Source organism: Acomys minous, assembly GCF_964271855.1.
Source record: "Acomys minous genome assembly, chromosome: 6".
NCBI classification, from domain to species: domain Eukaryota; kingdom Metazoa; phylum Chordata; class Mammalia; order Rodentia; family Muridae; genus Acomys; species Acomys minous.
Genome location: NC_140487.1, coordinates 105140628 through 105245385, shown reverse-complemented (window position 1 = coordinate 105245385; position 104758 = coordinate 105140628). Strand labels below are relative to the sequence as shown.

Here is a 104758-nt window from a genome sequence, read left to right as displayed (position 1 = left end):
AGCTAACTAAAAGGTAGGCTTCTATGGTGCAGCCTTCATGTTGCTATGGTCACAATGGGAGGGGACTTTTCAGAAATGCAGACTTGTCAATCACTCAACCTGTCAGTTACCCCTCACCCATGGGTCCATAAATAAGGCCAATAAACTCATTTTTGTTTCCCGAGACAGGGTTTCTCTGTGTGGCCTTGGCTATGCTGGACTCACTTTGTAGACCAGGCTGGCCTTGAACTCACAGAGATCTACCTGCCCTTACCTCCCTGAATGCTGGGGATTAAAGCCATGTGCCAACACGCCTGACAATAAACTCGGTTTTAAGCCGCATTGTACTTCAGTGGGCTTGCTTCTTTGAACTGATACTTGTTCACTTTTCCCCAGGAAAAATATCCCGTTATAGCAGAGAGGAGAAAGAGAGGACTGAGGGAAACGCATGGTGCTTCTTCGGACTTCTGCTCAGGCCCAGCATGCTGTCGTTGCTTACAGCGCCACTGGCTCCAGTACCACACACTAAGCCTGACAAGGGGACAGGAAACACTTCATTCACATGCAGGTCTTAAACATCACGTGGCAAACACTGGAGTCCACATTACCATTTCCCAACAAACATTACAACACTGCTAGCCAGATGTGCTTTGAGGAACGATCCATGTCCATGGTCTGCGAGAAGTGTAGAAAGAAAAATGCAAACAAGAGGGCTATAGCAAACGCCTACAAACATGGGAACTTGACTTGGCAAACGAATTCTTGATGTTCTATTTCTGGGAAGAATCGTGTTGGCATTTTTGTTTGTATGTGTGTGTCCGAGTGCACCGTGTGTGTGTGTGTGTGTGTGTGTGTGTGTGTGTATGTGTGTGTGTAGACAACCAGGCAGGCCAGAAGAGGGCGTCAGATCCCCTGGAAATGGAGTAACAGGCACTTGCAGCCTGCTGGATGTGAACGCTGGGAACCAAACCCAGTTCTCTGCAACAACAGCAAGAGCTCAACCACGTTGTTGTTGTTGTTCAAGACAGGGTTTCTCTGTGTAGCCTTGACTATCCTGGACTCACTTTGTAGACCAGGCTGGCCTCGAACACACAGTATCCATCTGCCTCTGCCTCCCGAGTGCTGGGTTTAAAGGCGTGAGCCCGGCATGCTCAATCACTTTCTCCAGCACCTGGTGTTGGAACATTGATAAGGATGCTGTTAACTCTGTTTTGGTGAGATGGCCATTTTCACAATGATGATTCCTCCAGTACCGAAGCATAGAAGATAACCCTGTCTTCTCAGATCACTCCGTCTTCTCATCTTTTCCAGTGTTTCCCCTGAATGTTTTGAAGATTTTTATATAAAAGTTGTTCATTGCCCTAATTAGGAGTATTCTAAGGCTTGTTTTTAAATTGTATTACACTGCTGGGCTTGTTTCAACTTTATCCTCCCATTGAAATGATTCCCGTGTGGCGGGCAAGTAAGAGTCCTGTTGCTTTCCTTTCCTCTCTGCCCGCTTCATTCTTAGAGGAAGCACACGGCAAGAACTGGACTGAGGAACCTGCTGTCTCCCCGTCTGCTTTCAGGGTGAGTCCTTCCTCAGTTAACTCTCTGGAAGGATCCTTACAGACCCCCTCAGGCCCCCCAAGAATCATGTCTCGATTTCCTAAATTAAGCCCAAGTTCTGCCAAGTAGACAATGAAGATTAACGCCAGGACCACAACCCCAAATTCTCTGTTGTTGTTTAACAAATCTCCGCCCACCAAAGTTGGGTTGGCTAGTTCTTTGTCAACTTGACACAAGCTAGCATCATCTGAGAGAGGAACCTCAACTGAGAAAATGCCCTTTTCAGATTGGCCTGTTAGGCAAGCCAGTAAGGCATTTTCTTGATCAGTGACTGACGTGGTAGGGCCCAGCTCACTGTGGGCATCGCTGTCCACAGGCAGGTGGTCCTAGGGTGTATAGGAAAGCAGTCAGGAGCCGGGTACAGTGGCACATGGCTGTAATCCCAGCACTCAGGGAGGCAGAGGCAAGTGGATCGCTGTGAGTTCGAGGCCAGCCTGGTCCAGGAAAGCCAAGGCTACACAGAGAAACCTGGTCTTGAAAAACCATAAAAGGGGATGGAGAGATGGCTCAGAGGTTAAGAGCACTGACTGTTCTTCCAAATGGTCCTGAGTTCAATTCCCAGCAACCACAATGGTGGTTCATAACCATTTGTAATGAGATCTGGTGCCCTCTGAATACTGTATAAGTAATGAATAAATAAATATTTTTTTTAAAAACCATAAAAAAGAAAAGAAAGGACTGGAGAGATGGCTCAGTGGTTAAGAGCACTGTTTGCTCTTCCAAAGGTCCTGAGTTCAATTCCCAGCAACCACATGGTGGCTAACAACCATCTGTCATGAGACCTGGTGCCCTCTTCTGGCATGCAGGTGAACATGCAGGCAAAACACTATGTACATAATAAATAAATAAATTTTAAAAAGAAAAGGCTGGGCTTGATGGTGCACGCCTTTAATCCCAGCATTCGGGAGGCAGAGGCAGGTGGATTGCTGTGAGTTCTAGGCCAGCCTGGTCTACAAATTTAGTCCAGGACAGCCAAGGCTGTACAGAGAAACCCTGTCTCAAAAAACAAAACAAATAACAAAACAGAAAAAGAAAGAAAGAAAGAAACAAACAAACAAAAAGAAAGAAAGAAAGAAAATAGTGAGGAGGAAATAGCCAGAGGCAGCAATCTTGATGTTGTCTCCTTCAGTGCCTGCCTCCAGGTTCCTGCCCTGACTTCCCTTCATATTGGGCTATAAGCTGAAAGCCTGGTCTACAAAGTGAGTCTAGGACAGCCAACGATACACAGAGAAACCCTGTCTCGAAAACACACACACACACACACACACACACACACACACACACACACACACAAAGACTGTTAAGAACCAAGCGTCCAGGTGGACTCAGCTAGGGTTGCTCAGGAACCTGTGGATTTAATGAACCAAGCTATTATCTGGGCACGCGGTGGGCATAATGGCCGGCTCACACCTGTCCGCAGAGGCCTTGGTTCATCTCCTCAGAGTTTCCTTAGGATTCTCCCAGAGTAACTTATTGAAGACAGAAAAGAACAAACCGGAAGCTGCTGTACCTCGGTGACCAAGTCTTTAAAACCACACGTCATTATTTCTACTTTACTCTATTTTAAGAAGCAAGTCACTGGGTCTAGCCCACACTCCCGTCAGCAGTCTTCACTTGCTCTCATCTTCCCCTTCAGGGGAGCATGTCAAACTATTTATAGGCATTTAGACGCCATCACACCTATCCCTGCTCTTGCTTGGCCTTCCAGATTGGGGCTAGGAGTAGTGGAGTCAACATTTTTTTTTTCAGAGCCAGTCTTAGAAATTCTTAGAAATCTAGCTACTATGAACTATTTCTTCTGTGTACTAAAGATGTCCTTTTCATCCTCATGGCTTCTATAAATTTAAAAAAAAATTTTTTTTTTTAAATTTCCTTCTGGGTGGTGGTGGTGCACTCCTTTAATCCTAGCACTCAGGAGGCAGAGGTAGGCAGATCTGAGTTTGATGTTAGCCAGGTCTAGAGTAAGTTCCAGGATACCCAAAAATCACAAAACAAAACAAAACAAAACAGGGGCTGGAGCGATGGCTCAGAGGTTAAGAGCACTGACTGCTCTTCCAAAGGTCCTGAGTTCAAGTCCCAGCAACCACATGGTGGCTCACAACCATCTATAATGAGATCGGGTGCCCTCCTCTGGTGGGCAGGCATACATGCAGACAGAACATTGTATACATAATAAATTAAAAGCAAACAAACAAACAAACAAAAGGGCTGGAGAGGTAGCTCAGAGGTTAAAAGCACTGGCTGCTCCTCCGAAGGTCCCCAGTTCAATTCTCAGCAACCACATGGTGTCTCACAAACATCTATAATGAGATGTGGTGCCCTCTTTTGGCATGCAGGTGTATATGCAGGCAGAACACTGTATACATAATGAATATTAAAAAAAAAAACAAACAAAGGAAAAAAAGACCCCAAAAACTGTGTGTGTGGATGCTTTGCCTATATGTATGTAAGTGGACCCCGTGTGTGCCTGGTGCCCAAGGAAGCCAGAAGAAGGGTTGAATCCTCTGGGATGGAGTTACAGACCGTTGTGAGCTGCCGTGTGGGTGCTGGGAATTGAACCGCAGTTAAGGCAGGGCTCTTAACTGCTGGGTCATCTCTTCATCCCCCTAAACTTGTTTTTTAAATTGTTTTTATCCACATCCCTGTCTAGGAACCAATCTCCCTCCACGGTAAAACGCATTCCCTAATTCCTACGTCCTTCCTGTTAAAGTCCAGCACCCTTGGCCTCTATCTGCTTTACCAGAGTGCGGCACAGCTGGGTAACACAGCTCAAGCTGGTGTGAACAGTTATGCAGATAACACCAGCTTCTGAAGAAATAGCCCTCTCAACTCACGGAAAATCCCTGCCCCATGGGAGCCTAAGTACAGTGAATCTGGGCGACGTTCTCAGCTGAGCCAAGCCCAAATGATCACTGTCATTTTTATTTGTCATTTTATTTCACTTTGAGACAGGGTCTTTGTACACACCCTTGGCTGTCCTGGGACTATGTAAACCAGGCTGGCCTCGAACTCCCAGTGATCTGCTTGCCTCTGCCTTCCGAGTGCTGGGATTAAAGGAAGGCAACTTTTTGACAGTCTCTGATTGGTCCCTTTTCTACCAGCATGCGTTTTTAAAAAAATATTTATTTATTTATTTATTTATTTATTTAATATTTATACAATATTCTGCCTGCGTGTGTGCCTACATGCCAGGAGAGGGCACCAGATCTCATTATAGATGGTCGTGAGCCACGCTGTGGTTGCCGGGAATTGAACTCAGGACCTTTAGAAGAACAGCCAGTGCTCTCTTAATGTCTGAGCCATCGCTCCAGCCCGATTGGTCCCATTTCTACAGCACACGTTCACCTAGCCTATCAGGGTCCACTCGAGACTCTATAAATTTGGACGTTGCCACAGCTTTAAGATCGATAAGGATCGCTCCGGTTTGGGGGGGTGGGGGTGGGTAGGAAGAAGACTGGAGGTGTGGCCTTCTCGGAGGAGGCCATCGCTGTGGGTGGGCTTTGAAGTTTCCAAAGACTCCCACCGTTCCCAGTGTGTGTTTTTCTCTCTGCCTCCAGCTCGAGGGATCATGAGCTCTGAGCTGCTCAGTCAGGCCTTTGCTCAACCTGGTAAACTCTAACCCTCTAAAAATGTAAGCCTGATTAACAGCTTTCTCCCTCCCCTCCCTCCCTCCCTCCCTCCCTCTTTCTTTCTTTTTCTTTCTTAGAGACAGGGTTTCTCTGTGTGCCATCCCTTTATCTCTTCTCATTCTCATCACTTGAAAAGCTTTTATGATAAACCAGAGAACTTAGGTGTTTCCCGCAGTGGCTTGTGGGAAGCCTGTTTCACGGCCAGGACAAATAAAACAACTTGGTGCTTGCAGTTGTTGGCATCTTGGAAATAATCCCTCAACCTGGGGCATCTGATAACCATCTCCCGGAAGCTAGTGTCACAGATGCCTTGACACCCGGGAGCTAGCTGCAACACAGCTGCTTCCTTACAGAGCGGTCCGGTCCCTAGAGGTTGTGTCTGTGTCAGTCGGTGGCTGCAACGGAGCTTTTTCTCCTGTACGCTCAGACCATCACTCTTAACTTTCAAGCTCAATAACGCTCCCTGAGATCAATGATCTCAGCGTGTTAGCGCTAGCAGTCACTTTCTGTCCCGAGACCTGACGTCTTGGCAATGCCGCTGCCCCGTTCCATCTGCTTGAATTAAAGTTTTCTATAGCGTCAATGACATCTTACCATCCCAGGTCTCTTCCACCCCCGTCTCTAGCCACTTCTCAGACTCAGTTGCAATTTCATCTTCTTCTGCCCAGACGATGAAGAATTGCTGAAAATTTGGTCCTAAGCAGGAGTGGAGGCACAAGTCTATAATCCTAGCCCTTAAGCAGCGGAAGCAGAAAGTGAATTCAAGGCTATTGTGGCTACATATGGACATCCACTGCAAAACAAAGCCTCCTCCTACCTTAGCTTGCTTCCTGAGGCTGTGGTAAACACCGTGACTAAAAGCAACCCGGGGAAGAAAGCATTCAGTCCCAGTCCATCTTTGAAGGAGGCCAGGGAAGGAACTGAAACAAGGCAGGAACCTGAAGGCAGGAACTGAGGCAGAACCCCAGAGGGACACTAGTTACTGCCTCGTTCCTACTTACTGTAGGAGACTGAGGAGTTCAAGGCCAGCCTGGGTGATATGAGACCCTGTCTCACGAAACACAATTTGTCATCAGTGTCATGTAGATAGTAGTGAAAATCATGCATGTGGGTAGAGGGAATACGAAGGGAGAGGCGAGAGCCTGGGATCTGTGGAGGGGCCCTGCAGCCTGTGAGCCAGGTGAGGGAGAAGGAAACTGGGTTCAACCGATTTAGGTAACCAGTTCTGGGCCAAGACTTAGAGAGAGTCTGGCCACCACTTCCTTTATAGTCATATTTAATTACAGAGCAATTTGGGGGTAACAATTAACTCATTTCTGTGAGTCCAAAAAGCTTGGTGGTGGCGCACACCCTTAATCTCAGCACTCGGGAGGCAGAGGCAGGCGGTCCCTGTGTGTTCGAGGCCAGCCTGGTCTACAAAGCTACTCCAGGACAGCCAAGGCTACACAGAGAGACCCTGACTGGAGTGGCGGGGGGTGGGGGTGGGGGGGTGGGAAGCTTGGGGCATATTTACACTGAAGCTCTTTACAAAGCTTCTTCACAAAGATGGGTTCTGTTGACTCAGAAACGATGCTCAAGATAAGGGTCTACGGCTGAGGCAGACACAACCCCTGTGGAGTCAGATTTGTCCTGGCCCTAAGATCGCATAGAAGTCACTTTGGCTGTTGCAAAGTAAAACTGACATTGCTCACAAGGATGAGTTTTACAGCTTAGACGAAATATCTCAGGGGTAAGAGGTCTGGGACAAGTAAAACATAAACCCTGGGAAATACGATAGGCACAGCCTGGCTCATCAGAAGCCGAGGATCACCAGGTTGTGAACTACATCCATTTCCAGCATCCCAGGTGGAGGATGTGGAAACATCTCCTTCCTTTGATGGACGCCTGTGAGTTTAACTCTCCTGGCTTCTCTAGAGCTTGGCTGTTGCACAAGCACTTTTTGCCCTTTGCAGGGGCCAAACTGAGTTCTGTTTTTGTTTTTGTTATTGTTGTTGGTTTTTTGCTTGTTTGTTTTTTCGAGACAGGGTTTCTGTGTAGCTTTGGCTGCCCTGGACTCCCTTTGTAGACCAGGCTGGCCTCAAACTCACAGCGTTCTGCCTGCCTCTGCCTCTCGTGCTGGGATTAAAGGTGTATGCCACCATGCCCGGCTACCAAGCTGAGTTTTTGTTTTGTTTGTCCTTTATTTTATTTTATTTTTTTTATCATCTTGACACAAACCGGGTTTTTGTAGGAAGAGGGAATTTCAATTCAAAGAGTGCCTCCACCTGACTATCCTGTAAGCAAGTCTGCGGGGGCATTTTTCTTGATCGATGATACATGAGGGAGGACCCAGCCTGCTATGGGCAGTGCCATCCCTGGGCAGATGGACCCAGGTTGAGAAAGAAGGAGAGCTAAGCAAGCCATGGGGAACAAGGTGATGAATAATGTTCCCCTGGGGTTCTGCCTCAGCTCCTGTCTCCAGGTTCCTGCCTTGTTTGAGTTCCTGCCCTGGCTTCCTTCAAAGCTGGACTGGGACTGCCAAGTGAACCCTGTCCTCCCAAGTTGCTTCTAGGAGACATCCCAAGTAGTGGGATTGTAGACACAGCTGGTGATGACTAGCATTTATGTCAAACCATTTGCCTGTTAAGTTTCTCATTTAAGCAGAAATGAATTTATATTAGAAGTTCACAGAATTACAGGAAGAGTTGAAACACGGGGTGGAAGGCAGCCAGAAACAATAGCCAAAGTCATATCACAGAACTGACCCGGTGAGGACAGCAACACTGTTCTCGGCTGTCACTAGAGCACTGGAGTGAGGCAACGGGTGCTGCCATCACAAGCCCTGGCCCTGTGGCAACTGTCACCACTGCCAAAAAGATCCTTTGTGGTTCTTCTGTACTGGTGTTGTAGCTCCCTCTTCAAACTGCTACATCTGAATGTCAAAGTATAAGCAATGGCCATTGTATCTGCAAGGACTTCTGGGAAGCAAGCCGTTGGTGTTTTCATAGTGTGTTGCAGAAGGTAGCTTCTCTCTCCTGCCCACCAATTAACCGGAAGGTAACGAGCTCGCTCCGTTTTGGATTTCAGATGCACAGAGGGAGGGTGAAGATGTCCACCTGGATCACAGTGAGTGATGCAGCATTTTCAGCTTGTCCAAGCTGGATTTATTAACTTTGTAACTCTCTTATTCCACTAAACTAAAGCTAAACAGACAGACAACCAAAAATAGCCTCCAGGTAGGCCCTGGTAACCCACACCTTTAATCCCAGCACTCGGGAGGCAGAGGCAGGTGGATCTCTGTGAGTTAGAGGCCAGCCTGGTCTGCAAAGTGAGTCCACGACAGGCTTGGAAAACCAAACCAAACGAAACACCCCCCCCCCAAAAACAAACAAATAAAAACCAAAAAATATCTCTTTTAGGCTCCTTCGTTTCTTTCCTTTTTTGATAGCCCTGGACCGGCTGGTACTATCTATGTAGACCAGGCTGGCCTTGAACTCACAGTGATCTGGCTGCCTCGGCCTCCCAGGGGCTGGGATTAAAGGTGTGTGCCATTGTTGTGTGACAATACTTTTCCAGCGGAGATGAAACACCTTCCTCCACTCACCCAGATAGGGAGCCCAGCACAGACTAAAGTACAGACACCACCAAAGTCCAGCTTGGTGAACAAGGAGTTTTATTGGGGTTTCTTACAGGAATATGGGTGAGCAGTTACTTACAGGAGCATCACCAAGGCCCACCCCAGCTTGGGGGACAGCTCACAAAAGCTAGAGCACACTGCCCAGCCTGCAGGCAGCTCAACAGGTCGGAACTCCTTCCTGGTAGCAGTTCTTGTCTGAGTTCTATTTGAAGCTGGGCTCGGCTTCCTCCAGCAGGGAGGGGGTCTAGTGAATCTGTCCAGTTTCAGGGAGTTCTGGAGGGTATTTTCCTGTTGATCGACTCCCCGAAGGATGGAATGTTTTACTCTTGGAGGGACAGTTACACAAGAGCCATCGTGCTTGACAAGCCTTCCTCCTCCTCCTCTTCCTTCTCTCCTTCTCCTTCTTTTTGTTTTTCGAGACAGGGTTTCTCTGTGTAGTCCTGGCTCTCCTGGATTCGCTTTGTAGACCAGGCTGGCCTCGAACTCAGGGATCCACCTGCCTCTGCCTCCCAAGTGCTGGGATTAAAAGGGTGTGCCATCACCATTGAAGTACTGAGCCAAGAGTTTGATTTGCTATTGTAGTTCAAGAGTCAGCAGAAAACATCTTGCCCAGAGTGGGTGTTGAATAAATCCCTATAAAATTGGAAAGAGATGGGGGAAAGATGGCTCAGCGGTGAAGAGCCCTGGCTGCTCTCACTGAGGACCTGGTTTGAGTCCCAGGACCCACCTGGTGCCTCACAGGCATCCTAACTCCAGTCCCAGGGCAGCCAACGCCCTCTGCTTGCTTCTACCACCAGCACCAGGCACACACAAAGTGCACAGGCATACGGGCTGGCAAAACATTCATAAACAGAAAGTAAAAATTTTTTAAAATTGGGATTCTAAACTAGAGAGAGTTTAAAAAGAAAGACAAACAAACAAACAAACAAACAAACAAAGAAACAAATCTCCAACCGCTAGAAAGAATAAATAAGGACTGGTAAAAGGAAGTGGCACACTAGCATCCAAGAAGTGGAAACTACTCAAGTTCAGAGGATGAAGATAAAGGAAGAAAGTCCCAGTTCTTTTCCCTTGCAATAAAGTTCACCGTCAGCCTCACGTTCTCTCCGAAAACATGCTTACAGAACTCTTTTTCTTAGTCATTTATTTTAATTTTTAAAAAAGATTTATTTATTATTATGTATACAGTGTTCTGCCCTGCATGTACACCTGCAGGCCAGAAGAGGGCGTCAGATCACATTATAGATGGTTGTGAGCCACCATGCGGTTGCTGGGAATTGAACTCAGGATCTCTTGAGGAGCAGTCAGTGCCCTTGCCCTCTGAGGCATCTCTCCAGTACATAGTCACTTATTTTCGAGGAAGGGCCAGGCTTATAGCCCAGGCTAGTTTAGAATGCCTGGTCTTAGAGCCGGGAGTGGTGGCGCACACCTTTAATTCCAGCACTCGGGAGGCAGAGGTAGGCGGATCGCTGTGAGTTCGAGGCCAGCCTGGTCTACAAAGTGAGTCCAGGACAGCCAAGGCTACACAGAGAAACCCTGTCTTAAAAAAAAAAAAAAAAAAAAAGGCCGGTGGCTGGCCTTCCACACCAGGCCTGGCTTTGCTCTGTGGCCGGGTTTAATTCACTAACACTCAAATAAAACCTCTGGCCAGGCGCTGGGGCACACACTCCCTTCCCAGCCGCCTGGGTGGCTGAAAACACAAGGATAGACTGAGCTGGGGTGTTCCATCACAGGGACAGTAAAATCCTATTATGAAAAGACTGCCCCCTCCCCCAGACTGGTGAGATTTACTGCAGCACACGATTTGTTGGGGCGCAGTGGAAGCCCTCCGGATTGCAGGGCCTGCCAACTTGTCGAGGGGACCATGGACCCCACAGCCAATCAGCGACAAGCCACTTCTCAGTTACCACGTCTTCAAATTCCTTGGCGTTACATTTGATGAAGTCCCACGTCTTGGAGATGTGGATCTTCCGGCAGGCAGGAACTTGAACTTGGCTCAGGTAGGGCCTCGGTCACATGTTCCGTATGCGGCAGCTTGGTGTAGATGAACAGGTTGACCTGGCCAAAGTGAGCCCTGGCCATGGTGCCCTGGGGTTTCCCAAAAGGCACCTGCACACCTGTCTGGAGCCTAGATTGGGGACAGCTTTGATATCAGACATGAATAGCTGCTAGAGAACTGTATCCAACTTCCCACAGGACAGCCATACAGGCAAAAGGCTGTTCTTTGCAATTGCACATCAGGCCCCCATGTGGGAAGGGACCTTCCTGGTTGGCTTCATTGGCTGGAGAATGTTTTGTTTTGAGCTTAGCCCTGGCTGGCTGAACAACACAAAGAGATCCACCTGTCACTGCCTCCCCAGTGCTACAGTAAACTTTTGCTATTTTAATAGCTGGATCTTTCCGGGTAAGTCTTTAACAGGCTGGGCATATTCAGCAATTCGGATCAGTGCTAATGGTTTTCTTTTTTTCTTTTCTTTCTTTTCTTTTCTTTTATTTTTTTGAGACAGGGTCTCACTATGTAGCTCTGACTGTCTTGGAACTATATAGACCAGGGTGGCCTCGAACTCAAGAGATTAAAGGCATGTGCCACCACACCTAAAGGTCTTCAAACTACCTTTGCCTTCCATTACCTCAAAAGGTGAGGAAACACATCTAGATCACAAAGTGCCCCTGCAGGAAACAACAGGTGTGACATTAAGAAATAGTTACGTGGCTGGGCGTGGTGGTGCACGCTTTAATCCCAGCACTCAGAGGCAGGTGGATCTCGGTGAATTCCAGGCCAGCCTGGTCTACAAAGAGTCCAGACCAACCAAAGTTACACAGAGAAACACTGTCTCAAAACAAAACAAAACAACAACAACAACAAAAACCCCACAAAAACAAACAAACAAACAAAAACCCCAAAAAGTCAAAAAACCAAAACAGGACAAATGGCTGAGGTGCTTATTTAAAATATCCACTCGGACCTGGCCACCACCTGTCACAGGGCCCTCCTGGCTGGTTCACCCTGCCCACTAGCTTGAACTCTCCAGCCCAGGGGCCTGCCCTACTCATCCCTATATAATCTAGGCGGTTTGACTACCTGCTCTCTTTGCAACTTTGGGCTCCCTGGCTGTTGCACCTGGTTCCCGTTTGCTTCCCTCCCTTCCCCTCCCCCACTTTCCTCAGCCTGGTCCTGTCCACTCTGTACTCTCTCAGATGTCCCTGCCTTTGGCTATGCTCTCCCACAGATCTGTAATAAACCTTTTCCTCCACTATACGCAGGAGCGGTCATGTTCCCTGCCTCTTTACTTCTTCTTCTTCTATTTTTTTTTTTTCCATTCAGAAATGCCTGGATGTATTGTGTTCTCAGAGTGAAGGTTCACACGCAGCGCTAATTAGTGAGGAAATCAAAGAAACAAGACCCCTAATGGGCACGACGTAGGAGAGGAACCCCTCAAAAATATTAGATGTATCTTTTGAAATTTTGAGTCTTCGCCGCCGCTTCATCATAATACAGTTTCTCAGGGCTTGACAACCAGCACGAAGAAATGGAGAACAGTTTAGTTTATACAATTTATGCTTGTGTAGACTGAAAATTCAGCAGTTTACTATTTTAGGAAATGTGTAGTCTGGTGTTTGGGCACTAAATATTAGGGACTTGTCAGAAAAGAAACTTGATATATGATCAATTTTTTTTTTTTTTTGTATTTGAAAACACAAAACCCGTCTGGTCTTAGAAGTTTTATATCAAGAATCGTGTTCTCTTATCTCAGCCTCGCTGGGCTTGCCTCTTCAAATGGCCTGACTGGAATAAGTGCATCGATAAAGGGAAATTTTGTGCAACTCGCTCCCATTTGACGTTGCTAAACTTAAACACAATAATGTTACATGTACTTTTTATACAGTAATTGTGGGCACGCCTAAGTCCCTCCCTCTCTCCTTAAGCCAATATTCCCCACATTTTAGAAATCCAGCCCTTCCGCCCTCCGGAGGCGCTTTTCCCAACGTAAAGTACAATTTTAAAATGTAAGCTCCCGACTAAAAAGAATGATTCGCAGTCAGCTGCTGGGGAACCTGGGCGCCCCAGTGCCTGCGGAGGGTGCAGTCGGGTGTGGGCACGGACAGGGGGGGTGGGCGAAGCTGCTGGTTGGTGCCTGAAATCTGTGCGTTGCCCCTTTAATTGTGTCCTCAGCCCTCGGGCGTTTCTGTCCAACGCCCACGTCAGCAAATACCTTTTGTTTCTCCCACGTTGGGGCTACTTGTTTTAGGGCGCAAAGCCTCGGCTTCGGCGGGGGTGCTTGCCCCACCGGGAACCAGGAAACGCTCCGCAGCGTGCGCGAGCCGCCAGAGCCCCGCGGTAAGTGGCTGCGCGGGCGCGGGCGGGCGGGCGGGAGGAGGGCGGCCGGGGCGTCGGGGCTGCGGGCCCGGCCGAGAGCCTGGCGGAGGGCGGCGGGGCCACAGGGGTGCGCCCCGGGGATGCAACCCTGGCCGGTACGTGGGGTGGCGGTGCAGGGGTGGCCGGGCGCCATTTGCAGCCGGGGGCTAAGAGCGGTGGCTCCGAGGGCCGGCGACGGTCACAAAGGAGGCGCGGGAGGCGGCAGCCTGGGGCGCGGCTGCGGGACAATGGCTGCGCCCTCGCCGCCCGCATCCACATCCACATCCACCCCGCCGCTCGCCCGGATCGGGCCCCGGGAAAGGCGGGAAGGCGCCGGAGCCTCCAGCAGGCAGCCGCGGAGGGGAGGCGGCGCCACGGAGCCGGGCGTGTCTGCAGCCGTCGGGCGCCGCGGCGGGGGAGGGGCGCGGGGCGCGGGGCGCGGGGCACGGGGCGCGGGGCGTAGGTGCCCTGAAGCCCGGCTTTCTCACTCCGCCCTCCATCCTCTGGCTTTTCCATCACGACGCGACAGTTCCGGGCTTAGAATCGAGGGCAGAAGTATGGAGCCCCAGCTGGCTCCAGGCAGAATGTCCCTGGCATCTCCCACCTGGCGACACTGTATGGTTTGGTGGCTTCGCGCTCTGGCGCGCTTACTCGCCCTTGACCGCGCGTTTAGTTGTATTCCGCGTCTCTCCGAGACGTGTTTGGAATAGGATTCACACCTAGCGGGCACCCAACCGCACACGTCGCCAGCACCTAGAAGTCTTTCTATTTGCAGAACTTTAGTAAATGGAGTGGTTTCGTTTTCATTAAATAGTTCACTTAATTTCCTATAAGACGGCTGCCGATTCAGGCTGTTTATTCTGCCTGGCACAGGATAAGCATGGAGTTTCACCCTTAGGCAGGAACCTGAGTGGTGGCAACCTTCTAAAGCCCTCCTGCTCTTGCAGCTCCCAGGAGCAGTCTCCAGGTACCAAAGATCTTCACCGGTCTTTATTACTTAAATCTCACTTCGATTTACCTATTTATTTTTCGTTTTAAACTGGGCTCAGGCTAGCTGAAATTTTGACCTTCCTACCTCCACCTTGGGAGTTCTGCGATGCACTAGGTGAATTTCTGTCTTCAATGGCATAATTATTATTTTTTAATGTTCAAAGAGGTTAATATAAGTTTAAAAATTTTTTCTTCTGAGTTAAAAAAAAACTTTCTTTCTTTCTTTTTTTCTTTCTTTCGGAGACAGGGTCCTGTGTAGCCCAGGCTAGCCTGAAATCTATGTAGTTTATGATGACCTTGGACTTGGAATTCTCTTGCAGCCACCTGCCAAGTGCTGAGGTTTGAAGGTATGGTTCACCACACCTGGTATTATTCTGTGCTGGATTTGAACCCAGGGCAGGCAGTCTCCAATGAACCATATGCCCAGTCCTCTCCAAATCTTAAATGGCTCCTCCACATCTAACAAAAAAACCCTAAAGGCCCCATAGTGCCTCCGTGTGTGTGTGTGTGTGTGTGTGTGTGTGTGTGTGTGTTGTTTTGCTGAACCCAGGGCCTTGTACGTGCTAAGCAAGAGTTACCCTTGAGATACATCCCCAAGCCTCTTACATTTACATTTTTCATTTTATTATGAGATGAGGTTTTTGCCGAGTGGCCTAAGGCTGCCTTGATCTTGCTTCTTCCTGTCTCAGCCTCCCAAGTCGCTGGGGCTAACCGGCATTACAGGCATACTACACAGTGGCCTGTTCTTCCCACCCCTCCCTTCTTCCTGATCCACCTCAGGGCCTTTGCACCTGCTGTTTGCTTTGTCTGGCCTGCTCTTCCTTCAAAGATACACATGCCTCTTCCCTGCTTTAGTCATCATGCAAATGTCATCTCACCGAGGCTTTTCTAACTATAGTTTCAAAACTCAAGTCTCTCTCTTTTAAATACACACACACACACACACACACACACACACACACAGGTGTTTTGTCTGCATGTGTGCCAGTGTACCAAGTACATTGTTTGTGACAAACAAGGATCCCCTTGGGTGGGAGTTACAGATGGTTGTGAGCCACCATGTCGGTGCCTGGTATCGAACCCAGGTCCTCTGGAGAAGCAGCCAGTGCTCTTCTCTTATCCACTGAGCGAGCGATCTCTCTAGCCCCTCTCGAATATTCTAGCAGTTAACTCTAAAGCTTGCCTATCTTAGAGCCTGTAGCCCATGTGTGCTGCTAAGGTTATCCAGCCTGGGTAACCTATAAAGAACAGATTTTGCTGGACTGTGGAGTTGCACGTCTTCGGTCCCTGACCTCGGGAGGCAGAGGCAGGCGGATCTCTGTTAGTCTGAGGAGGCCAGTCTGGTCTGCAAAGAGAGTTCTAGGACAGCCAGAGCACCACAGAGAAAACCCTGTCTCGAAAAATGAAACAAGAGCAGATACTTATTTCTCACATTTGTAGATGCTGGGAGGTCCAACAGTAGGCTGTTGATGGTACCCCGACAGGTGAAGCCTACTCTCTGCTTCCGTGATGGCACCTCGTTGCCAGGTTCATAATGAGGATGATGCTGTGTCCTCATTCGTAAAATGGAAAGAAAGGATGGAATGGGACTTCTCCAAGTCCCTTTACAAGGATGCCAATCCCATCCATGAGGGCAGCCCCACCCCTCCATGGCCCAATAACCCCTAAAAGCTCCTCTTAATACTCTTCCTCTGCGAATGAACTTTCAGCGTGAACTTTGGAGGAGACAGCTTTCTACAGCACAGCTCTTAAGTTGTTTCTGGACTTCATTCTAAATCTTCCCAGAATTGCAATTTGTTCATCCTCCAAAGAATACAATCGCCATTCAAGGAGCACAATCAGCGTTCCAGTCAGCGCAAAGTTAGGAAGTGGGGCTTCTGCTAAGACCAACACACTAGGTCAATGTTGTGTTCAGTATGAAAAGATGGTTTTCTAGTCCACAAACTTAAGTTGAAGCGACTTTTCTTTCTGTCCCACCAACCTTCAAACTTAATGGTTCCTAAAATACGTGGTTGTCTTTTCCAGCCACCTTTCAGGTGGCGCATGTTTTTAATCCCAGCACTTGGGAGGCAGAGGCCAGTGGATCTCTGTGAGTTCAAGGACAGCCAGGGATACACACAGAGAAACCCTGTCTTAAAAAACCAACCAACCAAAAAATAAATAAATAAAAACCAACCAAACAACCAAACAAACAAACAAACAAACAAAAAGACCATTGACCTTAATGGGAATTTTGAATGCTGTAGTCTTTGTAGAAACTACTATAGATATTTTAACTCATAAGAGAGACTATAAGGCCGGGCGTGGTGGCGCATGCCTTTAATCCCAGCACTCGGGAGGCAGAGGCAGGCGGATCGCTGTTAGTTCGAGGCCAGCCTGGTCTACAAAGTGAGTCCAGGACAGCCACGGCTAACACAGAGAGACCCTGTCTCAAAAAACCAAAAAAAAAAAAAAAAGAGAGAGAGAGAGAGAGAGAGACTATAAATGTTTCCACTTGACTTTTTGGAGGACTCACTTGATTTAGTCTGACTTGCTAACACAACCTGTAAGATCAGTCTACTGGAAAAAGAAAATCTAGAGCATTTTACCCTTGAATGCAGAAAATAAGTCTTTTTTTGATGTAGGATACTATTTGTTACTGTAAATTATACTAAACAGTTATCAAATTATAAGGTACCCAGGTTACTGAGCACTTCCTGAAAGGACCTGTACACAGCAGTGTCCTTCCTCCAGGACCCCTGGATTAGGCACAAGCCACACCCAAACACCTGTTTTCACAGAGAGATCCTTAAAGTCTGAAGGTAAAGTGGCAGCTTTGTAACTGGGGGGTGGGGGGTAGGGGTGGGGTGAGGCAGGACAGCAGCAAATGACCTTGCAGGTGTGATTTTTTTAAGAGGAAAAAGGGAATAAGGAGGTGGTGCATGCCTTTAGGCAGAAGCAAGAGGATCTTTGGGAGTTCAAGGCCAGCCTTGTCTGGTCTACAGAGAGAATTCCAGGACAATCAGGGACACATACACACACACACACACACACACACACACACACACACACACACACACACACAAAGAAGGAAAAGGGGCGGTTAGGGTTCGGTGGTATGTTTTGTTTTGTTTTTTTTGAGACAGGGTCTCTCTGTGGTAGCCTTGGCTGTCCTGGACTCGCTTTGTAGACCAGGCTGGCCTCGAACTCACAGCGATCCGCCTGCCTCTGCCTCTCGAGTGCTGGGATTAAAGGCGTGCGCCACCACGCCGACTGGTGGTATGTTTTGATTGGGTGTGTTAATTAGTTGATTAGGGTAAACCAAAAGGAGACTTGTAATTGCTGGACCTCCTGTACTTTGGTAGCTGGACCTTGGTCATCAGCCTTAGGAACAAGTCTGGCATCAGGAAGTGTCCAAATAAGGAACACTTGGAAACAGACCTCGCCAGCTAGCTTTAGGGATACAATCTATGGTTTACAAAGGAGAGGGAAGGAGAAAGGGCAGGGCTGTTGGCGCCATGCTTGCCATGCTTGGGCCTGTAGAGCCCTTGACTTCCTGTTGCTGTGTAGTTCCGGGAGACAGGGTCTTATGTAGCCCAGGTTTGCCTCTAACTTGCTACGCTGGCAAGGAAGGCCTTGAACTCCAAATCTTCCTGCCTTCATTCCTCCATACTGGGATTCTTTTATTTTTGAATTTCTTTTTATTTATTTATTTATTTATTTTATATACAATGTTCTGTCTGCCTGTACCAGATCTCATTACAGATGGTTGTGAGCCACCATGTGGTTGCTGGGAATTGAACTCAGGACCTTTGGAAGAGCAGTCAGTGCTCTTAACCTCTGAGCCATCTCTCCAGCCCCCAGTACTGGGATTCTAAGTGTGCACAGCCACTCCAAGTTTTATTATTAACCCTCGGCTTTGCACGTGCTAAACAGCTCTTTACCAACAGACTACTACTACTTTGTCCCTGGCCCTCTTTTGGTTCATTTTGGTTTTTGAGGCCATTTTTGCCTAGAACATTCTGTAAATCCAGGTTGCTCTCTAAGGCCAGATGTGCTCCTGAGTGCTAGGATTACCGCCTGAGCGCCACACACGGCTTAAGCTTTAAGTGAGTTTTTCTGGTTCTTCATTCTCAGACATCGCCTTTCCTTGTATTGTTTCAGTTTTCTTTTGGGAACGCACACAGTTGCCCGTGAGGCATTGCACGGGACATTTGCACACATCCTGGGGGTGGAGGGGGCAGAGGAGCAAAAGACTTGTAAATTGGTTCCAGGCTCACTTAGCTCTTGGTCCACTGGCTTTGTGTATAATTTTGGAGATTTTTTTTTAAACATGTGTTCGTGTTTTGTCTGTTGTGAGGATGTCACAGTCCCCTGGAACTGGAGTTATGGACAGTCAGGAGCCACCATGTGGGTCCTCTGGAAGAGCAGCCAGTGCGTTAACTGCTGACCCATAGTCACGCCAGACCCCAGTGTTCTAGTAATTTCTCTTGTGCCTTAGTTTCTTTACTTATGCATCGCTGAAGTTCCCAATGAAGAGGCTGGGAACTGAGCTCAGGTCCTCCTGAAGAGCAGCAGACGCGCTCCCCATCATCTTGAGACACCTCTCCAGCCTTGACTTGTAATTGTCGTGTTTGAAAAAATTATTGAAAAATAAAATTATAGCCAGGCATGGTGGTGCACGCCTTTAATCCCAGCACTCGGGAGGCAGAGGCAGGCGGATCTCTCTGAGTTTGAGGCCAGGGCTGTTACACAGAGAAACCCTGTCTTGAAAAACAAATACAGGGGGCTGGAGAGGTGGCTCAGAGGTTGAGAGCTACTGGCTGCTCTTCCAAAGGTCATGAGTTCAATTCCCAGCAACCACATGATGATTCACAACCATCTATAATGAGATCTGGTGTCCTCTTCTGGTGTACAAGCATTATATGCAGTCAGATACACTGTATACATAATAAATTAAAAATCTTAAAAAAAAAAAAAGAAAGAAAGAAAAACAAAAACAGACAAAATTATAGCTGGGTATGGCAGATCACTACTGGAAGTTAGCTTGGCCTACATAGTAAGATTACTCTGTTACTGAAAAAAAAAAATTCAGCTCCCTTTCCTGGCTTCCTCAGACACCACACAAACGTAGTGCACAGGCATACATAGAGAGTCACTTAGGATGTTTGTTTAAGGCTGTTCCTGCCTCAAGCATCTGCACAGGGGGACAGTGAGATAGCTCAGTGGGTTAAAAGGGCCACGCCTGACGACCTGAGTTCAATCCCAGGAACTCAGGAAGCTGGAAGGAGGGAACCAAGTTCCTACAGGTTGTCTTTTAACCTCAATAAATAAATGAAACAGGAAGGAAGGAAAGAAGAAACTGTAAAGATTCACCTTCAATTCTGGTGCAGCTCCCTGAGCGCTAGGTGAACCTCAAGCCAGGAAACGACAGCAAAGAAGCAAAAGTCATGCAAAGGAAAAGGGAAAAGGGCTCAGAATACTAAGAGGAAAACTGCCAAGGCGACACCTCAGAGGACCCTGGTCAAGTCTCCGGAGAAGACTCACAGTGGTAGGAGCTGTAGGTCTGGCTGCGGGTCACAGCGTGCAGATTTCCTCACAGAGGAAGCTGGGATCTTGATGTAGGCCACAGAAAACTTGGACTATGAGTCACTGTGAGGCCAAGTTGGCATCTGTTTAGAGGAAGGGCAGTAGTATGCACCCAAGGGAGATTTGTTATAGTAACATTGCTTCCCCGTCCCCCCCCAAATCAGGATCTCATGATAAACCAGAGCCCTGATCATATTCTGGTCGCACCTCTGGAGTGCCAGGATTACAGGTGAGCGCCACCAGCTGTTAATCCCGGTTAATCTCCAGAGCGCTGCTAATCCCAGTGTTCTGGAGACAGAGGCAGACAAGAATCTCTGTGAGTTCAAAGCCGGCCATGTCTACATAGTGAGATATAAGGAATACGGTAACTTTAAAAAAAAAAAAGATTTATTTATTTATTACATATACAGGGTTCTGCCTGCATGTACACCTGCACACCAGAAGAGGGAACCAGATCTCCTTATGGATGGTTGTGAGCCACCATGTGGTTGCTGGGAGTTGAACTCAAGAGCAGACGGTGCTCTTAACCAACCGCTGAGCCATCTCTCTCCAGCCCCCTAAGGTAACATTTGAAATGAGGAAAGAGGGTGTGGTCGTCATATGACTGTGAGGGAAGGTGCCTGAAAAGGCCCCAGGCGTTGGATCCCCAGGGGTTACAATGCTTGTGTCGGAGCTGCCTGGTATCGGTGCTGGGAACCAAACTTGGGTTTTCTGAGCAGAAGCAGTAACGTTCTTTTTGTTTGTTTATTTGTTTGTTTGAGATGGAGCTTCTCTGTGTAGCCTTGGCTGTCCTAGACTCACTTTGTAGACCAGGCTGGCCTCAAACTCACAGCGCTCTGCCTGCCTCTGCCTCCCGAGTGCTGGGATTAAAGGTGTGCGTCAAGCCATGACACTTGTTTATTTAAAATATATTTTGTTTCATGTGTATGGGTATCATCCCTACGTTTATGTCTGTGCCTGGTGCCTGTGGAGGCCAGACAGGACACTGGAGCCTCTCTCTCTATGAGCCAGTATGTTGATGCTGGGGAACCCAACTCAAATCATTTGTTAGGGCAGCAAGTGCTCTTTTTCTGTTGTTGTTGCTGTTTTTCGAGACAGGGTCTCTCTGTGTAGCCATGGCTGTCGTGAACCTCACTTTGTAGTCCAGGCTGGCCTTGAACTCACAGAGATCCACCTGCCTCTGCCTCCTCAGTGCTAGGATTAAAGATGTGCAAACACCATGCCCGGCTCAGCCAGTGCTCTTCACCACTGAGCCATCTCTCCAGCCCTGACGTTTGTCTTGAAGGCCCTGCTGTGAGCATTTCACATGGGTTACTTCTCATAGACTCTGTTCTGTAACTCCAGATCTCTGGCTTACTGTTGCTGTCGCCATTTTCAGATGGTGTTGCTAAGGCATGTAGTTCACAGACTGCTTTGCCCCTGTGCTCTAGCACAGAGGACAACAGTGTACTAGTCTGTTGTCTGCATCTTGCTGCAGGAAAGCAAAACAGTTTGAATTGTTTTTTGTTTTGTTTTAGTTTTTTGAGACAGGGTTTCTCTGTGTAGCTTTGGCTGTCCTGGACTCAATTTGTAGACCAGGCTGGCCTCGAACTCACAGCGATCCATCTGTCCCGAGTGCTGGGATTATTTTAAGCAGAGAAAGATTTAATAAAGCATTTGGGTCCATACAAAGTCATCATAAGGGGCTTGTGGCTTAGGAGTCCTAGAATAATACTAACCAAGGACCGTCTGGAAGGGATTCTGGGTTTATTTGTTTGTTTGTTTGTTTGTTTTGGTTTGTTTGATACAGGGTCTCTCTGTGTAGCCTTGGCTGTCCTGGACTCACTTTGTAGGCCGGGCTGGCCTCGAACTCATAGCAATCTGCTTGCCTCTGCCTCCCGAGTGTTGGGATTAAAGGCGTGCGCCATCACTCCCAGCCCCAGGAAGGGATTCTAAATGGAGGCTACAAGTGAATACTCCTAGGCTGAAGTTTGGGAATCCAGAAACTGCTGCCCTCAACCTCACCAAATAGTGTTTAAGAATTACAGTGGTGGGGGCTGGAGAGATGGCTCAGAGGTTAAGAACCCTGGATACTCTCCCAGAGGTCCTGAGTTCAATTCTCAGCAACCACGTGTTGCTCATAGCCATCTAAATTGAGATCTGGTGCCCTCTCCTGGCCTGCAGGTGTACATGCAGGCAGAACACTGTGTGCATGATAAATAAATAAATCTTTAAAAAAAAAAACTAAAAATTGAATTACAGTTGTTAACATAATGTATACATTAACGAGATTTGTGACATCTGCCTACCTGTATAAATGTGCTGTCTTGACAGCCGAGAAGTTTCCATAAACATATCTGTCATCACTAACAGCCCACCTTGTCATAAAAGAATATATCATTGGAATTTCACACAACAGCAGCTTAACTGCAAAGAAGTCTGGGAAGTATACTTTTTAGTTTTCCAAAAGGAGGAAGTTCTAAAGGTGTCTGAGTAGTCGCGAGGGTGCGACTTGGCGATTGACCCAAAACATGACGTTGCATCAGCGTGTGAAAGCCGTGTAGGGCACAGACTTGGCTTCGACATCCACCCTCTCTGGTAGCTCTGAGTTCCACAGAGTAGACATGGCCGTGCCCCTAAGGAGCTCTGGTAACCCTGAGCGCTGACGGAGTAACTGCTCCACCAGGCAGTCCCTCCTGGCTCCTTCGCAACTGGGTAATGGATGAACTCATTGTGGCAACGGTTTTTCCTCCCTTAAGCGCCTAGGTTTCCTGGGCATGGTAGCACAGGCCTGTAAGTCTAATGATGTGGAGGCTGAGGCAGGAGGATCAAAGGTTTCAAACTCACCTGGGCTTCATAATGTCTCAACAAACAATAAAACTGGTTGTTCCTCCAACCTGAGTTTATTTACAATTTCCATCCTGCTACTCTATCTGCCAAGGTTTTTTTTTTTAAGATTTATTTATTTATTATTATGTATACAGTGCTCTGCCTGCATGTATACCTGCAGGCCAGAAGAAGGCATCAGACTACATTATAGATGGTTGTGAGCCACCATGTGGTTGCTGGGAATTGAACTCAGGACCTCTGGAAGAGCAGTCAGTGCTCTTAACCTCTGAGCCATCTCTCCAGCCCCCTGCCAAGGTTTCTTAAATTTCTTTTGTAGCCAGTTTGTTATTATTTTTTGAGGCAGGGTCTGAGGCAGACGTTCTCAGGCTAAATAGCCAAGGCTAACCTTGAACTCCTGACCCTCCTGAAAGCACATCCCAAGTGCTGGGATTCTGGGTGAGTTCCACCCTGCCCTGAAGTGTTAATTTATTGAGAAAGAGATCCAATGCATCAAAGCCATTTTTAAAAACTAGTGATCGACACCAAGTTATTTTTACGTGCTGAGCACTGATGCCTTTTATATAAATGAATAATTAGGTCTTCTAGCAGATACTGCTTTCATTACCAAAGTTCACCCTGTGTATTTATCTTTTCTCTCCACAGACATCCCTCTGTGAACTCACTGACTAGGAGTCCTTCCTCTTTGCCCTCCATCAGTCTTAAGGTTTCAAGGGTAGCATCTGTACATTTTCCAGGTATGAGGAAATAATTTCCTTGGTGCTGGAGACTGAGCTCAGGGCCTTAGGTGTTCTGTCACTGAGCTCTACCTCAGCCACATGTGAACATTTTACATTCTTTTACTTTATTAATATAAATATTAATTCCAAAAAAATTAATTCCATATTTTAATAGATTAAATTAATTTTTTCTTTTTTTTTTTCTTTTTTTTATTTTTTATTTTTGAGACAGAGTTTCTCTGTGTGACAGCCCTGGCTGTCCTAGGCTCCCTTTGTAGACCAGGCTGGCCTTGAACTCACATTGAACTGCCTGCCTCTGCCTCTGCCTCCCCCAGTGCTGGGATTAAAGAGCCATCTCTCCAGCCCCTGTCCTGGAACTCTTTATGTAGATCAGGCTGGCCTCGGAACTTACAGAGATCCGGCTGCTTCTTCGTCTCAAGTGCTGGCATTAAAGGCCTGTGCCACTAAGTTTGGCCCCCACCTTATTTTTTGAAACCAAGTCTTGCTGTACCTGAAGCTTGAAACTAAGAAGCCCCAGGAATCCCCCTGCCTCTTCCTCCCCGGCACTGGAATTGCAGGCACGTGTGCTGCGGCCAGCTTTCCCTCCTTCCATGTGTGCGGTAGGCCAGGGCTCCACCGCTGAGCTGTAGCCCCACCCTTGATGTCAAGACCCGAGTGTCACAGTTCTGGGAAAAAGATGGGGTCATATATTGCTCAGTGGTCTCCCCTGCCCTGCCCTTCTCCCTCTCTCTGCAGTGCTTTCAATGCATCCCACATCCTGTTGGCTAGCGCCCAGTCTTCCAGGCTGTCTCCGCTCTGATGGAGTCGTAATGGCGGCTATCTCATTAAGGCTTCTTCCACGCTTTATCAGACGCGCTGGCATTTTAACTTATTTAGAAATAATTTACTCCCAAGTCCAAGTGGCAGTCAGGCAGGGAAATACATTTTGCACCCAGATGCTTGTGCTAACACTTTCAAATCTGGGATCTGGCGACTGCATCCGGGTCAGTGACTTCAGCGTATTTAAACGGCATATTCCTTAGAGGTCATTACCGAGTACATTTCTAGGTTTGTGCCCGGAGCCGTTTAGTGAAACTCGACGCTGTCTTTGTCTCCTCCTGTGCGGGCTTAGACTTTATCCCATTGGGCTGTGCGGTGGTGGCGCACGCCTTTAATCCTAGCACTCGGGAGGCAGAGGTAGGTGGATCGCTGTGAGTTCGAGGCCAGCCTGGTCTACAAAGTGAGTCCAGGACAGCCAAGGCAACACAGAGAAACCCTGTCTCGAAAAGCCAAAAAAAAAAAAAAAAGAATTTATCCCATTGGAGAGTGTTCCATGGCTATGATTATGGTCCACCCAGTGGTGCTGGAGTTCAGAGGAGGGAGGTCTGTTTCAGAAGCTTTCTAGGTGCCGCCTTGCAGGTGAGTGTCTCAGATCAGGAACCAGAGCTGTTTACAAAGGTGACTTAGGAATGGCAGCCCATTGGCTTGTGGCATCATGCAGAATGCATTCAGTCTGACTTCAAGGGCCCTCATGGTCTTCCCATTTCAACACTGTGTCAAATTCCAAAGTCTTCGGAGACTCAAGGCAATCTGTCTAGGTGTTTTGGGGTTTTTTTGTTTTTGTTTTTGTTTTTGTTTTTTTGTTTTGGTTTTTTTGAGACAGGGTTTCTCTGTGTAGCCTTGGTTGTCCTGGACTCCCTTTGTAGACCAGCCTGGCCTCGAACTCACAGAGATCTACCTGCCCCTGCCTCCCAGGTGCTGGGATTAAAGGTGTGCGCCACCGCCACCTGGCTTAGCATCGGGCTTTTCTTGAGTGTTTTTTTTTCCCCCCTGGACACTGGACTCAGCTCCGTTCTCCTTCCTGGTGTTCCTGTTTTCCTAATGCTGTACACTTTCTGCATAAGAGAACCATAGGACACAGTTAATACTCGGCTGTCTTGAAATTTCTGCCAACACTGTAATCCAAAAACCCGCTTCAGCTTAGCCTCGGGCAGATTTTTAGGACAAGGGCCAAAAGTAGTTGCACTTACAAATATTCTCCCCCCTTCTGAAGCTAGCTGTTCCGGTTTGCATTGCCCTCAGCCCCACTGTCTTCTGTGGCCCAGTAAGTCCTGCTTAAAGCCTTCAGCTCCTTTCCTGACCCAAAGTCCATATTCTGCCAACGAGAAGCGTGGTCAGGAGCCACAGTGGCCCGCCACCTGCCACGCATCTCCATAGTTCGCTTTAAAAAAAAAAAAGACTTATTTACTTATTTAGTATACAGTGCACATTAGGTTACATTATAGATGGTTGTGAGCCACCATGTGGTTGCTGGGAATTGAACTCAGGACCTCTGGAAGAGCAGTCAGTGCTCTTAACCGCTGAACCATCTCTCCAGCCCCATAGTTCACTTTTTCATTGGCACCGAAAACACAGATCTATCCCAGCTCAAACAGCTGGCAAATGAACCCCAGGATTCTACTGTGGAGGGCTTATCTCCTGCGCTCTTGTCTGTCAACCAAGACGATACACACTACGGATCCTATGCCGAAAACAGACGCTATTCAGTGTATTCCAGACAGATAATTTACCGCCGGGACATAAGAGCGTGTGTAACCCGTCAGTTCACTATTAATTTTATCTTGAAATGCTGCTGCCCGACTTACTGCAGGTACTTACAAATGTGTGTGCAGCCCCTAAACTCACTCAGTGCTGTCTTGAAGTTCTACCCTCCTTTACAAGGAACTGAGTTGTCCATTGAAGGCTTTGCGTTAGGGAAAAGTGCTGAGGCTGGGAACTTCCCCTCAGCCTCTGTTGCTCCTCCCACTTGTCAGAGGCAGTGTCCAAGAAGATAATTTCCTGCTTTACCTTTTTTTTTTTTAAGATTTATTTGTTCATTATGTATACAGTGCTCTGCCTGCATGACAGAAGAGGGCATCAGATCACGTTGTAGATGGTTGTGAGCCACCATGTGGTTTGCTGTTTTCTTGTGTTTGTCATTTGGAGATGTGGTCTTGCTGTGTAACTCAGGGTAGCCTGGAATTCTCTCCTGGCAGTTTTTTTGTTTGTTTGTTTGTGTGTATGTGTGTGGGGTTTTTTTGTTGTTGTTGTTTTGTTTTGTTTTGTTTGCTTTTGTTGTTTGGTTTGGTTTCTGCAGTGCTAGAAATCAACATGGGGCCTTTCCCCATAAGCTAGGCAGGTACTTTGCCACAACAATTTAGCCCTAGTTTTCTTCATTTGTTTGTTTGTTTGTTTTTGTTTCGAGACTGTCTTGTGAGTTTTCCAGGCTGACCTTGAACCTTCTCCGTAGCTACAGGCCTTGAGTTTGTGATCCTCCTGCCTCAGCCTTCATCGTAGCAAGGACTACAGGCCAGCAGGAGCAGTTCATGTGGAACCTGCCACCTCAGGGTCTTGGGGACTGTATTTTCTAAGACGAGGTTTTAGATGGGCAAATGAGCCTTCTGGCTCGCATCTAGCGACTCATCCTAGGCTCGACTCTCAGTTCCTCTGAACCGCATGTGTCTTCCTTGCCCCCCCCCCCCCCCCCCCCCGCAGAATGGAGATCCCCTCTCACCAGTCTCACCTCCTGCAACAACTGAACGAGCAGCGCAGGCAAGATGTGTTCTGCGACTGCAGCATTCTCGTGGAGGGGAAGGTCTTCAAAGCGCACCGAAACGTCTTGTTCGCCAGCAGCGGCTACTTTAAAATGCTGCTCTCTCAGAACTCGAAGGAGACCAGCCAGCCAACCACAGCCACGTTCCAGGCCTTCTCCCCTGACACCTTCACAGTCATCCTGGACTTCGTCTACTCCGGCAAGCTCTCCCTGACCGGACAGAACGTTATAGAGGTGATGTCCGCCGCGAGCTTCCTCCAGATGACTGACGTCATTAGCGTGTGTAAGACTTTCATTAAGTCCTCCTTGGACATAAGCGAGAAAGAGAAAGATCGCTACTTCAGCCTCTCGGATAAGGACACCAGCTCGAACGGCGTGGAGTGTTCCTCCTTTTATAGCAGCAGCTGGCAGGAAGAAAGCGGGTCTCCCCGTTCTCACCTGAGCCCAGACCAAGGACCAAGTATAGTAAGTGGGAAGCCGTGGAGCAAGTACGGTTACCACACTGCCCCCCAAAGAAGTACTCAGCAGCCGTTGGCCAAGCTTGAGCAAAGGAAGGACGCCGCCATTAAAAAGAGCAAGCACGTGAGACTGCCGCAGCCACCTCAGGTCCTTCATTTTAAGTCCGGCAAAGGAGAGGCACGGACAGCCGATTCCGCCAACCATGTGTCCCAGTCTGAAGAGCAAGTACAGGTTGATGCAGAGGTGGACTCGGCACCTGCTGCCTACCAGTACGGCCAAGGGTCTGATGTCACATCCAGGGGCTTTCCAGGTAACCCAAAAACTCCCAAGTCCCAAAGGACCTTAATTTTTATGTGCCATGGCAGTTAAACCAAATGATTTTTGAAAAAAATATGTGTTTGTTTGTGTATTTATTATGTGTACAGTGCTCTGACTACATGCACACCTGCATTCCAGAAGAGGGCACCAGATCTCATTATAGATGGTTGTGAGCCACCATGTGGTTGCTGGGAATTGAACTCAGGACCTTTGGAAGAGTGGCCAAAGCTCTTAGCATCTGAGCCATCTCTCCAGCCCAAACCAAGTGATTTCTATTTTATTTTTTGTTGTTGTTGTTTTGTTTTGTTTTGTTTTTTGAGACAGGGTTTCTCTGTGTAGCTTTGGCTGGCCTGGACTCACTTTGTAGACCAGGCTGACTTCCTGCCTTTGCCCCATAAGTGCCAAGTGATTTTTAAAAAGAGATTTATTTATTTCAATATTTGTGTGTGTGCATGTGTGTGTGTGTATGTGTGTGTGTGTGTTTGAGCATGCATGTATGGTTGATACCTAGAGAGACCAGAAACATGTGTTGGATGTCCTGGACCTGGAATTTCAGATTGTTGTGAGCGAGCAACCTGATATGAGTGCTGGGAATTGTACTCTGGTCCACCAGCAAAGCAATGATTGCTCTTAAACCACCGTGCCATCTCTCCAGCCCCTTATATGATTTTTTAAAGTTGTACTTTTTACTGAAATTTCTTTTTTTTTTTTTAAGATTTATTTATTATTTATACAGTATTCTGCCCGCAGGTGCACGTGCCTGCCACAAGCAGGCACTAGATCTCACTACAGATGGTCGTGAGCCACCATGTGATTGCTGGGAACTGAACTCGGCACCTTTGGAAGAGCAGTTGGTGCTCTTAACTTCTGAGCCATCTCTCCAGCCCTTAAATTTAACTCATAGAACATAAATTTATAATGTTTAATTCAGACTATAATAGTATATTTAATGACAGTAAAAATAATAGCATACTCTGAGTATTTACACACATGCACGCACACATATACACATGGATTACACACACACATTCATCATCATTATCTAAAAAGAAGAAAAAGAAAAAAATTGCCTGAGGGTGTCTTTTGCAGAATTTAGCTCTGGATTAACCCCAGCACCACCACCACAACAAAAAAGTATCAACAAGTATATAAAAAGAGGACAAGTGTATAGAATATATAAATATAACAGATTTAAGTTATTTTATACCTAGGCATGGTAGCCCACCCCTGTGATCCTAGTACTAAGGGTGAGGCAGGGAGCCAGGTGGCAGTGGTGCACACCTTTAATCCCAGCAATCGGTAGGCAGAGGCAGGCATATTGCTGTGAGTTCAAGGCCAGCCTGGTCTTCAAAACAAGTCCAGGCCAGCCAAGGCTACACAGAGAGACCCTGTCTCAAAAACAAAACAGACAAACATAAAGGTGAGGCAGGATGCTCAAGGCCAGCCAGAGCATCGGTAGATTGAGACGCTGACCTGAAAACCAAAACAAGCAGCCAGGGAGAAGGCTCAGCACTTAAAGGCACCTGCCACCAAGTCTGACGAGCTGAATTCAAACCCTGGGGACACCACCCATGGTGGATGTGACCAGATGATGACTCCTGTAAATTCTCTTCCTGACTCCTACACTCCCAGTGTGGCACATATGTGTAACAACATGTAACCCACACACCACAAATAAAATACATAAATAAATATAATTTTTTTAAAAATCTCTTTTAAGCATGTTATGGTGGCACATACTTTTAGTCTCGGGCAGAGGCAGGTGAATCTCTGTTGAGTTTGAGGCCAGCCAGGACTGCATGGTGAGGCCCTGTCTCAAATAAACAAGCAAAAATTATTTTTTCAAAATTCCTTGTGGGGCACTGGAGAGATAGCTCACCAGCTAGGATCACTGGCTGCTCTTCCAAAGGACTGTGTTCAAATCCCAGCAGCCACATAGCAGCCCACAGCTGTCTGTAACTCCAGTTCCAGGGGATCTGACACGTTCACGCAGACATACATGAAGGCAGAACACCAATGTAAATAAAATTTAGGGAAAAAAAATAATTGCTTTAAGCTGGGTGTAGTGGTGCATACCTTTAATCAGAGCCCTCGGGAGGCAGAGGCAGGCAGACCTCTGTGAGTTCGAGGCCAGCCTGGTCTACAAAGTGAGTCCAGGACAGCCAGGGCTCTGTTACACAAAGGAACTCCCTGTCACGAAAACCAAAATTAATTGCTTTCTTTTTGGCTTGTGTGTATAGTTTTACAGTCTCATACTGCCTTTTTAATTTTAAAATCTAATGTGAAATAAAAGGGTGGTCATCTAAAGTTACCTGGTGTTTGCACTCGCTGTACTTCTGTGCCCAGGATTACTTGACAGTGTGGTTAGTTCAGGTCATTTGTCCCTTTACCTTCCTAAGACTGGACTCACCAGCCACTCTGGGTTCCTTACACTAGCAGACTCGTAACCGTGGTTTCACCCAACTGTCTCGTGACAGATGATCTGCCCAGGCTGCGATTCAAGTGCCCATACTGCACACATGTGGTGAAGCGAAAAGCAGACCTCAAACGCCACCTGCGCTGCCATACAGGAGAGAGGCCCTACCCTTGCCAGGCTTGCGGGAAGCGGTTCAGCAGGCTGGACCATCTGAGCAGCCATTTCCGAACGGTGTGTATACACGTTTCCATCCTTCTGCTTCTGGTCAATATGTGCGTCTGTCTGCTTTCCTTCTCGCCCCTTTCCCCGCTTTGTTTGTTTGTTTGTTTGCTTGCTTGCTTCCCTTCTAGCAATGGGGGATTGAACACTGCGTCATGCATGCTAAGCAGGCTCTCTACATTTCCAGCGCTGCATTTATCTGCTTTAATAATCTAAATTGGGGGTAGGAAGGGGGCTCATTCAATAAAGTGCTTACCATGCCAAAATGGGAACTTGAGTGTGGATCCCCAGCACCCACAGGGAAAAAAATAATAATCATGCGTGGTGTCATGCACATAGAGTTATAGCAGTGGGGCAGCACAGACAGGAGGCTCCTTGGAATTATCTGATCAGTGAACTCAAGTTTAGTGAGAGACTTTTTTAAAAAAAGAAAGTGAGTCTAGGACAGCCAAGGCTACACAGAGAAACCCTGTCTTGAAAAGAAAGAAAGAAAGAAAGAAAGAAAGAAAGAAAGAAAGAAAGAAAGAAAACAGCTAGGCATGGTGGCGCACTCCTTTAATCCCAGCATTCGGGAGGCAGAGGCAGGCGGATCACTGTGTGAGGCCAGCCTGGTCTACAAAGTGAGTCCTGGACAGCCAAGATAACATAGAGAAACCCTGACTTGAAAAACCAAAAAAGGAAAAAGGAAAGAAAAGAAAAGAAAACAGCTGGAGAGATGGTTCTGAGGTTAAGAGCACTGTCCAGAGGTCCTGAGTTCAGTTCCCAGAAACCAACCACATGGTGGCTCATAACTGGCTATAATGAGATCTGGTGCCCTCTTCTGACCTACAAACACACATGCAGGCAGAATACTGTATACATAATAAATAAGAAAATCTTAAAAAAAAAAAAAAGTAGAGGGGCTGAGAGGATGGCTCAGTGATTAAGAGAGAGCACTGTCTGCTCTTCGAGTGGTCCTAAGCAACTATATATATATATATATATATATATATATATATATATATATATATATATAAACAATTTTATTCCCTTTGAGGCCTTGAAGCAGGAGATACTCTTTTAGTGTTAAATCATTTTATCTTTCCATTTTAGTTCACGTCAAATCTCAATTGGTTTGATACATGTCTCTGCCAGGAGATGGAGAGCAGCCTGTTCAGATGTCTTAAGTGTTGGGGCAGAATCACCATTTATCTACGTACTTAGCATCTACCATTGATTGGTGCAGCCTGCAGAGACCTCCATGGGGCCTGAGTCTGACCTGTCTCCTCTGTACCTTCTTCCTAGTCTATACCGGGCTCTCACTAGTCTCCCTAAGGGAAGGAGCAAGAAGGGCCATAGGCACTCGCAGTCAGGGACTATCAACAAAGTGTCAAGGAGTTTGCTGTTCAATGCTCAGGGCCCCAGATTTTCTTGTATGTATACCTTTTACAAAAATAAGACTTGCCTATCATGTTGTTCTGTGGCCTGCGTTCCTATGTGAGTCTGTGCCTTTCCACTGCAGGACGGCCTTACATAGCACTCAGTTCAGTTCCGATTTCCCCAGAGTCCCTGCCAAACCCCCATTTATAGCTGCTCGTCTGAGCTAGAGTCAGTCCCTCTGTTAAGACCCCTAGGTGCGGTTTTAGTCTAGCATAACCCCACCCACCCCGCAGCCCTTCCTCTGGACTGCTGAAGATACCAAGCCATTTATTTTGCAAAATATCCTCCTATCTCTGAATTTGCTTGCTTCTGTTTAGTGTCACTTAGTTCATTCCTTTAGTCCCTTTTATTTTTATTTTTTGGTTTTTCTTTTTTTTTAAATTTTATTTTATTAATTTATTCTTTTTGTTTGTTTGTTTGTTTTTGTTTTTGTTTTTTTGTTTTTTGAGACAAGGTTTCTCTGTGTAGCCTTGCCTGTCCTGGACTAACTTTGTAGACCAGGCTGGCCTTGAACTCACAGCAATCCGCCGGCCTCTGCCTCCCAAGTGCTGGGATTAAAGGTGTGCGCCACCACCAGGCTATCTCCTGCATTTTCTGTGCACTGAAGTTTCATCTGAATCCTCCATGGTTCCAAGTAAAAGGCTTTGTCTGGAACACAGTCAAGGCCAGTGTTGTATAGTTTACCCATCACACTAGGATACACTTAAAACTGGAGGATCGGTCGTTAGTGATCGCACATTGAACACTTTGTTGGATGATGGCTCTATGATTCCACATCTGTACGCTCACAGTGCCACCTTTGCTGTGTGTGTGTGTGTGTGTGTGTCTGTGTGTGTCTGTGAATGGGTTTATTCACATGAGTGTAGTACCCATTGAGGCCAGAAGGGAGAGACAGACTAGCCAGCCCAGTGTGGGTACTGGAAACTGAACTCAGGTCCTAACTACTGGGCCAATCTCTCCAGTCCTCATTTCTTTTTTTTTTTTCTTTCTTTTAATAAATCTTTAAAAAGATTTATGTGGGGCTGAAGAGATGGCTCGGCGGTTAAGAGCACTGCCTGCTTTTCCAGAGGACCTGGGGTCAATTCCCAGCACCCACGTGGCAGCTCACAACTGTCTGTAATTCCAAGATCTAACACTCACGGACATACATGCAGGTAAAACACCAATGCACATAAGATAAAAATAAGCAAAGTTTAAAAAAAAAAAAGATGTATGTGTATGAGTGTTTTGTCTGCATGTGAATGCCCTGTGTGCTCATGCCTGGTTCCCTCAGAAGCCAGACAGGGCACTGCGTCTCCGGACGCTGAAGTTTAAGATGGTTATGAGCCACCGAGTGGTTGCTGGGAATTGAACCCAGTGCTCTTAACTGCTGAGCCATCTCTCCTGCCCCCATCTAACTTTCTAACCGAAGCATCTCATGACCATTAGCTCATGTGGTCCTCACTTTCAACCCTGTGCGTACCATCCACATCAGTGGTGAAGAAGCAGGCAGGGATAGCAATTATCCAATGGGTGAGCGAACTACAGTATTTTTTTTAAAGATTTATTTATTTATTATTGTGTATACAATGCTCTGCCTGTATGTACATTTGCAGGCCAAAAGAGAGTATCAGATCACATCACAGATGGTTGTGAGCCACCATGTGGTTGCTGGGAATTGAACTCATGACCTCTGGAAGAGCAGACAGTGCTCTTAACCGCTGAGCCATCTCTCCAGCCCAGTATTTTTTTTTAAAGCAGTGTCCATTCAGGCTAGTCAGGTTCCCCTCTGTCTGGATAATCCCCTTATCTGTTCAATATTATCATTATTTTTTGTTTGTTTGTTTGATTTTTTAAGAGACAAGGTTTCTCTGTTTTAGCCTTGGCTGTCCTGGAACTCTCTTTGTAGACCAGGCTGGCCTCGAACTCACAGCGACCCGCCTGCCTCTGCCTCCCGAGTGCTGGGATTAAAGGCGTGCGCCACCACGCCCGGCTGAACATTTTTTTTAAAGAAATACTATTTATTTTGTATATAGTGTTCTGCCTGCATGTATGACTGCATGCCAGAAGAGGGCACCAGATCTCCTTATAGATGGTTGTAAGCCACCATGTGGTTAGTGGGAATTGAACTCAGGACTTTTGGAAGAGAAACCATTGCTCTTAACTTCTGAGCCATCTCTCCAAGCCATCTTAAGTGTGTGAACGGGTCCCTAAAATAACAAACTGACCCACTTTTGAAAATGTATTTTTATCACTACTTACATCTCTACACAGATCCACCAGGCGTGCAAACTAATCTGCAGGAAATGCAAACGCCACGTGACTGACCTCACGGGGCAAGTGGTGCAGGAAGGAACCCGGCGCTACAGACTGTGTAACGAGTGCCTTGCGGAAGTGGGCATCGACAGCCTCCCTGTGGACCTGGAAGCTGAGCGCCATCGCATGTCCCCCACAGACGGAGAAAAGGATTCCCGGTGGCACCTGAGCGAAGAAGAGAATAGGTCCTATGTGGAGATTGTAGAAGACGGGTCTGCCGATCTGGTCATACAACAAGTTGATAGCGAGGAAGAAGAAGAAAAAGAAATAAAACCCAACATTAGGTAGCCTGAAGTGTGTGACCTGTCAGAGCTGGCATGCCTGCAGTTTACACGGACATCTCTCCGTGGGCAGAGCCCAGTTCATGGGTTTCTCCTGCTGACGTAGACGCGGCCTGACGTAACGTGCATGCTTTCTGAAGAGGCCGCTGCGTCCGTTCTGCACTTGGTTGCTGCACTGGGAAGACCTTGCTTGCGTTGCCATGAAGGATGATCACTTAACCCTTTCTGTTGTTACAGGGATACCATTTTCTTTAAATATTGAAAAATCTATTTAGCAAACTTTTTTGAGTAAAATATTTTAAATAAATCTATCACAAAACTTTAAGACAATCTTTTGTTTGTTTGGTTTTGGTTTTTCTTTTTTTTTTTTAATACAAATTTGTGTATTATTATGTATATAGTGCTGTGCCTACATGCATACCTGCATGTCAAAAGAGGGCATCAGATCACATTATAAATGTTTTGTGAGCCACCATGTGGCTGCTGGGAATTGAACTCAGGACCTCTGGAAGAGCAGTCAGTGCTCTTAACGTCTGAGCCATCTCTCCAACCCCCAGGTTTTGGGTTTTTGAGACAAGGTTTCTCTGTAACAACCCTGGCTGTCCTGGACTGGCTTTGTAGACCAGGCTGGCCTCGAACTCACCACGATCCGCCTGCTGAGACTACAGATGAATGAGTAAAATAAATTACTACTAGCTCACACTAATGCCCACAATACACACTTAGGGAAGTAAGTCCAGGCTCATGAGAACAGAGTTAGAATCAATCTTGTGACCTCAGTTCTTTTCGTTTGTTTGTTTTGGGTTGTTGTTGTTGGTTTTTGGTTTTGGTTCTTCATGACAGTGTAAGCCATGGCTGTTCTGGAACTCACTCTGTGAGGCCAGGAATTTATGGAGACCACATCTCAAACAAACAAAATAATTTTTTTTCTTTTTCTTTTCTTTTTGGTTTTTCGAGACAGGGTCTCTCTGTGTAGCCCTGGCTGTCCTGGACTCACTCTGTAGACCAGGCTGGCCTCGAACTCACAGAGACCCGCCTGCCTCTGCCTCCCGAGTGCTGGGATTAAAGGCGTGCGCCACCACCATACCCAGATCCTTTCTATTGAACTCCTTCCACCGGTCACACTAACTGGAACAATTTGCCTTCTGTTCCAAACTGTACTTTCCTGTGCCTTTCCTCACTCCAAAACTGCCGCAGCCACCATTGCTTGGGGGTTTGGAGGCACACATGTGAAAGTCAAGGAACAATCTACAGGAGCGCGTTCTCTTCTTCCAACACATATTCCAAAAATTGAACTCTAATTAGTCAGGCTTAGTGCCTGGTGCCTCCACACAGCGAACCATCTCACTAGCCCAGCATGCCTTTTGTTTTGGGTTTTTTGTTTGTTTGTTTTCAACAGGATTTCTCTGTGTTAGCCTTGGCTGTCCCGGACTCACTTTGTAGACTAGGCTGGCCTTGAACTCATAGAGATCCTCTTGTCTCCACCTCCCGAGTGCTGGGATTACGGACATGTGCCACTGGTTTTTTCTTTGTTTTTTGTTGTTGTGTTTGTTTTTATACAGCGTTCTGCCTGCTTGTATGCCTGCCTGACAGAAGAGGGCACCAGATCACATTATAGATGGTTATGAGCCACCATGTGGCTGCTGGGAATTAAATCCAGGACCTCTGGAAGAGCAGACAGTGCCTGAACCTTTGAGCCATCTCTCCAGCCCCTAACATGGTTTTTCCCCCCCCCTTTGAGACAGGGTCTCTCTGTGTAGCCTTGGCTGTCCTGGATTCACTTTGTAGACCAAGCTGTCCTGGAACTCAAATCGATCTGCCTGCCTCTGCCTCCTGAGTGCCGGGAGTAGAGGTGTGTGCCACCACGCCCAGCTTCCAACATGGTTTTAAAACAACCTCTATATCTGGTTCTGTTTTCACGGTATTCCATTGATTATTTATTTCCACAATCAAATCCCAATTAGCTCATGTTAAGCGAAGGGTTCCATTAAAGAGGGACAAAAACAAAGGCCCGAGGCAGCCAGGGCTTGCCTGTACCCTCAGACCAGTTTAGTAAAAGCCCACACCTTACAAAAAATAGCTTGCCAGTCTGCTGCAGTAAAGGGTAACTAGTTCTTCTGTGTGCTGTTGAGGTTTTCCTTTTGCTTTTATTTTAGATTATTACTCTAGCATGTGGATGCTGTGGAGACCAGAAGAGTGTGTTGGGGCCTGGGCGGTGGTGGTGCACGCCTTTAAGCCCAGCACTTGGGAGGCAGAGGCAGGCGGATCGGTGTGAGTTCGAGGCCAGCCTGATCTACAAAGTGAGTCCAGGACAGCCAAGGCTACACAGAGAAACCCAGTCTCAACAAAACAAAACAGGAGAGTGTGTTGGCTCTCTAGGAGCTGGCTTTTCAGGCTGTTGTGTACTGAGCAACCTCTCCAGCTCCTCTGCATATTTATGCCAGGAGATCTGCACCCGAACTTGACCAAATGTGCCTGAGTAAGGAAGCAAAGCCCTCAGTCATCTCTCCTGTGATGGTCTTCTTCTTCTTCTTCTTCTTCTTCTTCTTCTTCTTCTTCTTCTTCTTCTTCTTCTTCTTCTTCTTCTTCTTTTTTCAAGACACAGTCTCTCTGTGTTAGCCTTGGCTGTCCTGGACTCGCTTTGTAGACCAGGCTGGCCTCAAACCTACAGCCATCCGCCTGCCTCTGCCTCCCGAGTGCTGGGACTAAAGGCGGGCGCCACCACCGCCCGGCCTGTGACAGTCTTCTTAGGAGCTGCTTTCAGACCTAAGCTCTTGGCTTCATCGGCATTAATACCACTTTCTGATAAGCAGTACCCTGAGAGCAGTGCAGCCTTCAGAGTCTGTGATGAAATCTGGCACCGCCCAGGGTCACCCTGACAGTCTTGTGAATATATGTAGCTTTGCATATCTCATTCAGAGAGAATCAACAGAAATTCAAGCTGCTAGCTGAGCATGGAGGCGCATGCCTTAAATCCTAGCACTCAGGAGGTAGAGGCAGGCGGATCTCTGTGAGTTCAAGGCCAGATTGGTCTACAAAGTGAGTTCAGGACTCTCAGGGCTGAACTGTTACATGGAGAAACCCTGTCTCAGGAAATAAAAAATAAAAAAGAAAGAAAGAAAATTAATTCAAGCTGTTGTAAATTAGGCCCAAAGCTTTTTTTTTTTTTTTTTTTTTGAGACAGGGTCTCTCTATAGCACCGACTGTTCTAGAACTCACCATGTAGAGCAGGCTGTCCTTGAATTCCCAGATATCCATTTGCCTCTGCTGGGATTAAAGGCATGTGCTATAATAGAATACCTGGGCCATTAAAAAACGTTTTCATCGCCGGGCAGTAGTGGCGCACGCCTTTAATCCCAGCACTCGGGAAGCAGAGGCAGGTGGATCTCTGTGAGTTCGAGGCCAGCCTGGTCTACAATTCGAGTCCAGGACAGCCAAGGGTACACAGAGAGACCCTGTCTCGACCCTCCCCCCCAAAACAAAACCCCATCTACTTTGAATATCCAGTATTTTTTTCTATTTTTGGTTGTTTGTTTAAGATTTATTATTATGTATGCAGCGCTCTCCCTGCATGTACACCTTCATGCCAGAGGAGGGCATCAGATCACATTCTAGGTGGTTCTGAGCCACCATGTGGTTGCTGAGAATTGAACTCAGGACCTCTGTTTTTTGTTTTGTTTTGTTTTGTTTTTGTTTTTCGAGACAGGGTTTCTCTGTGTAGCCTTGGCTGTCCTGGACTCACTTTGTAGACCAGGCTGGCCTTGAACTCACAGAGATTCACCTGCCTCTGCCTCCCGAGTGCTGGGACTAAAGGCGAGCGCCACCACGCCCGGCTGAACTCAGGACCTCTGGAAGAGGAGTCAGTGCTCTTAACCTCTGAGCCATCTCGCTCCAGCCCATTCGTTTGTTTTGCTTGGTTTTAGAACCAAGGTTTCTCCTTGTAGCCCTGGCTGACCAGTAACTCACTTTGTAGACCAGGGTGGCCTCGAACTCAAGAGCTATGCCTACCTCTGCCTCCCAGCGCTTGTTCAAGGCATGCACCACCACGACCAGCCATGTGAAGTATTTCACAGGAGAAAAAGTCATCTACTTCATATACTCAGGTGAGATGGTGATGCAGGGCCTGAAATCCCAACCACGGAGGAAACTGAGGCAGGAGGATCCAAAGTTCAAGGCCCGCCTAGGCAACTTAGGAAGAACCTGTCTCAAAATAAAAGTAAAAAATGGGCTGGGATACAACTCAGTGATAGTGTTTGCCTAGCGCACATGAGACCCAGCAAATCTCCAGTAGTGTAGCGGGAACAACAGTTCAGATCATTTCTAAGTTGTTTTTCTGCTCCAGTTTTCTTACAGACAATTTAACTTAAATAGTTTAAAAGACATATTTGTTTACTTATTCATTTAAAGTTGGTGAGTGAATTCACACATGGGTGCTGTTCAGACGTGGAAGCCAGAAGGTGGTGTCAAGCGCCCTGGATCACTCTCCACCTTGAGGCGGGGTCTCTCCCTGACCCTCAAGTAAGCTAGAGATCAGGTCGCCCCAGGATCCTTCCGTCTCCACATGTCTCAGAGCTGGAGTTACCTGTGCGCAGGACATTCTTTTTCTTCTTTGTTTTTTGAGACAGGCCTGTGTAGCCCTGACTGTCCTGGAACTCACAGCGATCCACCTGCCTCTGCCTCCCCAAGTGCTGGGATTAAAGGAGTGCACCACTTTATTAGGCTTGCTTTTTCTTTTTCTTTTTGAAATTCATCCATGTATATACTGTATTTTGAACATGTATATCCCAATACCCTCCTTTTTTTTTTAATTTTTAAAAACATAGTATTGGTTGTGAATTTCACATCATGCACCCCATCCCACTTGTCTCCCACTCCCCTCGGACCTCACCCTCTAGCAGATGGGGAAAAAAAATCTCATTGTGGGAACTGTAGTGTCAGTGTGCCCCACATTATACCCTTTTGTCTACATTTCTTTGCTTGCAAATGTTCATTGCAATGACTTGTTGGTCTGGTAATAGGCCCCTAACCTCTGTCAATACTGGATGCTCACTGGAAATCCTGTTGATGCCCTGCATCATGGAGCTCCTGTAATTTGGACCGGTACCTTCGCACACTCCAGCAGTTCATCGATGGGGTGGATGTTGAGGTGGGCCAACTCAGAGCCCTGGATCTGGGCCTGAGAGGTGTCTGAGCTGGTCAGCCTGTCCGCTCTCCTCTCACACCCTCAGGCTGGCTCACCAGCAACATCCCCACCACCCAAACCTGAGCCAGCTCTACCCTGCTGCCCAGGGGAGATGCAGCATCAAGGCCGGCTCTCCCATTCTCAGGACCCTAGGGCCAGCCCTCCCACCTGTCAGAGATGACAAGAGATGAGGAGTGCATCTCTCCCGTGCCCACAAGGCCACAGGGCAGGCAAGTTGCAGGTCCAGCAGCTCCTGCGGGGTCAGCTCTGCTGTCCTGCTGATCTGAGCAGCAGAGCCTGCTCTCCCTCAGCAAGAGCTAGTAATCACTAAGCCATCTCTTTAACCACTAAGTAAGTTAAATTTCTTTTTCTTTCTTCTCTAACAGGATGTATAGACTAGCTTTAATAAAATTTCAGTGCTGGGGTACACCTTTAATCCCAGTACTCAGAAGGCAGAGGCAAGCACTATGAGTTCAAAGCCAACCTGGTCAGACAAGGGAGACCTTGTCTCAAAAAAAATAAAATTTCAGGCCGGGTGTGGTGATGCACGCCTTTAATTGCAGCACACAGGAAGAAGAGGCAGGTGGATCTCTCTGAGTTTGAGGCTAACCTGGTCTATAGAGTGAGTCCAGGCTAGCCAAGGCTACACAGAGAGACCCTGTTGTGATGGTTATTTTTGGTTGTCGATTTGACTAGATCTGGAATGAACCACAATCCAGAAATGGAGGGCACACCTGGGACCTGGATCTTTTTTTGGGGGGGGGGGTTGGAGAAAGGGTTTCTCTGTGTAACCTTGACTGTTTTGGACTCACTTTGTAGACCAGGCTGGCCTCGAACTCACAGCAATCCACCAGCCTCTGCCTCCTGAGTGCTGGGATTAAAGGTGTGCGCCACCACCGCCTGCCTTGGAACCTGGATCTTGAGGCAGGAAGACAAGCCTTTGGCCGGGATCTTGATATGGGATGGCACATGCTTCACCCCTCCCCCCCCAACCTCGGAGACAGACAGGGTTTCTCTGTGTATCCTTGGCTGTCCTGGACTCACTTTGTAGACCAGGCTGGCCTTGAACTCCACATGTTTTTGTTTGTTTGTTTGTTTAAGATTTATTTATTATTATGTATACAGTCTTCTGCTTGCATGTACACCTGCAGGCCAGAAGAGGGCACCAGATCTCATTATAGATGGTTGTGAGCCACCATGTTAGGAATGGAATTATGGAAGACTAGGCTGAACTCTTAACCTCTGAGCCATCTCTCCAACCCCGACACGCGCCTTTAATCCAGATCTTGAGGCACATCTTTAATCTGGGCCACACCTACTTCTTTGGGATTCCAACTTATACAGAAGACCAACTGAAACACCCAGCCTCATGGCACTGAGCAAATTCTAGACTCTTGGATTTTCCATTCACTGCTCGCCATTGTTGAGTTGTCTGTCTCTGTCTCAATATATATATATTATATACCCTTGTATATATATTATATACCTTTGTATATTATATACACTTGTCTTGAAAAAACTCAAGGCACCCCCCTTAAAAGACCTAAAAAAGAAATAAAATATCACTCTACAGGATAGGACTATAATCTCAGTGGTACTTGGCTACCATGATGGGGCTTAATCCCCAACGCTGTGAAAATAATAAATAAAATTATATTATGGAAGGGTCTATATGTAAGGCACAGTGTCAGATATTTCTTCTAAGAAAATACGAAGTATCATTGCTGCTTTAGAAGAGAGACGGGGCCATGGTCAGTTGTCCAGGCCAGCTTTGAACTCATTCTACATCCAAAGCTGGCGTCAGACTCAGGCTCCTGAGTGCTGGGGTCACTGACATATACTGTCGTATCACAACCTGCTCAAATGGTTTAGTTTTCAGTTGGATTCCGTCCCAGCGGCTGCTTACAGCAGTGGGTATTCCCTTCTGAGACCACACGGAGCACCTGCATCCCACGGGAAGGTGCGAGGCACCTGCTGCTGCTGCCGCAAATGACCAAGACTGTTCCTCAGAAATCGAAGAACTCATTATCACAAACCAAGGCCACACACTGGTTTTCAACTTCTGAAAGTCACACTTTAAATTCTCAGTTCTGTGTTTCCATTTAGCAAAGACACCATAGAAAATTAATCATTGCGTCTTCTCAGAAGGAAGAAAACAAATCAGCTCTTCGTAAGAGTTTTTCTTTTTCTGGTGCCTTAAATGTCGATGATCACAAAAACCTCTGGCTTCTCTTCGTTATAGACTTGCATTGCTGAGTATGTGATTGCTTTCACCTCTGTTCCCTAAAATTGGAGTTAAAAGAAAGAAAGAAAGAAACTGCAATTACAATCTCTAACTCTAGCGGGAACTGGCAGAAAGTCAAACAATTACAGAACAAGAAACTGGTGGTTATCAAGTCAGTCAGTAGCATGTGCTGGTGAGAGCGCAGCACACGGAGCACAGGCCGTGGAGGAGCCGGCGCTAAGGCAGGCGCGGGGCCCAGCTGCTGGGGAAGCCACCTGACCTGGCTGGCATGGGGTTGTTTCTTAATTATAAAGTGAGTCAGATCAAACAACACAAGTTTTCTAGGCTGGCCCAGGCCCCTCTTGTCCCTGCCTACTCCTTTATCACGTGACCTTGGCCCTGGCCCTCAGCCTTTTCTCTTTGGGGTTGTCTTTGCAGGTCTGGCTGGAGAGCGGCACACGGTTTCCCAGGTCCGTGCTCTCCCAGGATTCTGACACCTGATATCCCCACACCCTGTCCCAGTTTAGAACAAAAGGATTACATGTCCTCTCAAGTTCTTTCCAACTCTAACATGAATCTATAATAATTCTGAGTGCCAAGGAATAGGAGACCGGCACCTGCTAGCTCTACTGTATGCAGACCAGATGCTGCAGATGAGTGATGGCCCTCTCTGCTGTCACCACCTAAGTCAAAACAAAACAAAACAACCCCCCTCCACAGCCCAAACAACCAAAAACCTAAAGCTTATTTTGACACACAGACATATGACGTAAGAAGGGACAAAACGCTTTCAACGGCTAGACCTTTGAACATACCTGAGGGTGCTTGGACAATGAAAATTCTTCTCCCCACCTTGAGAAGGAAAGTAAAAGCATAGTTATTATTTCTATAATTTTCTACTTTTATTTTTATTCTCTACATGTTAAATGCCATCTCCAAGTAGAGGATGAGAGAGAGAGATGGCAGGAGCCGGAATAAACGGCACAGGCTCCAGGTTATTGTTGCTAGGGAGACCGGCGTGAAGCTGAGCTCAGCTGTGCATTTAGTCCCAGCACTGGGAGGCAGAGGCAGGTGGATCCCTGACTTCGAGGCCAGCCTGGTCTACAGAGCAAGGTGCATGAGAACCAGTGCTACACAGAGAAACCCAATCTTGAAAAACCCGAACCCACAACTGGAATCATCTAAACTGAGCCCAGATACTAATTGTAAGTATAATTTTCTTTTTCAAGACAGGGTCTCTCTGTGTAGCCTTGGCTGTCCTGGACTCGCACTGTAGACCAGGCTGGCCTTGAACCCATAGCAATCCACCTGCCTCTGCCTCCCGAATGCTGGGGTAAATATAAATTTCTTTCATCATAAAAATAATTGAGGGCTGGAGAGATGGTTCAGGGTTGAGAGCACTGGCTGCTCGGCCTGCGAAGCCTAGCCACGCACAACGCTCACTGAGTTCAGTGAGGAACACGTTCTATCATCTTTCATGACTGGCTACTTAACTAGTTTCAAAACTTACCCAATTGATCGTAGCTTGAAATGTTTTTGATCAATATTAAGGACTTTCACTTCCTAAAGAGGAAAAAGATGTTATTTAAACATTTTTTGAGACAATGTCTTACATAACTCATGTTAGCCTTAACCTTGCCTGACCTAAAACTGGCCTAGCTCACAGAGTCCCTCATGGCTCCGCCTCCTCAGTGCTGGGATGGACAGGGTAAGTGCAGACGAATGGCACGTTCCATTGTGTTGGCTTAGGGAGGTTCTCTTCAGCCCTATACAATATACAATTCTGACACCAAATACTAGTCGGAGATCTAAGTTTATAAAAAAAAACAACAACATACACCTAAGAAAATAGGTTAATCAATAAGCACTTCCATGGAGCTGGAGAAATCGCTCAGCAGTTAAGAGCACTGGCTGCTCTTGCCAAGGACCCAGGTTTGATTCCAAGCACCAGTGATAGCTCACAATTGTTTGTGACTACAGTACCAGGGGCTATGGTGCCCCCTTCTGGCCTCCATTGGCACTGCATGCACATAGTACACAGCTAAGCATGCAGGCGACATAAATATACATACATACATACATACATACATACATACATACGTTAAAAATAAAACATTTTATTTAAAAACCCTGTCATTTATACAAATCAATATCACCTCATAGCTATGTGGACTGCTTTTTGGATCATGTACCTTATCTTCAATTTTTTGTTCAATTTCAAAGTAAGAACCAAGAGCCTACTTCTTAGAAAAAAGAAAAAAGAAAGCCCTGTGCTTACCCGCGGTATGAAGTACTCGTCGGCACTGAACTTGTAAAGCCACTCATCCAAAAAGTGAAACAGCAGAGACTGCAAGTCGTCTCCTGCACAGGGTCAGAGGGCACGGCGGGTGGTTAGTGGCTGGCTCTAAAGGCTGCAGTACAGTCAAGTTGTTCGACTCACTGTGGCTACAGGTACCCAGGGCATGCAGAACAATGTCTCCCCATACAGCCATTTCTCTGTGCCAATAAATCAGTTACCTTGGGTTTCTACTTCCACCGTTTGGAGGGGTTCCACAGTGCCGGTGTCTGTCATGTAACCAAACATAGCCATGGCACACTGCTCAAAGGCTTCCTCCAGCGTATCCCCCCATGCGTGTAACCTAAATGTTAAAGTTGAAGCAAATAAAAGTACAAGGGAAAATAGTGTGCACACAATATAAGCCACTACGAGAAATTCCACAGCAAAGTCAAAAGAAAACCATTTGATAAATATAAAACTAAATGTCTAACTTAAAGGCACCCAAATTGGATGCATTTACACCATCATTTTGCATTTAAAACATAACTAAATAAGAGGAGAAACCCAGAAATACACTTGAGCCAGCAATTGGGTCAGTGGGTAAAGATTCTCGCCACCGAGCTTGACACTGGTCGCATGAAAGAGGTGACTCCCCAATTTGTCTTCTGACCTCCACACATGCATTGTGGCACAAAGGTCTTACACACACACACACACACACACACACACACACACACACACACACAAAATAAAATGTAATTATATAATAGGGCCATCCCAACACTGAGGAGGCAGAGCAAGGTGGATCTGTATGAGTTTGAGGCCAGCCTGGTCTATATAATAAATTGCAGGCCAGCAAGGGTTACACAGTGAGACCCTATCTCAAAAAAGAAAAGATAAAGGCTGGAGAGATGGCTCAGGGGTTAAGTGCACTTGTCGTTCTTGCAGAGGACCCAGGTTCTAGTCCCAGCACCCACACGGTGTCTCACATCTATGTGTAACTCCAGTCCCATATGACAACCTCTTCTGACCTCAGGCTCCGGCACGCACATGGTGCACCCACATACATGCAGGCAAAGTATCCATACACGTAAGATAATATGAACAATCTTAAAAACACAATGTAGCTAAATTTATTAAAAAATTAAAACATTCCTCCTATTTAAAGACATAGTTTCAAGGAATAGCGCTCTTTGTACTCACTGGACGTCAGCCGTATGATCCAAATCTGAGGGAGAAAGGGGAAAATTATGCGTAAGTCAGTGGACTTGATTCTCAAATCACAGCCAGGCAGTAGGCAGAAACAGCATCATCCTCACTGGACATGAGGCTCACACCTCTAACTTAGTGCCTAAGAGGCTAAGGCCGGTGGCTGCCAGCTCCCAGCCCCGGTCACCAGACACATAGCAGCACCCCATACCCATCCATCCACCCATTCATTTTTGAGACAGGGTTTCTCTGTGTAGCCTTGGCTGTCCTGGAACTCACTCTGTAGCCCAGGCTGGCCTCGAACTCACAGAGATCCACCTGCCTCTGCCTCCTGAGTGCTGGGATTAAAGGAGTGTGCCACCGCTGCCTGGCAATAACACTCCATCTTTAAGTAAGAAAGAAAAAAGAACGGCAAGGGGATGACTCAGGGGCTAAAAGCACTTGTTGTCCTGGACCACATAGCGGAAGGAGAAAACTGACTCCTGAAAACTGTCCTTTGGCGTCCATCCTTACACTGCGGCCGCATACACATGCGTCCTCCTCCCGCTTCTTTGTATGTGTGTGCGTGTGTGTGCACGCGCTTGTGTGTGCATGTGTGTGTGTGTTCTCATGTAGTTCTCCTTATAAGGATCAAAGTAAATGATCTGGTAAAGTTGCTGTGAGTTTTTCCCCCCAAGAAGCTCATTCATTATGGTCACATATAAAATTCAGCGAGTACTAATTTCCATATGAGGCTGGGGTATAAAAATCAAGATCTTTCCCAGTCCTTTCTGGGAAGGTGTTGCTGTACACAGACCGCATGCTTTCCTAGGCCTCTAGGCTAAGAGTTGTACCAAACGATAAGACTTCTGATTCAGCCATCGGAAAGTAACTCCCGCAAAGGAGGAGTGCGACTGTACAAGGACAGAGGAAGGGAGTGCTCACCATGCACAGCCTCTAACTGTAACTCTGCAGTGCACATGATACGAAAACTACTAAGGGAAATGCTAGGATTCAAGGCCGGGGCTGGGTCCTGAACTGAGCATGCGCAGAGGAACAGCTTCTGCAGCAAGTGCTCCACTTCTTATACACACATACACACACACACTCACACACACACACACACACACACTCAGTATATTAAAAATGCGTGCTGTGTAAGGCAATATGACAAGAGTTCTGATCTGCAGAAACCATGTCAAGGTCGGACACAGCGGCACAAGCATCTATTATCCTGGCATGCTTACAGGAAATAGGAGAAAACAAGAATTTCTAGAGGTTCTCAGCCTGTGAGTCGCCTACAACCATAGGAAACCACAGATATTTACGTTATGACTCATAACAGTGGCAAAGTTACAGTTATGAAATAACTTTATGGTTGGGGGTCACCACAACATGAGGAACCGTATTAAAGTGTTACAGCATTAGGAAGTTTGAGACCCTGCTCTCGCTATTCCTGGGCCAGCTAGCCTGGCTTACCAGCGGCCAAAAACCCTTGTCTCAAAGAAGGCAGAGAAGGGCTAGAGAGATGGCTCAAGAGGTTAAGAGCACCATCTGCTCTTCCAAAGGTCCTGAGTTCAATTCCCAGCAACCACGTGGTGGCTCATAACCATCTATAATGAGATCTGGTTCCCTCTTCTGGTGTGCAGGTGTACATGCAGGGAGAACATTGTATAAATAATAAATATCTTTAAAAAAGAAGAAGAAGAAGAAAGAAGAAGAAGAAGAAGAAGAAGAAGAAGAAGAAGAAGAAGAAGAAGAAGAAGAAGAAGAAGAAGAAGAAGGCAGAGAAGTAAGGACTGACGTCCAAGGCTCTCCTGACTTGTATGCACATGTGCCCTCACACTCATGAACACGCACATACACACTGACACATCACACATATGAAATAAAGTTAAAACAAAGAAAGAAAGATGGTGCTGGAGAGCTGGTTCTCTGTTTAGGGACACTTGCTGCTCTTGCAGAGGATAACGACTTGGTTTCCAGCACCAAACACTTGAAACTGCAGTTCTAGGGGAGCTGACGGGCACTAGGCATGCTCACGGTGCACATGTATACATCCCTCAAAACACCAAAACACACAAAAAATAAACAGATCTTTAGAATCAGAAAAAATCCTTTAAAAATAAGAAAACCTGAGTCAGAGTTTTGCTATGTTGTTACTCCATAAAGTTAACTCTTTCCTAGTATTAGTTTAAAAACAAAACAACCTACTCTCTAGACTCTTATTTAAATGAACAATAACTTATGTCACTTTGCTTTGGTTTTAGAGACAGGGTCTCCCTGTGCACTTTAGGCTGGTCTAATCCTTCTGCCTCAACCTCTATCTGGAGTGCTGGGATTACTAGCACACAGCACCAGGACAAGCTTCTTCTAGGCGCCCTAAAAACATCTAAGTGGTGTGCAGCAATGGGTTCCTGCAGTCCTAGCTACTCTGAATTTGAATCTTGAGGATCACCTGAGCCCAGTTCAAGGCTACACTGTGTGACACAGCAAACCTCAAGTGCGTAAGATGACTTCTGATATATTAGTCTCTCAGCAAATATTTCCTGGCATCAATTACTTTGCCTGACTAGCTAGTCCAATTCTGAATACAAAATAAACTATTTTGGAAGGCCAATTCCAAGATGTACAATGAGTGTTCCCTGCTGTTCCCACAGGAAGGACCAGACGCCAGCAGCTCTCCCGCATGCCGCACCACGACTGTCATCTCCTCCTTTCCAGTCTGTCCTTTGCAATTCACTATGTAGACCAGGTGACAGATCCTCTGGCCTCTGTCTCCTGAGTGTGAGGGTAAGGATGGGTTGCCACAGCAACCAGCAGCTCTTCCCACTAGCAGGGATCCTCAGAGGCCACTTAACGTGAAATCCCTTGACTTCCAAGAAAAAACCGGAGGGCTGGCGGCGTGGCCCAGGCAGGGTACTTGTCTGATATGTGTAATATTCTAGGTGTTATACTGACCAGGAAACAGAAAGTAAAGCAACGAGAAGGAAAGGATGAAGAAGTGGAGAGAAACCTGAAGCGCATAAAGAACGTGTGGCTATTTTTAGACTACAGCATTGTTTAGAAGTAGAGGGGTACGGCCGGGCGGTGGTGGCGCACGCCTTTAATCCCAGCACTTGGGAGGCAGAGGCAGGCGGATCGCTGTGAGTTCGAGGCCAGCCTGGTCTACAAAGAGAGTCCAGGACAGCCAGGGTTACACTGCAGAACTCTTAGAATTTAGCAGCTTTCTCAGAGCACCTGCATTTGGCCAAGCTCTAGCACAGGTTCCAATAGCATTAAGGCCACATCCCTAGGATAGAGCAGAAGTCTTAGTTAAAATGCTGGCCGGGAAAAGCCTGGTAACGGTGTAGAAGTCCCTCTTTGTTCTAGCCAATACTTACAGGAGGCCCTTTTTTTTTTTTTTTAAGATTTTGCTTTTTATTTATTTATTTATTTATTTTTAAATTTATGTGTGTTGGTGTGAGGGTATCAGATCTTGGAGTTACAGACAGTTGTGAGCTGCCATGTAGGTGCTGGGAGTTGAACCCAGGCCCTTTGGAAGAACAGGCAGTGCTCTTAACCACTGAGCCATCTCTCCAGCCCCAGGAGGCTCTTAATCTCCCTATTTATAGCAAGTACCAAAAAGTTTTAAAATTGTGAATATGTATCCTGTCCAATCTTCAAGGTCCTAGTTCTTTGAACTGTTATCATGAAACAGCCCAGGGCCTCTTGTCTCCGGTCTGTGGGAGGCTAGGACCGGGCTTCCAAAACTAGTGGGGGCCCTTGGCCTTGCTGCAGCTACAGCAATCACAGTGACTAATCCTTTGTACTTTGTCACTTCTCTGACTTCAGGAGGCGGAGCTTTGTCCTCCCTTGTTCTCCTTGTTAAAAAAAAAAACAAAAAACAAAACTCCTCAATCTCTGTGTGAACTGGATGGATCTCAGCACCCCCCCCCCCCCCACACACACAGAGTTTCTCTGTTTTAGCCCTGGCTGTCCTGGAACTCTCTTTGTAGCCCTGGCTGGCCTCAGACTCACAGAGATCCACCTGTGGGTCTGATCCTCCTGCCTCGATGATCTCCGTCTGAGTGCTGGGATCGAAGGCGAGCGCCACCGCTGCCTGGCCTGACTCTCAGCCCTTTCAGCATCAGTAGTTCTGTGCTCGCTCAGCTGAGTCCGCCTGCGTTATCTTTGATGGGGTTGCAGAAGTGAAGGACCAAGAGCACCAGGCCAGTCACATGAACCTCTACCCAAAAACCACACTCCAGATATACAGAAGAGAGCACCTCTGGCTTCCGGGGTGACAGGCTGGAAAGGAGCTGAGGGAGCTTCCTACACGACAGGAACTAGGGCTATTTTCACAGCACATCTGGCTAGTGGGCATAATAACCCGGCAGCTGTGGTGACTCAAGTCCGTGATTGCAGCACCAGGGAGGCAGAGCTGGGGAGGATCGTCTAAGTTCGGGCCACCTGGTGAGTTGCAGGCCACTAGGGGTTAGAGAGGAACAAAAGAGGAAAAGTACTTAACTCCAGTGTATGTAAATTACACTCAATTCTTTTTTAAAAAATTTAAAGGCCGGGCATGGTGGCGCAGGCCTGTAATCCCAGCACTCGGGAGGCAGAGGCAGGTGGGGCATTGTGAGTTCGAGGCCAGCCTGGTCTACAAAGTTGAGTTCAGGACAGCCATGGCTACACAGAGAAACCCTGTCTTGGGGAATTTTTTTTTTTTTTTTTAAAGATGACATGCTTTTGGCCACAACAGCCATCTTGCAGTAACTCGCCAAAATGACAAACAAGAAGGGAAAGAGGGGCACTCGCTATGTGTTCTCCAGGCCTTTTAGGAAGCATGGAGCTGTTCCTTTGGCCACATCCATGGGAATCTACAAGAAGGGTGATACTGTAGACATCAAGGGAACGGGCACTGTTCAAAGAGGAATGCCCCAGAAGTGTTACCATGGCAAAACCGGAAGAGTCTACAACATCACGCAGCATTCTGTGGGCATCATTGTGAACAAGCAGGTTAAGGGCAAGATTCTAGCCAAGAGAATCAATGTGCACCTTGAGCACATCAAGCGCTCTGAGAGCAGTGACATCTTCCTGACGCGTGTGCAAGAGAATGGCCAGAAGAAGCAGGAAGCCAAAGAGAAGGGCACCTGGGTTCAGCTGATGCGCCAGCCTGCGCCACCCAGAGAGCAGCACACTTCGTGAGGACTGACGGGAAGGAGCCTGCGCTGCTGGAGCATGTTCCGTACGAATTCATGGCCCAATGTGCAAAAGAAATAAAGGACCTGGACTGTAAAAAGTAAAAATAAAAATAAAAGATAAGACATTGCTATACAGGGTGGTTCTCAAAGTATTTCACCTCAGGAACCCTCCACTGATCTAGCATGCTAAAGACACAGGAGTTTTCTATTTCTAAGACAGGATCTTACTCTGTAGCGCTGGCTGTGCCCTGGAACTCACTCTGTAGACCAGGCTGGCCTCAAACTCAGAGATCCTACTGCCTCTGCCACTTGGGTGATGGGATTAAAGATGTGGAGGCTGACGCAAGAGCTTAAAAAAAAAACCTCAAAACACTCATTTAAAAATAACAATAACTTGCCGGGTGGTGGTGGCACAGGGTTAGGGTTGGGGCGCATGCCTTTTAATCCCAGCACTTGGGAGGTAGATGCAGGTGGATCTCTGCGAGTTCAAGGCTAGCCTGGTCTACACAGCGAGTTCCAGGACAGCCAGAGCTGTTACACAGAGAAACACTGTCTCGAAAAACCAAAATAAATAAATACATACATACATAAAATAAATTTTAAAATAACAATAACTCAACAATTTTAAAAAAGAAAAAACAAACTCAACATAAAGTATAGTTCTATAAAAACTATAGTCAAAACCTTAGTTTTTTTATTTAAAAAAAGTTTTAGCGTGATGTAATATATTCATTACGTTTCAGTACATAATAAAATCCAACCTTGGGCTGTGGACACACACACCCACATATACACGCACGCACCCAAGATATTTCTCAATTTTTCAGTCCTCTGATGTGGTCATACTATTCCACTACTAGAAGAAACCGTGGTCGACAACACAGAAAACGCTTGCAAATACAACTAGCACGCAACTATAGCGTAAAAAGATAAATGTAGGCAAAGCGCTATACTACTGAATTATTAACCCAAAGAAAAGATAAACGTGATTCGGGCACACGTGGGCGTTTAGGAGAATGAGGGGTTGAGGGTGGGCGCCGAGCCTCAGGCTTCTTTATTCTCGAATAAGGTGATCGTTTTCTTCACTTTCCTCCTAAATGAGGTACAATACGGGGCACACTGAGATTATGCCAGGAGCACCTGTGCGGGGCACAGAAATGGGCGAGGCAGGAAGCTGCAGGTAAGCAGCCGAGGTTGCCGGTGTGCAAGAGACCTTGAGCCACCTACTCACATTCATACTTCCGATTGACTGGAGGATACTTGTCCTTGATCGCTTTCTGTTCCTCCGTCAAATTGTAATCTCTAACATCTTCCTCTTCTTGAGCCATGATCGCAGACTTGAGGACTCTACTTCCGCCCTTCATCAGCTAAACTTCGGCCCTGCGCCATAACTTCCGCCCTACACCCCACCCCCTTGACAGCCAGCCTAAAAGGACCAGGGCTCCATTTCTTGGAGCTCGCGGAAGGATATCATCGCCTCCGACTTCCAGCCTAGGTCCTGCCGCTTTCATAGCCATGTTTTTCTAGACCAAGTGCCCTGTTTTCTGCACTTATTACCACTGGATCTTTCTAAAAATTGAGGGAGAAAGTTAAAAGACACCTTGCATTAGGCACCTGTAAGTCTAAACGGTGATGCATTTTTTTTTTCCCTCCCTCGTCTGGTCCTCGGAGTTGCTAACTAGACCCGGAAACGCTTGAAATGCTGAGGGAGTCGTTATCATAACGGCACTCTTAAGAAAATGGCTGCACACGAGCGTGTCACGTGACCCGCAGGGAAACAGTCCCAGCAGGCGGGGCGCGCGCGCAATCCGTGGAATTGAGCTCCAGACGGGAGAGAGGGGGGCGGGGAGGGAGACCGGGGGGGGGGGGGAGGGAGGGGCGGGGCGCGCGCCTCGGCCCCGCGAAAAGCGACTGTGTGCGACTGCATTGGCCGGGGGGGCGCGGATGCTCCACCCACCCCTCCGAACCCCGCTTCCCCATTGGCCGAGGTTGGCGCGAAGGCGCGCGAGCCCGCCCCCCACGCACGGGCCGCAGGAAACAATAGAGGCCGCGCGCGGAGCGAGCGCCCCGTCGCCTCCCCGCCCCTCCTGCAACGCACGACCCCGGGATCTCCCCCTCCTCCTCCAACCCCTCCCGGCTCGCCTGCCGCCATGGCTGACAAGGAAGGTGAGTGTGGCGAGGCCCTCCCGGGAGGACGCTGGGTGTCGGGGCTGTGTCGTGGCCTGTTAACACGGCCTAAGACGGAGAGCAGGCCCGACGGTGGCGAGCCTAAGTCCCAAGCAACTCCGGCGCGGGGAGGGAGCTTTCCCTCCCCCCTCGGGGCGGGCTAACGGCGCCCGGGCTCCTAAGGAGCGGATGCGGGGCGACGCCAGCTCTCGGGCCTGGGCGAGAGTGAAGCTCGCGTCGGTCCCTCTGCCTGGCGGGACTTGGGACGCCGCTTTCCTCCCCCAGGCCCGATGCGCTGGCTTCCCCTCCGGGGTTTTGTGGACTTGGCGCGCGCGCCACTGTGCTCTGAGGCAGGCCAGCATCGCCTCCAAGGATTAACGGAGCTGCTGGCTCGGGGTGGCCCGGGGACTTTCGGGCCCGCCGCGGCGGAGAGCCGCGATGGTTGCCTGCGCCCGGGGAGATGAAGATGAAATCTCCATTTCGGTGTCACAACCTGGGAGCCGCGCCGGTGGCTTTGGAGAGGTTTACTCGCCTTCCGTTTCTGTTCTCTAACTGGATTTGTTTTGTTTTGAACATTGTAGCAGCCTTTGACGACGCGGTGGAGGAACGTGTGATTAACGAGGAGTACAAAATATGGAAAAAGAACACCCCTTTTCTTTATGACTTGGTGATGACCCATGCCCTGGAGTGGCCCAGCTTAACTGCCCAGTGGCTTCCAGATGTAACCAGGTGACGCCAATCTCTTGAATATTACTTTACCAGCTCATCTCTCTTCATTGGTTTTCCGTGTTTTTCTCTCCAGTCCCTCAAAGAGGGCATATAATCAGAGCCTTATGGGTATTACTTTTTTTTTTTCCCCTCCACCAAAAAGTAAGGTAGAAAAGAGATCATTTTGTAATTTACCTTGCAAGAGAATACGTGGTTTTTTCCCCCTTCAACACTGAGTCGAATATTACTTACAACTGGAGTTGGTCATGTAATATAAAACTTGATGGATTCCAGAATGTATTGTGTCCGGTTTTCATAAGGAAACATTTGAATTCTTAAAGTCTTTTATGATTGCAAGGTTAATAACAAGATAAATCTGAGACCTGCCTTCAACAAATACATTGCCTGGTTAGAGGGGCAGGTATTTCAGCTTTAGCTAAGTAGTTAGGTAACACCTGAAGAGGGCTGGGGGCTTGAGCACAGACTGGCAGGGACTTTGAGCCTCAGCACAGAAGGTTGGATTGGGGGGGGGGGACCCTGGGGGCCTGGAGAGTGAAATTATATACACAAAATGTTGTCTGTCAGCTTGAAGTACCAGGACTAACTTGCAGAAGGAAGTGGCCGCACAGAGATAAAGGCAAATGTAGATTACTGTTGTAAACTTGGCAAAACTACTAAATTCCTTTGAAACTTAGCGTTAAGATATGTACAAAATTTGGTTGTGAGAGTGATTAGGTTCAACAAGTAGTGGAAATTTGGAGCAGTGGCCCACGCCTTTAATCCCAGCACTCGGGAGGCAGAGACAAGCGGATCGCTATGAGTTCGAGGCCAGCCTGGTCTACAAAGCGAGTCCAGGACAGCCAGGGCTAGTCACTTTACAGCCTGATCCCAGCCCTCGCCTCCCAGTCCCCATTTAACTGCTCTCTGAGAAGGGAGGGGAGGGTATCCCCTAAGGGGTACCAGCCCACCTGGCCAGACAAGGCAGCCAGCTAGGGGGAAGGGGTCCAAAAGCAGGCCACAGAGTCTGAGCTGGTCCTCACTCTATTGTTGGGGACCCACATGATGATCATGCTGTGCGTCTGTTGCTTATGTATGAGTAGGGCTCTAAGTCTGCCCCTCGCGTGCTCTTTGGTTGGTGATTCGGTCTCTGGGCCGCCGTGGGCCCAGGTTAGTTTACCCTGTAGGTCTTCTTGTGTTCCTGATCTCTCTAGATCCCTCCCCACAAAACTCCTCAAGCCTATTGTTTGGCTGTGAGTCTCTGCATCTGTTTCCATCAGCTACTGGATGAAACATCTCAGAACGCAGTTATGCTAGCCTGTCTGCAAGCATAGCAGACAAGAGTTGTTTTGTTTGAGGTGCTAGGAGTTGAACCGTGTGTGTGTGTGTGTAATAGAAAGTTTGTGTGTGCTTTACTAGTAATTTAAGAATGAGGTTGCTGGAGCTGGAGAGATGGCTCAGTGCTTAAGAGCACCGCCTGCTCTTCCAAAGGTCCTGAGTTCAATTCCCAGCAACCACATGGTGGCTCAGAACCATCTATAATGTAACCTGATGCCCTCTTCTGGCCTATAAGCAGACAACAATGTATACCTAATAAATAAATCTTTAAAAAAAAAAAAAAAAAAAGAATGAGGTTGCTACCTTTCAAGCAGTTTTGAGGGAAATGGAGACCTTTATCTGAACAGTGCTGAGCAAATCCATGCCAGATACCTCGAAGTTTGGAGGTGGGACTTTTTTTAAATGTGTGAGTCTTTTACCTGCACATATGTATGTATCATGTGTGCAGTGCCTGCAGAGGTCAGAAGAGGGCTGGAACTCCTTGGAGCTGTTGTGAGCTGCCGTAAAAGTGTTGGGAATCAATCCCTGGTCCTCCGAAAGAGCAGCCAGTGCTCTTTTAACTGCTGAGCCCCTCTCCAGCCTGTGGAATTGGGACTTCATTATAACCAGGTCCAAAAATGTTGAGAGCTTAGTAGAGTCATTTCTTCTTCAGTGCTTGTTAAGCCATTTGTGTTAAGAGGAATATGTGGTGCTACACACCTGTAATCCCAGCTCTTACAGGGCAGAGCAGAAAGATCAGGAGTTCAGCGCTAGCCTGTGACACTGTCTAAGGGGGGGGGACCTGCATGGTGGTACAGGCCTATAATTCAGTACTCACAAGGTTGAGGCTAGCCTGGATTACCTAGTAAAACTTTGCCCTCTCCAAAATGTATTTGTCAGAACAATGAGTCCCAAATTTTAGCCATTACATACCTTGTACATAATTAGAGGGGACCCTTCTACACACAATCTTTATTTTAATTTCATGTGCGTTAGTGTTTTGCCTGCGTATAGGTCTATGTGAGGCTGTTGGAGCCTCTGGAACTGGAGTTACAGACAGTTGTGAGCTGCTGTGTGGGTGCTAGGAATTGAACCTGGGTCCCCTGCAAGAGCAGCCAGTGCTCTTAACATTTAAGCCATCTCTCCAGCCCCCACACACTCTTTTAAGTTGGGGGAGGAGGGGCAGAGCAAAAGCCTGTTTGCATCTTTGTCTGTCAAATTTGAACAGGAATTACTGTTGGTATCTTGAGACACAAATTGGATCTTCCTGTTTGACCTTTAACAGTATCTTTTCTAGGGTGCCATACTGGCTTCTCTTCTTTGACACATTTTAAGTAGTTGGCTCTTTGGCATATCCTAGGTATTTAACTTAATCCCCTCAAGCAGTTTTTAAGCCTTCACTCAATCCTATTTGTGTAGCATCTTTCTCATCTAGACAAAGGGTTTCAGGTTGTACAGCACAGTCAGCTGGAGGTGGTGTAGGTTGTGCTGTGTATCCTGCCCTCCAGGGCTTCTGATTCTGTAGAACCAAGAGGCGGCATTCCTCACTGGCATTCCTCACTGGTGTCTAATGTCACTGTACTGTTGGTCCAGCTCTGCTTTATAGCCTAGATGAACATAGACGGTACTGAGTGGTGTCTCTTCTTTGAAACTTAATATTCCTTGTTCCCTACAGTCTAAAATCCAGACTGCCTTAAGCTGACAGTCAAGAAGTTAAACAGTGATTTTAATCATCTTTCTAGATTTTTCATTTGGCTTTTCCACTTTCAAAACTAGAGTTGGACTTTGGTTTTAGGTTCTGTTACTTAGTAGCTATGTGATCTGAGCCACATTGCTTAATTTCCCCAAATTTCAAATATTTTCACTTCAGATTGGGCTAATTCTTGGCAAGGTGTGGTGTTGCATGCCTTTAATCCCCCCACTCGGGAGGCAGAGGCAGGTGGATCTCTGCAAGTTCGAGGCTAGCCTGGTCTACAAAGTGAGTCCAGGACAGCCAAGGCTACATAGAGAAACCTTGTCTCGGGAGGAAAAAAAATATTTTTTATGGTTGTTGTCTTAGTTTGCTTTCTATGCTGTGATACAAGACCATGAACAAAAGTAACTTGAGCAGAAAAGAGTTTATCCCAGTTTACAGTCTATGATCTATCATGGAGGGACACTGCTTCCTGGCTTCAGTTTGCTTTCTTATATAACTCAGAATGACCTGCCCAGGGATGGTATTGCTCATGGTGGGCTAGGTCCTACATAAATCATTAATCCAAGGGTTGCCTACAAGCCAGTCTGGTGGAGGTAACTTTTCAGTTGGTATTCTCTTTTCCGAGTTGACTCAAGCAAGGTGACTGTTGAGTTGATAGACTAACCAGCACAGGTTTTGTGTTTTGCTTTTTTGACTGTGTGGTCTGTATGCCACTTAATGAGCCTGATGCCTGGAGAGGCCAGAAGAGAAGAGGGTCAGATCTGCCGGAGCTGGAGTTCAGCATGGTTGTGAGCCAGCGTGTGGGTGCTGGAAACTGAACCCAGGCCCTCTGCAAGAGTAGCAAGTGCCCTCTCAACAGCTCCTGCACATAGCTCTTTAAGGAACGTCTGCCTTGTTTTTATTTTGAGTTTATGCGTATGTATATTTTGGCTGTTTGTGTATATGGATTTACGGAGGCCAGAAGATGGCATTTATTTTCCCTGGGTCTGGATTACAGAGAGTTGTATGTCTCCATGTGGGTATTAGGAATTGAACCAGAGTTCTCTGGAAGAGCAGCAAGTGTTCTTAACTGCTCAGCCAGCTCTCTAGCTCCAGGGAGTTGTGTGTAATCATCTCAGTATTTTCAGGTAGGAGTGTATTTCGCTCAGTGGTAGAAAGCTTACCTGAATGTATAAAGCACTAGTTTGGGGATGTGGGCCAATAGATAAACGATTGTTACAGAAATGTGAGGATCACAGGTCAAATCCCAGCACTGGCATAAATAGCAGCACACCTGTAATTCCAGGAGGCAGCTAGGATCCCTGGAATTCAACTAGCTAGACCAGCAGAACTAGTGAGCTTGGGTTCAGGAGAGAGATTCTGTTTTCAGTCTACCTGGAAGAAAAACGGTCAAGGAAGAGAACCATTGTCAAGTTCTGCCCTCCACTTTGCAAACACAGACAGGGTTTCTCTGTGTAGCCCTGGCTGTCCTGGAACTCTCTAGACCAAACTGGCCTCAAACTCAGAGATCCACTTGCTTCTGCCTCCTGAATGCTGGGATTAAAGGTCTGGGCAGCCACTGCCCAGCTAATGTTCTTTTGAGGGGGAGAGGTACAAGAACTCTTGAGCATGACCAGGCCCAAACTCTGCTTGTTGGCTTTTACAACCTTAGTTTCTCCTCCCTTTTTCTGATTCTTTTACCTTTTAACAGAGGTCTTGGTAAACAAGAATATATTGGAGTATTTAATCATTTTCTTCTCATTCATTATAAAGAATGTATGCTTAAGGGCTGGAGAGATGGCTCAGTGGTTAACAGCACTGCCTGCTCTTCCAGAGGTCTTGAGTTTAATTCCCAGCAACCACATGGCGGCTCACAACCATCTGTAATGTGATCTGGCCTACAGGTGTACATGCAGGAAGAACACTCAATACATAACAATAATCAATAATTTTTTAAAATGTATTCGTAGTCACCTTTTTATTTCAATAAACTGGGAGAAAAGTAAGTTTCCCTAGAGTAACACTAAATTTTTGGCCAAGTTATGTAAAAATTGAGTACTGTGTTTGTGCTCCAGCTTTAATAGAGGGACATTAGAAGTAGGAAAGAAACTGGCAGTAGACTCTGTGGGTGAAGGTGCCTTCTGCTAAGCTTGACAACTTAAAGTTGGTTACCTGGACCCATGTGACGGGAAGGAACAACAGTTGTCATTTATTTTATTCTATTGGAGGGAAGGGGTTGTGGGTGCCCAAGTGTGTGTGGGTGCCCAGGATCTCCTGGGGCTAGAAGTTCAGGTATTTATGGATCACTTGGCATGGGAGCTGGGAACTTTAGTCCTATAAGAGCAGCAAGCACTGTTAACTACCTGCTTTTTTTTTTCTTTTTTCTTTTCTTTTCTTTTTTTTTTTTTTCCAAGACAGGGTTTCTCTGTGTAGCCCTGGCTGTCCTGGAACTCACTTTGTAGACCAGGCTGGCCTCGAACTCACAGTGATCCACCTGCCGCTGCCTCTTGAGTGCTTTTAAAAGTAGGAAATATAGTGGCTTTGGTGATGACTCAGTAAAATGCTTGCCTTAAAGCATCAGGGATGTGAGGTTAGTCCCCAGCACCAATGTTGGGTGGTGTGTGCTTTAAGTCTTGATTTAGGAAAGCAGGAAACAGGAGGCTCACCAGCCAGGCTAACCTAATTGGTGAGCTCCAGACCAATAAAGCAAGCCTTGTCTTCAAAGACAAGCATCTTAAGAGTGACAGCTAATTGTCCTTTGGTCTCCTCATGCATATGTGCTTGGGCATAGAAGGTTTTTTGTTGTTTAAGTAAGAAATTGAATTGGTTGGGGATTTTTATTATTGTTCTTGTTCTTGCTGTTTTGTCATATGTGCACTACTAGGATTTCCTGAATAGTGATAATTTGTTGTTACAGGCCTGAAGGAAAAGATTTCAGCATTCATCGGCTTGTCCTGGGAACACACACATCGGATGAACAAAACCACCTGGTGATAGCCAGTGTGCAACTCCCTAACGATGATGCTCAGTTTGATGCATCCCACTACGACAGTGAAAAAGGAGGTAGGAGGGACTCTTCAGGATGGAAGAAGTCAAGTTGTATGGGTTGTATCATCGTTAAGGAGGTACACAGTTTGGTCAGATAACCGCCTAAGTTATGGGTAAAACTAGTTTGCAATCCAAAAGCTAAAGGTCTGAGTTCAAGGTCAGCCTGGTCTACAGAGTGAGTTCCAGGACAGCCAAGGCTAAAACAGAGAAACTCTTGTCTTGAAAAAACAAAAACACCACCACCCCCAAAAAAAGCTAGTTTGCAGCCAAGACGTAATCAATACATAATTTGGTTCTATATATTTGCTGTAAACTGCCCTGCACTAAATTGGTCATGGTGGGGTTACTGCAGTTAAAGAATTGATCCAAATACAGAAATGATTAGTTCATAGGTTTGGTTTCCACTTTTTTTAAGTGAAGGAGCATTTTGCTTCCATGTATGTCTGTGTACCATTTGTGTGCCTGGTGCCTATGAAGGGCCAGAGAAGGGTGTCAGATCCCCTGGAAGTGGGGTTATTGGCATTTGTGAGCCACTAGGAATTGAACCTGGGTCCTATGCAGAGCAGCCAGTGCTCTTAATTGCTGAGCCATCTCTTTAGCCCCACATCTTTTTCTTTTTTTGTTTTGTTTTGTTTTGAGACAGGGTTTGTTTCCCTGTGTGGCCTTGGCTGTCTTGGGCTCACTTTGTAGACCAGGCTGGCCTTGAACTCACAGAGATCCACGTGCCCCTGCCTCCCAAGTGCTAGGATTAAAGGCGTGTGCCACCAGGCCCGGCTAGCCCCACATCTTAAACTAACTGTTTAAAGCACAGGTGGTAGGAGGATGACAAATTGCAAGCTAGTTTGGGGCTAGTGATTCTCCATCTCAAAATAGAAAGCATGGTTTACCCAGTACCTAAAACATGCAGTGACTCTGCTAGTACAGTTTCATGGGGGTGTGGGGCTATAGCCTTTTTTTTTTTTAAAGATTTATTTATTTTATGAATATGAGTGCTCTGTCTTCATGCACACCAAAAGAGGAACTCAACTCGGGCTCTGGAAAAGTAGCCAGTGCTCTTAACCTCTGAGCTAGCTCTCCAGCCCTAGGCCATAAAGTCTTAATAAAAAACCTCTTAGAGGAGTGAGGAGGGGATGAAAAACACCAGATTATTTTTATTTTTAGAGACAGGGTTTCTCTGTGTAGCCCTGGCTGTCCTGGAACTCACTCTGTAAACCAAGCTGGTCTCACTCAGCGAACTGCCTGCCTCTGCCACCCAAGTTCTGGGATTCTTGGGTTTTTTTTGTTTTTTGTTTGTTTGTTTGTTTTGGTTTGTTTGTTTGTTGTTTTTTGTTTTTCAAGACAGAGTTTCTCTGTAGCCCTGGCTATCCTGGACTTACTTTGTAGACCAGGCTAGCCTCCAACTCGCAGCGATCTGCCTCCCTCTGCCTTCTGAGTGCTGGAATCAAAGGTGTGCTCCACTACACTTTTATGGCCCTCAAACCAAAATATCAAAAGGGCAAAGTCAGTAGGAGAAGTTGCCTTGAATAAACCCTGACTCAGAAAGTAGATAATGGGCTGTCTTATTTACTACATTTATACTCCAGAGAATCAATACTTACTATTGTGATTAGCAGAAAGAACCGTTCATTATGTGTAGGTTTGTTTGGGATCCAGCTGTTAGCCAGGATTGCAGTTGTGCTATTTAGTTCTGGTCATTCTGCGTTTAATCTGTGATACAGAGTGCAAACTAGGTTGTTAGGGTAACTCAATTATGAGTCTGTGTAGTTTGCCCAAGTGAATAATTTTTTCAAAAGTTATTCTTTAGGTGACCATATATGGTTGGTTGTAGGGGGAAAACACTGGCTTTAAGAGTGTGAGGATGGCGGAAATCCTGTTTTCCACTGTCCAGCTGTGTGGGTTTTGTGTACATTTGCCCTGAGTCCAGTTCCTATCTGTTAAATGAATTGTCTTTTTTGTTTGTTTTAATGAGTTCCTGGGCAATTGAACCTAACGTTTGTGTGTTTAAGGCCAAATGGCTCTTATTTACTGAGCTACATCCTCAGATCTAAATGAAATAATTTTTTTAAATTATATTTGGGTGCTGGGGTTGTAATTTAGTGGTGGGATACTTTAGCATATCTGAAGCCCTAGTTCCACTTGGGCATGAAAATTACCACAGTAGCAGATGGGGGAGGATCATCACACGTTCAAGGCCGTAGGTGGGCTGCATACTTGAGACCCTGACTGAACTGTCTCAAAAGGCCTTCGCTTCATCAAAAGTAGTAACAAAAGCAGTGGTGTGATTAACAGCTATGGATTTTTAAATTATCACAGTTCTCCAGTGCTTTGCCCCTTCTCCAATAACTTTATAGATTGGTGGGTGGGCTTGGTCCTTAGAGATGTAGGAGAGTCATGACTTGAGTTGATCTCATCAGTGATGGTACAGTTGTGTCTAAGTTAATGTCTGTCTGTGGGTGCTGGGTTGTATCTCAGTGATAGTTTACCAGTCTAGCATTTGCAAGACCTTGGGCTCCATATCCAGCCCCACAAACACAAGGCAAGCCACTTCCTACCTAAGATAAGCTACATTCTAGAAATTTCTTTGTGAGATATAATAAATCATTGATCTGATAAAAAATATTTTAGCTATTTGGCTTGTGCTGTTAAAATATATTCTTTGAGATTCCACAAGGTTTATGGTCTAGAAAAATGACTCTTCTTAGAAATCAGAGTGACAGAGCTTTGTGTGCTGATTGTACTGGTTAGGAAGAATGTGCATGTTCCCTCTGGGGTGCTGGAAATACTCTGGGAGTTTTGGTTTTGATTGGTTGGTTGATTTTAGGGAGAACGCTTTGCGGGCTCTTTTTTGTTTGTTTGTTTTTGTTTGTTTGTTTGTTTTAAAGACAGAATCTCTTTGTATTCTGGGCTGGCCTGAAACTCCTTAAGTAGTCATCAACTCCTAGTGACCCTCTTAACTTAGCCTTGTTTACAAAAGGTTGCTTTTAATGGTGCTACTATTTTCATGTACATGGCTGTTTTCCCAGCATTCGTGTCAGTGCGCAGGGTGCCTATGGAGGCCAGGAGAGGGTGTCAGACCCTTAGGACTGCAGTTACAGTTGGATATGGGGGCCACCTTGTGAGTGCTGAGAGTCACCCCGGGTCCTCTCGGGAAGCAGTCAGTGCTTAGTCACCAGTGAGCCAGCTCAGGAGAATGTTTTCACTCTGGTCTACACGGAAACCCTCATGGAGATCTGCTCATTTCTGTTCTGCTGTGTTGTGCTTTGGGTTGGTTATAACGGTGTTTTGCCTTTGAGTGTGTGTTAGAAAAAACGAACTTAGGAAGAATTTTTTACCCAAGTTTTCTTTGTTAATATATCAGACCTTTCCCATTTTTAATGGCCCTTTTGTGTATCTATAGTGGCAATCCTAATTTAAAGTAGGTGTAGTGAGGTGGTAATGTGCTTATGTGTGGCCTTTGGTTCAGTCTGCAAAAATAGAGACACATGCTATCCTGTGTTAAGCTTGGGTTGAGAGCTGCATATGGGTAGTACATGCTTTGTTATCTCTACTTGGAAGGCAGGGTGATCTTGAGTTTGAAATAAGCTGGGCTATTAAGACATGGACAGACCCTGTCTTCTAAACAAAATAATGTTTGGATTCTCCAAGGTGAGTTTCTACTGCTGTATTTTAAGTAGTTGTCCCAAACTGAAATCATGCATTATATGATTGATTGCCCCTTTTTCTATGGGTTCTGCCAAGCGTTGGCTTTTCACCTGTATTTTGCTGCTTTGATAGTTACACTTTTTGGAGGGCCGGAGTTGTGGCGGTTGTGTGCTTACTACCATGTGCTTATCACTTACCATGCTACATCTTCTCTAATATTTATGATGTGTGCCTGGATGTGTGTGGTGTTTGTGTATGAAGGTCAAAGGGCAGCTTTGCCTTCTACTTTGTTGAGGCAGTTTCTTAGCTGTTCTGTAGCTGCAGTGAATGCTCCAGGCTGGCCCGAGAGCCGCCTTTCCTAACCCTGTGTTACATCTTTTGTATGTTGTAGAGTTGGAGGTGTATGCAAAGGTTTAGTGTGTTCCCCACCCCACCCTGAGACAGGGTTTCTCTGTGTAGCCCTGGGTGTCCTGGACTCACTTTGTAGACCAGGCTGGCCTCTGCTAGGATTAAAGATATGCACCACCATGCCTAGCTTTGAGCCTTTTTTTTTTTTCCCCCAAAGACAAGGTGTCACTGTATACCCCTGGCTAGTTGGCTAGTCCAGAACTCTGTCGCTGCCACTCTAGAGCTAGAATTGAAGATGTATTGCACGGTGTGTGCATGACACGCAAAATAAAGATGGTGGCTCAGGTCTTCAATCCTAGTACTTGAGAAGCAGAGGTGTAGGTGCTTAGGTCGCTGTATGTTTTAGGCTAGCCAGGGCTACAGTGAGACCCTGTCTCAAAATAAATGAATATAGTAAGAATTATTTTGAGGTTGACATTTACCTAATAGTCCAACGGTGTTAACTCATATACTCCTTTGCACTCTGAAAATGTTTTCTTCCTTTAGTTAGGAACACTTTAGGGATACAAGTATATAATCTGGTGATTAAGTACTTTATGTTTCTATACAGAATTTGGAGGTTTTGGTTCTGTCAGTGGGAAAATTGAAATAGAAATCAAGATCAACCATGAAGGAGAAGTAAACAGGGCTCGGTACATGCCCCAGAACCCTTGCATCATTGCAACAAAGACTCCCTCCAGTGATGTTCTTGTTTTTGACTACACAAAGCATCCTTCTAAACCAGGTACCTCCCTCTTAATCAGATACAACATATTCCATATACTCAGAAGTACAGTTCCAATTCCTTGTGATTTTATGACTTAACATCTTATGATTTGTATTGATATGTGTGGAATTCTTCTCAAGGGATATAGTTCTTTTACGTAGAAGAAAATAATGACTGTATAACTTCAGCATTATATATCTGATAATAATGGGTCTATATTTTGTACAGTGGATGGTTATGGCATCGTCTTGCTTAATAAGCCCAGAGGCACAGTGGGCTGAATACTCCTGATGTAAATCTGTTATTTTGCAGACCCTTCTGGAGAGTGCAACCCAGACTTACGTCTCCGTGGACATCAGAAGGAAGGTTATGGGCTTTCTTGGAATCCAAATCTCAGCGGGCACTTGCTTAGTGCCTCAGATGACCATGTGTGTATCCTTGCAGTTTTGAAGCAAATCTGGGATTGTTACCAGTTGGGTTTTTTTGGGGGGGGGGTATATGTGGGGAAGTGAGAATCTTTTATATAATGGTTCATTTTACATTTAAGACCATCTGCCTATGGGACATCAGTGCAGTTCCAAAAGAAGGGAAAGTGGTGGATGCGAAGACCATCTTCACAGGGCACACGGCGGTAGTGGAGGACGTTTCCTGGCATCTTCTCCACGAGTCTCTGTTTGGGTCAGTTGCTGATGATCAAAAACTTATGATGTGAGTGGAACCAATTGTTTATTTTTTACCACATGTTTTCAGAGTTTTGTATCAGTCACCATTTCAAGCTTCTTTTCCTGCTCTCTTTTTCAATTAAGTTGGGATACTCGTTCAAACAATACTTCCAAGCCAAGCCACTCAGTTGATGCTCACACTGCTGAAGTGAACTGCCTCTCTTTCAATCCTTACAGTGAGTTCATTCTTGCCACAGGATCGGCTGACAAGGTAGAGTTGCCTTGTTGGGGTTTTTTTTGTTTTGTTTTGTTTTAAAGATTTATTTATTATAGCTGGGCATGGTGGTGCACACCTTTAATGCCAGCACTCGGAAGACAGAGGTAGATGGATTGCTGTGAGGAGTTTGAGGCCGGCCTGGTCTACAAAGTGAATCCAGGACAGCCAAGGCTACCCAGAGAAACCCTACCTCGAACGCCTCCCCTCAAAAGGAATTTTTGTTTGTTTGTTATGTACACAGTGTTTTTTGCCCAAATGGACTTCTACGTGCCAGAAGAGGACACCAGATGGTTGTGAGCCATGATGTGGTTGCTGGGAATTGAACTCAGGACCTTTGGGAGAGCAGCCAGTGTTCTTAACTCTGATCTATCTCTCCAGCCCATGTTTGGACTTTTTTTGTTGTTGTTGGTTTGTTGAGGTTTAAATTCTTAGGGGCACGGATATGTTCAGCTATGTCATGTCTTCATCATGGTGTACATTTAATGCCCATTAATACCAGATCTCCTGGAATAGGATTTACAAACGTGTGTGAGCCACCAGGTGGGTGCTGGGTTAATGTTTTCGTTAAAGGTTTTTGTCTTCCAAATTTGGGGAGGTGGGGTTCAAGACAGGGTTTCTCTGAGTCCCAGCCCTGGAACTCTCTTTGTAGACCAGGCTGACTTGAACTCATCCACCTGTCTCTGCCTCCCAAGCACTGGATTAGAGGCATGCACCACCAAGCCTGACCTTGTTTAAAAAAAATTTTAAGAGCCTATTAGGCTGGCAGGATGGCTCATTGAGTAAAGACACTGACTGCCAAGCCTGAAGATCTGAGTTCAGACCCAAATGACTAAAGATTACCAACTCCACTCCTGTTAGTTGGCCTCTGATTTCTGCACAGTTGTGATGGCACATGTGTATATACATACACACACTGAACAGATAAAATGTAGGGTGCCAGAATCTGCAGTTGGGATGTAAGATACATCAAACTGTAAAGTAACTTTAATAATTAATTAAAAAATTTAAATTACACTATTTATTTGCTTAACACACATATGCCATGACACTTGTGTGGAGGTCAAAGGACAGCTTGCCAGAGTTTGTTATCTTCTTCCACTCTGTGGGTTCTGGGATCAAACTCATGTTATCAGTCTTTACAGCAATCACCTTGTCCACTGAACCATCTTGTTGTCCCTAGGGTTTTCTTACTTGATAAGTTGATATTGATTTTTTTTTGTGCATAGACTGTTGCCTTGTGGGATCTGAGAAATCTGAAACTCAAGTTGCATTCCTTTGAATCACATAAGGATGAAATATTCCAAGTAAGAGAAACCGATGCTTCCCTCCCCCTCTTCTCCCTTCTCTCCCTTTCTTTCTTCTCCCTTTATCTATAGAAAATCTGCTCAAGTTTGATACTTTGAATAGAGTTCTAAATAAGAAAATTTTGGGACTGGAGAGATGGCTCAGGTTAAGAGCGCTGTCGGATCATAACCATCTGATGCCCTCTTCTGGTGTGCAGGTGTACATGCAGGCAAAAACACTATACATAACCATCAAATAAAGCTTTTAAAAGAGAAGAAAATATTTTACATCTCTGTTGGCTTCTTGGGATATTAAGAAAGTGGTGCCGAATTCCTGGGTGCAAACCTTGTAATTCCAGCACTTGGGAAGCCACAGTGGAACGGCGGCCAAGTAGAAAGACCCTCTCATAAATCAGGGAGGGCCTGGCTTGCCCAGCATGTAGGAAGCCCAAGTTCCATCCCTAGCGCCCCATAAACCAGCATAGTGGAACGTACCTTCAATCCCAGCACTGGGAAACAACAGGTCAAGGTCATGCGTGTCATAGAGTCAGTTCAAGGCCAGCCTCAACCAAAATGGGAAATGAGTCCTAGTCTTAAGATTACGGGAAGAAGGTATATGTATCCATGTGTTCTGCTTCCGGGTTAGTCCTTAAACTTTGTTTTTCTGGCTTAATTTTTAGAGACAGGGTTGTTCTGTGTGGCTCTGGCTGTCTTGAACTGGTGTTGTAGAACAGGCTAATCTCAAAATCTGAGGTCCACCTACCTCTTCCTCCCAAATGCTGGGATTAAAAGAGTGCACCACCGCAACCTGGCTCTTTTATGGGGGCTGGAGAGAGATGGCTCAGTAGATAAGAGCATTGTCTGTTCTCCCAGAGGTCCTGAGTTCAATTCCCAGCAACCACATGGTGGCTCACAACCATCTGTACTAGAATCTAGAGCTCTCTTTTTGGTGTGCAGGTGCACATGCAGATAGAGCACTCATGCACAATTTTTTTTTTTTAATTTGTGCTGGGCGTGGTGGTACATGCCTTTAATCCCAACAGTTAGGGAGGCAGATGCAGCTGGATCTCTGTGATAACAGCCAGGGCTATTACACAGAGAAACTCTTGTCTTGGGGGGGAAATTATTTTGTGTGTGTAGGTGTTTTGCTTGCACCTCAGAGACCAGAGCTGGGGTCATTAGATCCCCTAGGGCTAGAGTTACAGGTGCTTTTAGAGCTGTGTGCGTGCTAGGAATTGAGCAGTACTATTCTAGAACCAGTACTTTTTCTTTTGTTTTGGTGGGAGTGGTTTTTTTAAACAAAGTTTCTCAGTGTATCAGCTCTGGCTGTCCTCAAACTCACAGAGATCCACCTGCCTCTGCATCCCAAGTGCTGGGATTAAAGGCGTGCACCACTAAAACCAGTACTCTTAACCACTGAGCCACGTCTCCAACCAGCCTTTTAAAGATAGTTTGCTGTTGTAGCCCTGTCTGTCAGATCAGGTACCTGTGGAGATCCTCTAACCATTGCTATTTAGAGTCCTACATGCCACTTCTTTAAAAAATAGGTACATCTCTCTGACGCAAACAAGAAATGGTTGCCTGCTATTTTAAGACATGTGGTCTAAGACATTGTGAGGACTGCTTTACAGCATTTTCTCTCAAGCCTAAATCTTATGGTGAAGCCAGGCATGATGTTATATGCCTCTAATCCCAATAAAAGATCATCCTCTAAATAGCCTAAATATTGAACATATTTTGTTGTTGTCTTGGCTCATTTCGCTTTGTTTATGATGGTTGCTTTGCTTGAAAGAGTATATAAATTCTTTCCTAACTCATTGGCCAATAATGCCTTCTTTGTGCCATTAACTAGCACTTTCTTAATAAATAGCAGCAGGATTTGTGATTGTTGTGTGTATCTTTTACCTAACATTGTAAGGAATCTTTGGGGCGAAAGGTACAAGTACCTGGAACTCCAGGCTTATTGTGTATTGTGTGGCACATAATGAACAGTTGAGAAAATAGAGATTTGTGCCATCTGTCAATATTTTAGTTTCTGTGTCAGAATTGAACTTTGACTAAAAGCCAGAATTAGGCATGAATAATTTGCCAGGAAGAAAAGTAAAATAAGATTTTCAAAAGAGTAAGTTGAAGCTAATGTGTGATGACTTGTGCTTCAGTGTCAGGGTCTGGGTGGAGCTGAGGCAGGAGGGGGTGGAGCTAAGGCAGGAGGATCCCTCACAGGAGGGTGAAGCCAATTTGGACTCTGCTCCGAGGCCCTATTGAGAGGGACAGTGGGACGGAGTGTAAAATGCAACAGAAGCTAATATTCTCTGTCTCATAATGAGTTACTTTCATATAAGAAGTATCTGTCAGCTTTAACAGGGTTCTCTGCCTTTTTATTTACTAGCTTTTGTAGGATGTAATTGGAGATGTTTTGCTTCTGTTTTCTGATTTGTATTTTTCTTCACTCTTGGATAATAGGTTCAGTGGTCACCTCACAATGAGACTATTTTAGCTTCCAGTGGTACTGATCGTAGGCTGAATGTCTGGGACCTAAGGTGAGTTGTATCCATGAAGTTACTTGGGTCCGGGGTATTTTTGAGACAGGGTTTCCCCGTGTAGCCCTGGCTGTCCTGGAGCTTCCTCTATAGACCATGCTGGCCCCAAACTTAGAGATTTGTCTGCCTCTGCCTCCCAAGTCCCACAAAGCTTGGCAGAGTTACTGTCTTTACACTTTTCAAAAATAGGTACTCAGGGTAATGTTTTCTGACTTAAAATTCTTTTTTATTAGTAAAATTGGAGAAGAACAGTCCCCAGAAGATGCAGAAGACGGCCCACCAGAGTTGTTGGTATGTTACAAACCTTTCGGACACTTTGGGGTCTTCTGTATTTTATTTTACTTTATTTACTTATTTATAAATCAAGGTTTTTGTTTGTTTTTAGTATTTTGTATGTGTGAGTGCTCTATCTGCTTGTACATCTGCATTCAAGAAGAGGGCATCAGATCCCACTTACATGGTTGTAAGCCACCATATGGTTGCTGGGAATTGAACTCAGGATCTGTGGAAGAAGAAACAGTGCTCCTAACCACTAAGCCATATCTCCAACCCCGTCTTCTGTATTTTATTTTGGTTTTTCAAGACAGGGTTTCTCTGTGTAGCCCTGGCTGTCTTGGACTTACTTGTAAACCAGGCTGGCCTCCAACTCACAGAGATCTGCCTACCTCTGCCTCCCTGAATGCTGGGATTACAGGCCTGCACCACTATGCCTGGGTGTGTGGGTGTGTTTTAAATAGTGAGCTGGTTTAATGTCTAGATTTAATGTCTTTGTTTTGGTCTCTCTTTTAGTTTATTCATGGTGGCCACACTGCCAAGATATCTGATTTCTCTTGGAATCCCAATGAACCTTGGGTGATTTGTTCTGTATCAGAAGATAATATCATGCAAGTGTGGCAGATGGTAAGTGTTCAGCCATTTGTTTAGGGGACGCTAAATACATGAGACATTTCATTCATACATACATATATGTATACAGAGACAATCGCCCTCATTAACAAAGAATAAAATTATAGAAATCTAATCATACTTCAGCTGCAAGATACAATTTCTGGGAACACAGCTTTCAAGTAGGATTTGGAGCAGCAAAGTATATAGAAAAAGAAGCATCAAGATCAAGATACAAGGGAGCTGGAGCGGTGGCTCAGAGGTTAAGAGCACTGACTGCTCTTCCAGAGGTCCTGAGTTCAATTCCCAGCACCCACATGGTGGCTCACAACCATCTATAATGTGATCGATGCCCTCTTCTGGCCGTGGGTGAATATGTAGGCAGAGCACTATATACATAATAAATAAATAAATGTTCAAGCCAGACATGGCACATGCCTTTAATCCCAGCACTCGACAGGCAGAGGCAGGTAGATACCTGTGAGTTCAGGCCAGCCAGGGATACACACAGAGAAATCCTGTCTTTTTTTTTTTTTTTTTTTAAGTGTATAGTGGTATGCTCCTTAAATCGTAGCACTCAGATGACAGAGAGGCGGGTAGATCTCTCTGAGTTTGAGGCCAGCATGGTCAACAAAAGCTAGTGCCATGACAGCCAGGGCTACACAGAGAAACCCTGTCTCAAAAACCCAAACAAAAAACACAAGAACCACATAAAAGCAGCCAGTTGGAGCCGTCTACACTCTCCATATAACAAAACAAGAGTACATACAAGAAAAATCCCAAAATCTCTGGTAGAGAGTTATTATGTAAATGACCCACTTTCACTTTTGTGTCCCTGACTCAAATGGTTTTCTTCTAGGGCCCAAGACAGGGTTTCAGTGTGTATCCCAAACGGGCCGTGTACTCACAACTGCCTTACTGCCTCAGCCGCTTGCATGAAGGAAGATAAGAGATAAATATATACTCATACTTTGTAGATGCAGCTGCCTCTGTGTTGTTTTCTTCAGATGTGACTTCAATACTTACATGTCTTTTCCTTTTTCGTTGTTGTTTATTTGTTTTGAGGCAGTGTCTGATGTAGCCCTATCAGGATCAAACTCATGGCCCTTCTATTTCCACTTTATGTCAATTGCCTTTCTTTGGTTTTTTGGCTTTTTGTTTTTGTTTTTGTTTTTTGTTGGTGGTGGTTGGTTGGTTGGTTTGGTTTTTTGAGGGGGTTTTTCTGTGTACCTTGGCAGTCTTGGAACATGCTGGCTTCGAACTCACAGCATTCCACCTGCCTCTACCTCCCTGAGTGCTGGGATTACAGGTGTGCACCACTGCACCCACCTTTGCTTTGGTTTATTGAGACAGTTTCTCTGCCCTGGCCTTGCTTTAGAGACCAGGCTGGCCTCAAACTCAGAGAGGTCTACCTGCCTCTCTGCCTTCTGAGTGCTGAGAGTCAAGGAGTACACCACCACACCCAGCTTATATGTTGATCCTGATGCTGTGTATATCCTTAACTGCTCCAAAGCCTTTCTGAAAGCTGTGTGTTCCCAGAAATTTGAGCTTGGAGCTGAAGAATGGTTAGATTTCTATAATCTCATTCTATGTTGAATCATAGTCTCTTACAATAAGTATTAAAGAATTGACTGGGGTTCTTGTATCATGTTTATTTTGAAGTTGTCATAGTATAGACAACATTCATTTTATAAGATTTAGGCAGGGCATGGGTGCACATAGCTTTAATTCTAGCACTCAGAAGACAGGGAGGGCTGGAGAGATGGCTCAGCGGTGATCTGGTGCCCTCCTCTGGCCTGCAGATGTACATGCAGACAGAGTACTGTATACATAATAATAAATAAATCTTTAAAAAAAAAAAAAAAAAAGACGAGGACAGAGAGGGAAAGCTCTTGAGCTTAAGGCTAGACTATGTAGTGAGTTCCAGGACAGCCAGGACTACACATAGAAACCCTGTATGTTGGGGGTGGGGGTGTTTAGCAAGAATAATGTGATTATATCAACATGGTATCCCTGAGAGAACCAGAGCCAGGAGAGCCTGGCCATGCTTGTTTCAGGAGAGCTATCCTTTCGTAGCTTGCTTGTAGGGCTGTGACTGCTTGAACTATTTAAGTCTTATATGTGTGTTCTGCTGAGAATGTGGAGAAATACAAAAACAATTTGAAGAAGGAATCCATTAGTAGATTATAATCTTGAGGCTATGAGGGCTTAAAGGTTTTGTTTTGCATACATGTGTATGTTTTGCCTGCATTTATCTATGAGCATCATGTGCATGCAGTGCCCCTGGAGGCCAGAAGAGGGTGTCAGATCCCCTGGGACTAGCGATACCATGTGGGTACTAAATGAGCCAGAGCTCTTTGCAAAAACAATTAGTACTCTCTGCTACGGAGCCCCAGTAAAAGGCTGTGTTGCTATGTTTTGTGTATAACAGACTGCCTTTAATTCATGGCAACCTACCTGTGCCAGTTTTCCAAGTGCTAGTGTTAAAGGGCTAAAGGACAAGCTGGCCTATTGGTGCTCTGGAGAGAGAAGCTCAGTGGCTGTGTTTCCTGGGTTTTATTTTACTAGGTTTTACACCGCTGAATATAGGGGGCTTGTTACTGACACTGTTAAGTTTTATTTTGATGGGGGGATGGGACTGGTTAGTTGGGGGGGGGTTGTTATTGTTTGTTTTGTTTTTTGAGACAGGGTTTCTCTGTGTAGCCTTGGCTGTCCTGGACTCACTTTATAGACCAGGCTGACTTTGAACTCACAGGGATGAGCTTGCCCGTGCCTCTGCCTTTTTTTTTTTTAAACAGCACTTGAACCTGGGGCTTTTTGTGTTCTAAAACTGTTAATGCTGTGAACCCAAAGGAAGTTTGGACTCATTTAGCAACTTTAATCTGTGTGCTTGTTTATACGCCATAGTGCCGTGTGAATAGTATAAAGGCACATATATAGTTTGTTTTTGTTTTTTAATTTTTGTAATGTTTTATCACTTATTTTTTCATAGCAGTAAGCAGTCTTTAACTGAAGATCTGTACTTCTGATGGCATGGTTTGTCAAAGACACGTGGCTAAACTATTGATTTTGTAATAAGGCTGAGCACATGTCAGCAGCTTAGGTTTTTTGGTTTGTTTCTTTGTTTTTTCTGTTTGTTTTGTTTTTTGTTTGGTTTTGGTTTTTCCCGACAGGGTTACTTTGTGTCGCCTTGGCTGTCCTGGACTGACTCTGTAGACCAGGTTGGCCTTGAACTCACAGCAATCTGCCTCCAGAGCTCTGGGATAACAGCTTGGTTTTTAGATGATCTTTGTTGGTTTTGGTGAGAACTTTGAAAGCCCTGGGGTGTTATTTGTGTTTATGTGTAGTGTGTCTGCTATAAGTGTGTTGGTGTCACACGAGGCCAGAAGGCAGCATCTTTGGTACTTTGGAGTTGGAGTTCCAGGCAGTTGTGAGCTGTATAACATCAGTGCTAGGAGCTGAACTCTGGTCCTTTGGAAGAGCAGCAAGCATTCTTCACCACTGAGCCATCTCTCCAACCTTGATACATTATATTTTAAAACAATTTTATTTCTTGTCATGCATCTATCTAAAATTACATGAAATAGTAGTTCTGAAAATGTGGGTGCAGGCATGGTGGTGCACAGCTTTAATCCCAGGAGGCAGACACAGTCATATCTCTGTGATTCAAAAGCAGCCTGGTGTTCTACACACTAAGTTCCAGGACTATGTAGGCCTTGTTTCCAAAAACTGGGCAATGGTGATGCGCACCTGTAATCCCAGTAGTCCCTAGGAGGCAGAGGGCTCTATCTCTGGGTTTGAGGCCAGCTTGGTCTATAGAGAATAAGTTCCAGGGATGCCAGGGACATGGACGGACGGACACACACAACAAAACCTGTCTCAGACCAAAATAAAAAGGGGAGAAAAAAAGAAGAAAAAGTTTTAGGGGGATGAACTATATCCTTCCAGAGTTCTGTTGTAGGTTATGTCCATATAATAAGTAGTACAGACTTAGGCTTTGTCCTTTTTTCTTTTTTCTTTCTTCCTCCCCCCCCCCCCCCAATAGAACTGGTAAACCATTGGAATTTCCAGCAGCGGTGCCACATCCTCTCCTTTGTTTCTGTTTTTCAAGTCCTGGTTTCTCTGTGTAGCCCTGGCCATCCTGGAACTCACTCTATAGACCATGCTGGCCTCCAACTCGGGTCAACCTGCCTCTGCCTCCTGAGTGCTAGGATTAAGGTGTGCACCACCACACCCAGCTTGGCTTTTAGCCTTATTGTCTCTTTGGTCAGATTGCATAAGGTTGTCCCACTTTCTGCAACATCTGGTGTAATAATATTGCTATTCACTGAGTTTTATCATACTTAAGAGTTACACATCACAAATAATTAAACATTTTTATCATCTCCAGAAGAAATTCTGTGCTCATGAGCATTAATTTCTATGTATCTCATAGAAACCTCTATGATTTATATGTTAGCATTTACCAATAATCTATCTGGTCAAAGGGTTCAGGAATGATGATCATCCATACTTAGGTGAAAATGCCCTGTACAAGGGACTGTGGCGTCTCCTTGTTTTTACTGAACACACCCTATACCCATTATGATTCATACTGCTTGCATATTGTCTATTGCTGTTTTTATTCAATAGTAGCAGGTGAATAGTTAGAAAGGTATGGCCCCGCTTGAAATGTTATTATCAGGCACCTTGGCATAATATATTATGGAAACTTGGACTTTAAGAAATAACCTGTCTTCATGCTAAATACCCTCCTATTTTTTTGGCAGGCAGAGAACATTTACAATGATGAAGACCCCGAAGGAAGTGTGGATCCAGAAGGACAAGGCTCCTAACATGGCTGCACTTGTGATTTTAGACCCCTTGTTTTCCTCTGAAGCCTTGAGATGGATTTAACATTGCTTTGAGACACAGACTTTGTTCAGTTCTCTGGCTACAGTAAGTGCCACCAACAGTGCTATTAGCCCAAACCATGGGTATTTTCTAAATCTTAAAACCTGGGGACTTAATTCAACAAAGCCTTGTTGGTGGGCACCTGTCAGAGAGCTGAACGAAGTTTGTTTTTGTTGTGTGTGGGGGTTTTTTGTTTTTGTTTTAACTTGGGACCACCAAGTTGTAAAGATGTATGTTTTTACCTGGCAGTTGTACCACTGGTGAACTGTCAAGTTGAGAAAGAGTGAATTGCTAGTTTGTATTTGTTTTTAAAATTAAATTAATCCTTGATAAGAGTTGCTTTTTTTAGGGGTTAGTCTTTGACCACTATAGTTTGATGCCATCTCCATTTTGGTTGACCTGTCTCACCATCAGGCCTGTTACTCTCCATGACTAACTGTGTAAGTGCTTATAATGGAATAAATTGCTTTTCTATATAGCCTCATGCTGGTGGGTTTTATTTAACATCCATCAAACAGCAGTTTCTGGCTTCTAGAAGAGTTAGTTTGGACAGCTGTTTTATCCATGGTTTGACTGTCAAGATTAAAATAAACATAATAGACCCAGAACCATTTAAAAAAAGAAAAGAGAGAGCTTTACTCCAGCCAGGGAAAGAGAAGACATTACCAGACTATACATAAAGCAGTCTTGGTAAAATGACATGTTTTTTAAGCCTTCCCTAGAGAGCTACACAGGTTTCCAAGAATCTCAAAGGCAGTGTGGTAGAGACCTTAAGGCAGAGGTTAAATTTGAAAGAGACTTGAACTGTTTTTCAGAGAGTCAGCGCCTTCATTACCACATGTGAAAACTAGATGAAATGACTGATTGGACTGGCTCTGACCTCCAGAAACATTTGTGACTTTGGGAAAGTGAGTAATGAACTGTTGGCCACATCGGAAGTGATTCCTGTTTGGGTGCTTTGGTGTGTGGTAAAAATTAGCAAGCTGGGTGTAGTTCTGTACACCTTTAGTCCTAGCTCTTGGACGGCAGAGGCAGGTGAATTTTAGTGAGTTGGAGGCCTTGAGTGAGTTCCAGGACAGCCAGAGTGTTACATGGTAATCCCCTGGGTGGGGGGTGTCTTGGGTCACGTTTGGTGAAGTACACCTGTAGTCCTAGTAGTTATGGGGTAGATCATAATGACCTACTTAAGTTAGAAACCAGCCTAGCACTGGAGATCTTGTCTCAGAAAGTAAGCCAGGCATGTCTTTACTCCAGCACTCCAGAGGTAGAAGAGCAGGCGGATCTCAGTTCAGGGCCAGCATTGTCTAAAAAGTGAGTTCTAAGCCGGGCGTGGTGGCGCATGCCTGTAATCCCAGCACTCGGGAGGCAGAGGCAGGTGGATCTCTGTGAGTTCGAGGCCAGCCTGGTCTACAAAGGGAGTCCAGGACAGCCAAGGTTACAAAGAGAAACCCTGTCTCGAAAAACCAAAAAAAAAAAAGTGAGTTCTAGGACACCCAGGACCATATACGTGGGGTCTTATGGAGAGAGAGGGTGAGGGAGAAGAGAGAATGAGAATAAATGAATTATGAGCCAGGTGTGGTGGCGCACACCTTCAATCCCAGCACCCGAGAGGCAGACAGGTGGATCTCTGAGTTCAAGGCCAGCCTGGTCTACAGAGTGAGTTCCAGGACAGACAAGAAAATAAAAGTATGTTAGTGTAGACTTGAAGGGGGTAAATGGCTTTGTGAATAGAGCCATTTAAAAAATCTAACACCTGGGGCTGGAGAGATGGTTCAGAGGTTAAGAATACTGACTGCTCTTGCAGAGGTCCTGAGTTCAATTCCCAGCAACCATCTATAATGTGATCTGGTGCCCTCTTCTGGCCTGCAGGTGTACATGCAGGCTAATACCCATTGCACAAAAGAATTTTAAATTGTAAACCAGGCGATGGTGGTGGTGGTATAAGCCTTTAATCCCAGCACTCAGGAGGCAGAGGCAGGTGGATCCCTCGAGTTCCAGGACATCTAAGGTTACAGAGAGAAACCTTGCCTTCAAAAAACAAGTTTGGTTTTTTATTTTGTTGTTGTTTGGGTTTGGTTTGGAGTTTGGTGGCCTTGACTAACCTTGAACTCAAAGCAAATCACCTGCCTCTGCCTCCCAAGTGCTGGGATTAAAGGTGTGCATCACCACACCTGGCCAAAAAAACCCAAGAATTTAGGGTCCATAAAGCAAAAATTGGCTGTCTTGACCTCAACATTTTCCCTTAAATATTCTTGGTTTGAGTCAGCACAAAACAATAAGTAACATTCTTCACAATGCTGCAAGGCAATACATCTGTTCTCAGGGCTCTGCGGAAGGTAAAAAGGCTTTTCCCACTCCACTCTGTGCTGAGGTCAGTGCTAGCAGCCTGCAGAAAAGAATCCAGAGAAGCTGACTGAGAGTCTGCCTCCAGCCAACCCTAAAGTCTTTCAGGCAAGCTAGCCAATGTTTGTGATTTTCACAGGGTGACTTGCTTGCCAGGTGCTGGTACTCTTATCTGTTTGGGGAAAGTCCATCCTTAGTGATCCTTTGATAAATGTTTTGTTGTCTCTGGGTTACAGGTCCGACCATGCATTTCTAAACAGTTCCTGTAAGAATGAAAGAAGTACAGTTAAGTTTGTGCTTTCCAAAGTCTGGAATACACACATGCGCGCACGCACGGAGGGAAAATTGTGTGTGTGCACCTGTGTCTGTCTTTTGAAGCCAGAAAAACACACCACATCCTCTGGAACTGGAGTCACAGGAGTTGTAAACTGATAAGGGTGATGGAAACCGAGCTGAGCTGTGTGCTGCTTTACAAAAGCACCACTCAGGAGGCAGAGGCAGACGGATCGCTGTGAGTTCGAGGCCAGCCTGGTCTACAAAGCGACTCCAGGACAGCCAAGGCTACACAGAGAGACCCTGTCTCGAAAAACCTTAAAAAAAACAAAAGCACCAAATGGTCTTTTTGATTTTGTATGTATGAGTGGTTTGCCTGTATGTGTGTGTGTGTGCGTGATGCCAGAGGAGGCCTAAAAGGGTGGCAGATGCCCCAAAACTAGAACCCTGGACAGGCGTAGCTTCCCTGTGGGTTCTGGGAATCAGACCCAAGTGGTCTGAAAGAACAAGTGATACAAACTGCTGAGCTATCTGGCTTCAGTCTTTTCTGAAACAGTCTTCTTTAGCCCAGGGTATCCTGGAACTTGATGGCCAAGGACAGCCTTGAACTCAGATGCTCCTGCTGCCTCTCTGTCTCATCACGGGCGCTGGGATTACAGGCATGCACCAAGCCCAGTTACATTCAGCGCTGGAGCTTGAATCCAGGCCTTCATTCCTGCTACACATGCATGCTAACTGAGCTGCAGCCTTGCCTCAGAGCCTCTTCTGGTTTTGTTTTGTTTTTTTCTTTAAAGATTTATTTATTAGGTATACAGTGTTGTCTGCTTGTACACCTGCACACCAGAAGAGTGCATCAGGTCACATTATAGATGGTTGTGAGCCACCAGGTGGTTGCTGGGAATTGAACTCAGGACCTTTGGAAGAGCAGCCAGTGCTCTTAACCACTGAGCCATCTCTCCAGCCTCAGAGCCTCTTCTATTAACTATTATTCTTTTTCCTGTTCTTACAAAGGTGTTCATCAGATCACTGTCCTCAGTTGCAGGGTATTAGCTCCCAAGCTAGCAGCACGACCATTAAAATAAACTTAAAAAAAAAAAAAGCTTACTGAAAGAATCAGTAATTACCAGTTCATATCCAAATTTAACTAGGAAAGAAAAGTATATGGGCATCTGCGTTGTATAGGATTTCCACTGGCTTCTATTGTTTTTTTTTTTTTTTTCCTGGATATAGAACTTGCTGTCCATATGCATGCTGGAGGAACACTCAACTACTGAGCCACACCCCTATCCAAGTGGCGGGGGGAGGGTTGCAGTACTAGGGAGGGTCCCTTAGAAGCCAGGCAAGCAGCCTACAACTGAGCTGTAGTCCCGTAGCCCTTTTAATTAAGTTTTTTGTTTTGAGTGAGGATCCAAGTATGTAACCAGGCAGGCTTAAATGTGGGATGCTCCTTCAGCTTCCTGGGTAGACTTGAGTAGTCTGGTTGAGAGATACTAAGCTCTGAAACTTGCCAACTGCTGGAGGAATCCACAGCCCTCATGGGTTTTTATGATGTAAGAAGGTGAGGGCAGTTAAGAGCATGTACTGCTCGCCAGAGTTTGGTTCCCAGCACCCACATGGGGCAGCTCATGGCCACTCTACTCACACAGACCAACTCTCCAGACACAGAAATGGACCCGTTTGTTGGTTATTTTACCCATTGACTAAGCAGGAAGTCGGGGGTTTTTTGTCTTGGTTTCTGATGGGGTTTTTTGTTTGTTTTTGGCTTTTCAAGATAGGCTTTCTCTGTATCCCTAGCTGTCCTGGACTCACTTTGTAGACCAGGCGGGCCTTGAACTCACAGCAATCCACCTGCCTCTGCCTCCCGAGTGCTGGGATTAAAGGCATGTGCCACCACCACACCCAGCAGGAAGTCGGGTTTAAGATTTATTTATTTATTTATTTATTTATTTATACAATGTTCTGCCTGCATGTGAGCTTGCACGCCAGGCCAGAAGAGGGCACCACATCTCAAAATAGGTGGTTGTGAGCCAGATGTGGTTGCTGGGAATTGAACTCAGGATCTTTGGAAGAGCAGACAAGGCTCTTAAACCACTGAGCCATCTCTCCAGTCCAGGAAGTCGTTTTTAAGTGAGTGATATAGCCCTTTTGTTGGCCTCTTGTAGAGGAATGCTATTTCAGAACATGGCTATTCTGGCAGGAGATCACATCCAAAGATCTAGGTCTGTGTGAATACAATTGCCTTTAATCCAGGAGACGGGCAAACAGATCTGAGTTCAAGGCCAGCCTGTAATAGAGCAAGTTTCAGGTAAAGAAAAGCTTAGGTCCAGGTGTGGTGATACCGGCCTTTAATCCCAAACAAAAGTAAAATTAGTTTGTAGAAGGAAGCACCCATGTTTGTAAGTGATATCTAATTGACAGAATAGGATATGCCCAACTCTTCAATGAAGAAAGGAAAGAAAGCTATTGAAAAGGCAACTTACTGAGAGGAGACAGTTTTACCAGGACAGTAAGAGAGATGGGTTGCAGAGAGAGAACTCAGGTGAAGACCAAACGAGCCAGAAAATGAGAAGCCAGGAGATTAGAGCAGGTTGCTGAGTTAGTTTGAGGCCAAGCAGAGCAATTCCAGGCTGAGAGAAACACCAGAATAAGTAAGTCAGCTGGGAGAAGTGTTTGAGCCAGAACAGCTGAGTTGAACCAGCCAGCCCAGAGCTCAGAACAAGTAAGGGCGATATTATTAAGCAGTAAGTCTCAGAAGCTGAAAATGTTCTAGACTTAGGTTAGATTGTACAGAGGCTAGAAACTTCCAGGACTAGGCCTGGTTAGCAGAAGGAGGAAGTGAGCCTAGGCAACAATTCAGCCAGGAGAATAAAAGTTACTTTTACAGCCTCTCGTTTTTTCGAGACAGGATTTCTCTGTGTAGCCTTGGCTGTCCTGGACTCAAACTCAGAGTGATCCACCTGCCTCTCTCTCTCTCTCTCCCTTAGTGCTGGCTGGAATTAATAGGGCCTGTGCCACCAGGCCAGGCTCTGTTGGCCTCTTTGGTCAGTCTCTATTTGATAATAGGGTTGCCTTTTGTGCTGTAGGAAAGAAACAAGTGCCAGTGTTGGGGGAAGGCTGTATCTAGAGCCTGGGTTGTTTTTTTTGTTTGTTTTTTTGTTTTGTTTTTTTATTTTATCTGTAAGTGAATGTTTTGCCTGCATGTATGTATGTGTATCGTGTGTGGCTGGTGTCTACAAAGGCCAGAAGAAGGCATCAGATCCCCTGGAACTGAAGTTAGAGACTCTTGTGAGCCCCCACGTGAGTTCTGGGAGCCACAGCTGTGTCCTCAGCGAGTGTTCCTAACCACTGTATCCTCTCCAGCCACTAGATGGTGCGCCTGCAATATAAAGGTTCTCAACCAGGCATGGTGGTTGTAGCGGTGCCTTTAATCCCAGCACTGTGGGAGGCAGAGGCAGGGGGATCTCTGAGTTCCAGGACAGCCAGGACTACACACGGGAAACTGTCTTGGAAAAACAAAACAAGCAAAAATTAAAGCTTTCCAAATCAATTCTGCTTGATCTTAGGTATCCTTAAGTTATTTGTTGTTTGATAAATTTAGAGGTAGCACTTGGAAGGCTAAGGCCAGGAGTTCTGCTGTGAATTCCTAGCCAGCCCCGCCGCACAGCGAAGCTACATTTAAGGAGGCCGGGTAGTAAGTAAGCAGTACAGAAGCCCACTGAGGGGAGAGGATTCCAAGCAAGGGTAACAGGAAGACCCTCCAGAGTAAGGCAGTATCGTGTTGTTAGAGCAGTAAAGAGCAGACACCACGGTCATCTCCCCACAAAGATCACCTGGGGACTGTGCCTCCTCTCCACCTGCCTGAGAAGCAGGTGCACCAGCCTGTTCCAGACTCTGGGGTAGCATAGCCCTTTAAAGAAAGAGAGCCGTTTTCCATCTGTTCATGGGTGGGCACACAGTTTGAAAGTTATTCCCCACCCCCCCCCCAATGCCTTGTTCCCCTGCGCCCTCCCACCACCCGCTCAGTCAGCTTGGGTTGGGGGGGATGCGGAGACTTGGGAAGCAGAGAACACTGACTTGTATGTGGAAAGCTCTTCAGCAAGGCTTGCCCGCAGCCGCTCCATCTCCTTGTTCTGCTGCTGCTGGACTTGCACCCCGCTTCGTAGCTGCCTCTGTCTCTCCTCCATCTCCTCCAGCTGCTCCTGCACAGGGTGGCCAGACACTGGTGAGCCAGGCAACAAGCCCTGGACGTCAGCTACATAGAGACAGCATTCGCACATTGGGTTCTTGATTGTTTCCTTATTGTTTGGGTTTTTTGGGTGGTTGCTTGCTTGGTTTCATTTTGTTCCCCCTCACCCCCAGACAGGGTGTCTCTGTGTAGCCTTGAATGTCCTGGACTCTATTTGTACACCAGGCTGGCCTCTAGCTCACAGAGATCTGCCTGCCTCTGCCTCCCCAAGTGCTGGCTTGGCTTGGTTTGTTTGTTTGTTTGTTTGTTTATTACGAGCGCTTATCTGCATGTACTTCTGCATGCCAGAAGAGGACATCAGATCACATTATAAATGGCAGTGAACCACCATGAGCCATCATGTGGTTGCTGGGAATTGAACTCAGGACCTCTGGAAGAGTAGGTGGCGCTCTTAACTGCTGAGCCATCTCTCCAGCCCTTTGGTTTGTTTTTTTGTTTTTGTTTTTGTTTTTTAAATAAGATCTCACTATGTATCTGTCTGGTCTGGACCACTCTGTAGACCAGGCTAGCCTCCAATTCAGATCTGGGATTAAAGACGTACACCACTATGCCCGCCCTGTATCAATAAATATTTATATCGCTATAGAGACTGGTATTACCTTCATAGGACAGGTTAAGAAACAAATTCCAGCTGGGTGTGGTGTTGCACACCTTTCATCCCAGCACTCGGAGGCAGAGGTAGGCAGAGCTCTGAGTTTGAGGCCAGCCTGGTCAACAGACTGATTTCTAGGACAGCAGATACTACACAGAGAAGCCCTATCCCAAAGACATGGGGGGATGACTTTGAAGAAACTTTATTACCAATCACTTGATTACTTAAATCTACAGAAGAGTGAAAAGGTGAGCCAGAGAGAGAGAGATGGCTCAGCTGTTAAGAGTACTTGTTGCTCTTGCAGAGGACCTGGGTTCGATTCCCAGCTCCCACATGATGATTCACAACCATTGGTAACTAGTTCTAGGCTCCAGTTCTGGGTGATCTCGTGCCCTCTAACCTCTGTGAGTACCAATTACACATGTACTGCCCATACATACATACATACATGCAGGCAAGACACACACAATGAGTTAACTCTTTAAAATAAACATGTATTCAAGGGTTTAGTCTGATATTAGCATAGACCTGTATCAGTTGCTCCCCTTTCTCATAATCCAATACTTTTTTTTTTTTTTTTTTTTTTTTTTTTTTTTTTTGGTTTTTCGAGACAGGGTTTCTCTGTGAAGCCTTGACTGTCCTGGACTCACTTTGTAGACCAGGCTGGCCTTGAACTCACAGCGATCCGCCTGCCTCTGCCTCCAGAGTGCTGGGATTAAAGGCGTGCGCCACCACACTCGGCTCAATACTTTCTTTTTTAGGAGCATAGCATGGTATTCTTAACTTTATACAGGCTGAAGGATTTTTTTTTATTATTATTGTATTTTCAAGACAAGGTTTTTTTGTTTGTTTGTTTGTTTTTTTTTTTTTATAGCCTTGGCTGTCCTGGACTCACTTTGTAGACAAGGTTGGCCTTAAACTCACAGTGATCCACCTGCCTCTGCCTTCCAAGTGCTGAGATTAAAGGCGTGCGCCACCATGCCCAGCGAAAGATGTTTTTTAAGACAAGATTTCTCTTAGCCGGGCAGTGGTGGCCTCCGCCTTTTTTTGTTTGTTTATTTTTTGTTTTTTTTTCGAGACAAGGTTTCTCTATGCACCCCTGGCTGTTAGACTCACTTTGTAGACCAGGCTGGCCTTGAACTCACAGTGATCCACCTGCCTCTGCCTCCCAAGTGCTGGGATTAAAGGCATAAGCCATCACTCCCCTTTAAAAAAGAAAAGGATGAGTTCAATTCCCAGCAACCACATGGTGGCTCACAACCATCTATAATGAGATCTAGTGCCCTCTTCTGGCCTGCAGGTGTACATGCAGGTAGAGCACTGTATACATAAATCTTAAAAAAAAAAAAAAAAAAAAGATAGCAACCTATGTGTGGTGCTGAGTGAGGTAGCTGAGCACTTCCTTGGGTCTTCAGGTAATAAAGTGAGACATTCACACGTCTGGCTTGGATCCTTGAGGATGGGGTAGGAGAGCTAGGGATGGAGCTCACGTGCAAAGCTCTGGGTTTGACACAGCCACCGCAGCACCCCATAAACTGTAGCATATGTATTAGGAGGTATAGATAGAATCAGAGGTCCCAGGCCAGCCTGGGCTGTATGTGACTTTGTCTCAAAAGGGTTGGGACACTGGGGACACCACCACGGGGTGTTGGTGTGGGGAGGTAGACGGTAAAGGGCAGCTGGGAAATACTGAGCCTCTGTTCCGGGTCCGTGCTATTTATTATTGGAGGCCTTTCTGATCTGAGCCAGCTTTTTTTTTTTTTAATTTATTTATTTATTGTATATGAGTGCTTTATCTGCAGAAGAGGGTATCAGATCACATTATAGATTGTTGTGAGCCATCATGCGGTTGCTGGGAATTGAACTCAGGACCTTTGGAAGAGCAGGCAGCGCTCTTAACCACTGAGCCATCTCTCCAGCCCCCTGAGCCAGCTTTTATACTGTACTGAGGCACGTCAGTCTGTGATGCTGGACACTCGCTGAAGCTCACCTCTAACCAACATTGTCAAAAGATCTATTATAGTGCCCAGCCCTGCCTGGAGGACCACAAGAGATGTGGTCGTACTAAGAATGTGACACCTGGGAGCTGGAGAGATGGCTCAGTGGTTAAGAGCACTGGCTGCTCTTCCAAAGGTCCTGAGTTCAATTCCCAGCAAACACATGGTGGCACCTGAAGGGAGGCTTCACTGCCCCAGTTTTGGTAAGTGGGGAGCCGGGTTGGGGGTATGACACACAGTACATGAACACAGCATGACGATGCTTGCCTGTAATCTCAGAACACTACCCAGGCTTCAGGTTATCCTTAGCCACAGTTAAGAGACTTGCCTGAAGTCTATGAGACCCTAATCTCAAAAAAATAAAATTAAGGGCTAGAGAGATGGCTCAGAGGTTAACACTGTTTGTTTTTACAAAGGTCTTGAGTTCAATTCCCAGCAACCACATGGTGGGTCACAACTATCTACAATGAGATCTGGTGGGCAGGCACAGATGCAGGAAGAATATATATAAATAATAAATAAATAAATCTATTAAAAAAATTTAAGAAACAGCTTGGTGTGGTGACCTTTAACCCCAGCAGATTTCTGAGTCCAAGACTAGCATGCTCCAGAACAGACAGCTATGGAGAGGGCCTGCCTAAAAATAAAAACTTAAGGGCTGGAGAGATGGCTCAGAGGTTAAGAGCACTATACTGACTGCTCTTCCAGAGGTCCTGAATTCAATTCCCAGCAACCACATGGTGGCTCACAAGCATCCGTAATGTGATCTGACAAATTCTTCTGTCACGCAGGCAGAGCACTGTATTTATAATTATAAATAAATCTTTTTTTTTAACTTAAGAAACAAACAAATTTTGTTTTGTTTTTCAAGACAGGGTTTCTCTGTGTAGCCTTGGCTGTCCTGGACTCTCTCTGTAGACCAGGCTGGCCTCGAACTCAGAAATCCACCTGCCTCTGCCTCCCTAGTGCTGGGATTAAAGGTGTGCACCACCACTGTATGGTTTACATGGTCACTATTTCATTGAGTCAAAGGCTTTCACATTTAACAATTTCAAACAAGCAACCTTCTTTTTTTGTGTATTTATTTATGTATTGGTTTTTCGAGACAAGGTTTCTCTGTATAGCCTTGGCTATCCTGGACTAACTTTGCAGACCAGGCTGGCTTCGAACTCACCATGATCCACCTGCCTCTACCTCCCGAGTGCTGGGATTAAAGGCGTGTGTCACCACCACCCGGCCTCTTTTTTTTTTTGGCTTGGAGTTCACTATACAGATCAGGCTGACTTTAAGTTCAGAGATACACCTGCCTTTGCGCCCTCAATGATGGTATTAAAGATGCACGCCACCATGTCAGGCCTGTGTGTGTGTTAAAGACGACTCCCAAGTTGAGGATGGAGCTCAGGGTAGAGTGCTTGCTCAGCAGGCACAACGCCTTGGGTTTGACCTCCAGCACTGCGCGTGAGCTCCATCCTCAACTTGGGAGTCGTCTTTAACACCAGTAACGTTTGGATTTTATGAAAACGTTTTGTCTGGCATCTCGCCCAGACTGCAAACTCTGAGAACAGCAACACCTCATGCCCCGACTATTTCCTGTTGTTCTGCCAGCACCTTAGCCTGATTCATACTAGACACTTAGAAACGGTGAATGGGTGGGTGGTGAAGGTGGCAAGACCGACAGACTGACTCTAATAAGAGTGCTGGTACAACCTAAGAAATTTGAGCCCCCATGAAAAGTAATCAGAGGGAAATAGTGTCGCTGGCAAACACCATTTAGGAGCCTTTTCAGAGAGGAGAATTTGGAGCCAGGCATGGCGGCATAGACACACAGGAAGCTGAGGCCGAAGAATCAAGAGTTTGGGGCCAGCCAACGTGCACTCTACAGCATGATCCTGTCTCAACAACAGCATACATAGGGCCAAAGAGATGGCTTCTGCAGAGGATCTGAAGTCCATTCCCAGTAGCTATATCAGGCAGCTCTCAACTGCCTGTAAATTCAGCTCCCAGGGAACCCATGCCTCTAGTCTCTGAGGGTGACCACTCATGTGCACTTACCCAACAGTACACATAATTAAAAACCAAATCTTAGCACATGCCTTTAATCCCAGCACTTGGGAGGCAGAGGCAGGTGGATTGCTGTGAGTTCCAGGCCAGCCTGATCTACAGAGCTAGTTCCAGAACAGCCAGGGCTACACAAAGAAACCCTGTCTCAAAAAAATAAAAATAAAAAAAGCCGGGCGGTGGTGGCGCACGCCTTTAATCCCAGCACTCCAGAGGCAGAGGCAGGCAGATCAACCTGAGTTTCAGGCCAGCCTGGTCTACAAAGAGAGGCTAGGACAGCTGAAAAATAAAACCTTTTTTTTTTTTAAATCATAAATGCTATAGTAAGATGCCCAGCAACCGTTTTCAAGAGTTCTCTTGAGGGAAGACATTCAATGTTAAGTTCATCCAAGGAAATATATGTTTTAAAAAGCAAAAACACCAGGCCGGGTGGTGGCACATGCCTTTAATCCCAGCACTTGGAAAGCAGAGGCAGGCGGATCGCTGTGAGTTCGAGGCCAGCCTAGTCTACAAAATGAGTCCAGGACAGCCAAGGCTACACAGAGAAACCCTGTCTGGGGGGGGGGGGGAGGTGGGGGGGGGGGCAAAAACACCAAGTTAGGCATGATGGCGCAGGGCTATGCTCCTGGGCTTTGGGAGGTTGCGTCAAGAGAGCAGTGAGTTAAAGGCTCGCACACAGGAGGCAGGCCCGGATCCGGACTTCCGGGTCACATTTAAGTTTGAGGCCAGTGTGGGCTACTTGAGACCCTGTCTGCAATAAAAACAGACCCCGGCTGTAAAAGGCCCCACACGAAGGTTTTCCCAGTGTTGCCTAGCAACACTTATCATTTGCCTGATGTGTCCCCTAAGCTGCGTGACGGAGACTAAAAAGAGATAAGGAAAGATAGGGCCCCACCTTCTGCACGGCCAGTCTGTGCAGCGGCAGACGTCATTGTTTATTCACTCGGTATTTTTATCCTACTCGGTTCTAAAAAGGGGTCAGAACTGGCTCACACTTAATCAGAAATGACTCGAATACAAGGGATATGGTGACATGTACAAAAAAGGGAAATGCGGAGAGAGTCCATCCAAACACAGCTTCAAGGTAGCGGCTGGATGGACCGGTGGTACTAGAGGGGGGGAGCCAGCTCCTGGCACTCGGCCTCTGTAGCCAAGTCTGATTCACCGTTCCGTTAGAATTAGAAAAGGCTTCCACGGGAGGAGCGCTGAGACACTCAGGGCTGGCCAGGCCCAGGTTCAAACGACTCTGCTGAACCTCATTTTCGATCTGTGTCTATAAGAAATAAGAATCCAAGCCGACGGGCGTGGTGGTGGTGGTGGTGGCGCAAACCTTTCATCCCAGCGCCCCGGAGGCAGAGGCAGGTGGATCGCTGTGAGTTCGAGGCCAGCCTGGTCTACAAAGTGAGTCCAGGACAGCCAGGGCTACACAAAGAGACCCTGTCTCACAAAACCAAAAATAAATAAATAAATAAATAAATAAATAAATAAATAAATGAAAGAATGTGTGGGGAAGGTGGGCTTGGGGCGGGGGGACTGAGAGAAGCAGAGGGAGGGGAGGCTGCAGTTGGGATATATTTTGCATGAGAGAAGAATAAATAAAATAAGTAATAATAAAAGAATGAGTGGGTGGGCCTAAAGATCAGGCTCTTCTCTCATAGTGGATGGTAACCACTAACTCCAAAGACACTAAACCTATCTGGGCACAGTGGTGCCCACCTTTAATCCCACCACTCACACAGCAGAGGAGGGTGGATCTGTGAATTTGAGGCTGGCGTCGTCTATAGAGCAAGTTCTAGGACAGCCAAGGCCACTCAGAGAAACCCTATCTCTGAAGGAGGGGGGAAAAAAAAAAAAGACATCAGACGTCCTTCAGCTAAAAGATGTCACCTCCACCCGGTGTGGTGGCACACACCTATAATCTCAGCACTCAGAAGCCTGAGGCAGGAAGGTCTGAAGTTTCTGACGGTCTTCAGGCCAACCTGATGAACTACCTAGTTAAAAAAAAAAAACTCTGCCTCTTCTTGCACAGCCAATGGGCCTACCCTGTACTGTTGAACCTCTTCATCTCGTTTTTGCCTCACGAGTGTGATCTGGTCCTCCAGGTTCCTGTTCTGAAGGTGGAGCTGCCGGGCCTCTGCTTGCAAGGGTCTCAGAGCCTCCTTCATCTCCTGGATCTCGGCCTGCGTGTCCTGCAGAGCTTTATTTCCGGCCTCTTTCCTCTCCAGGAGCCTCAGCAGCTGAGGCTCGTACTCCTCCTCCAGGCCCTGCCGGCTTTCTGCCAGGAGGTTTTCAAACTGTGTGGACAGCCGCCGGCTCTCCTGGAGGAAGTGCCCGTCGCTCTGGGTCTGGGGTGCTTCTAACTGTTGCTGCAGCTGTTCCTTCTGCTTGTGGTAGGCGTCTCGGAGCTGGGTCAGTTCTCCCGCGAGCTGGGCTGCCCGAGCGGTCAGCTCTTCCCTGCAATCGGCGAACTGAGCCACGTCCTGCTGGCGGCACTCCAGCTGGTATTGGAAGGCCACGCATTCCTTGGTCACCTTGAACAGCCTTTGCTTCACCATGCGGATCTCCTCCCTCAGCCCGTCCCTCTCCAGCTCGGCCTGAGCGTGCAGCTTGTAGGCAGCCAGGATGTCCCGGTGGATTTGCTGCACCTCCTGCAGGGCCGGTTCGCGGAGCAGCACAAGCTCGTGGACGAGCTGGTCCCTCTCCTCCTCCAGCTGGGACACCGCTTGCACACACTGCTGGAATCTGCTCTCCAGCAACTCCAGGTCCTCTGCGCTGAGGCTCTCCTCTGGCCCCGCCATCGGTTGAGCCGGGAGGCTTTCTTCCGGCGCGGCCTCCGTCTCTCCCTCACAAGCAGTCTGCTCTGGCCTTGGGCTCTTAGCTGGCTCCACAGGCTCCTCTGAAAATTGGACCTCATCTGGCCTCACAGGTCCCCCCACAAAGAGAGTCTCCTCTGGACCCCCAGGCTCTTCCCGGGCCAGGGCCTCCTCCTCTGGCTGCCTTGATTCTTCGATATATAGCGACTCCTCTGGCTTCTCAGATTCTACCTCATAGAGACTCTCCTCAAAGTCCCCTGAGTCCCCCAGATAAAGGATGTCTTCCAGGCTCACAGTCCCCTCCAAGGACAGAGTGGCCTCTGGGTTCAGGGTCTTGGCCTCCTTTGGGCATTCAGAGTCCTGAAGAGAAAAACTGGCCTCCGAGTGTGTTTCCCTGCAAGGGAAAGGATGGACAGTAAGAGAGCAGCCTGTACCCGGTTGCTGTGTCGACGTGCCCTCTGCCTGAGGGCTAGTGGCAGCCAGGTTCTCTTCCTCCTCACTGATCTGCCTCTTCCACACGCAGCCCACTGTTTGCATTTCCGGACAGCACAGCATCACTGATTAATCTCTCCTCACCTCACATCACTTGTCACTTCAAGGGCAGGAACTGACTGTCGGGCATAGCTGGGTGTTCCATGGCTCTACACATCAAGGGCAATTGGGACTACACAGAAAACCAAAGCGCGTGCCTGTAATCCCAAGCACCTAGGAGGTGGAGGGGGCGCGTGGATCAGGAATTCAGGGCCAGCCTCAGCTGCTTAGTGAGTCTGAGGCCAGGCTGGTTTCATGAGAATTCGCCACTCCCCCACAAAAAGGGGGCTTCACTGAGATGGCTCAGCACATAAAGGCACTTGCTACCAAGTCTGATAAACGGAGTTCAAATCCCTGGCACCTAAAACGGAGAGAACCGATTTCTACAAGTTGTCCCAGGAGTGCAGACACACACCGAATAAGTAAATATTCAAAAGGCGAGCGTGTGTGTGTGTATGTGTGTGTGTGTGTGTGTGTGTGTGTGTGTGTAAAAGATGGCTCAGTGGTAAAGAGCACCGGCTGCTCTTGCAAAGGACGAAAGTTTGGTTTCCAGCACCAGCACAGTGCCTCAAAACCACGTGCAACTCCAGTTCACAAGATGACACCCTCTTCTGGTCCCATGGATCCCTCCCCACATACATGCCAAAAGCCTCAAAAAAAAAAAAACAAACAAACAAACAAGGCTGGGCATTGTGGCACACATCTGTAATCCCAGCACTCAGGAGGCAAAGGAAGGCGGATCGCTGTGAGTTCAAGGCCAGCCTGGTCTACAAAGGGAGTCCAGGACAGCCAAGGCTAACACAGAGAGACCCTGTCTCAAAAACAAAAACAAAAAACAAACAACCAACAACAAAAGAAAACCCAACCAAACAAAAAAAAGAACAGTTTAGGAGGACACCCAAAATTGGCGTCTGCCCTCCACACACATGCACATATATACGTGCAGTCACAGGAACAGGCACAAGAAATAGCCGAGGACGTAGCTCCTGCAGTAGCATGCTCATGTAGCATGTAGGATGCTTGGGTTTGATCCAAGCACATAAAACCAAATGCAGCAATGCAGTTCCATTTCTGTAACCCCAGCATTCAGGAGATTCAGAAGTTCAAGGTCATCCTCAGCAGCATAGAATTCAGAATCAGCCTGGGCACTCATATATTTATGTATGTGCACACGTGCACATATATGATCCTGGACCCCAAACACTAATGTTGAGAAACTTGCTGAATAGCTTTTCTCCCGTATTCATGGGTGGGTGGGGGGGCTCTCTCAATCAAACCCAGAGCTCACTGATATGGCTAACCTTGCCAGCCAGCTTGCTCCAGGGCTGAAATTATGCAGGGTCCACCACGTCCAACCGGTACTGTGTTGACAGAGCTATAACCGCAGCTTCAAAAGAACTGTAATTTGGAGGCAGCTGAGCTTGAGGCACCAAAAATACCAGGTGAAGATAATCAAAGCCTACTTCCTCTCCGGGGGGAAACAGGAACGGCTAGGGCATTGTGGTGTGCGCCTTAAATCCCACGCAGAAGCAGCATGCACTCTGTAGGTTTGAAACCAGACTGATTTACACGGCAAGTTCCAGGCCAGCCAGGGCAGCCAGCCTAGTGAGACGTTGAGACTTTATATTTTACAAAAAAAAAAAAAAAAAAAAAAAAAGCACCAGGTGTGGTATCCTGGAACTCAATCTGTAGACTAGGTTGGCCTTGAACTCACAGAGAGTCCCCACCTACGTCTACCTCCCAAACTCTGGGATTAAAGGCATGTGCCACCACAGCCAGGCCTGTGCCAGCTTCCTAAAGAGCCTTCTCGAATCTCTGCAGCTCAGTCTAGACACAGTTAGCTGGCTACAACATGGTTGCTCTGTGCCACAGTGGCAAAGTGTTTATGACGGGATCTTGCTATAAATCCCTGGGTGGCCTGGTACTCACTATGTAGCCCAAGCTGGCCCTGAACGCTCTTTTTAAATATTTATTTATTTTATATGCATAGATGTTTTGCCTGCATGCATGTATGTGCCTGGTGCCCTCAGAGGTTTTAAAAGGAGGCATCAGATCCCCAGGAACTGGAGCTATGAATGGTTGTGAGCTGGAAATCCTATCTAGGGCCTCTGCAAAAGCAACAAGTGCCCTTAACAGCTGAGCCATCTCTTAGCTGGGTGTGGCGGCGCATGCCTTTAATCCCAGCACTCGAGAGGCAGAGGCAGGCGGATCGCTGTGAGTTCGAGGCCAGCCTGGTCTACAAAGGGAGTCTAGGACAGCCAAGGCTACACAGAGGAAACCCTGTCTCAAAAAAACCCAAAAACAAAAACAAAAACAAAAAAATCTAAAAAAAAAAAAAAAAAAACAGCTGAGCCATCTCTCCAGTCTCAGGTCTGGACCACTTAACAATCCTCCTGCCTCAGCCTCCCAAGTGCAGAGATTCCAGGCATGTGTCACATATCAGCATGCCTAGCTTTCAGATTCTTAGGGATGTGGCCCTAACACACCACTTTTAGCCTCAGCCATCTTAACTCCTGCCACCCACCCAGTGCCTGACAACCCAGAACATGTGGCGACTTTTCACACCTCCTACTCCGAGCCCACAATATCTGAAGGATCTAGCTGAAAATTGCAACTCCCTGAATACCATCCTGCCTAAAATCACTAACCTGAGCTACCAGAGAAGGTAAAATTCCTGGCTGCAGGAGGGAGCACCTGCTCCGGCAGGCAGCCTCACCTCTCCTGTGCTGCCAGAGTCCCCGCTCCCCCCCTAGCTGACGGCCTGTGCATCATGTTCCACCTCGGAACGACTTAGCCATGTTCAAGGCTCTATTCTAAGCACTCACATGAATACTCACTTGCAGGCCGCTCATCTGTCACGCCCAATGCAGAGACTAGCAAGCCAAGGCACAAAGAGTGGAAAGCTCACTGCTATAACTGGGGAGAGCCTGGAGGAGATCACAACACCTCGCCTTTTTAGCATAGGCCTAAAAGACTCTTTGGAACATCATAGTCAGAATGTCTTTCTTTTCTATTCTTTCTTTCTTTCTTTCTTTTATTTATATTTTTTTGGGTTTTTTGTTTTGTTTTGGCTTGGTTTTTTGTTTGTTTGTTTTGTATTTTTCAAGACAGAGTTTCTCTCTGTAGCCTTAGCTGTCCTGGACTCGTTTTGTAGACCAGGCTAGCCTCGAACTCACAGTGATCTACCTGCCTCTGCCTCCCAAGTGCTAGGATTAAAGGCATGCACCACCACTACCCGGTTCTTTTCTTTCTTTCTTTCCTTTTTTCCTTTCTTCCTTTCTTTCTTTCCCAAGACAGAGTTTCCCTGTGTAGCCTTGGCTGTCCTGGACTTACTTTGTTGAGATCATCCGCCTGCGTCTCCCTCCCTGAGTGCTGGGATTACAAGCATGTGCCAACCCACCTGGCTCATAACGTCTTTCTAGGGTTGGGTTGAGGCTGAAAGACAGAGCACTTGCCTAGCATGCAAGAAACACTAGGGTTCAATTCCCAGCCACAAAAAATAAAAATAAAAACCCATTTCCCAGCAGTGGTAGGGCACATCTTTTTGTTTGTTTGTTTGTTCATTTGTTTAAAGATTTATTTATTATGTATACAGTATGCACCAGATCACATTATAGATGGTTGTGAGCCACCATGTGGTTGCTGGGAATTGAACTCAGGACCTCTGGAAGTAGTCAGTGCTCTTAACCACTGAGCCATCTCTCCAACCCAGTAGGGCACATTTTTAATCCCAGCACTTGGGCTGCAGAGGCAGATGGATCTCTGAGTTCAAGACCATCTTGATCTACAAAGTGAATTCCAGGACAGCCAAGGCTACACAGAGAAACCACGTCCTGAAAAAACAAAACACACACACACACACACACCTCAAAATCTGCGTACTTAACAAATGTCTAAGCATCTTCCAATTCCACCTACTCCGGATCTTATCCCAAACAATACTTCCCTGTGTCCTTAAGACAGTTTGAATTCTGCTTGTCTTCAGGAGTGCTGGCTTTGCGATATGAAAGAATGTGCGTCCATTGGGTGAGAGTGGACATCCGGGGACAAGGCTACCTGTCTGTGTCCGAGTATGGGCCCTTGGAAGGCAAGAAGAAATTAACTGAACTCCAAGGGGAAATTTGCCCAAGGTCAAGCAGCAAGTCTGTGGTGTCGAACCCAGGTCTCCCGACTTCCGGGCTGCCACACCACCCTGGGTACCAGATGTTGTCCTGAGCTAGCTGCCTCTCTACTGAGCTGGCAAAGAAACAGATTACACGAGGTCAAACAGACAGCGACAGTGCTCAGCTGGGGCCCCTGTCCTCAGCACCTCTGCCACTCTGTCCCTGTCCCCAGAGGACTTGGACAACTCCTTAACACTGTCCATCAGACATGACTGGGCATGTGTGTGACATCAGGCAAACAAGAGTCCGTCTCCGCCTTCAAGCATGTGTGTGGGGACAGCACAGGGTACCAGGAAGCATTCCCACAATTTGATACACAGGGAAGTCCCTGGGCCACAATGTGACTTGGGACAGAACAGCTCCACAATTGCCAGTAGCAAGGTTACACTGTGGACAGCTGCTGGGCCCAGTCCTGGCCCAGTGCTGGACTAGGAGAACAGGCCCTCTCAAGGCCTCCACCCGGAGCCACACCGGGGAGAGCAGGCTGAGGGAGAGCAGACTCAACTCCAAGTTGGCAGGTGCCCAACTCTGCACCAAGTGGCTCAAATGCAGTGAATTCTCAAATGGTTTCTCCCTAGCCCCGCTAGCAAGTGAATGAGAGAGAAATAAAGGGAAAAATAAGACTTTAAATATATATATATATAACTTATACTAACTTTGGCCAGTTGGGCCAAGTAAATTTTGACAGGTTGCTAGCCTGACAGGATTAATTCTCACACGTGGAAGGAGTAACACAGATCACCGGATGATGGACCTGTCAGGTCCCCAAGCCTGGGCCTCCCATCTCCCTTGCCCGGGTGGTTCCGTCCCGTGCCACACCCGGGCTGGACCACTACTCACAGCCAGGAGAAAGGGGCCGGGTGGCGGATGGGAACCCACCCAGCACCCCATGTCCTACCCCGGCGGCGACTCGGGCCCTGGAGGATCCTACCTCGCGGCCCGGGCGTCGTCCCCGCCGCGCAGGGGTTCCGGGCTGGCCATGGCTGCGCGACCCCGGGCTCGCCCCGGGGCGTTATTAATAGCCGGCCCCGCCGGCGGCTGTGCCGGTGCCCGCGCCCGCCGCACTGCCAGCTGCAGCGGACACCAGATCCCGGCGGCCCCGGCGGGACGCGCCCACTTGGCCCGAACAACCGCCCGCGGGAGGAGGGCGCTGGCCCTGCGGCCCTGGGGGCGGGGAGAGGGTGGGAGGGGGCGGGAGGAGGGTGGGATGAGGGGGCGGCCCAGCAGCACTTCCCGAACCTTCCTGCCATCTCTCTCTACCTTTCCTTCTGGCCTGGGTTCCGTGTTGAGGAGAGGAAGAGGACTGTGCAGTCCTAGGGAAGCAGTTCCTGGGTCCAATCGAGGCAAGAGGAAGTTTTAGTGGTGGGGTACCCACTGGGACCCAGCGCCCCTCGTGTCCTCGCCCTGCACCGATCCCTGATCCCCACCCACGCAAGGCCTTGGAACCCCGCCATTCTCTTAGTGTCCCGCAGCTGTCGTGAATGGGTGGGGCAGGGCGCCTGCTCGAGGTGGGGGGGGGGCGTTACTCGCCACACCCCATGCGTCTGGGGACAGCTGGGGGGAGAGGGGCAGACACAGCTGGGATTAGAGGAAGGGGGAGGGGAAACTGCAGAAAGGCCTGGAAAGTTGAGTCTATTTAGCTCAGGGCTCCTCCCCTCTCCCTGGGAGGTTTCTTGGGGTCTTAGGAGACCTACTTCGGTTCCAAGGCATAATCCTACCCTAAATCCTCGGCCCTCCACTGTCCGGGTCAGACTTCCACACTGAAGGAACTCTTCCCCTCCCCCTACCCCCCCTACCCCCCCCCCCCGCAAGAGTTGCTGGGCCCCTTCCCAGACCTGGGCCCCAGGCATTCTTGCTCGGATTTTTTTCCCCCCACTTAGTCCCGTGTCAGGGAGGAGGGCTTTGATTCAATTGCAGAAGAATGCTTGTGCACCCAGCGGGCCCAGGCCAGAAGGCTGGACACCACCGACACCGGTTCATCAGATCCTAGAGCCTAGGGCCTGGATGGGGATGGAGAAGGGAGAAACGATGCTTGTGCGTTGTGATCCATGTGCCCACAGCTGGCAACATCTGGCGAAGGATGTGTGGAGCAGGAGGTGGACGTGGGGCGGGGGGGTGTATCCCCAAGTGTGACTCCGGTCCTGAGTGGGTGTATCATCTTGTGTGAGTGTGACCGGGCTGACATGAGCTGGGGTGGCAGCTGAGGGATAGAGGGACAGGTATGTGACTGTGGCTGTGCGCAATCTAGGGGCCCCTCCTGTGTGGCTGTGTATCTTTTTGTAGGGTGCAAGGAGGAGTAAGCGCCACGCCCAGAGCAACCCAACCAATATACCCATGTAAGGTATATGGGAGAAAAAGAGTTTTGGAGACTGCTTCGTCATTTTCTGACTTTACCCCTGAAATATTCCAGGGGAGGACGTTGGCTGCCTGCTGGACAGCTGTTGCCTGTCAGAGAGAAGGAAAGGGAGCAAGGGCAAGGCCTGCCAGCCTGCTGTTTACCCAAGGTACTAGGCAACAGGCGGCAGGGGTGGCGTTCACAGGGGTTGCGCCTTCCCCTACGGCCCTCTTGCCCAGGAGCTGGCAGGGATGTCCCCAAGGCTGCATCCTTAACTCCTAGCAGGTTCCCACTAAGCTTCTTCGGGTGAAAAACTGAATCCCTACTAAGTCCCAGAATCTCCTTCGCGCTTGGACGTTTGTCCTTGCCGCGGTCTATGTCTAGGTCTAGAACGCGCTGTCGTCCCTCAGAGCTCAGCTCATGTGTCATCTCCTTGGAGAAGCGCCCCCTACAGGATCCACACATCCACTGTTTCCATAGCCGCCTTATCCCTCACACAGTATGCAGCGCAGTAGGAAAACATTAGGGTTTGTTTGGGGCTGGCCCGATGGTCCAGCGGTTGCAGGAGCTGGCCTCCCTGCTTTTACCTTAGGCAACTCACAACAGCCTCTAACTACAGCTGCGGAGAGATCCCCCACTTCAGGCCTCCTCAGGCATGTGTAGTTACTCACACATAGACATACAGACATATAATCAAATAAAATAAATCTCAAGCCAGGCGTGGTGGCATAGCCTTTAATCTCAGCATTGGGGGGGGGGGGGGCAGAGGCAGGCAGCCCGGTCTACAGGGTGAGTTCCAGGACAGCCAGGGCTACATAGAGAAACCCTATCTCAAAAAGGATAAATAAGTAGATATCTCAAAAAAAACAAACAACCCAATAGGGTTCATTTGGGTTTTTTGTTTGTTTGTTTTTGTTCTTTTGAGACAGAGTTTCTCTGTGTGGTCTTGGCTATCATGGACTTGCTTTGTAGACCTCGAACTCACAGTGACCCGCCTGCCTCTGCCTCCCAAGTGCTGGGATTAAAGGTGTGTGCCACCAACGCCTGGCTTCATTTGTTTTGTTGTTGTTGCTGCTTTGTTTTGTTTTGTTAAGATTTATTTATTTATTAAGTATACAGTGTTTTAGCTGCACATAAACCTGCACACCAGAAGAGGGCACCAGATCTCGTTATAGATGGTTATGAGCCACCATGGGGTTACTGGGAATTGAACTCAGGACCTCAGTGCTCTTAACCTCTGAGCCATCTCTCCAGCCCCATAGTGTTCATTTGTAACTACCCCCTTTTATGCTTCCTCTGCTAGAACAGAAGGGCCCATGGGAGAAGGGACTGTTTGGCTAACTCAGTGCTGTGCCCTCAGAAACTAACACCGGGCTCTGTGTGCAATAGAAAAAAATTTTTAGATGGTCTTGGTGGGTAAGAACACGTTGCCGACCAACCCCGGCTACTGAATTTAATCTCAGAACCCATGTAAAGATGGAAGAAAATAAGTTGTTTGTTGATCTGTGGCACACATACTATCATGTCTATACTTACACATCATGCGTGCACACACACACACACACACACACACACATGCACACACATACACGATAATAAAAAGTAACCAATAAGCCAGGCATGATGGTGCATGCCTTTAATCCCAGCACTGGGGAAGCAGAGGCAGGCGCATCTCTGTGAGTTCGAGGCCAGCCTGGTCTACACAGTGAGTCCAGGACAGCCAAGGCTACACAGAGAAACCCTGTCTTGAAAAACAAAAAAGAAGAAAAAAATAGGATGGATGATGCTATCTAGACCAATTCAGGCAACATTCTACACTGGCTCCATTAAAGAGTTCCAGTGGACCCTGGCAGACACACACACACACACACACACGCACACACACACACACGCACACGCACACGCGCACACACACACACACACGCACACACATGTCCAGATTGCATCCACCCAGGTGGCATTTGGTGGGCAAGGTCAAGGTCACGGGACTCAGTCCCTTGGCACACAGCCACATTTGGTCTATGCTGGGGCTGTCTCAGAGCAAATGGCTTTCTTGGCCCAGCTCTCCAAGAAGCTCATTGTGCAGAAGATGCCAGAACCTTCACCTGGGAATGCAAGCTTGCATAGAGAGTGCTGCCTTACACTAGGCGAAGCGATCTATTGATAGGTACGGGCACCCAGGGGCCCAGGGTTAGGAGAGGTCCCTCCTGGGACAGCCTCATGAACAGGGAGAATAAGAAAAGGATTTTTGAGCTGGGCATGGTGGTGCAGAGCTTTAATCCCAGCACTCAGGAGGCAGAGGCAGGCAGGTGGATCTCTGTGAGTTCGAAGCCAGCCTGGTCTACACAGTGAGTTCCAGGATAGCCAAGGCTACACAGAGAGGCCCTGTCTTGAAGAACCAAAAACATGGGGCGCGGTGGCACACGCCTTTAATCCCAGCACACAGGAGACAGAGGCAGGCAGATTTCTGTGAGTTCGAGGCCAGCCTAGTCTATAAAGCGAGTCCAGGACAGTCAAGGCTACACAGAGAAACCCTGTCTAGAAAAACAAAAACAAAAACAAAAACAAAGGAAGAATGGAAAAAAGAAAGAAAGAGGAGAGTGTTCCCACACTTCCCCAGCTATTCTGGGGACCGGACCCAGGGCCTGGCATGGGCCAGGTGGCACTGCAGCACTGAACCACAGCCAGAGAAGAGATAAGGCTATTTATCAAGCTCCCTCAGTGAGCTCCCTTGTTGGCAGACATGACAGCCCTCTCTGATTGGCTTCAGCTGCTGTGTGTGTGTCCCACCCATGAATTCAGCTCTCAGTAGGTTTCCTGGCAAGGCTGCCTCCCCTCACTCCTCTGGCTCAGGGCAGTGTCTGTTGCAGGCCGGCAGAGCCCCAGTTGCGGCCCCGTTCCTGCACACCCCTCCGTGAATAGCCCTTCCATACGCCCTCTCCTAGCAAAGGCCTCAAGGGTGCCTGTTTATAGCTGGGCATGGTGGCGCACGCCTTCAATCCCAGCACTGGGGAGGCAGAGGCAGGAGGATCTCTGTGAGTTCAAGGCCAGCCTGGTCTACAAAGTGAGTGCAGGACAGCCAAGGCTACACAGAGAAACCCTGTCTCAAAAAACAAAACAAACAAACAAACAAAAAACCAACAAAAAGAAAAAAAAAGAAGAAAGAAAGAAAGAAAAAAAAGAAAGAAAAAGAAGTAGCCAGGCATGGTAGTGCACGCCTGTAATCTCAGCACTCGGGAGGCAGAGGCAGGTAGATCTCTATGAGTTTGAGGCCAGCCTGGTCTACAAATTGAATCCAGGATAGCCAAGGCCACAAGAGAACCCCTGTCTCCAAAAAAACAAAACCAAAAAAAAAAAAAAAAGGGAGGGGATTGAAGGGGGAAAAAAAAGTTAATTGGAATTTGTTCTTTGGACTTCCATCCATCAAATGTATATATGTGTACATGGGTATATACCCAGATACATGCATATGTATATATGTACAGCAGCTGGAGAAGTTAGAAACTTTTTCATCCACAAGGATGTGTGTATGTGTATATATGTCTGTGTGTAAGGTTGGGTTGGAACTCGCTCTCTGGAGTGAATGTGTATGTATGTATGTATGTATATGTGTGTATGTATGTATGTATGTATGTGTGTGTGTGTATGTGTATGTATGTATGTATGTATATGTGTATGTATATGTATGTATGTATGTATATGTGTGTATGTATGTATGTGTATGTGTGTGTATATATGTATGAATGTATATGTGTATGTATGTATGTATATGTGTATGTATGTATGTATGTGTATGCATGTATGCATGTATATGTGTGTATGTGTATGTATGTATGTGTGTATGTATGTATGATATGTGTGTATGTATGTATGTATATGTGTATGCATGCATGTATGTATGTATGTATGTATGTACATATATGACTAACATAAGAGGAGTTTGTTGGAACCTACCTGCTGGAGTCTGTCTTACTTTACCATCGTGTGTGTGTGTGTGTGTGTGTGTGTGTGTGCGCGCGTGTGTGTAAGCCCACGCTAATAGCCATCAACTCTAGCCCACGCTCAGATATCTGCCCTGTGCCAGGAAGCTATCAGCACTGGCCTGACGTCAGCAATTCCATTCTGGCCCTTCAGTTCACCCTCTCAGTGGAGGCCACTGTCTGTAACAACCATTTCAGCCCAGGAAGTTACCCTCTGAGAAAGGCTGCTCAGCTGACCAGCCAGCTGTCCAGCTACGCCCTGACTCAGTTTGCCCTGTGGTGTCAAAGCCGGTTTTCAACAAACCCCCAGGTTGGTTGGTTTGTTTGTTTTTGTTTTTTGTTCTTTGAGACAGGGTTTCTCTGTGTAGCCTTGGCTGTCAAACTTTGTAGACCAGGCTGGCCTCGAACTCACAGCGATCCGCCTGCCTCTGCCTCCCAAGTGCTGGGATTAAAGGCATGCGCCACCACCACCCAGCTGGCACACTCTTCACAGGACTGCTGTGACGGGATGAGAGGCCGCGTCAGGGGCTGGCGGGGGCTAAGGTGCTCGGAAAACTCCATCACTTAACACAGATGATGTCACTCTGCTTGGTTTCCTTGTGCCGAGGGGACCCTCAAACTGTCCAGAGGTGGGAGAGAAATGCCCTGCAGGACTCTCTGCTCACCTTGTCTAGAACTGGGGTAAGAATCCAGGCTTCAAAGCCAGGGTGTGGAGGCAGAGGTAGGCGGATCGCTGTGAGTTCGAGGCCAGCCTGGTCTACAAAGTGAGTCCAGGATGGCCAAGGCTACACAGAGAGCTCCTGTTTGGAAAGAAAAAAAAAAGAATCCAGCTTCAGAGGCTATATGGAGCCTCACACTCTGCCTCTGTGTTCACTGGGTGCCCTTGGGGAAGTGACTCCACCCACAGGCTCTGGTCTCTGCAAATTTGGGCAACCTGCCTTATATCACAGTTTTAGTGTGAGAATAAACTCGAAAAGTATTTCAACTAGGGCCCAGGAATTTTAGTTATCATTGTCTATTTAAAAACTCCTTCTGTGGGGAGTGGTGGCGCACACCTTTAATCCCAGTGCTCGGGAGGCAGAGGCAGGTAGATCGCTATGAGTTCGTGGCCAGCCTGGTCTACAAAGTGAGTCCAGGACAGCCAAGGCAACACAGAGAAACCCTGTCTGGAAAAATAAAAACAAACAAAAACAAAACCAAAAAACCTTTAAGCCCTTCCTTGGGTAGTAGCACAGTCCTTTAATCCCAGCACTAGGGAAGCAGAGGCAAGTGGATCTCTGTGAGTTCAAGGTCAGTCTTGTCTACAATGCAACTCTAGAACAGTAGAACAGCCAGGGCTGTTATACAGAGAAACTCTGTCTGTGGGGGGTGGGGGAGTGGGAAGAAAGGAAAATGAAACCAAACCAAACAACGAAAAAAAGAAAAAACCGGGAGGGCGGGGGTTGGGGGTTGTGCTCTGCGTAGTACACAGACAATAAGACTCAGTAAGTACTTTTCCCTTCATTTCCCTTTTCCTCCGTGATCTGCCATCCACAGGTAAAACCTGCCTGCAATGTCTAGCGCAGCCTACAGGGGGCATCACAGACACCACCTTTCCCACTCCGGCGCTCAGCACAGCGGCACATGTGTTTCCTTTCATGACCGCGTGGGGGCGCACCGGACTGCCTTTTCTGTACCTACTGTGCAAACAGCCTGGAGGCTGGAACCCAAGGTGAGCCCAGTCCTCAAAGCAATAATTAGTAATAAATAGGGCTGGGGGTGTCATTCAGTAGACAGAATGTTTGTCTGGCATGCAAGAACCCCTAGGCTTAATCCTCAGAGATGCATAAACCTGGTGTGAGGCATGCCAGTAATAGCAGCACTCAATTGAGGCAGGAAGATCAAAAGTTCAAAGTCATCCGTAGCACCATGGCTGAGCTAGGGGCCAGTTTGGGTTACATAAGACCTTGTGTTAGGCACACACACAGAAATAGGAACGCTAGCCAGGCGTGGTGGTGCATGTCTTTAAATCCCAGCACTCGGGAGGCAGAGGCAGGCGGATCGCTGTGAGTTCAAGGCCAGCCTGGTCTACAGAGTGAGTCCAGGACAGCCAAGGCTACACAGAGAAACCCTGTCTTGGAAAAAAACAAATAAACACACAAACAACCCAAATAGGAATGCTTAGAAACCAGCAAGGGTTAGGTGTATAGTTCTTAGAATGCACAAGACTCTGTGTTCAAATCTCCAGCTTCACAAACAAACAAATAACAATATAATAACAGCGCCGGCTGCAACAGTCAGAAAGGAACTTTGGAAAGCTATGGGCTGTGGACAGGAAGGAACAAGCCAGACATTAGACTCAGAAGACTGGAGTCCAACCCAGCCTCCTCAGCCTCCTGTCTCTCTGTACTCTTGGGACTGTGTTTCTTCCGCTTTAAACCGGAAAAGACTGTACTACCGGTCTCAGGAGGAATAAAGGAATTCCTGCACAACAGCTCAGCAGCCGCTGCAGCTCTTACCTGCCCCCTGAGTGGGAGACTACAATTAAATCCTTTTCCGTGTGAGCGTCACTGGGGCTCCTCTCAGCCTCCCTGGAACTCCCAGCTACTTACTTAACTCCTAATACAGTCATAGGCAGACCGCTAACTCAGCAGTTTCTTCTGTCTTTTCTGGAGTGTTCCACCAGGCTCTTAGGCTCCTTTAGACACTGTGCCTCTGTTCCCGGGTGCAGATTTGATCTGTAACCGTCTCCAGCCCTCTTCAGCCACCACACTTTTCCACAGGAAGCTCCCCCTGCTAGTGCCCATCTACGGCCTCTAGACTGTTTTGTTTTGTTTTTTGAGACGGGGTTTCTCTGTGTAGCCTTGGCTGTCCTGGACATGCTTTGTAGACCAGGCTGGCCTCGAACTCACAGCGATCCACCTGCCTCTGCTTCCCGAGTGCTGGAATTAAAGGCGTGCACCACCATGCCCGGCTCATGTTTTTTGTTTTTGTTTTTGTTTTTTTTGTTTTGTTGGGTTTGTTTTTTTTTGTTTTTTTTTTTTTTGTTTTTTCGAGACAGGGTTTCTCTGTGTAGCCTTGGCTGTCCTGGACTCGCTTTGTAGACCAGGCTGGCCTCGAACTCACAGCGATCCACCTGCCTCTGCTTCCCGAGTGCTGGAATTAAAGGCGTGCACCACCATGCCCGGCTCATGTTTTTTGTTTTTGTTTTTGTTTTTTTTGTTTTGTTGGGTTTGTTTTTTTTTGTTTTTTTTTTTTTTGTTTTTTCGAGACAGGGTTTCTCTGTGTAGCCTTGGCTGTCCTGGACTCGCTTTGTAGACCAGGCTGGCCTCGAACTCACAGCAATCCACCTGCCTCTGCCTCCCAAGTGCTGAGATTAAAGGTGTGTGCCACCACTGCCCGGCTAGTTTTTAAATTTTCTCTCTCTCTCTCTCTCTTTTTTTTTTTTAAATAAAGATTTATTTATTTTATTATTACATATACAGTGCTCTGCCTGCATGTACACCTGCAGGCCAGAAGAGGGTATTAGATCACATTATAGATGGTTGTGAGCCACCATGTGGGTGCTAGGAATTGAACTCAGGACCTCTGGAAGAGCAGCCAGTGCTCTTAACCTCTGAGCCACCTCTCCAGCCCCTAGTTTTTAAATTTTTAAAAATTATTTTGTATGACTGTTTCGCCTGCATGAGGATAAATTTATGTCTGAGGATGTAAGCATGTACACCTCATGTAAGCAGTGTCCTCAGAGTCTGTTGAAGCCCTCGGGCCTGCAGTTACAGGTGGCTGTGGGCTACCACGTGGGTGCTAGGAATCAAAGCCAGGTTCTCTAGACCAGCAGTCTAAGAAGGTATCATCTGTCCAGCCATGAGTTCAGACAGACCCTGGAGCGCATTGGGTACTTGTAGCTGACCCCCGTCGCTGCGAGTCCAAAAAGTTTGGAGGTCCTGGGGCCCGTGCTCGGTACCAGAAATCCTACCGATAAACCCATTTCAAGGTTCAGGGTTACCTTTGTAATAAACATCCTAGGGTTTAAAAAAAAAAAAAAAAAGAATGACCTTGAACTCCTGATCCTCTTGCTCACTCTGCCATGACTGACTCCAGATTCCTTCCTGAACATAAATAAATTCCCTCTGGTTACACAGTTGTGGCCAGCCCAGGAATGAGCATAAGCCTGTAAATGCTGGGGTGTTTGCCTCTGAAGTGTGGGGGATACTGGGCAGGGGAGGTGTTGGGAACGTGGACTGTGTACAGCCTGGGTTGTCCTGTGAGACTGTTGTACAACAGCCGTCTAATTTCCTAGGCTCCTGAAATGGTATTCCTTTTTTTTTTTTAATTATTTATGTGGGCTGGAGAGATGGCTCAGAGGTGAAGAGCACTGTCTGCATTTCCAGAGGTCCTGAGTTCAATTCCCAGCAACCACATGGTGGCTCAAAACCATCTCTAATGTGATCTGGTGCCCTCTTCTGGCATGTAAGTGCACATGCAGATAGGATACTCATATACATAAAAATAAATATTTTAAAATTTTATTTATGGCCAGGCAGTGGTGGCGCACGCCTTTAATCCCAGCACTCGGGAGGCAGAGGCAGGTGGATCGCTGTGAGTTCAAAGCCAGCCTGGTCTACAAAGGGAGTCCAGGACAGCCAAGGCTACACAGAGAAACCCTGTCTCAAAAAAACCAAAATAAATAAATAAATAAATAAATAATAAATAAAATTTTATTTATGTTAAATTTTTATTTGTGTGTGTGTTCCCGTGGAGGCCAGAAGAGGATGTTGGATTCCCTGAAGATGGAATTACAGGTGATTGTGAGCCAGCTGACTGATACGGGGCCTGGAAATGAAACTCAGATCCCTGAGAAATGATTTGTGTCTCTTTTTCCAGCCTGGTAA

General features: G+C 46.9%; 5 protein-coding genes and 1 long non-coding RNA gene across 16 annotated transcripts; 4 read left to right on the top strand and 2 right to left on the bottom strand.

The window, feature by feature from the left end:
- The first annotated feature begins 11992 nt into the window (after nucleotides 1–11992).
- ZBTB8A (zinc finger and BTB domain containing 8A) lies at nucleotides 11993–34638 on the top strand. Of its 6 annotated transcripts, none has more exons than XM_084786285.1 (6): nucleotides 12848–13171; nucleotides 20158–20309; nucleotides 23219–23310; nucleotides 26827–27653; nucleotides 30139–30308; nucleotides 33969–34638. In XM_084786285.1, exons 4-6 carry the CDS (start codon nucleotides 26828–26830, stop codon nucleotides 34296–34298), a joined length of 1326 nt encoding a protein of 441 aa, XP_084642411.1. In that variant the 5' UTR covers nucleotides 12848–13171; nucleotides 20158–20309; nucleotides 23219–23310; nucleotide 26827; the 3' UTR covers nucleotides 34299–34638. The 6 variants fall into 6 exon arrangements, with proteins under 6 accessions (XP_084642414.1, XP_084642411.1, XP_084642412.1 ...); XM_084786286.1 differs by lacking the exon at nucleotides 20158–20309 and adding an exon at nucleotides 19912–19976; XM_084786287.1 differs by lacking the exon at nucleotides 20158–20309 and adding an exon at nucleotides 14427–14526.
- Nucleotides 34639–41481: 6843 nt separating this feature from the next.
- ZBTB8OS (zinc finger and BTB domain containing 8 opposite strand) lies at nucleotides 41482–52088 on the bottom strand. 2 transcript variants are annotated; one of them, XM_084787889.1, is made up of 7 exons: nucleotides 51581–52088; nucleotides 45179–45203; nucleotides 44215–44336; nucleotides 43976–44058; nucleotides 43208–43260; nucleotides 42513–42549; nucleotides 41482–41756 (listed from the first exon to the last, which is right to left on the bottom strand). In XM_084787889.1, the coding sequence occupies exons 1-7, from the start codon at nucleotides 51711–51713 to the stop codon at nucleotides 41670–41672; spliced, it is 540 nt and encodes a 179-aa protein (XP_084644015.1). In that variant the 5' UTR covers nucleotides 51714–52088; the 3' UTR covers nucleotides 41482–41669. The 2 variants fall into 2 exon arrangements, with proteins under 2 accessions (XP_084644015.1, XP_084644016.1); XM_084787890.1 differs by lacking the exon at nucleotides 51581–52088 and adding an exon at nucleotides 50299–50411.
- Nucleotides 46904–50353, top strand: LOC311600823 (large ribosomal subunit protein eL21-like; the record flags this gene model as incomplete). The annotated part of the gene is made up of 1 exon (XM_084787891.1): nucleotides 46904–50353. The coding sequence occupies exon 1, from the start codon at nucleotides 49931–49933 to the stop codon at nucleotides 50351–50353; it is 423 nt and encodes a 140-aa protein (XP_084644017.1). The 5' UTR covers nucleotides 46904–49930.
- Nucleotides 52089–52357: 269 nt separating the features above from the next.
- On the top strand, nucleotides 52358–75034 carry RBBP4 (RB binding protein 4, chromatin remodeling factor). The gene is made up of 12 exons (XM_084787886.1): nucleotides 52358–52515; nucleotides 53097–53244; nucleotides 59130–59275; nucleotides 63861–64034; nucleotides 64329–64444; nucleotides 64564–64724; nucleotides 64823–64949; nucleotides 66182–66259; nucleotides 68702–68778; nucleotides 69012–69069; nucleotides 69568–69678; nucleotides 74433–75034. The coding sequence occupies exons 1-12, from the start codon at nucleotides 52500–52502 to the stop codon at nucleotides 74496–74498; spliced, it is 1278 nt and encodes a 425-aa protein (XP_084644012.1). The 5' UTR covers nucleotides 52358–52499; the 3' UTR covers nucleotides 74499–75034.
- SYNC (syncoilin, intermediate filament protein) lies at nucleotides 74858–94684 on the bottom strand. 5 transcript variants are annotated; one of them, XR_014780368.1, is made up of 5 exons: nucleotides 88108–89625; nucleotides 81247–81371; nucleotides 81003–81079; nucleotides 79653–79799; nucleotides 74858–77162 (listed from the first exon to the last, which is right to left on the bottom strand). XR_014780368.1 is itself a non-coding variant. In XM_084787867.1 (5 exons), the coding sequence occupies exons 1-5, from the start codon at nucleotides 94551–94553 to the stop codon at nucleotides 79708–79710; spliced, it is 1509 nt and encodes a 502-aa protein (XP_084643993.1). In that variant the 5' UTR covers nucleotides 94554–94684; the 3' UTR covers nucleotides 74858–79707. The 5 variants fall into 5 exon arrangements, 4 of the variants coding, with proteins under 4 accessions (XP_084643993.1, XP_084643990.1, XP_084643991.1 ...); XM_084787867.1 differs by adding an exon at nucleotides 94504–94684 and having other exon boundaries at nucleotides 74858–79799; nucleotides 88108–89272; XM_084787864.1 differs by having other exon boundaries at nucleotides 74858–79799.
- A 4955-nt stretch (nucleotides 94685–99639) lies between these two features.
- Nucleotides 99640–104501, top strand: LOC311600826. The gene is made up of 3 exons (XR_014780371.1): nucleotides 99640–100197; nucleotides 101424–101598; nucleotides 104219–104501. It is a non-coding gene; the product is annotated as an uncharacterized lncRNA (long non-coding RNA).
- Nucleotides 104502–104758: the final 257 nt, after the last annotated feature.

What these genes read in the sequence shown, in the direction of transcription:
- ZBTB8A (XM_084786288.1), top strand. Translation starts at nt 26,828, where the DNA reads ATGGAGATCCCCTCTCACCAGTCTCACCTCCTGCAACAACTGAACGAG. An exon ending in CACATCCAGGGGCTTTCCAG is followed by an intron (nt 27,654 to 30,138) that starts GTAACCCAAAAA and finishes GTCTCGTGACAG; the next exon opens with ATGATCTGCCCAGGCTGCGA. An exon ending in TGAGCAGCCATTTCCGAACG is followed by an intron (nt 30,309 to 33,968) that starts GTGTGTATACAC and finishes ATCTCTACACAG; the next exon opens with ATCCACCAGGCGTGCAAACT.
- ZBTB8OS (XM_084787889.1), bottom strand. Translation starts at nt 51,713, where the DNA reads ATGAAGGGCGGAAGTAGAGTCCTCAAGTCTGCGATCATGGCTCAAGAA. An exon ending in GATCATACGGCTGACGTCCA is followed by an intron (nt 44,337 to 45,178) that starts GTGAGTACAAAG and finishes TTTAACATTTAG; the next exon opens with GTTACACGCATGGGGGGATA. An exon ending in TTCAAGCTACGATCAATTGG is followed by an intron (nt 42,550 to 43,207) that starts GTAAGTTTTGAA and finishes TTCCTTCTCAAG; the next exon opens with GTGGGGAGAAGAATTTTCAT.
- RBBP4 (XM_084787886.1), top strand. An exon ending in AAAGCATCCTTCTAAACCAG is followed by an intron (nt 64,035 to 64,328) that starts GTACCTCCCTCT and finishes GTTATTTTGCAG; the next exon opens with ACCCTTCTGGAGAGTGCAAC. An exon ending in TCATGCAAGTGTGGCAGATG is followed by an intron (nt 69,679 to 74,432) that starts GTAAGTGTTCAG and finishes TTTTTTTGGCAG; the next exon opens with GCAGAGAACATTTACAATGA.
- SYNC (XM_084787864.1), bottom strand. Translation starts at nt 89,433, where the DNA reads ATGCTGTGCTGTCCGGAAATGCAAACAGTGGGCTGCGTGTGGAAGAGG. An exon ending in AAGAGGTTCAACAGTACAGG is followed by an intron (nt 81,372 to 88,107) that starts GTAGGCCCATTG and finishes CACCCTGTGCAG; the next exon opens with GAGCAGCTGGAGGAGATGGA. An exon ending in GAAGAGCTTTCCACATACAA is followed by an intron (nt 81,080 to 81,246) that starts GTCAGTGTTCTC and finishes CTTTCTTTAAAG; the next exon opens with GGCTATGCTACCCCAGAGTC.